Source organism: Dendrobates tinctorius, unplaced genomic scaffold (assembly GCF_039654945.1).
Source record: "Dendrobates tinctorius isolate UK_male_01 unplaced genomic scaffold, ASM3965494v1 ptg000143l, whole genome shotgun sequence".
Classification (NCBI taxonomy): domain Eukaryota; kingdom Metazoa; phylum Chordata; class Amphibia; order Anura; family Dendrobatidae; genus Dendrobates; species Dendrobates tinctorius.
This window is the reverse complement of record NW_027361810.1, coordinates 47194215-47311134: the sequence shown is the minus strand read 5'-3', so window position 1 is coordinate 47311134 and position 116920 is coordinate 47194215. Positions and strand designations below refer to the sequence as shown.

Below are 116920 nucleotides of genomic sequence, written 5' to 3'. Positions count from 1 at the left end.
TCGGTGAAAAGTTGGACACAATGATATCCAACGCCACTGGGGGTAAGAGTACCTCTCTCCCTCAACTAAAACCTAAACGCACGTTTAAACGGCATAACCAAACTCGATTCCGATCCTTCCGGAATTCTTCGGGCTGGTCCGTCTCGCGCCCAGCACAAAATCGTAACCGCTCTCCACACAGGGACAACCCACAGGCGGCACAGAGGCCGGACAGGACCTGGCAGTCGAAAACAGGCCAGGTGAAGCCCAAAGGAGGAAAACCTCAGAATTTCGCCTCATCATGACTCACGAACTCCAGAAGACACCCCACCAGTAGGCGGACGACTTCTACTCTTTCAGCAAGTCTGGCTGCCTATTACAGAAGACAGGTGAGTCAGGGAAATAGTGTCTTCCGGATACAAGATAGAGTTCACTTCCAGTCCACCGAACCTGTTCTTCCTCTCTGTTCCACCAAAACCGCCAGACAAGGCTCGTGTCTTCCACCAAGCGGTCTCCTCTCTCCTTCAAGCAGGAGTCGTAGTACCGGTTCCCGCAACCAAACGCTTCCGAGGGTTCTACTCCAATCTATTCGTAGTCCCCAAGAAAGGAGGCAGCGTCTGGCCCATACTAGACCTAAAACAACTCAACAAATATGTACGGGTTCGTCATTTTCGCACGGAGTCCCTTCGGTCCATCATTGCGTCCATGGAGCAGGGAGAATATCTCGCCTCCATAGACATACAAGACGCATACCTGCATATACTAATTGCTCCCGCCCATCAAAGATTTCTCAGGTTTGCGATCAACCAGGACCACTACCAGCTCGTGGCTCTCCCGTTGGGACTCGCCACGGCTCCCAGAACGTTTACCAAGATCATGGCAGCCACCATGGACGTTCTACACTCTAGAGGCATTGTAGTCGTTCCATACCTGGACGACCTCATCAAGGCTTCCACCTTCAAGGACTGTGAGGTCAGCGTCTCAATCACAATCGACACTCTGAGTCGCCTGGGCTGGTTAGTCAACTTGCAAAAGTCATCGACTACCCCAAGTCAGTCCCTGACCTTCCTGGGGATGCTATTCGACACCTCCAGGGGGCTGGTGCTCCTTCCCAGGGACAAGGCACTGGCTCTCCGTCTGGGAGTTCGCATACTCCTCCGCAATCTCCCCGATCTCTCCGGTTTGCCATGAGAGTCCTCGGCAGGATGGCAGCAGCAATGGAGGCGGTGCCATTTGCCCAGTTTCACCTCAGGCCTCTTCAACTAGCCATCCTCAAGTCCTGGGACACGAATCCTTTCTCCCTCGACAGGGAGATCCGGCTAACATCGTCAACCAGGAGGTCCCTACACTGGTGGCTCAAGCCAACTTCGCTTGCAAGGGGAAAATCCTCTCTCTCAGGTCAATGGAAGGTCCTGACCACCGATGCAAGCCTGACAGGTTGGGGTGTGGTGCACCTACATCACAGGGCACAGGCAAGTGGTCCCCAGTGGAAGCGACTTTGGCCATCAATATCCTGGAAATTCGGGCCATCCTCCTGGCATTGAGAGCCTTTCATCACTTGCTGGCAGCCTCTCATGTCAGGATACAGTCGGATAATGCCACGGCGGTGGCATATGTGAATCACCAAGGCGGGACCCGCAGTACCCAGGCGATGAGAGAAGTGGCACATATCCTCCACTTGGCAGAAGACACGAGGTCGGTACTCTCTGCGGTCCACATTCCGGGTGTGGACAACTGGGAAGCCGACTTCCTCAGCAGACAAGGAATGGACTCGGGGGAGTGGTCTCTCCATCCCAAAATTTTTCACCAGATCTGCCATCGCTGGGGGCCCCCGGACGTGGACCTAATGGCATCCCATCTCAATGCCAAGGTCTCCAATTTCATGGCCAGGACACGTGACCTGCGGTCGCTCGGAGCGGATGCCCTGGTTCAGGACTGGACCCAGTTCCAGCTTCTGTCCATTTTTCCACCCCTCCCCCTTATCTCCAGTCATGAGGAAGATCAAACAAGAGGGAGTTCCAACCATCCTGATCGCGCCGGACTGGCCCAGACGTACATGGTACGCCGACATCGTACAACTTACAGCAAACGCCCCCTGGTGTCTCCCCGACCGTCACGACCTTCTGTCACAAGGTCCGTTCTACCATCAGAACTCAGGGGCTCTTGACGGCGTGGCCCTTGACGGCGTGGCCCTTGAGACCTGGGTTCTAACCCAGGCAGGGCTCTCACCGCATGTCATTACGACCATGATCAGGGCAAGGAAGCCAGCCTCCGCCAAGATCTATTACCAGAGCTTTCTTTACCTGGTGCGAATCTCGCGGACAGGTCCCACTCCCTTATTCCCTCCCAAAGGTACTTGGTTTTCTTCAATCGGGCCTGGACGCCAGGCTATCCCTAGGCGCTCTTAAGAGCCAGGTGTCAGCGCTTTCAGTGCTTTTCCAAAGGCGTATTGCTAACAAGCCGCAAGTAAGGACTTTTCTCCAGGGAGTTTCCCGATTAGTTCCCCCCCTACAGACGTCCACTGGAAACTTGGGAGCTCAATCTGGTCCTGACAGCATTGCAGGCACCACTTTTTGAACCCCTTAAGGAAGTCCCACTCCGCATTCTGTCACAGAAGGTGGTTTTTCTGGTGGCAATCACCTCGCTACGCAGGGTGTCTGAATTGTCAGCACTCTCCTGCAGATGTCCCTTCCTAGCCTTTCACCAGGACAAGGTGGTTCTCCATACAGTACCATCCTTCCTTCCGAGGGTTGTGTCCAACTTCCACCTCAATGAGGAAATTATACTGCCATCCCTTTGCCCGGTGCCGGTTCATAGAGTGGAGAAGGCTCTGCATACGCTTGACCTCGTCAGGGCATTGCGTATATACGTGTCTAGGACTGCACCCTTCCCTTTTCCTTCTTCCGGAAGGCGTTCACAAGGGTCTGCCGGCTTCCAAAGCTACCTTTGCCAGGTGGATCAAGTCCACCATACAATAGGCTTACCGCCTTAACAATTCTCCTCTTCCGGCCGGTATCACGGCACACAGCTTCGGCACAACAAGTGTGTAAGGCGGCCACTTGGACTAGCCTACACACGTTTACGAAACACTACAGTGTTCATACCCAGTCCTCAGCGGATGCGAGCCTGGGTAGACGGGTTCTGCAGGCAGCAGTGCCCCAAGTTTAGGGACCTGCTAGCACAATATTCGTCCATTGCTTCCCACCCAGGGACTGCTTTGGGACGTCCCATGGTTCTGTGTCCCCCAATGAGGCGACAGCGTAAAGGAGATTTTTGTGTACTCACCGTAAAATCTCTCTTAGCCTCTAATTGGGGGACACAGCTCCCACCCTGTTGCCCTTAACGGGCCATTGTTACGGTTGAGTTCTCATATTGTTCTTTGAGCTTGTACATAGTGGCCTTCTTACAGACATGGTTATGTTGTTTCTGTTATGTTCCTCCTAATGCTTTTGCACAAAACTGGAGAAGGCTGACGCTGTCCAGGGGTGTATACTGCAGAGGAGGAGCCATAGTCTTTTTCAGATTATGCATAGTGTCGCCTCCTAGTGGACAGCAGCATAACACCCATGGTTCTGTGTCCCCCTATTAGAGGCTAAGAGAAAGAGATTTTATGGTGAGTACACAAAAATCTTTTTTCCGTGCAGATTTGCAGGTAAAGTGATCTGTAGATTTGCTTGCGGTTTGACACCTGGACAATAGAACAGGTGTGAAACCATTGCGGAATCCAAAGAAAGAATTGACATGCTGCGGATTTAAAACCGCAGCAAATCCGCACAGAAAAATCAGCAGCATGTGCACTGCGGTTTTTAAATCCAATTGATTTGCATTGTACTGTACAATGCCTGCAGATCTGCTGCAGATCCGCAGGGCCATATCCGCAACGTGTGCATATACCCTAACCGTTCACCTCTTCCAATGACTGATTGCCTAGCAAGGATGGTGTGGATCCTGTGTTCTCTACTGTGTATAGAGGTGTTGTCACAGTTCCACTACTCCTCCGGCTATAGAATGACTGATTTATTTCCATTTATTTACCAGCTTTCAGGTTGGTCTTGAGCCAGGACGACTTGATGGATGGATGAGGATATGTAGGAAGATCAATCTTGTGCAAACCTAGATAGGTCCACCAGGGTCTTCTCTGCCGTTATATTGATTTTATCAAGTCTTCGAGTGACATGTCAAAAATTGATTTGCTTGTTCTTCTATCCTTGATCACATCCTTTACCAGCACCACATTTTTAATATAACACCTCTACAGAGTGGGCCAGTTATATGGATACACCTAAATAAAATGGGAATGCTTGATGATATCAACTTCCTGCTTGTGGCACATTAGTATATGGGAGGGGGGAATCTTTTCAAGATGGGTGGTGACCATTTTGGATCCAACTTTATTTTTTTCAATGTGACTAGGGGTCATGTGACACATCAAACTTATTGAGAATTTTACAAGAAAAACAATGGTGTGTTTGGTTTTAACATAACTTTATTCTTTCATGAGTTATTTACAAGTTTATGACCACTAATAAAATGTTAAGTGCTTCCAATTGTGTTGGATTGTCAATGCAACCCTCTTCTCCCCCTCTTGACACACTGATAGCAACACCGCAGAAGAAATGCTAATATAGGCTTCCAGTATCCGTTGTTTCAGATGCTGCACATCTCGTACCTTCACAGTATAGACAATTGCCTTCAGATGACCCCAAAAATAAAAGTCTAAGGGGGTCAGATCGGGAGACCTTGGTGGCCATTCAACTGGCTCACGACAAACAATCCACTTTCCAGGAAACTGTTCATGTAGGAATGCTCGGCCCTGACACCCATAATTGATGGTATGGTGTGGTATATGGGGTACAAAGATAGTGGGGCCATTCTTCATCAATGAAAACCTCAACGCTACTGGAGATCTGAAATTGCTACATGACGATGTGTTGCCCTCTTTATGCACTGAAGATGGCACGTTACCTGAGTTTTTCCAGCAAGATCGTACACCACCACATTATGGGTGTCAGGTTCGAGCATTCCTATAAAGAATCTGACCCCCTTGGACTAGCATTTCTTCTGCGGTGATGCTATCAGTGTGCCAAGAGTGGGAGACTGGGTTGCATTGACAATCCAACACAATGGGCAGCACTTTGAACACATTTTATAAGTGGTCATAAACTTGTAAATAACGTATGAAAGAATAAAGTTATGTTAAAACCAAGCACACCATTGTTTTTCTTGTGAAATTCTTAATAAGATTGATGTGTCACATGACCCTCTTTCCATTGGAAAAAAATAGTTGGATCCAAAATGACTGACTTCAAAATGGCCACCATGGTCACGACCCGTCTTGAAAAGTTTCCCCCTCCCATATACTAATGTGCCACAAGCAGGAAGTTGATATCAACCATTCCCATTTTATTTAGGTGTATCCATATAAATAGCCCACCCTGTATATGTATTAGATGACACAGGATCCAATATTCACAATAGAGGATGTCATATAACACCTCTATTTACAGTAGCTGACACCGGGTCCACCATTTACAGTAGGTCATGTCCTGACTCACCAATTCCCCTCCTGTCAGAATCACATTTGCCCTAATTGAAGAATGCTCATTACCGAAGTAGAGGCGAGTCAGTCTTTAGTTGCTCAGTGTCCAGGAGGCTTTACTGAAAATGAAGGAAGAGTTAATATTAGGCCTAGTGGCGAGTGTGAAAATTGAAAGTTTTCTGAATTATTTTTCTACAGAAAATAAAGCCGCGACAAACAGCTGATTTATTCAGGTTACTTTCTGATGACACATTCCCTTTAAAGTCTAACAAAACCGGACAACGGTGATGTCTACAATGCAAGTCCCTTATCGAAACCTTATTCACCACAAGTAAAACTTGGACAGCGGCTGTTGGTTGGGGGGGGAGAAATGCCACAACACAGCATTAACATTTTATGCATAAAGGTTCATTTCCTCTTCAACACAACTGGCAAACAGTGTGGCGAGTCCCGCACGATCAGGGCCATTTTTTATAAGCTCTTCTACCCCCTCGAGTTTCTTTTTTTCCAAAAGTTTCATCTTCTTCAGCAACTCCTACAGTAAAAAAAAAAAAAAAAAAAAAAAAAATTTTTTTTTTTTTTTTTAAAAACATGACTTGTCATACCACCACTTCCCAAATACAAATTTCTACAGAAACCCCCAAAAACCTGTTTTTTTTACTCGCCTTCTACAAGTTTTTGCTGCTGTCTGTTTGCAGCGCTGATGCGACTCCGCTGCAGCCAATAACCGAGCTGAGGGGCTTCAGCAGAGCCTATAAGCTCAGTTCTTTGTTTTTGTGCCGTCTATGCAACATCAGTGCTGCAGACAAGACGCGAGGGACACTGGTTAACTCCCCCTCCCAGGTTCTTTTCTCCAAGAATCTCAACTTTCACTCCATAAATCTGAATGGGGTTATTCCTGCACATGCGCATGGATTTCTGCAAGCCCTTTTCAGATAAAGGGAAAGGAGCTACAGAAATGTTTTGCTACAAATCTGCAGTGTGTGAATTCGTGGCTACAAGACGTAAATCATCATATCGCCTTTAGACATTATGCTGTACCTGTGAAGTCTTCATGGACACGAGTGCATCTTTGTGTTTCTTGTACAGTTCGTGGCTCCTGTCCTGCTTCGTTTGGAATCTCGGCTTTTGTTTGACGGGATCATCGGCGCCAAATACGGGGGACTCTGTTCTTGCAAACGGAGCGATGTGAGGCACAAAGATGAACGGCTTGAAAACGGACCTAGAGAGGAATGATAATTTAGTTAGAAGAAAGTGTTCAGGCCCTGACACACTAAGCGATATCGCTAGCAATATCACTATAATGTCACTGGTTTTTGTGACATTATAGCAATATTGCTAGCGATATCGCTATGTCTGATACCTCCGACCGCTCCCCCGCTGGTTATTGCTGATCGCGCGAGAACATCCTGGACCGTTTCTAGTCATCAGCTTCCTGCTGGGCTTCCTGTGGCACCGACGAGCGACGCGTGGACGCGGGTGGGAGGACGTCAGGATCGCCTAGTCTGACAGGTAAGTAACGACCCCCGGCCACCGCTATGTCGCTGGTGAGATCTGCCTGTGTGGCAGCTCACTAGCGACCACTTCGCGTCATATCGCTGGTCGGGATCACTGGTGCATCGCTAAGTGGACCTACCTTTAGGCATCAGATTTCTGCGTTTACTCTGCAGGGATCTAGACCCTTACATTCTGCAGTCTCCTGCTGTTTATCTACTGCAGAGGAGATTGCAGAGGAGATTGCCTTGCAGCAAATCTCTCCTGAGGCTAAGTCCTTCTGCCCTCCTACTGAGCATGCTCATGGGACGATCTCCCATTGGAGATCGGGAGTCATGTGCTCAGGTCCTGCTCCAGATCTCATTGGTCCATCTCAGAGATCTGGAGGCTTGCAGAAGGTCCCTGCTGCTATAAAAGGCGTGCATGGCTGTTCCGCCATGCGCTAGTATAGACTTACTTGCTGCTGTGTGTATGAGGACGGATGTATGATTCTGGTGAATGACTCATTATAAAACCCCTTCGCTCTGATATTACGTATGTGGTCAGGGACTGAGTTTAGAATCAGCGCCAGCGCTCCTCTGCTGCAACATCCACAGCTGCTAGCGTCCGACACTGCCCTTGCGTCATAGCTTTGTTGTTTAGCGGCAGTGTCCACGCTGCGCTGCATTAGCTCTCCTTAGCGTCCGCAGCTGCGACGCCGCACACACGGTAGGACTAGACGGATGTACTGCCGCAGTCTTGGGCTACTCCTGTGACCAGATACCGTGTGTGTATTTATACTGAGTTCTGTGACCTCAACAGGCTCAGCCTTTGTATTTGTGTTTATTTGGCATCTCTGTGACTTAACAGAGATTTCTCTGCGCACCTGGGTGACGTTTAACCCTGTGCGCATTACCGCCATATTGCTCCTGCCACCACTTAGCAGCGGTTATATCATCTACTGCACGGTGGACCCCGAGCGGCGAACACACTTTATTATTATTATTTTTATTTAGTGCGTTCCGCCGTTCCTAACAGAAAGAGAACCAAATTTATGGTTCATAAAAGTAAAGGCATCCACTAAATCCAGAGAAGGGATGGGTCTAAGTGCAAAATGTCCAGCTTTGGGGGCGTGACTATGTAGCGGCGAGAGAGGACGCGTCTGAAGAGAGCTCCTGCCATCCTGATCATATCTGGCCAGCGGACCCTTACCTCGGCGGCGCGGTCGCTGCTTTTTTGGAGCCCCCTGGACTCTGTGGCGCTCCTGGCCCCCCGCGGTAGAGCGGGGCTGGAATCCGGATTGCGGTGAGGCTGTAGAGAGCGGGGCGGCCAGCGGGGCCTGTACGGGGCGGCAGCCATCTTGGAGGCGCGCGCTCTGCCTGCGAGAGCTGCGGCGCCGGGTTCTCATCCCTGTTGCGCTGGAGGACGGTGAGCAGACATCCTGAATATTTTGAGGGGCAAGCGGTGAGTGCCCTGAAAGATTGGGCCCCGCTACGTCAACTGGCCTGCCAGCGTCATTACTGTAGGGACTTGGATCCCTCCCTCTCAGACTGCTGTCTCTGTGGGGTGCTGGGGACTTCTCCCTGGGCTATAAGGGCCCTTGTCTGCCGCTTGCTGCTAGACATTGCCTCCCTGTGTGACATCGTGGGTCTGTGCTGCTCCTGAAACCCTGCAGCCACCATCTGATAATCTTTTTCCAGTTATAACCTCGACCCAGGGGACTCCGGAGTGTGCTGTCCCTGATATCTGGCTGTGCCCCATTGCTATTAAAAGGAGTCGTTCCAAAGGGTCTGGAACAGCGGCTGAAAGGCTGAAGGAATATGCCAGAGTGGACCATGCTGAAGGTTCAAAATCTCTTAAAAATAATCCTTCACAGTCTCAGCGTAAGAACTGCCCCTCTGAGGGTGGGGAGGACAGTGAGCAAGAAGAATTAACCTTTAAGCAGGCATCCGAACAACTCATGCAGGCCATCTCCTTAACCAGGACGTCTCTGTCTGGGAAGATAGAGGACGTACACACCGAGGTGGGACACCTCCGACAAGACATGCAAGCCATGAAGGGCCACATTACGGAGGTGGAAGCGTGGGTATCCCAAGTAGAAGACGCCATTACACCCATGGAAGCCAAACTAACGAAGGTGGCAGGCTCTATGAACGCATGGAGGCAAAAAGCAGATGACATGGAGAATAGGATGCGCCGGAATAACATTCGAATTGTTGGTCTACCGGAGCGCTCGGAAGGACAACATCCGGAGCAATTCCTAGAAGACTGGCTTAAAACCACTTTGGGATATGAATTCTCCCCAATCTTTGCAGTGGAAAGGGCTCACAGGGTCCCTACTAGGCCTCTACTTCCTGGAGCCCCACCTAGACCTTTTCTGGCGCATCTCCTCAACTGCAGGGATAGAGACGTGGCTCTGCGTCTGGCGAGACAAAAGAGTCCTATCAAGTTCAACAATGCCACGATCTCGATTTTCCCAGACTTCTCTATGGAATTCCAGAAACAACGGGCACAGTTTACGGAGGTCAAAAGACATCTACTGGAGAAGAATGTTATGTACTCGATTTACCCGGCCCGGCTCCGGGTGGTCCACGAGGCTTTTACTTTATTTTTTACAGATCCAGCGGAGGTGGCGGAGTGGCTGCGGTCTCACAAAGGGTCTGCTGCAAAGGAATCCTAACGTATCTATGGCCAGTTGGTATTTTTTCTATTAATCGGCTGATTGGAGCTCTATTCGAAAGCGTCTAAGATACCAACAATACCGGACACCGAATTCAGTGATGGTATCCCCTAGTTTGCTTTGTGATGGGAGTACAGGAATCTGCTCCCGCGTTGTTAGTTGTTTTTTTACTTAGTTTTTTTTCCGCTGTGGCTTTTTGTATTTTTTTTTTAGGTAGTCATCGCAGTCGACAACAATTTCAGTTTCTAGGTGATGTCTCTAAATTTTGCCCGGGTAATATTATGCATTATATTCAGCGGAGTAAAACATGGGGGTCGGAGTTGATATATGTGACATGGAATGTGAGGAGTATAAAAACCCCTGAAGAAAAAAAAAAAAAAAAAAGATCAAGGTTTTCTCACAGATCAGACATTATCGCCCTCACATTGTGGCCTTGGTGGAGACACACCTGACTAGGGATACAGCGCGGTGCATACAGAAGCCTTGGGTACAACGGTCTGTCCATACATTCCACACCAGCTACTCAAGAGGGGTCTCACTGTTGGTACATAAAGATGTTAGATAGCTAGGGAGACTCGGAAGGACCCTGAGGGTCGTTTTATTTTTGTCCATGCAATGATAAATACCAGGAAATATGTGGTCCTATGTATTTATAATCCTCCCCCAGCCCTCATATCCATTCTGCAGAAGGCAATGAGTTTTGCCCTTAATTACCCAGACGCTGATGTTATTTGTATGGGAGACTTTAACATGGTTATGAACAATTGTCTCGATAAATTAAGGTTGGATGATGAAGCGACTGAGGGGTCCTCTCCACCGACTACAACCCCTTTTGTCATTATTCATGGGGGGTGGCGAGTGGTTGGATTTGTGGAGGGTGCGTCATCCTGAGTTAAGGGAATATACCTGCGACGCATCCACTAAGCGCTCTCTATCACGAATAGACTACATATTTGGTTCTAGCGGTCTGGCAATGTGGGTGACTGATATAGAACATGGAAGCAGGGGGATCTCAGACCATAGTCCGGTTATCCTTAAACTCAAATATGGGCATGTAAACCAAGGGATAGCTTGGAAGTTGAATCCTTTCTGGTTAAAATTGATGGGACCCCCAGACAGAACGATTGGTCAGTTGCATTGTTTCATCGCGTCCCACCCGGAACCTCAAGATATTAATTTACTTTGGGATGCCCTTAAGGCATATCTGAGGGGCTGTTTGTCCTCCACGATCTCTTATATTAAGCGGGTAACTTCGGAGAGGGATGATGAGGTGGAGCAACGACTGAAAGATTCAGAGGCTACATATATACAGTGCCTTGCGAAAGTATTCGGCCCTCTGGAACTTTTCAACCTTTTCCCACATATCATGCTTCAAACATAAAGATACCAAATGTAAATTTTTGTTGAAGAATCAACAACAAGTGGGGCACAATTGTGAAATTGAACAAAATTTATTGGTTATTTTACATTTTTGAGAAAATTCAAAAACTGAAAAGTGGGGCGTGCAATATTATTCGGCCCCTTTAACTTAATACTTTGTTGCGCCACCTTTTGCAGTGATTACAGCTACTAGTCGCTTGGGGTATGCCTCTACCAGTTTTGTACATCAAGAGACTGAAATTCTTGCCCATTCTTCCTTGGCAAACAGCTCGAGCTCAGTGAGGTTTGATGGAGATCATTTGTGAACAGCAGTTTTCAGCTCTTTCCACAGATTCTCGATTGGAGTCAGGTCTGGACTTTGACTTGGCCATTCTAATACCTGGATATGTTTATTTGTGAACCATTCCATTGTAGATTTTGCTTTATGTTTGGGATCATTGTCATGTTGGAAGACAAATCTCCGTCCCAGTCTCAGTTCTTTTGCAGACTCCAACAGGTTTTCTTCAAGAATGGTCCTGTATTTGGCTCCATCCATCTTCCCATCAATTTTAACCATCTTCGCAGCCTCTGCTGAAGAAAAGCAGGCCCAACCCATGATGCTGCCACCACCATTTTTGACAGTGGGGATGGTGTGTTCAGGGTGATGATCTGTGTTGCCTTTATGCCAAACATACCGTTTGGCATTGTGGCCAAAAAGTTCGATTTTGGATTCATCTGACCAGAGCACCTTCTTCCACATGTTTGGTGTGTCTCCCAGGTGGATTGTTGCGAACATTAAATGACACTTTTTATGGATATTTTTGAGAAATGGCTTTCTTCTTGCCACTCTTCCATAAAGGCCAGATTTGTGCAGCGTACGACTAATTGTTGTCCTATGGACAGACTGTCCCACCTCAGCTGTAGATCTCTGCAGTTCATCCAGAGTGATCATGGGCCTCTTGGCTGCATCTCTGATCAGTCTTCTCCTTGTTTGAAATAAAAGTTTAGAGGGACGGCGGGTCTTGGTAGATTTGCAGTGGTATGATACTCCTTCCATTTCAATATGATCGCTTGCACAGTGCTCCTTGGGATGTTTAAAGTTTTGGAAATCATTTTGTATCCAAAGCCGGTTTTAAACTTCTCCACAACAGTATCATAGACTTGCCTGTTGTGTTCCTTGGTCTTCATGATGCTCTTTGTGCCTCAAACAGAACCCTGAGACTATCACAGAGCAGGTGCATTTATACGGAGACTTGATTACACACAGGTGAATTATATTTATCATCATTAGTCATTTAGGACAAAATTGGATCATTCAGAGATCCACAATGAAATTCTGGAGTGAGTTAGCTGCACTGAAAGTAAAGGAGCCGAATAACATTGCACACCCCACTTTTCAGTTTTTGAATTTCCACAAAAATTTAAAATAACCAATAAATTTCATTCAACTTCACAATTGTGTCCCACTTGTTGTTGATTCTTCACCAAAAATTTACATTTGGTATCTTTATGTTTGAAGCATGATATGTGGGAAAAGGTTGAAAAGTTCCAGAGGGCCGAATACTTTCGCAAGGCACTGTATCTAACTAAACTAGTGGGAACAGGAGTGAGTGGTTGGCTGCCCAGAGGTTATATACTCAGCATGTGGACACTAAATCTAAACGTAAACTATTCTTCACTCGTCAATCCTATTTCGAATTGGGGAACCAGACGGGTAAATTTTTGGCCTATCTGGTGCGCCAACATAACACTTCCAACACGACATTACAGATTCATAGGGCGGATGGTATATTGGTGTCTTCGACCGAGGAGATTCTTGGTTGTTTTCAGGACTACTACAGGTCATTATATGAAACGAAAAGTGACTGACACTTTGGGGTGCCTAGACTATTTATCAGATGTATCATTCCCCACATTAGATCCTAAGCAGCAGGCCCTTATGGACGCGGTGTTCACTGCAGAGGAGATAGAAAAGGCCATGACAGACATGGCTTCGGGGAAGGCCTGATGGGTTCCCAATTGAATTATATTGGAAGTACCGGGATATATTGATGCCACTTTTGGTGAAGGTATTTTGGGGAATTTGGGAAGGGAATTCTATGCCTGAGTCCTTTTACGAGGCTAACATCATAGTGCTGAGGAAGGAGGGGGAAGGACCCTTTGGAATGTGGATCCTATTGTCCCATTTCGCTAGCGAATGTGGACTATAACATTTTCACCAATATTCTAGCTACTAGACTGAATTCAATTATATTGAATCTTATACATCCTGATCAAACAGGCTTTATGCCTGGTAAGAGTACTTCCATTAACATCAGAAGAGTCCAGTCAATAGTCCAATATAGCTCCCTAATGCCAGACAACAAATGGGCATTGGCATCGTTGGATGCTGCCAAGGCTTTTGACCCTCTTGAATGGCCTTTCCTCTCCGCATGTTTGCAATGGTATGGCTTTGCCAATAAATTTATAACATGAATCAAAGTACTATATATGAAACCCAAGGCCCGTATTATAATAAATAATTCTATATCTGAGTCTTTCGCATTGCATAGGGGGACCCTTCAGGGTTGCCCTCTTCCCCCAGCCCTCTTCGCCCTTGCGATAGAGGCACTAGCAATACGTATAAGGTCCTCCCTTAACATCTGAGGTATAGCTATAGCAGGTCGGGTAGATACCATAGGCCTATATGCCGATGATATGGTGATATTCTTGAATGATGTGGAAGAAACTTTGCCACAGGTGATATCCCTTATAGATAGATTTAGTAAATATTCAGGTTTACATATAAATTGGGAGAAGTCTGCCCTGTTACCCCTTTCCCATGCCCCAGCTGGAGGCTCTCTCCTCGCTGCCTACTGTGTCTAGTTTTAAATATTTGGGCATCCATATATCTAACAATATAGACGCCCCTCTCACAGCCAAACCAGATCTCCCACTTTGCACTGATGAGGGGCAGCACCCCGAAACACAGTGTTTGCAAATGGAGATTCTGGCTTGGCTTTTATCCTAAGTCATGTAACTAGGCTCGATAAAGGGTCAACATTGACTTTTAGGATTGCTACCTCCAATAGGTGGCACTAGAGTTCTAGTCCTCTTCCTCTCTGAAGAGACTATTTGCATAATTAGCATATACTGTATCTAACAATAGTACGCTTGATCTACAACTTAATGTCCACCCATTGCTGGAACTAGTTAGAGTGAAACTTGCATCCTGGAGTAGGCTCCCATTTCTGTGGCCGGACGCATTAATCTGATTAAAATGATATTACTCCCTAAATTTAACTACTCGTTTCAACACAGCGCGGTAGCGGTGCCCAAGTCCTTTTTTGTTATCTCAATTCCCTGGTCACATCCTTTATATGGGGGAAAACTAGGCCCAAACATAAACTGTCCACTTTACAAAGACCAAAGAAGGGAGGTGGGGCGGCGTTACCAGATTTTTTCCTATACTACTTAGCTGGGCAGGCTAAAGCTTTAAGTAAATGGATGCCGGGTAATTGCCTCCCCAATTCTGAAAGTCACTAGCTCCACGCTGCACAAGCGGATTGCCCATTAGGTTTCCTGGTGTTGGAGAAAACTAATGTTCCACGTCTGTTACCCCTACTCTGGCTGGCACGATTAATATGGAGACAAATCAAGAACGTAATTGGGTTTAAAGATTTTATAGTTGAAATGCCCCTGTGGAATAATAATTATTTTCCGGGGGTTGTTGGATCATCCGTCCAACGCTTTTTGGATTCAGTGTGGCGTCTCTTCAATTGGAGACCTGTATGACCAGGGCATCTTAAAACCTTTTGAACAATTACAGGTCACACATGATATTCCGAGATCTCAATTTTTCCGTTATTTGCAGTTGAGATCGGCTCTTCAATCACATATGAGGGATAGGGGTGTGGACCGGAATATTTCATCTTTACCTCTGATAGGAATCCTTAATTCGCAGGGTCCCCATATCCTCTCTGTATACGTACATGCCATCAGTAGGGGCAGAATCGGCCATAGACTATTGAGCGGAAGTGGGAACGACTCATCCCTAATACGCAAAGAGAGGAGTGGGAGGAGATTCTAGAGTCTCCGACTGGAGTATCACCATCTATTAATAAATAATGATACAATTATATAAAATAAATCAATCATATTTGACTCTGTTGCAACTTTTTAGGATGGGTCGGCTTCAATCATCAGAATGTATGCGATGTCACCAGATGCTGATTTTATTCATATGGTGTGGCAATGTCCCATTATCCTACATTACTGGAAAGAGGTGACCACATTGACATCCCTGGTGCAGGCCCCTGTCCCTCTAGAGCCATTGGTCTGCTTTTTTTGGAGTATGGGAGGAGGAGACTTGGGATCGCTATACTGGGGTCTTCCTGCGCGAGACGCTGTTTATGGCACGGAAGGTGCTGGCATTGCGGTGGATGGGGGGTTCATGTCCTTCCCTTTGATTTTGGATCGAGTTGGTAAATTCAATTGTTCCATATGAGCGCATGTTATACCAAAACAGGGGATGCCCGGGTAAATTTGAAAAGATTTGGGAGAGGTGGAATTCCTCTCACCTCACTTTACAAGGCTGAGACATCACACGCGACATAATATGATATAGGAGACCAGGCTGCGGAAATAGTAGATACCAGTTGATGTAGTGGTAGTTGTAGTTTAGAAATTTTAGCTAGATTTTATTTCTGAGTGATATGACAAGGTTTGTGAAATCGGATTGATATACATGCTGGAAAATGTATAAGCAATTATCCTTCTTGTGTGCTTGGAAAGATATGTACATATCACCTTGTTTATAAGAGTGTGCAATTTCTCTGCATTGTATTTTACAATGGACGGGAACATGTGTGCTATGTATAATGCTTGTTATCATAAGCCATTGTGTATGTTGTACATTCTTTTTGTCCTGAGGTTCAATAATCGAATTAAAAAAAAAAAATAAAAATGTCCAGCTTTGTATAAATTGGGTATTGCACCTGAGTAAGCAGCACAGATCGATCTTGCATTTAAAGTGTCCCTCCAGTTTCACAAGTAAATAATTACAGTGCGGTAATATACTAGTAGCAATGATACCCTGCAGCACGGACCCCCACAAATCGTCTGCGGGGGTCCGTGCTGCAGTCCTGATTGCTGGAGTGAGCGTCCTATTATTTTACCGATATCCAAGAAGTATCGTTTCTCTTTGCGGAGAATGACATGCTAAGCATGCTGAGATGAGGAGACAAAGCCGCAATGCTCCTCTGGGAAATATGCAAATTGTCTCCAGAGTGGAAGAGGACTAGAACTCTAGCACGACCTATTGGAAGTAGCAATCCTAAAAGTCAATGTCGACCCTTTAACAAGCCTTGTTACATGACTTAGGATAAAAGCCAAAACCAGAATCTCAATTTGCAGACACTGTTTCTGGGTATTGCCCCTCGTGAGTGCAAAGTGTGATATCTGGTTTGGCTGTGTGAAAGGCGTCTGACCGATATCCAAGTAGTATTGTTTCTACTTGCAGAGAATGACATGCTAAGCATGCCGAGATGAGACTTAAAGCCGCAATGCTCCTCTGGGAAATATGCTAATTATTAAAATTATTATTTTACCGCACTCACTTTCACATCGAAAACAGTATCAAACAGGAGACATGGTGGTTCCAGATCTTCTCAGGTCCTCACTTTCTTTGTGTGCTTGTGGGTGTGAGTAATATTTATGCAACCCATGACCTCTAGCATTTTTTTTAGTTTTTTTTCCCCCCTAAGGGGGGGTGACCCTAGTGCCATTAACATTACGACCTGACATATTTGCCGAAATGCATGCAATAGGCCATCAATGGTAGAGTTTTGGACGACCCCTTTAATAGTGGGTTGAAATTTAGGGAAATAATGGAGCTCAGGTCTCTGGGACACTTTAATGCCCAAATATCTAAAATTTCCTCACCACCAATAAAGGGGTCCGAGAACCCACAGCATGAGCTGGGATTGAACTTGGATCTTGCAGTCCTCTAGCGAAGGCTCTCAGAAAATGACCAACACCCTCCCCCTCAATGTAATATCCGTTTTAAGAAAAACCGTGTACACTAGGCCAAAAGATGTTCATTAAGAGTTTTGTGCCCCCACCCATTTTTATTCTCTATCGATGGAGAGGAAATATACACTTTTGTAATTTTTAAAATGGAAAAAAATGACTATATTTTTTTGGCCTAAATAGGAAATAGGTCTCTTTAATGTTAGGCCTTACAGAGATCATTTAATTTTGCTTAACTGTTCACAATAACAGTAATTTTTACCAGGGGTGCCCAAACTTTTACACGCCACTATCTCTTCTCATTCTGGTTTTGGATTTAACCCTCAAAATTTCAATCATAAGTATTCCACTAAGAAAGTCTTTGGTACCATCCCATAAGGGGGAGGCTGAACAGACAGTGATATCAAAATATGATGTGCACGCACATTGGAGCACATATATCAATTCCGTCGTAATTTGTGAACCTAAAAACTTTCTTTTGTGATCTGTACTGAATTTATTACGTGTTTCAGGCACTTTATGATGTGTCAGAATGATGGACCGTTGACTCGAGGAATGGAGACGCGAGTTATCAGAAAGGGGTCATGGCTTAATGTCCAGTATAATGCGCCAAAATTCTGGTGCTCATTTCTGGTACTGTATAAAGTAAGCAAACTTATAGCTGGCATAAACAGTTTGGAAAGTCTTAAAGTTAAACAAGATTTATCAACCCCCCCCCCCCCCCCCAGATGACGTAGAGTTGAAACGCGTGTCAGGGTGTGAGGTGGAGGCTGATGTGGTGACACCCTGTCTTATTTGGGGTATGTCTGAAAATAATGTATCTTTGTTTTTGTGTATTACATTGCACCCAATTTCTATATATCTAATTTGCAGAATTGCATTGCAACTAAAGGGAACCTGTCACCTGAAAAAAAACAGGATTTTTTGGGTTGCTTACCGTAAAATCTGTTTCTCGGAGCCTTCATTGGGGGACACAGAGACCATGGGTGTATGCTGCTGCCACTAGGAGGCTGACACTATGCACAAAAAAGGTTAGCTCCTCCTCCGCCGTATACACCCCACCGACCGGCAGGAAATTCCTCAGTTAGTGAGAAAGCAGTAGGAGAAGTAACGGAATAGATTGAAAACAGAACGAACAACTCAACTGTAACCAATCGACAAACATAAGAACAGGAGTTGTAGAACATGGGAGGGTGCTGTGTCCCCCAATGAAGGCTCCGAGAAACAGATTTTACGGTAAGCAACCCAAAAAATCCTGTTTTCTCGTTCGCCTTATTGGGGGACACAGAGACCATGGGACGTCCCAAAGCAGTCCCTGGGGTGGGAAACAAACTTCCATCAGGCCAGTGGACTCACCACCGCGGCCTGCAGAATCCTTCTACCTAGGCTGGCGTCCGCCGAAGCGTAGGTGTGGACCCTGTAGAATTTCACAAAAGTGTGAACCGAAGACCACGTTGCAGCTTTGCAAAGCTGCAGCGCGGAAGCTCTGTGGCGCACCGCCCAGGAGGCACCCACCGCCCGGGTAGAGTGCGCTCTGATCCCTGAAGGAGCTGCACGATGCTTGACCCGGTATGCCTCCAAAATTGCCGATCTGATCCAGCGAGCAATAGTGGCCTTTGAGGCTGGGTGACCTTTCCTTGCACCGTCTGGAATGATAAACAGAGAGTCTGACTTCCGCAAGGAAGATGTCCTGGCTAGATAGACTCTCAATGCCCTGACCAGGTCCAGCTTGTTCAAGGATCGCTCCCGAGGATGAGCTGGGCTCGGGCAGAAGGATGACAGAACAATGTCCTCATTGAGGTGAAACGAAGATACCACCTTCGGAAGTAAAGAGGGCGGAGGCCGCAGAACTACCTTGTCCTGATGAAGTACCAAAAAGGGAGAGCGGCAAGAAAGGGCCGCTAATTCTGACACACGTCGGATGGAAGTAATGGCCACCAGAAAGGCCACCTTCCAAGAAAGGAGGGCAACGGAAACATCCCTGAGAGGTTCAAAAGGAGGACCTTGCAGAACCCCAAGAACGAAATTAAGATCCCAAGGATCCACGGGCGCTCGGTACGGAGGAACCGTGTGAGCCACACCCTGAAGAAAGGTTTTGACCTGGGGCCGGGAGGCCAGCGTCTTCTGAAATAAAATGGACAGTGCCGAATCTTGACCCTTCAAGGAACTGAGAAGAAACGCCAGAACAGAAGGAAGCGAAAAAACCATGGCCGCGATGTCATTGGCCTCACACCAGGAGAAATAGACTTTCCAAGTACGGTAATAGATCTTGGAAGAGGAAGGCTTTCTGGCGCGGATCATGGTATGAATCACTCGGTCAGAGAATCCTGCCCGTTTCAAAACCTCGGTCTCAACAGCCACGCCGTTAAATTGAGCGACCGAGAATTGGGGTGGCAAATCGGGCCTTGCGACAGCAGATCTGCCCTGTCGGGAAGCTTCCAGGGGGCGTCCGCGAGAAGGTTGACAATGTCCGCGAACCAAGACCTTCTGGGCCAATTCGGGGCGATGAGGACGACTGGAATCCCTTCTGCCTTGATTTTCTTCAACAGCTTGGGAAGAAGAGGCAGGGGAGGGAACAGGTAGGGGAGCTCGAACTGTGACCAAGGAACGGCCAGAGCGTCGGCGCCCACTGCCAGGGGGTCCCGAGACCTGGACACGAATTGTGGTACCTTCCTTTTGAGGCGAGACGCCATGAGGTCTACGTCCGGGGTTCCCCACCGACGGCAGAGCAGATGAAACACCTCCGGATGTAGGGACCAGGGACCATTCCCCTGCCGCGAGACCCTCGTGGCTTAGAAAATCGGCGGCCCAGTTGTCCACGCCGGGAATGTGAACCGCGGAAATTGTTGGAACAAAGGTCTCTGCCCATTGAAGAATTCTGGACACTTCCGCCAGGGCTGAGACACTCCGTGTCCCCCCTTGTCGGTTGATATACGCTACCGCTGTGGCATTGTCTGTTTGAATCCTGACAGGCAGGCCCTTGAGGCGCAGTTCCCAGTGGACGAGAGCCAGAAGGATCGCTCGTATCTCTAGGACATTGATCTGCAGAGCTGATTCCTGAGTCGACCATCGACCCTGAACAGTGTGATTGCGGAACACTGCACCCCAGCCGATGAGGCTGGCGTCCTTTGTGCCAATCTGGGAAGAAAGGACCGCCCCGAGAGAATGAGGGGAGACGTCAACCACCAGTTGAGAGACCGCTTGATCTGGCATGAAAGACGAACCGGACGATCCAGAGACAGAGCCGACCTGTTCCACCTGGACAAAATGGCCTGCTGGAGGGGCCTGGCGTGAAACTGGGCAAAGGGAACTGCCTCTATTGCTGCCACCATCTTCCCCAGAATCCTCATGGCTGTCCTGAGAGATGAAAACCGTGCGATCTGTAGTGATCGGACGCCGTGCTGCAGGGAAAGAATCTTGTCTTGTGGGAGAAATACCCTTGACCGACGAGTGTCGAAAAGAAGGCCCAGAAACACAAGGCGTTGAGTAGGGATCAGACAGGACTTTTTCCGGTTGACGATCCACCCAAAACTGGACAGGGTGTCTAGAACGATCGCCACACTAAGGCGGGCCTGATGAAAGGAGGGAGCCTTGATCAGAATATCGTCGAGATACGGAAAAAGAACAAGACCTCTGATCCTCAACAAGGCCATCAACGCCGCCATAATCTTCGTGAAGACTCTGGGAGCGGTGGCGAGCCCAAAAGGGAGCGTGACGAACTGATAATGTTCGTGGTGAATCGCAAACCACAGGAACTTTGGATGTCCGGGAAATATGGGCACTTGTAGATAGACATCCAAGATGCCTATGGAACACATGAATTCCTGCTCCTTCATGGAGGCAATCACCGAGCGAACCGACTCCATCCAGAAGTGGCGGAGGCGAACTCTCTTGTTGAGTAACTTGAGATCCAAGATGGGTCGAACCGCCCCGTCCTTTTTCGGCACCACAAACAGGTTTGAATAAAACCCTGTGAATCGTTCCGATTCGGGAACGAGCACAATCACCCAGGAGCTGAGGAGAGAGGCGATGGCCGAACCGAACCCCGGGATCAAGGCAGGATCCCGTGGCGGACGGGATGGAAGAAGCGATCCCGTGGAAGAGAAACAAACTCTATTTTGTATCCTGTCGATACAACCTCTCTGACCCAAGCGTCCTCTACTGAGGCGAACCAGACGTCGCTGAAGAAAAGAAGTCGACCTCCCAATTGGAAGGGACCCACGGAAGTCCGATGATAGTCATGCGGACGTAGACCGTCCAGATCTAGATCTGGGTGGTCTTCCCTGGGAAGAGTGGGACCGCCAGGACGGAGTGGGCCTGAAGGAGACCTTCTTTCTTTCCTGACGTGCTTGTGGCCTTTGCTGGTTGGAAGGGTTTTCCGCCGCATTGAAACGGCGGAAAGACCGAAAGGGACGGAACTGACGCCTTGGAGGAGGTCTGCGAGGCTTGGATTGGGGGAGAAGAGAACTCGTACCTCCGGTAGCGTCCTTAATAATCTGGTCCAATTGGGAACCAAAGAGACGCACTCCTTGAAAAGGCAGATTAGTCAGACTTTTTAGAGGACAAGTCCGCCTGCCAGGCCTTGAGCCAAATTGTACGTCGGATTGCCACGATGTTGCTTGACGCCTGAACCGCGCAAGATGCGGCATCCAAGGAAGCAGAAAGCAGATAATCCCCCGCATGGGAAATCTGATTGGCGAGATCGGCCAAATGCTCCGGTTGTGCCTTATCCAGAATGCCCTGCCGAAGGTCCTCTGCCCAAGCGGATATAGCCTTTGCTGCCCAAGATGAAGCAAAGACTGGACATACCGCCGCAGATGCCGCCTAGAAGGCAGACTTTGCTAGGGATTCTATGATTCTGTCATTAGAATCTTTTAGGGACGCTACACCCGACAGCGGAAGAACAGTATTATTAGAGAGTCTGGATACGGGAGGGTCCACTGAAGGAGAAGCGGCCCAGTTGTCCGTGAGCTCTTTAGCGAACGGATACAGCACGCCGAGACGCTTTCCTCTTTGAAAGCGTCTAGTCGGATCTTCACTTTCCTTGGTAAAAATCTTCCCAAACTCGGAATGAAAGGGAAACACCCTGGAAGGTGTTTCCGCCCGTCTGAACGAAACCTCCTGATCTGAGGATTTCGCAGGGGCGTCAGTGATGTCGAAGGTATGGTGAATCGCGGCAATGAGGTTCTGCACCGTAACCTTCATGTTCGCATCCTGATCCGAATCCAGCTCTAAGACCCCTTCAGATTCCGAAAGCGCTTCACCTGACTCGGGAGAGGAGGCCCGAGAGGGAGACTGCTGGGGAGTATGGGGTGAGGTAGGGCGAGGAGAGGACTCCGCCTGGAGATCCTGCCTGGGTCTCTTGCGACTGACACTGGCTGGCTCAGATGGGACGTCCTGGGACGTGCTAGGTCCCGCAGAAGCTCCCAAGGGCAACTTATCCAGAACGGCTACTAGGGACTGAGACACCTTGGTGAGGTCTGCCACCGACTGTGATAGGGAGGAGGCCCAACCCGGCAAGGGGGGCTCACTCACCCCTGGGGCTATGGATGGCTCCTGAGCGGCGTCGGGCTGGATTGGATTGCTACAGTCCAGGCAGAGGGGAGAGGACTGACCCCTGAGGTAGTGCCGGAAGGTTGGGGGACAGAGGGCGGAGAAGGGTCAGTCTGCCGTGCAGAGCTACTCACGGTCCGGTGTCCCCAAAAGCGAAGCTGCTCGACCTGTCCGGGGATGCAGATCAGGGAGAAGTCCGGCTGGCCGTCCCAAAGAGGCAAAAAGCTGCTTGCAGAAACTGCTCAGGGGCTGGGGAGCGTCTCCAGCTGCGTCCGGCTGGCAGGCTGTGAAGATGGCGCCTGCCTGTAGAAAAGCGCGGGTCCCGGGGAAGGGCGGAGCTCCTCGCAGGGTTAATAATTGCTGCCCTCTAGCCATAATATGCTGGGCAGGAGAGGGAAAGGCGGGGGGAGGGCCTGGGGAGAGCGGGAGAGAAGCCCGGTAAAGGAAAAAAAGGGGCGGGGGGCGTGGCCGCGACGCTGCGGTAGGCCCGAACACAAGCCGGGGCCTAAATTAGTTGCGGCGGCCGCCTGTCAGCAGGGGGTCGCGCGGAAGACGCGTCGCAACACCGGGCCGCGTCCCTGCCCAGAACTGCCCGACTCCAGTGCTACCCCTGCCGAGATGGAAAAAAGGGGGGAAGCGCAGAACGAGGTCCGTGAAGACCCGGGGCCTGCATGGATGCGGTGACTGTGGGGAGATGCGGGGCGTGCAGGGACCCTAACGTGGTCCCCCTGGCGACCGCTCCAAGAGAAAACGCCGGGGGAAGACTGACATACTCACCCAGGCAGGGGGCCTTACAATAAAGGTACCTGAAAATCCCACGCTGTCTGTCTCTATGAAATCCGCGCCTCATCCAACCTTCAGGCTCTGGTAGGCGAGAGGGTGGGAGGCGGGGGGCAAGGACCGTCCGTGCGGCTGGCACCTACTTGTGCGAGGCTCCTGGTCCTGCTGCGGAGACCTATGAGGATACGGGGTGGCAGTACACGCCGTACTCATAGTCTCTTTGTGGGAGTACGGATGTGACTGTTCACTCCGTATCCCTCCGGAACCTGCAAAGAAACGACGCACGACGAGGTAGATAGGGGTCTAATAAAAGACCCGTGTCCACCTCCTACTGACACTAAGCTAAACTGAGGAATTTCCTGCCAGTCGGTGGGGTGTATACGGCGGAGGAGGAGCTAACCTTTTTTGTGCATAGTGTCAGCCTCCTAGTGGCAGCAGCATACACCCATGGTCTCTGTGTCCCCCAATAAGGCGAACGAGAAAAACGCTATACACCTACAGATATGGGGCTAATCTGCAGGTTAAAAGCGTTGTGAGCCTGCCCGGCGCGGGCACATAATTTCCTCCCAGCAGCGTGGGTCTAACTCTAGTCCTCACAACAGCGTCCCGGTTTCAGTCACTGGGGCAGCACCAGTGTGAGTTCAGTTGTTGCTCTGTGTATATAGAGCGGCAGCTGTAACTGCACCCCTGCCACTGACTAACACTTGGCCCTTATGCTGAGCTGCTGTTAGTCAGTCCCGGGGGAGCGGCAACAACCACCGCACTCTTTACACAGAGTGGTGACTGAACCTGCGCAGGCACTGCCCTGGTGACCGAAACCAGGATGCTGCTGGGAGAAATAAAGTTCATTTCCTCCCGGCAGCGGCGGTCTAAGTGCCAGAGCTGGGCAGGTTCACAATGCTATTAACTTGAAGATTATTGCCAGATCTGCAGGCTAACGTTTTTTTTTTTTTTAGGTGACAGGTTCCCCTTAACTTTGTGGCCATTTGCCTTTACATACCTGTTATCATTACGACTTGGTAGTATTCTGCCATCTGGTGGCTACCTTTGGTATTGTAATCTTATTTTCATTATTTTGTGTTGCTCATCGGCCTCCCCTTGCTTTCATTGTTCCTTTTTTTTACGATCAAATTTTCAGTCAATGCTTAGGATATATTAATATTTAGCAAACACTATGATAAATGGTGCATTTTCAGACTGCCTCATCTAAAAATCAGACATTATTGATATATCTGTCCTACTATGGATGCAATTTTTCATTAAGAAAAGCAAAGAAAAGGAATTGCCGGGGCATATTGTGATGTAGGGAGAGAAATGATCTACTGATGACCTACCTGGCAGGGTCAGGGGTACCAGTGAAGAAGTGGCAGCATGGCTGGCTCGGATCCTGCGGCAGAATAGAGACCATACTTCCAGTTGTCATAAATCCGCCTTCCATGTTGATGCCACTTGGCTTGTCTGATAGGATTTCCATCATGGCTTCAGCTGTAAGGTTTCCTAGAAGATATATGATGGATTCCTATTAACCTCATGTACAGACTTGGGGATGTCCCATGTATCTCTCATATGATATCAGCCGTATTAATAGTACGAATGTGGACAAACCTGTACAATCCTCTTCACGATAAATAAAATGCAAACATCAAATTTGGGACCTCCCGGAAATGGCAGCAAAAGCAGCCTGGTTGGTAAAGGGATGCACTTATCATGTAACTTACCTTTATATTTCCTGAGCAGTTTGTAGCCTTCACAGAATCTGTCTCCAGAGGACAAAGATCTGGATGGGTTGAAATAGGAATACACGGCTGCAAAATTAAATTCCTTTCTTCCATCCCACCAGCCTTTCGTCTTTGCGTACTCCCTTATTGCAGGGTGCTCACGGTCAATTTTGGTGGTGATGGACAGGTTGTTGGATATATTCTTTATGCCTTCTGTTATATATAAAAAAAAAAACAAAAAAAAAAAAAAACGGTTAGATAACGTCATTCAATGAAAGGTTTTCATGAAAAGTTCATGTCATAAGGGTACATGCTAAACAGGAGCATCTACTTATAATTAAATGGGTGTCTGGGACTAGAAACGGGTTTGCCCCCTGCTGTCAGAAGCACCGCTGTGATGAGCGGAACGGTGGCAAAAACTACCGTTGGGCACTACGAAGCATATGGCAGTCTGAGGAGCTGGCACACGTCTTAAGGCACTGAACCAACGTCAGACGAACTCACGGATATTGACGGGTTTAGCTGACAGCCTTTATGGGCCCCCTGACCAATGAGGTCAGAGCAGAGACGGATCCAACATGTCCGATTTCAGACTGCTGATGGGAGATAAGCCGCCACAAGCGAGGTCTCTCCTAAAGAGCACTCAGCAGGGTGAGAGCTCCCACGTATGTAAGAATTGGGCACGACAGGGGCCGACTGAACAATCGGCTATCAGGGGTGTAAATTGTATGGGGGACTTTAGATAAAACAGGTGGCGGCAGCCAAAAAGGTTTTTTTTACTTACTATGGATTCTCCAACTATTAAAACATTTTATATATTACCATCTAATAATTCTCCTTTGTGCCGCACCTACTTACCGTTCACTTTCTCCGCGGCCCAGTACCGGCCGGCCGTTTCCAGGATCCACGCGTCCTTCCTGTCAGCTATGAGGAAGCTGTTGTGATAAGTAAAGGACATCGGACTCTCCATGCAGTTGCCGCCTTGACCGTATTTTTCTAACAAGCCGACGATCACATCCAGCGCTCCTTCAGCTGTGTCCGCCCTCTCCAGACCCAACCTGGAGAACACATATATGCATCACAAAAAACCCTCTCTCTGCTGCTCCCGACGGTAAAAGTAAACTATTCACTCCCTGACCTGACAAGGTCCATGCCCAGGAGAGCCTCGTCATCATCGATCTCCTCTTTACCCCATACGGCTTCATTTCCGATACACACGCCCCATTCGTTCGCTCCCATCTCCGCTCCCCACAGCCAGGATGGACGACTTAAAACCACCGCGTGGGTCTTCTCCGCTTGTTCGATTTCGATGTAAGTGCACTGGGAGCAAAATTAATGAAATAAATGTCAATAAAAGGAGAAATATGTCATATATAACCTATGTACAATCACATGGCATCAAAGCTCCACATGTGCAGTGACAAAGAGGGATTTTTGGTTCTTACCGTAAAATCACTTTCTTGGAGCTTTCATTGGGGGACACAGATAACCATGGGTGTATGCTGCTGCTGCCAGGAGGCTGACACTATGCAAAACAAGAAAATTAGCTCCTCCCCGGCAGTATACACCCACCGACAGGCACCAAGTACCTCAGTTGGTGAGAAAGCAGTAGGAGAAGCGACAAAACAAAACTCTGAACATATGTACCAACCCAACAAGGGACTCAAAGACCCAATACGGTACAACTTAAACAGGGAAGGTGCTGTGCCCCCCAATGAAGGCTCCAAGAAAGATTTTACGGTAAGAACCAAAAATCCCTCTTTCTTTATCGCTTCATTGGGGGACACAGATAACCATGGGACGTTCCAAAGCAGTCCCAAGGGTGGGAACAGCAATAAGGAACGAAAAGAAGTAAGGACTTAGGTCAGCCGGTGAGTTACTGCCGCCTTCAGAACCCTCCTACCAAAAGCTGCATCAGACGAGGCCTGGGTATGAACCCTGTAGAACCTTGCAAACGTGTGCAAAAACGACCAGGTCGCGGCCCTGCAAATTTGCAAAGCCAAAGCCTGGTGTCGAGCAGCCCACGAAGCTCCTACAGCCTGAATGGAGTGGGCTCTCACCCCAGGAGGGGGCCGTTTTTCCTGAAGTCGATACGCTTCTAGAATGGTAGAACGAATCCAGCGGGCGATTGTGGATTTGGATGCTGGAAGCCATTTCCGACGACCTTCAGAGATGACAAGCAGGGAATCGGATTGACAAAGTGAAGCGGTCCTGGCGAGATAGACACGCAAGGCTCTTACTACATCCAGTTTGTGGAGCAACTTCTCCAGATGGTGAGAAGGAGCAGGGCAAAAAGAGGGAAGGACGATATCCTCATTGATGTGGAAAGAAGATACCACCTTTGGAAGAAAAGAGGGAACGGGCCTGAGGACAACCTTATACTGATGGAGGATAAGGTACGGGGAACAGCAGGATAGGGCCGCCAGCTCAGAAACTCTCCTAATGGATGTAATGGCGATTAGGAAAGTTACCTTCCATGAGAGAAAGGAAAGAGGAATGTCCTGGACAGGCTCGAACGGCGCATTTTGGAGAACGCCAAGAACGAGATTGAGGTCCCACGGATCTATCGGTGAACGATGAGGAGGAGCAACATGGGCGACTCCTTGGAGGAAGGTCTTAACTTGCGGTAAAGGAGCGAGATCTCTTTGGAAAAGAATTGAGAGAGCCGAGACCTGGCCTTTGAGAGTACTGAGGGACAGGCCCGCATCTAAGCCGGACTGGAGAAAACCCAGTATGGATGGAATGGAAAAAGACAATAGAAAAACGCCTTCCAGTACCTATGATAGATGCGGTAAGAGGCTGGTTTTCTGACTCTAATCATGGTCTGAATAACCTGGTTGGAAAAACCTGATTCTTTCAGAATCGCGGCCTCAACGGCCATGCCATTAAATTCAGAGACTGAGAATTCTGGTGGTAAAGGGGGCCTTGAGAGAGAAGATCTGGACGGTCTGGAAGCCTCCAGGGAACGTCCGTGAGCATGTTCACCAGTTCCGCATACCAAGGGCGTCTTGGCCAGTCCGGAGCTACCAGAATTACAGGGATGCCCTCCGATTTTATTTTCTTGTCCACCCTTGGGATCAAGACAAGAGGTGGAAAAAGGTAAGGAAGATGGAACTGGGACCACGGAATTACTAGGGCGTCGCAACCGACGGCTAGTGAGTCCCTGGACCAGGCTACAAAGTGCGGAACCTTGTGGTTCATCCGAGATGCCATGAGATCGACGTCCGGGGTGCCCCAACGCTGGTATATGTGATTGAAGACTGCGGTGTTAAGGGCCCATTCACCTGAGGCTAGGCCTTGGCGACTCAGGAAGTCGGCCGCCCAATTTTCCACCCCTGGAATGTGAACGGCGGAAATCGCCGGAACGTGGTGCTCTGCCCAACGCAGTATCTTCGCCACTTCTGACATTACTTGCCTGCTGTGCGTGCCGCCCTGGTGGTTTATGTACGCCACGGCCGTGGCGTTGTCCGATTGAATGCGGACTGGCTTGCCTATAAGGAGAGGCTGCCAAAAGAGGAGGGCAAAGAAGGTTGATGGGAAAAAGAACCTCCCGGGAGTTCCAGCGCCCTTGGGCCGTTTTCCGATGGAAAACCACTCTGCCAACCCAGGAGACTGGCATCGGTGGTGATGACTTGCCACTGAAACGGGAGCAAGGACCTCCCTTGTAGAATTGACACCAGTAGTGTCCACCAAGTCAGAAATTGTCTTACTTTGATGAGAAGGAGTATGGGACGGTCCTGAGACAACGTGGATTTGTCCCAGGCTGAGAGGAGGGACAGCTGAAGGGGACAAAGGTAAAATTGTGTGAAAGGCACTGCTTCCATGGAAGCTACCATCTTCCCCAGGACCCTCATGCAGGACCGAAGGGGAATGGGCGTCGAGCATTTTAGGGACCGGATTCTCTTGCAAAGGGCAGAAAATTTGTCCCTTGGAAGAAACACTCGGGCTAGATTTGTGTTGAATTCCATGCCCAGAAAGGTCAAACGCTAAGTAGGGCGTAGGACGGACTTCTTGTTGAATATCCATCCGAGACGGGCGAGTGTATCCAGAGTTATCTGAAGACTCTGAAGACAGTCTTGGTGGGACGGACCCTTGATCAACAGATCGTCCAGATAAGGGATAATGAGAATCCCCCTGGAGCGGAGAATGGCCATGACTGTTGCCATCACCTTCGTGAAGACACGGGGAGCGGAGGCTAGGCCGAAGGGCAGAGCCGTGAGCCGATAGTGATGTTCCTGAATCGCAAAGCGAAGAAATCTCTGATGTTGTACACATACGGGGATTTGTAGGTATGCATCCCGTATGTCTACAGAGCAAAGAAACTCTCTGGGTTCCATCGAGGCTATCACCGATCGAAGGGACTCCATTTTGAAATGGAGAATCCTCACGTGGCGATTGAGCAATTTGAGGTCCAAGATAGGACGAAGGGAACCGTCTTTTTTCGGGACTACGAAAAGATTCGAGTAAAACCCTGAAAACCGTTTGTTTAAAAGGACGGGAACTATAACTCCGGCGGAAAGAAGGGAGGAAATGGCCTGAAGGAACCCTGGAATCTGGGACCACTGCTTTGGAGGTCGAGACGGGAAAAAGCGTCTGTTTGGGGGGGAAGCGAATTCGATTTTGTATCCGGATATGATGATTTCCCTGACCCATGCGTCGTCGACAACAGACAGCCAGGCGTCCATGAAAAAGCAAAGTCTGCCTCCCACTCTGGAAAAATTTCCAGGTGGGGGTGACCCGTCACTTGGAGGAAAACCTATCGGCACGGGAGCCTGAAGACCTGGAGGGCTGGCCCCTAGACCTCCAGCGGGGGGCGGGTTTGTACGATGATGGTTTTTTCCGCTCTCTGGAGGCGGAGGACAGGTCTCGCTGGGAAGATCCTTCTGTGGAAGAAAAGGGGCGAAAGGACCTAAACGGCCGAAAAGCTTTTCTGTTAAAAAAGCGTATCGGTCGAGACTGGGGCAGAGAGGTACTCTTACCACCAGTGGCATCGGAAATTATCTGATCCAGCTTGGCGCCAAAGAGCCTATAGCCATGGAACGCCAGGTTGGTGAGCGACTTCTTAGAGGTGGTATCCGCACTCCAAGACTTCAGCCAAAGGACACGGCGTATGGCCACTATGTTGCTGTTAGCCCTTGCTACACATCCGACCGCATCCAAGGAAGCGGCTAAAAGATATTTACCTGCATGGTTAATTAGGTCTGCTAGATCTGCCAGCTCGTCTTGGGGAGCTGCCGCCAAGACGCCCCTGCGGAGAAGTTTTGCCCAGGCTGAGACGACTTTCGCCACCCAGGCGGAGGCGAAAATAGGACAGAGGAAGGCACCGGACGCCTCAAAAATTGACAGCCAGCGATTCTATTTGCCTGTCTGTTGGATCCTTAAGCGATGCCCCGTCTGGAAGAGCTAGAACTGTCTTAGAGGCAATACGGGAAACTGGGGGATCCACTTCGGGAGCTTTAGTCCATTTTGTGAGCAGGTCCGCATCGAAGGGGTAGAGCACCTCTAAGTACCTGCGGCCTGAGAAACGTTGCTCAGGGTGTTCCCAGTGTTTGTATAGAGTAGTATCGAACTCTTTGTGATTGGGAAAGGTTCGAGAAGGAGGCATTGCTCGCTTAAAAGAAACCGAGGATTCTTGAGGGGGAGTCTTATCCTGCTTAATCTTGAGGGTTTGGAAAATAGCCGAAATGAGACTATCGACCATGTCCCGAGTTTTAGATATATTGTCTGCTTCTGAGTCAGATCCCGATTGGGAATCATCATCTGACCTAAGTTCGTCTTCTGAGGAAGGAGACAGAAAAGGCAACCTGGGTGAGACCGAAGGACCTTGCGAGCTGGAAGATGAGCCAGACAGAGCACGCTTTCTAGAACTCCTACCCAGTCTGTCCCTCTGAAGGTCGCGGTGAGGTGCTGGCGACTCACCGTGAGGGCGGTCGGCACACAGGTGGCTGAAGATAGCTGAGGTAAACGTTCTAAGACCTGGACCAGGGACAGATAGACGTTAGTCAAATCAGAGACTGACTGAGACATAGCAACGGCCCACTGTGGGGGAGTTGGAGTACTCTCATCTCGGGACTCTGTGTGCTCCTGAGGGGCAGACATGACGGAAGGGCTGCAGGACGGGCAGAAGGGAGATGACTGACCTGACGCCCACTTCTTTTTACAGCGTGCACAGGCATAATGGGTAGCGATGGGTCTAAAACAGACAGCCCTTGCAGGATTGGGCATAAGTAGGTTGCGCTGAATGTCGCAAGAATCAAAGAGAAAACTGCAGAGGGGAGCCAATTTTTGCCTCAGAATAGCAGAGCAGAGCCTACCGAGCTTCAGATGCGCAGCAGTATGCCGATGTGTCCCCCAAGCAGCCCAGGAAGGGATGAGATTCCAGCAGAAAATGCACTCCGAATGCGGGGGGAGCGGAGCATAGCGGCAGAGCCTTGATTGGATAGAGGCAGTGGAGGGGCGCGGCAAGGAAGGAGACTGACGACGCCAAAGAGAAAGGAGCCCTGTGATGGGCTAGGAAAAGCGCGAAAAAACAGCTCGCTCAGAGCGGGGAGGAGAGAGCTCTGAAAGCGAAAGTAACGCGGTACCCCCCCCCCCGCCTGAGTCTCTATACCGGCGAATGCTGAAAATACCCGCGACACCGACATAGCCAGGAGGTACAAGGTACCAACGGCCTGCGAACCCCACCGCTGTAAAGCCCGGGCTGCATGTGAGGAGAATGGCGCGCGCTGACAGGGGCGGGAATTTTAAAAAATGGTGACGCTGCACAACCAGTGTGAAAGCTGGGAAGGGATTTCAAACAGGGGACACTGTAGGCAAATAGAGATGCTTCATTGTGGAATAGCGGGGCTGGAGGGATCATTCAGACCGCTTACCTGACGTCCCTGAAGAGGATGACCACAGGGGCCCACAAATAGAAGGCAGGCCGCTGGGAGAGATCCTCTGTGCCCACATCATGTAGAAGACGGTGTTAACCTCTTGCTGGAAGAGAGGAATCACCACTGGTGATCGCCGTCTTCCTCTCAGCCCTGTCCCAGGAGAGGGGTGAGGAGGGTAATCGGCTAGGACCGGCCATCTGTCATCAGCCCATAGCACCTGAGGGTGATAGGGAAAAGGTCCTGCCTGCGGTACTGAGAGTTGCGATGTGGGAGATACCACACTGCTCGCTCAGCCGCCCGATATGGGAAAGCAGGATGAGATTTTCACCCTGTTTCCCGACGCTGAATCTGAAAAATAAATGAGAAAAAATTAATACATTCAACTAAACCTAAAAGGAAATGGGAAGATCCCGGTCCACCTCCTACAGACACTAATCACAAACTGAGGTACTTGGTGCCTGTCGGTGGGTGTATACTGCCGGGGAGGAGCTAATTTTCTTGTTTTGCATAGTGTCAGCCTCCTGGCAGCAGCAGCAAACACCCATGGTAATCTGTGTCCCCCAATGAAGCGATAAAGAAAAGTATTTGCCCCCCAAGTCACGATGCCGCCGTATGAAGAGGGTCTGCAGCGTCTCCAGACTTGGCCCCCATGGCGCACATTTGGGGGCGTCATTAGTCACCAATTGCCAAGGGTAGATGCAGGCCACAAGGACATGCATCAGAGCCCTATAGACACGTTTTGCGAGTACGTCGGCACCTCGCCTGCCATGTGCACTGATGTACACGAAGGACGCAATGCGAACGAGGCCTTGTAGTGTCAGTCGAACCCAACTTTTTATTATCTCCTATCTGCTATAAAGCTTCTATGACCTCGTGTTTACAGCTAATGTTGTAGCATTCTTTTTTTATTTATGTATTTTTTATTTGGTATTATTTCTAAATCCCATTTATATTTTATTAAAAAAAAAAAAAAAAAAAAAAGGTGAAGAATTTCCGTACCTCTAGTTTCTCTCCAGGGGCATAAGAATGTCCTGGGAAATACACGATCTCCTGGACTTCATCGCTCGGCCTGTCAGAGTTTTTTCCGAAAATAATTCTGTTGCCAACTGTTGCTGGTGGAAGAGCAACAAAGGTGTCACAGGAGCAGGGATCCATCTTGTCACTATGATCTGCAGGTGTAAAGAAAAAAAATAATGATGAGTTTTATATTACTCTCCCTGTCTGATCATAGCAGAGAATGATCAACCGTTCAACTTCCATTCTTAAAGGGGCGCATGAGGCTGGTTTCACATTTGCGTTTTTTAGCGCTGGAAAAAAACGCCTACGTGCGCATGCGATTTTTCCCCTATATTTAACATGGGTGCGCATACCTGCGCACTTGTAAGCGCATGTATGCGATTTTCATGCGCTGCGTTTTTTTGGGGTGTGCGTTGGTATTTTCCAGACGCTGCATGTTGCATTTTTTGGCCCTTGAAAAAAATCGCATGCGCACGTATGCGCACGTTTTGCGCTAAAAATGGCCATTATAGCCTATGGATGCGCATACGTGCGCACTGGCATGCGCAGGTATGCGCTTTTTTAGCGCAGCGTTTTTTGGGTGGTGTCCACTTTTTATCCTAGTTAGAATCTTCTAAAGTCCAAAAAAAAAAGTCTATATAAAGGAGGTGCCTGCCAAAACTCTGCCACTACTACACTAGACAGATTGAAGAGCAGACATTCAACCAAGAACCCATTATATCAGCGAAGAATGTGAGTATATTACATTATATGCCTGTCCTTTTAAATTATGTATGTACTAATGATTTTTATTATTTTTACATGCAGTATGTCTTCAGAATCGGAGTATTCCCCATCGCGGCAGGAATTGGCGCAAGCAGACCGTGAGGTGATTATTTTCGTGCATCTGGTAAGTATATCTGCTGCTTCTCCAAATCTCTTACGTTTTTTTCAACTTTCAGACATCGTCATCATCATCTGCGGACGGGAATAGTGAGGGCGAACAGCAGGAGCAGCGAAGCCAATTCCCGGTGGTTATACGTAATGTAAGTATCAAATGATTTGTAATGTTTTTTTTTTTTTTTTTATCTTCTATTTTTACTCTTTTTTTGTTTCTTTTTTTGTAACTTTTTAGTCAATTTAAATTTGATTATTCTAATGAATGTGTTTTGTCTAGGTTCCACAACGGGATGAAGACGTCTACCTGGATAATGAGCAGCTCATCAGCCTGGTCCAGGAGCGTTCGCCGTTGTGGGACAGCCGTGACCGGCTGTACAAGGACAATGTGGTGACACGGCGGCTATGGAATGAGGTGGCCGCAGCGTTGATGGATGGCTGGGACAGCGCCACAGCATCCGCCAAAAAGGCGTTTAGTGAGTATTTCCCTGCTCTGTATTGTGCCGCAGTGACTGTTGTCCTTGACGGCACTGTTGGGTTTCGTGCTAGGCGTATTCTAGCAGGAAACCCAACAGTGTCATCGTGGTCTACAGTGACTGCTTTGAGTATTGTATTGCTACATTGTGCCGCAGTGACTGTTGTCCTTGACGGCACTGTTGGGTTTCGTGCTAGGCGTATTCTAGCAGGAAACCCAACAGTGTCATCGTGGTCTACAGTGACTGCTTTGAGTATTGTATTGCTACATTGTGCCGCAGTGACTGTTGTCCTTGACGGCACTGTTGGGTTTCGTGCTAGGCGTATTCTAGCAGGAAACCCAACAGTGTCATCGTGGTCTACAGTGACTGCTTTGAGTATTGTATTGCTACATTGTGCTGCAGTGACTGTTGTCCTTGACGGCACTGTTGGGTTTCGTGCTAGGCGTATTCTAGCAGGAAACCCAACAGTGTCATCGTGGTCTACAGTGACTGCTTTGAGTATTGTATTGCTACATTGTGCCGCAGTGACTGTTGTCCTTGACGGCACTGTTGGGTTTCGTGCTAGGCGTATTCTAGCAGGAAACCCAACAGTGTCATCGTGGTCTACAGTGACTGCTTTGAGTATTGTATTGCTACATTGTGCCGCAGTGACTGTTGTCCTTGACGGCACTGTTGGGTTTCGTGCTAGGCGTATTCTAGCAGGAAACCCAACAGTGTCATCGGGGTGTACAGTGACTGCTTTGAGTATTGTATTGCTAAATTGTGAAGCAGTGACTGTTGTCCTTGACGGCACTGTTTTTTTTTATCAACAGTGGACAAAGTCCGAACACGTTGGCGTTCGATCAAGGACCGCTTCAACAGTGATGTTCGTGCTGAGGGCCAGGTTCGCAGTGGATCTGCGTCAAGGACCAGAACTAGATACCGTCACTATCACGCGTTGCAGTTCCTAAGACCGGTCCTTGCCACAAGATCGTAAGTATTATACATTTTGGGTTTTTATTTTTATTAATCTGTGTTTTTCTAATCCACAGCTGATGCTTCTTGTAAAGGCATGGTAGTAATGATTTTCCTTTCTTCCACAGCACCTGGAGCAGCACCCTGCAACCTGGCCCTGGAGCGGTCCTTCCTCGGACGTCCTCTGACCCGTCCCAGCCATCCGACAGCCAGGAAGCACCTTGCAGGTCCCACACACACACAGCTGGTGACCAGGAAGCTGGGCCATCAGGTGTTCCCCTGTCCCAGGTCTCTGCCACTGGTTATGCGGGCACTACCCGCCAGCGGCAGAGGGCCTTGGACAGGAATGTCTTGCCCGAGTTTATGCATTTGAGCGAGACATTTAATTCCAGCCTCAAGTCACTGTCCGACAGAGTTGAAAGCGGTTTTGCACTGATGGAACGTGGTTTTAACCACTTTGAACACCGCTTCAATTCTGTAGAACAGCGCCTTGACCGTCTGGAGGCCGACCTCAACAGACCAGCACACCATTTTTTTAGTAAGATTGAAAAGGGCATGGCGGAACACCTTAGTCCTGATCAACAGCTGAATGTGCTGCAGGCCTGCAACAATGCTTTCTTGCAGGCTATGCAGCATAATCGGTACGGTCAGCAGTCAGTGGTGTCCTTTCCACCTGTGCCACCATTGACTCGCTTCACCTCACTACCGACTTGTGCTGCATACCACTGCACGGACACCTCTCTTCAAAGGCTGGACACCCACCGTTACACCACCACAAGTCTGAGTGCAGCTGGTCACTTCACCGACACCACCATGGCAAGCGCTGCTCCTGTCTGGAGCACCACCGCCAATCCCATGCATGCGTGGAGCTCAGCCACCACTAGGCAAACATGGAACAGCCCTGCCGCTACAACAACATGTAGTAGCCCTGCCACCACCACTCTGCAAACCTGGGCCATCACTGCCGCCACCAGTCCTCCTGCAAGGACGAGCACTGACCAAGAAGAGCAGCATCAGCCACCTCAGCAGCAGCAGCCAACTCAGCAGCCGCCACCTCAGCAGCAGCAGCCACCTCAGCAGCAGCCGCCACCTCAGCAGCAGCAGCAACCACCTCAGCAGCAGCCGCCACCTCAGCAGCAGCAGCAACCACCTCAGCAGCAGCAGCAACCACCTCAGCAGCAGCAACCACCTCAGCAGCAGCTGCCACCTCAGCAGCAGCCGCCACCTCAGCAGCAGCCGCCACCTCAGCAGCAGCCGCCACCTCAGCAGCAGCCGCCACCTCTGCATCAGCAGCCGCCACCTCAGCAGCAGCAGCCATACCAGCAGACGGGGGACCTACATTCCATATTTGCCCCTACTTCAAGGCGAAATCAATCAAGGCGGGCATTGGGCCAAAGTCGGTCCAGGCACACAAGCCTACGGCGACATGCCATTACAACTAATGTAACTGAACAGATTTCCTCTCCTACAAGTGTTCCAAGTTTAATTCCCTTAACTGGACTACCTTCCCCCACAAGTTTTGTTGCCCCTTCCCCTCAAACACCGTCTTCAACTGCAAGTGTTGCATATTCCCTGCACACCCCCAAATTGAAACCATCTGCCCCCAAACGCCGTAAAAAATAATTTGTAATTTTTTTTTTGTGATAAAAAATAAATTTACATTTGTGGTTCACCATTAATAAGTTTCATTAATGTTGTTTGCGCCGCTCACACACACTGATGGGTAAATACATGTTAAAAACCAACCCAAGGGCTAGTATAGTCATATGTGAAATAACATGGACTAGTATAGTCATTCCAAGGCCTAGTGTAATAACTCTAGTTTTACCAAATAGAATCTGGTTTCATGAAAAACAAATTGTTGAAACTTGTCTAAAAAATAAAGTTTCTTTCTATTTTCACCACTTTGTTTTTGGTGAAACAAGATGCTAGTTGTTTAAAATGCTAGTTGTTAAAAATCGAGTTATTACAGTAGGCCTTGGTATGACTATACTAGGCCGTGGTATTTCACATATACTACTAGCCCCAAGGCCTAGTATACTCATATTTGAAATACCACGGCCTAGTATAGTCATTCCAAGGCCTAGTGTAATAACTCTAGTTTTACCAAATAGAATCTGGTTTCATGAAAAACAAACTGTTGAAACTTGTCTAAAAAATAAGTTTCTTTCTAGTTTCACCAGTTTGTTTTTGGTGAAACAAGATGCTAGTTGTTAAAAATCGAGTTATTACAGTAGGCCTTGGTATGACTATACTAGGCCGTGGTATTTCACATATACTACTAGCCCCAAGGCCTAGTATACTCATATTTGAAATACCACGGCCTAGTATAGTCATTCCAAGGCCTAGTGTAATAACTCTAGTTTTACCAAATAGAATCTGGTTTCATGAAAAACAAACTGTTGAAACTTGTCTAAAAAATAAGTTTCTTTCTAGTTTCACCAGTTTGTTTTTGGTGAAACAAGATGCTAGTTGTTAAAAATCGAGTTATTACAGTAGGCCTTGGTATGACTATACTAGGCCGTGGTATTTCACATATTACTATACTACTAGCCCTAAGGCCTAGTATACTCATATTTGAAATACCACGGCCTAGTATAGTCATTCAAAGGCCTAGTGTAATAACTTTTAATGGAGCAGATTACATTCATCCACTCAATGCTGACTTGTATTCCCCATGGACTTTCATTGGGGTTGGGTTTTGAGTGTTGTGTTTTGAGAAAATCACATACTTTGTTTTAAACTATTTGCACAATTTTATCTTGAAAAAAAATGGTTTCCTGATTCATGGCCTGCAGCTTTGCTCATTCCAATATATTTCACGCAGACTAGCAATGCTGCATTTTAACTCGTATGTGTATTTACCTGCCCAGGTGTGTGAACATAACAAAATTCAGTTATACATGGGAAGTTTTTTAATTAATCGGAATTTAAAAAATATAGTGCACTCAGTAATGGTATCAAATAAGGATTTTTATTACCATAAACAACAACATTACACCATTTCATCTTGCCAGTGCACCCGTCCTACATCAGAAATAAAGTAGGCCGCAAATTTGTCCCTCATTTGGCCAACTTCAACGGATGACCTGAGAGTGTGCTGAGTGAATTCAGGCAATGGGTTAGGAGCATCATCGTCCAGTTCAAAGGTCGGGTGCTCTTTAGCCATCACAAAGTTATGTAGAACCACACAGGCCTTCACCACCTCATCGACTGTTTCAAGTTTAAGATTAATGGCCGTGCCCAGAATTCGCCATCTGGAAACAAGAATCCCAAAAGCACACTCGACAGTTCTTCTGGCCCTGGTCAGCCTGTAATTAAAAATTTTTTTGGTGTGGTCCAAGTCCCGGCTGGAGTAGGGTTTCAGTAAGTTTCCGCACATTTGAAAAGCCTCATCGCCAACCATTACAAAGGGCAGTGGCGGAGCTTCGGTGTGAGGAAGAGGCCGTGGCATAGGGAAATTAAATTGGTTGCCATACAACCTCCGGCCCATGTCTGAGTTTTTAAAAGCCTGCGAGTCATTACCACGGCCAAATGCTCCAATGTCCACTGCTACAAACATACATCCGGCATCCGCAATTGCAATGAGTACTATTGAAAAGTACTTTTTGTAATTATAGTACTCAGATCCCGTTCTTTGGGGTTTGATGATCCGTATGTGTTTCCCATCAACAGCTCCCAAACAGTTGGGAAAATTGCATACTGTCCAGAATTTGTCAGCAATTTCCATCCACTTTTCAGCGGTGGGCAGGGGCATAAATTCTGGGCAAAGAACATTCCAGAGAGCCCGGCAGGTGTCAGCAACAATTCCAGACAAGGTAGAGATTCCAATACGGTACTGGAAGTGTAGTGAGGATAGGGTTTCTCCAGTCGCCAGGAATCTGTGAACAGACAAAGAAGTAAAATTAATATTTATGTATATTATTTTTAAAAACTATAAAAAAAATATTAGTACATTCACGAAAACTAATTACCCAAGGTTTTGAATACTAAATTTACAAAAAAAAACATCAGACCACACCCCTTTGTTTTTAAAACATACCGTAATGTCACCAGTAGCCGTTCCTCAGGAGGAATCGCACGACGGAGCTGTGTGTCCTGTCTCCGGATGGATTGTTGGACACGAGCAAGCAAATCCATGAAACTTTCGTGGGACATCCGGATATAATCAGTAAATTTCTCCGGGTTTGCACGTAGCTCGCTGTAGAGGGTGTGGTATGCCCCACGGCTCTCCCGGAGTTCAACAATCGGATGTATCCACATACGCCGCCGTCTTCGCTGCCTCTCTCTCTTCCTTTGTTCATGGCAAGCAACTGCATACGCCTGAGCCATCGCGATGTCCAAATCCAAGTTGAAGTGAAAACTCTTCCAGCGCAGATCCATGGTCACGAGAAGAATCAAGCAAATGTGAAGAATACTGTAGACAGGGTGTATATATATTAACATACCACACCCACAATGAAGTCCCATTGGTCTTGTGTGTTGTTGAATGGTTGTTTTTTCTTTTTTGTGGGGTTTTTCCAAAATCTGTAAAAAAACGCAAACGCACAAAAAACGCATACAAACGCGCAAAAACGCTGCGTTTTTTTCCTGCATGCGCATTAAAATGCTGGAAAAAAACGCAGCGTTTGTATGCATTTGTATGCGATTTTTTAATGCGTTTTTTTGCGGGAAAAACGCGCTGCAAAAAAAAGCAAGTGTGAAACTAGCCTAACTTTTACATTCCTCTATACATCGAATTTTGCTGATTGCACTGTTCTGCCACCTGCTGGCAAAGTAGTCTTTGTCCTATTTTACTCCATGCACTCCCTGATAAATGCAGACCAGCTCCTCCTGAGGGGAAGTACTGGGCTGACCACAGCTTATCCTGGCAATATTGTCTGATTGCCAAGCTGGACCTGCAGTGATGAATTGCGGCTTCTTAAAAAACAAAAAATCCCATTACTGACCACCTACATTAGTTGTTACTATGGGTGGTCAGAGGCTATTTTTTCTAGCTACCTCGAGAAAAAAAAAAAAAAAAAAATGTGGGCTCTGGTGACAAAGCAGTAGTTTTGTGCCACTTGGTCCATCGCTACATAAATCTCCAAAGTCCTTAACATATATGAAGACGGGTGCAGAGCTAAGCAGCGGAGTGGGCACTGGATCCCCCAGCAGAAAAGTGATAGAGATACGGCTGGAGAAAAAGGAATAAGAGTCTGTTTACATTGAGGTTTTTTACATTGATTTTGGAGCAGATTCTGCTGTAAAATCCACATCAAAAACCTTTTAAAAACTAACTAAACATTTATAAAACTTTTTTTGTTTTTGTTTCTTTAGATTTGAGTGACCTTTTCATTGCAAGGGAGGAGGGTTCAGATCCTGAGATTCAAAATCTCCCTAGAGAGGTGCACGGCCCCAAGAGCGCCGCCTCGGCCCCAGGGGGAGGGGGTTTCAAAGAAAGCATAGGCTACATAGCCTTTATAACCTATATATGAGCTTCATAGCATATGCTCCCCAATTGATCCATGCCCCGCTATGTGTATGCGCTTCTGAACAGTGCATCTTTTGGGGGAGATTTTGGGTGAATGATGGAGGGGGTCTCAGAACTCAGACACCACCAATCTGCTTACAAAAAAAAAAAAACCCTCTAAATCTAAAGAAAAAAAAAGTTATAAAAAGGTTAAGTTATGCTCTCAGCCTCTTACTGGACACAATTTGTTTTAGTGTAGAAAAAACACTGCAAATTAAGTTTCTGAATCAATAGAAGAAAAAAAAACAAATACCCTATGCGTAAAAAAAAAACAAATGCTCTAAAAATTAAAAAAAAAAAAATATATATATGATTTCTGGACAAGCATTCTTCAACCGGAAAAATCCATGTAACAAACAAAAGCTCAGTGTTAACAAACCCTTAACCCTAAAGGCCCCGTCACACTAGGAAATAAAACAGCTAGCAATGAAAGGGTTATGCTGATAACAGATATACACTGCCTAGGCATAGTATGCACCATACATGTCTGACAGGTAGCCCTCTCACCTGTAGAAGCCCATTGTTTTCATGGGGGCGCTTGGGCCCTGTGCATGCTGCTGCACTGTAGAAGCTGTGGCATACACAGTGTAAAGGGGTTCTCTGGTTATAGGATATTGATGACCAACCATTAGGTCAGGTCATCAGTATCAGATCACTGGGGGTCCGGCGCCCCCACTAATCAGCTGTCATTCACTTTGCTGATGGCCAAATCTATATATTCTATGCAGATGAACACTACAGCTCAGATCAATGTCGCTGCAGCATCTAGTCTCTAGACTAGACCCACAGCGGATTGGTGCGGGTGTCACTCCCAATATCACTGACCTGAGGACGGATAGAGAACCCCTTTAAATATATGGCACTGCCACATGCATGTACACGGCTCTTCTGTATGCACGGTGCAAACACAGCTCATATCGCAGCGGGGCGCTCTCCAGCTATTACTAAATTACAAGTGCCTCCATTATATTCAGCAGCTTATATTGCATGCTGGGACTAGTAGTTTCACAACAGCTGGAGGAGAGCCACAAACTGCAGACCACTGATCCCCAGCAAAGCCCCTCGTCCATCCCTGCAGGCAGCCACAAAGCATCCGTCTCCCTATACACAGCGACAACGTATAGACCTTTGTGCTGATGTTCTGGCACTACACAGGCTCGTACAGCCGGGGGTCTCCGCTCACACAGTCATCAGCAATTCAGCATTAGTCCTCCTGCTCTCTGGCATCCTCGTCCTCCTCCTCCCTCTGCAGCCGGTAATCTGGGCTAGAACAGAGGGGAGGGAATGGTGGCTTCTATCCCAAGTCATGTGGCAAGGCTGCGGGCTGGTATTTTTAGTCTGTGAAGAGCCCAATAACCATTGACCTTGCCAGGCTGATAATGTCAGCCCACAGATGTCTGCATTACCTTTGTTAAACAGGTCCATCAAGTTCAACCTTTCTCCACCAATTGTATATTTCGTCACTAATTTAACTATAACCTGCGATGTTACATGTATCAATGAAACCATCCAGCCCTTGTACAAAAAGCTGTTATAGTGTCTGCCATTACTACCTCCTGTGGTCAGACATTCCACATTCTGACTGCTCTAACTGTAGAGAACCCTTTCCCATTTAGCTGCCGGAATCGCCTTTCTTCCACTCGTAACAAGTGCCCCCCTGGTCCTTAGTAGGAATAAGTCATGCATCAGTTCGCTGTGCTGGCCATACATGTAAATGAGATTCCCCCCAAGACGTCTTTTATCTAAGCTAAACAAGCCCAACTTTTCCAAACTCTCCTCTTATTACAGGCCTTCCATCCCTTGTAAAAATCTACAGTAGTTGCCACCTTTGAACGGATTCTAACTTCTGAATATCCTTTTTAAAATGTGGAGCCCAAAACTGGATCCCATATTCTAGATGTGGCCTCACACGTGATTTATAAGGGGGTAATAATACGTTGAGATCGCAGGATTTTCTCTCTTTTATAAACCATAAAATCGTGTTTGCTTTTGCAGCTGCTGCCTGACATTGAATACTGCTGCTCAGCTTACTTGTAACGAGAATCCCCAAGTCCTTCTCCTGTTCTGTAGTCCCGAGTAGGGTCCCATTTAACGTATATGCAGCAATAGGGTTACTCCATCCCAGGTGCATTATTCTACATTAAATCTCATTTGTCAAGTGTTTGCCCATTCAGACACTTTATCCAGATCATTTTCCAATATTGTAATGTCAAGGTCAGGTTTTAGTATCCTGCATAGTTTGGTTTCATCAGTGAAGACTGACACTTTACTCTCAATCCCATCCACAAGGTCATTAATAAAGACGTTAAAAATAATCAGTGCTAGCACAGATCCCCGCGGTCCCCACCGCTCCCTGCACAGATCCCCGCGGTCCCCACCGCTCCCTGCACAGATCCCCGCGGTCCCCACCGCTCCCAGCACAGATCCCCGCGGTCCCCACCGCTCCCAGCACAGATCCCCGCGGTCCCCACCGCTCCCAGCACAGATCCCCGCGGTCCCCACCGCTCCCAGCACAGATCCCCGCGGTCCCCACCGCTCCCAGCACAGATCCCCGCGGTCCCCACAGCTCCCAGCACAGATCCCCGCGGTCCCCACCGCTCCCAGCACAGATCCCCGCGGTCCCCACAGCTCCCAGCACAGATCCCCGCGGTCTCCACAGCTCCCAGCAGAGATCCCCATGGTCCCACCGCTCCCAGCACAGATCCCCGTGGTCCCCACAGCTCCCAGCAGAGATCCCATGGTCCCACCGTCCTCACCGCTCCCAGCACAGATGCCCACGGTCCCCACCTCTCCCAGCACAGATCCCTGCGGTCCTCACTGCTGACCATATCTCATTTAGAGAACGTACCATTTATGATGACTTTGTTTCCTGTAATTTAGACGATTCCTTACCCATCTGCATATAGTTTCCCCCAGTCCTTGCCTCTGTAGCTTCAGTATAAGGCTGTTATGTTATAAAAAAAAAAAAAAAAAAAAAAAATGAATAAAAAGAAGGTCCTAAAAATCTGTGTCTATCCCTCTATCATGCCCTCCATCCATCTATCCCTCCACCCATATCTATTTAGAAGCTTTTCTTCCCAATAACTTTAATAAGCTACAAATAGAATTCATTGCTGTCCAAAAACACTAGAAAAACGCAGGTGAAAACCACGAGTATTTCTGCATCCAAATACTCAGCGCGTGCACATTCCCTAAGCGTATCTAATCACTGCATGTGACACCGTCCCCGTATCCAATCCCAGAGCGTGATACAGGTTGTGTATCTAACCCTAGCACGTGATACTTCAAGCAGCACCAACTAACAGAATAGGACGTTCATGGTGACATTGTCCACGTCGGTAACACTTTGCAGTCACCAGTAATGTCTCCGCACTGTGATCCTAAACGTCACCCTCCCATATTCTTTTGTAAACGCCCAGAAGGGGAGGAGAGTAGTGACATCACACACATAAGAAAATCCCGCCCACTTTTACTGCAGTCATAAAGAGAGCTAGCAGTACACTAGGTTTTCATGGCAAATTTCAGCAGCCGCTCCTCCTAGTGTTTAAAAGTCAAAAATATCAAACCTTTTTAATTTAATCTTTCATATTTTACGCCATTAAAAACAAATAAGATTTTTAAAAAATAATTAAACCATTATTACATATTTTCAATTGTTGATTTTTTTTTTTTAATGGCACCTTCCCTTTAAGGACTCCGGAATTTTTAAATTTTGCACTTTCATTATTTTTACACCCGTTCTTCCAGGAACGATAACTTTTTTTTTCCGTGCCCTTAGCTGCATGTTTTTTTGTGTGACACGAGCTGTAGTCTTGAATATATATTTCTGTTGCTATTTTCTGAAACCTGCAACTTTTTTTTTTTTTCCCTGATTGAGAGCTTGTTTTTTTGCACCCTGGCCTAAGGTTTTTATTTATACATTTTCGGGGTAAATATGACATTGTGACAGCTTTTTATTGTATTTATTTTTTGAGTGGGTGGGACGTGGGGGCGGAACAGCAACCAAAAAACGGCAATTCTAGTGTTCCCAATTTTTTTTCCCCACTTCAGAGTTTAACATGCTTTAATGATATTGTATTTTGATAGATTGCGCAACCATGGCCACAACAATATCAAATCTTAATTTATTTTTCCAACAACATTTTAATATCTTTATTTTTGAAGAGAGGAAAAAAAAGGAGTGATTTAAACACGTTGTAGAGACTGTGCAGGGCAAACACAGCTCAGCTGTGCACACGGTGTGCTCTCTGTGCAGGGTTATCACAGCTCAGCTCTGCACAGAATGTAGTGACTGTGCAGCGTTATCACAGCTCAGCTCCGCACACGGTGTGCTCTCTGTGCAGGGTTATCACAGCTCAGCTCTGCACAGGATGTAGTGACTATGCAGCGTTATCACAGCTCAGCTCTGCACACGGTGTGCTCTGTGCAGGGTTATCACAGCTCAGCTCTGCACAGGATGTAGTGACTGTGCAGCGTTATCACAGCTCAGCTCTGCACACGGTGTGCTCTCTGTGCAGGGTTATCACAGCTCAGCTCTGCACACGGTGTGCTCTCTGTGCACAGGATGTGGTGGCTGTGCAGAGTTATCACAGCTCTGCTCTCTACACGGTGTAGTGACTGTGCAGCATCATCATAGCTCTGCCCTCTACACGGTGCAGTGACTGTGCAGCATCATCACAGCTCAGCACACGGTGTGCTTTCTGTGCAGGGTTATCACAGCTCAGCTCTGCACACGGTGTGCTCTCTGTGCACAGCATGTAGTGGCTGTGCAGCATTATCACAGCTCCGCTCTCTACACGGTGTAGTGACTGTGCAGCATTATCACAGCTCTGCTCTGCACACGGTGTGCTCTCTGTGCAGGGTTATCACAGCTCAGGTCTGCACAGGATGTAGTGGCTGTGCAGAGTTATCACAGCTCTGCTCTCTACACAGTGTAGTGACTGTGTAGGGTGATCACAGCTTTATACACTGTGCACAATGAGAGTGGTTGGGGAGACGACAATGAAAATCATGGATCTGTGAATTAGATCTGTGAGGGTCAGAGAACGTCCTGTTCTGATCAGATTTTGAGGATCAGAATAGGACATGCTCAATGCATCTGTAAAAGCGGGCAGCATACCGACACTGCAGATACAGGGATGTAACCTTGTTATGTATAGCACAGTACCTTAGGATACAGGGTGGGTCATTTATATGGATACACCTGGGTGGGCCATTTATAAAGTTAGATCCAAAATGGCCGACTTCAAAATGGTCACCACCCATCTTGAAAAGTTTTCCCCCTCCCATATACTAATGTGCCACAAACAGGAAGTTGATATCACCAACCAGTCCCATTTTATTTAGGTGTATCCATATAAATGGCCCAGCCTGTATAGTGGGCTCACTTATTATTACACAAGGCGCCATCCTTAGTTAGGCTAGTTTCACACTAGCATTTATTTCCTGCAGCGCACGGCGCCGCTAAGCCCCGCCCCCTCCCAGCCCGCCCCATCCGGTCATCGGCGCCTACTTGCGCACATGGACGCTTGCGATCTGCGCACCCTATCTTTAGCATAGGGTGCGCAGATCATGCGCTGACCGTGCGCTAGTAGGATTTTAGTGTGCGCTGCGCACTTTTGAAGGTGCGCTGTGCGCGCCAAAATGCAACATGCTGCGTTCGGCGCACACCGGCACACCTTCAAAAGTGCGCAGCGCACGCTAAAATCGTACTAGCGCATGGCCAGCGCACGATCTGCGCACCCTATGCTAAAGATAGGGTGCGCAGATCGCAAGCATCCATGTGCGATAGTAGGCACCGATGACCGGATGGGGCGGGCAGGGAGCCGGGAGGGGGCGGGGCTTAGCGGCGCCGTAGGAAATAAACACTAGTGTGAAACTAGCCTTACATAGTTTCCTCTTTTATTATGTACATCCCTGTACCTTATTATGTAGTAGTACATGCCGTGGGCCCGTAATATATAGTTCCCTCTGCTGTTATACACAGCACTATCCCTTCCTTACATAGCATATGCTCGCTATTTCTGCTACTCACAGCGCCCGCTTTATTACATAGTCTGCTCTTGCTAGATATAAAATGACTGCTGATGGGGGGGGCATCTGACCAGAAGACCAGTCCATCAGCTCCTCCATCAACATTCATTGCATTATACATCTAACAAGAGAGGATGGCATGTAATAAAAAAAAAAAGAGGGCGCTATATAATCCGATATGCAAGGACGGCGCGCCTCATAACAAGACGGCACTGTGTAATAAGGGACAGTGCTGTATATGACAAGGGAGGGCACTGTGTAATAAGGGACAGTGCTGTATATAACAAGGGAGGGCACTGTGTAATAAGGGACAGTGCTGTATATAACAAGGGAGGGCGCTGTGTAATAAGGGACAGTGCTGTATATAACAAGGGAGGGCGCTGTGTAATAAGGGACAGTGCTGTATATAACAAGGGAGGGCGCTGTGTAATAAGGGACAGTGCTGTATATGACAAGGGAGGGCGCTGTGTAATAAGGGACAGTGCTGTATATGACAAGGGAGGGCGCTGTGTAATAAGGGACAGTGCTGTATATGACAAGGGAGGGCACTGTGTAATAAGGGACAGTGCTGTATATAACAAGGGAGGGCACTGTGTAATAAGGGACAGTGCTGTATATGACAAGGGAGGGCACTGTGTAATAAAGGATGGTAATATACGTAATAAAGAGGACCATGTAAGAGATTATATAATCTGTAGCTTTGTCACCATAAATGCAGGGGTCCCAGACACATGTCTTGCACAGGAGCCCCAAGCTGTCAGCGTCTGCCCCAGACCTGCAGAACACATGCTGGTCACGTGACAGCCCGCATGTTTATACATACTCACCCCCCCAAAGGATCACCCGTTGCACACACCAAGGTCCACCTGCTGCACCCGTCACACCCCCAGGACCACCCTTTAGCCTGCACACCGCTGCCCCACCACTTGACTCCCCTATGGCGCTTTCGCCGCACCCTCCCTCTCCTCCTCCCTCAGTCAGCACCACTCAGAACATTAGCGACACTCGCGATTATATAGGGTCACGTGATTTTCGCCGCCACGTGACCGCTGACGTAACACCTTCCAGCCTGTTAGGCGCTAGTAGCAACCACTAAAGTCGGCAGTCCTGAGCTTGACTCCTCCCACTGGGTGATTACATGGTCGCGACGTCATCAAAGGTCCTTCCGCAGTGAGTGTCCAGGATCTCACGCCTACTCTGAAGGAGGAGGGGTTTCCGAGTGGCCGCGGGACGTGGAGACGCCGTTGTCACCCCGTGTGTGCTGAGGACCGGGCCTCCGCCGGTGACGCTTAGTGACCATGGGGAAGTCGTTTGCTAACTTCATGTGTAAGAAGGATTTCCATCCTGCCTCCAAGTCCAACATAAAGAAGGTGAGCGGTGTCCGGGGCTCACAGTGAGGAGTCCGGGCCGGAGAGGCGGCGAATTGCTACGTTATTCATCATGGGAGGGACATATGGCGTCTCCTGGTGTGGTGGCATCACATGACCCCTTCTAACCAATCAGCAACTCAGAATTAATCATGTGACTTTACCTCCAGGTCTCCTATATGCAGTATCCTGACTGGCTGATGAGGGATCATGTGACGCAACAGGAGCGGGGCGTGCTGTGTTTGCAGCCCCCTTATTGGGTTTTTGGGTGGGGGGGACGTTGTGGATCCACGCGCTGGTATACCCCTAACTCCTACTATTGCCTTTCAGTCTCCGTTGTCATGGCAACAGACTCCCTTTAAATAGTCTGTCAAGACCCCAGACCTTGTTTACAATGATATAAAAATAACAAAAGTAGTCATTATTCTTCTGCCATTCTCTAGCTACGATGTGACCGCTGTGGCTGGTGATTCCTGCAGCGGTCACATAACGCCTGGTCCACCAGGAGAATGAAAGGTGAATATTACTGATTTGTAATTCCAATCCATGAGTGAGATCGCGGACTGTTTTCATCTACATTACTGCTGCATCTACCTTGGCGCCCTGATGACCCAAACCCCCCAGCTGGTCACTGATGTCTCAGGAGTCGGACCCCCGCAGTCATACACTTGGGGGGTTTCAATGCTCTGTTACATTTCTGGTGTGCAGAGACCATGCACACACTGTTCTAATTAAGCGCTGAGGATCTATCGTCTCTGTGGATTTTTGCTGGCTGCCAACTAACACATAACCGCTGCAGCCAGTCGCCTGAGCATACTACTGGCTGATTTTGTCCCTTTACAAGCACCAATCAGCGACATGCAAGTCCATCCTCCCCTGTTTACAGAGTGATGGGGCCGAGACCTTAATTTATACCCTCGTTCTGTCCCCATGCCAATTTCCCTGCAGCACTTTTGATGTTCGTTGTATATCCAGCGTGCTAACACTAGCCGACAACCGAGCGCTCGTAAGAATGGGTCTGCTCCGTTATTGGTTCGTCTGCGGAGCACTCCGCAGAGGGAAAGCTGATGTGTTATTGAATTGTGGGAATTTGGCCTTAAAAAAATAAAAATATTAAAAATAAAAAAAGCAAGTTTAGTATTGCCAGAATCCTGCTGACCTGACGAATCTTGTTGCCAGGTTATTTTTGCCAATGAACTTGGTAAAGACAAGTTTGCATTTAAAAAAAAAAAAAAAAAAAAAATGGATTTTTTTTTTCTCCTGTTTTTATGTAAATTGTATAATGAAATAAATGGCATCATTCAGATCTGACAACTCTTCGTGCAAAAAAAAAAAGTTCTTGAGGATAAATGGAAGAAAAATGCTGCAGATATGAAACGGCTTGAATCTGCGAGGAAGAAATAAGCAACGTGCATGAGACTTCAGGAATCTCACTCACTTTGCTGGGACGGTAAAATGCTGCGTTTTATTTTGCGCTGCAAAAATGCGACATGTGAACATGCCTTAATGTTTCCTGCATGTAACCTTTGCTCTATGGTGCACAGTATATGTCAGTGTGTCGCTGTCCGCATGACTCGGTGTTAGGTGCAGCACTGATACAGCTCTTCTGTAGTGGATGGATTTCTGTGTCTCTGACTTTGGCATTTAAATGAGAATGAAGAACACTTTTCTTTTTTTCTCTCCATCCTACTAATGTAACTTCTGTTGATGATTTATCTCCAGGTATGGATGGCCGAGCAGAAAATCTCATATGATAAGAAAAAGCAGGAAGATTTAATGCAACAATACGTAAAAGAACAAGAGTCTTACAACAACCGGTGAGATACAAAAAATCTCCCCTCCATCCAGCAGACAGATCTAAAAAAACTTTTTTTTTCTTTGCTTTTGTAAATGTGCGGAAATGATGATCTATGATAGTCCTGATGATTGTCTTGACCTTATTGTGGAAACATGAGAATGCAAATACGTCATCTTTAACATTTACAACCGTAAATGACTTGTATGTTAACCCCTTCACCCACAAGGGTGGTTTGCACGTTCATGACCGGGTCAATTTTTACAATTCTGACCACTGTCCCTTTATGAGGTCAAAACTCTGAAACACTTCCATGGATCCCGGTGATTCTGACATTGTTTTCTCGTGACATATTGTACTTCATGTTAGAGGTAAAATTTCATTCATATAACTTGCGTTTATTTGTGAAAAAAATCGAAATTTGGCAAAAATTTTGAAAATTTTGCAATTTTCCAAATTTGAATTTTTATGCCCTTAAATCACAGAGATATGGCACACAAAAAAACTTGATAAGTAACATTTCCCACATGTTTACTTTACATCAGCACAATTTTGGAGCCAAAATTTTTTTTTTGTTAGGAAGTTATAAGGGTTAAAAGTTGACCAACGATTTCTCATTTTTGCAACACCACTTTATTTTTACGGACCACATCACATTTGAAGCCACGTTGAGGGGTCTATATGATAGAAAATACCCAAAAGTGACACAAGGTGCTCAAAACCACATTCAAAAAGCTTATTAACCCTTCGGGAGCATCACAGGAATTTTTTGAATATTTAAAAAAAAATGAACATTTAACTTTTTTTCGCAAAAAAAAATAATTCAGGTTCAATTTTTTTTTTATTTTACCAAGGGTAACAGGAGAAATTGGACTGCAAAAGTTATTGTGCAATTTGTCCTGAGTATGCTGATACCTGATATGTGGGGGGGAACCACTGTTTCGGCGCATGGCAGAGCTCAGAAGGGAAGGAGCGCCGTTTGACTTTTTCAATGCAAAATTGGCTGGAATTCAGATCGGACGCCATGTCACGTTTGGAGAGCCCCTGATGTACCAAAACAGTGGAAACCCCCACAAATGACACCATTTTGGAAACTAGACCCCCCAAGGAACTTATCTAGATGTGTGGTGAACACTTTGAACCCCCAAGGGCTTCACAGACGTTTATAACGTACAGCCGTACAATTAAAAAATCATATTTTTTCCACAAAAATGATCTTTTTACCCTCAATTCTTATTTTTCCAAGGGTAACAGGACCCTAAAAGTTATTGTGCAATTTGTCCTGAGTACGCTGATACCTCACATGTTGGGGTAAACCACTATTTGGGCGCATGGCAGAGCTCGGAAGGGGAGCAGCGCCATTTGACGTTTTTGGCTGGAATTGAGATCGGACACCATGTAGCGTTTGGAAAGCCCTTGATGTACCAAAACAGTGAAACCCCCCCCCCCCCCCCACACACACACAAATGACACCATTTTGGAAACTAGACCCCCCCAAGGAACTTGTCTAGATGTGTGGTGAGCACTTTGAACCCCCCAGTGCTTCACAGAAGTTTATAACGACCGGGCGTGAAAATAAAAAAATCGTATTTTTTCAACAAACATGATCTTTTAGTCACCAATTTTTTTATTTTCCCAAGGATACCAGGAAAAATTGGACCCCAAAAGTTGTCGTCCAATTTGTCCTGAGTACGCTGATACACCATATGTGGGAGAAAACTTCTGTATGGGAACACGTCAGGGCTCGAAAGGGAAGGAGTAACGTTTTGGAATGCAGACTTTGATGGAATGGTCTGTGGGTGTCATGTTGCTTTTGGAGAGCCCCTGATGTACCTAAACAGTGGAAACCCCCCACAAGTGACCCCATTTTGGAAACTAGACCCCCTAAGGAACTTACCTAGATGTGTGGTGAGCACTTTGAACCCCCAAGGGCTTCACAGAAGTTTATAACGCCCGGGCGTGAAAATAAAAAAATCATTTTTTTTCACAAAAATGATATTTTTGCCCCCAATTTTTTATTTTCCTACGGGTAACAGGAGAAATTGGACCCCAAAAGTTGTTTTGCAATTTGTCCTGAGTAGGCTGATGCCCCATATGTGGGGGTAAAACACTGTTTGGGTGCATGGCAGAGCTTGGAAGGGAAGGAGCACCATTTGACTTTTTCAATGCAGAATTGGCTGGAATTGAGATCAGAGGCCATGTTGCATTTGGAGAGCCCCTGATGTGCCCAAACAGTGAAAACCCCCAATTCTAACTCCAACCCTAACCCCAACATACCCCTAACCCTAATCTCAGCCCTAACCCTAATGGGAAAATGGAAATAAATCCATCTTCTTTAATTTTATTATTTTTCCCTAACTAAGGGGGTGATAACGGGGGGTTTGATTTACTGTTTATGGCGGTTTTTATGTTTGGCGGCTGTCGCACGCTAAAAGACGCTTTTTATTGTAAAAATAGTTTTTGCATCACCACATATTGAGAGCTATAAATTTTTCCATATTTTGACCCACCGAGTCATGTGAGGTCTTATTTTTTGCGGGACGAGTTGACGTTTTTATTGGTATCATTTTCGGGGACGTGACCTCTTTTGATCGCTTTTTATTCCGATTTTTGGGACGCAGAATGAACAAAAACCAGCGTTTCATGAATTTCTTTTGGGGGGTGCGTTTACACCGCTCCGCGTGCGGTAAAATTGATAAAGCCCTTTTATTCTTCGGGTCAGTACGGTTATAACGATACCTCACTTAGGTCTTTTTTTTTAATGTTTTGGCGCTTTCATGCAATGAAAACAATTTTATATAAAAAATAATAATTTTTGCATCGCTTTATTCTGCGAGCTATAACTTTTTTTATTTTTTTTGCTGATGATGCTGTATGACAGCTCGTTTTTTGCGGGACGAGATGGTGTTTTCAGCGGTACCATGGATATTTATATGCGTCTTTTTGATCGCGCGTTATTGCACTTTTTGTTTGGCGGTTTGATAATAAATCATTATTTTTTGCTTCGTTTTTTATTTTTTAAGGTGTTCGCTAAAGGGGTTAACTAATGGGACAGTTTTATAGGGCGGGTCGTTACGGACACGGCGATGCCAAATATGTGTACTTTTATTGTTTTGGTTTTTTTTTCTTTTTATTTCCAAAAAATGAGTTTATTAGGGAATATATATTTTTTTTTTAATTTAACGATTTTATTCTAAAATTTATTTTTACACTTTTTTTTTTAACTTTATTACATTGTTCCAGGGGGGACATAACTGTCATGTGACAGATCGCTGATCTGTCACATCACAGATCACTGTGACAGATCAGCGATCTGTCACAGGCACTGCACTTAGCTTCCTCGTGCCTGCGCTTTGCAGGCACTGAGGGAGTCAGCTCCCTGCAGGCCCCCGTCATCATCTTGGATTCGGGGACCTGCAGGGAAGGAGCCCCCCGCAGCAGCGCTGCACATTGCGCTGCTGTGGGGGCCTCAGGGAAGCACGGAGGGAGCCCCCTCCCTGCCGATGCTTCCCTTTAACCCCCAGTACACCGCGATCGTGTTTGATCGCGGTGTGCAAGGGGTTAACGTGTCAGGGGCGGTCCGTTACCGCCCCTGACACATTGTGCCGGGTGTCAGCTGTGATAATCAGCTGACATCCGGCCGCGATCAGCAGCGCTCACCACGTGAGCGCCGCTGATCGCGCTAGACGTACTATCCCATCCATGGGCATAGGGGCCCGGGTACCATGGACGGGATAGTACATCTGATGTCAGAAAGGGGTTAAAGGAGTTTTCCACTATCAGGGGTCTGAGAGTCAGCGCTGCTACCGATCAGCTCCAGTGCTGGCTTGATGTAAACCGTGTACGGGTAGGTGCACACGATCAGTAAATGCTGCGGATCGGACGCTGGATACTTGTGCAGCATCGAACCCGCAGAGGCCAGATGTTACAGCACAGTGGATGGGATTTCAAGAAACCCATGGCCTCTATGCGTCCAGAGACACCCGCAGAGACGGACATGCGGCACATCTCTCCAGACTGCAGCATGTCTATTTATCTTGCGCAGACGCGAGCCTCAACAAGATAAATTTCACCCGTACTATGTGTTGGTTCATAGAAGATTCGCCTGCGTTCAATAGCTGGCAGCACTTTAGACACAGCGGACATACGCTGCTTCCAAAGCGCTGCCAATAGATGGTAGAACATTCAGGCCTGTGGCGACACCAAGGATGCCACTCATTTCCCGCATTTACATGTGGATTAAAAGCCAATTTCTCCACCATTAATACATACAATACAATATATACTGCAGGTATGGTTGTTATAGGGCGTAGGTTTCATATATAACTGTGTAAGTAGTGTATTTTTCATTGGACGCAACACCCATTCAGATGGCTGTTTGGACCGCAATGCTCAGCCTGGCAGGTGACCCCAGTATGATTGCTGTATATATTACTATGCAGCTCTGGTAGAGAGAGCCGCGGCCAGTCCGATCTCAGTCAGTGTTATATGACCGTCTGACCATGCCCTTACACCCCCTGTTAAGTTTATGTTGTGGGTTTTATTTGTTCTTTCTTCGTGGTGCTGCGGATGGGTCCCGATTCGGGGGGGGGGGGGGCGCTGCGGATGGGTCCCGATTCGGGGGGGGGGGGGCGTGCTGCGGATGGGTCCCGATTCGGGGGGGGCGCTGCAGATGGGTCCCGATTCGGGGGGGGGGGCGCTGCGGATGGGTCCCGATTCGGGTGAGCCATAAACAGGTTGTGTTTTACAAAACCCCGTAAGTGATGACTACCAGTGTGAGGCATCCTTTTAGCATGCATATCTTAATGTACAGTACTGTGCAAAAGTTTTAGGCAGGTGTTGGTAAAGATTCTGCACAGTAAAAATTCTTTCAAAACTGTGGAAATGTAAATAGATCATTTTTATCAAATAATAAAATACATAGGGATGACCTTTGTAGTTCTTCTGTCCAGCAATAATCCACATAGCAAGCAGAGATCTTATAAGGGAGCATTGTGCAGGTTTTAAACCTTTTTAGTCCCATCACAAAATGAAGTGACGGGATCTGGCCGTGATCAGTTGGCAGGAAGGACATTGATGAACTAAAACAGGTGCAGACAGACTGTATGTGAATGCATAGAATGACTCTCCTTCTGTTTCTTCATTGCATTAACAGATTACTGCTGGGAGATGAAAAGGTGAAAAATGGACTCAATTTTATGTATGAAGCCCCCCCAGGAGCTGAGAAAGGTGCGCTGCTTATCGTATTCCATATATCATATTCCAATACATTGGGACATTTTGCTTTTATAATTATTATATATTTGGAGAAATTCAATGAAAAGTGTATAAAGTTTGGGGAGTGTAAGGCTACCCGTATTACTTATTAGACCAGTTAGCACACAGGGATGGTAGGGTTGGGTGACTCTTTATATTAACACCACCTTGAACACCGCAAAATATGCTTGGATATTTCATCTGATTGCTGATTAACCCACCGCTAGGACCCCCCACCTTTCCACAGAACGGGGCTCTTGAGTTCCCTCTTTGCCTGAAGGTCAAGCACACAAGCCTTCGCTCCATTCATTACCTACGGGACATCTGTTTCTCACCTTCCTGTGCAGAGCATGACGGGACCATTTCACTGGAGAGGAGCACCATATAATATGGGAAACCTCAATCTAGAGGATTATACACAGACTTTTTGTATGTTTGAGCCTTTGGTGACATTCATCATTCGCCTGTAGCTCAGGGGCTGGTCCTGTTCTGTGCACCGATACACAGGCCGCCCCGGAGCACGAGCATATCATTAACGCAAAAGCAACAAAAGCCACAAGACGGATTTTATTAGCCCAGGTATCATTGTAATCAGTATAATGGGGCCGACCTGACACTGCCTGTAGGTTACTGAGCATAATCTTCCTGACAGGTTCCCTTTAAAGGGTATATATTTCATTTATAAAAAAAAAAAAATTATACATTTGCTTTGACCATAACCACACTGATGCATAGAGCAGATTTAAGCTAAGTTCCCATAATGAGCTTTTGGTGTGGTTTTTTTTTATCAATTTTTATTTTATTTTTTTGGTACGTCAAAAACGCAGTGTCTTAACAGTTCCAGCAAAGTGGATGGGATTTATAGAAATCTCATCCCCACTGTATTTTGGTTTTTTTTTTTTCTTTAACCCTTGTGGGTACCCTGAGTTTACTGTGCGGATTTTTCTACATTATTGCATTAGATGCAAAAAAAACCCAAAAACCTACACATGCGGTTTTTTTTAGTGCATTTCCGCTGCAGAAACACATGTGCTCTGCACCTAAGTGTAGCAATAAAGTTTTGTCAAAGCAAAAAACCGAGAAGTATCAAAAACAATGTCGCTTTATTTAAAGCATGACACAGCAAACAGCCAAAAACCACAGCGTCCAGAACCTGATAAAAGTGCGAGTGACCGAATTTAAATAATTGTCACAGAAATTCTGCAACATCTAAAACTCCTCAAAAGCTCCATTTGGGTACGTAGCCTTAACATCATGTTTTAGCAACAAGCGAAGTGCAGGAAATGAAAAATGTCCACTTCTCAAAGGGGTTAAAAACCTACAATTCTTTTTTTTTGTGGGGGGGGGGCTGTAGCTTCTAGTTTGCTAACTCTTGGTGTCTTAGGTTGTTTGTAATGAATGTAGCTGATGTCTGGCTGTAGTTTTAATTTATATTATGTTTTTTTTCCTTCTATGCATCATCATTCAAGAAACAAAAGAGGTAACTACTATAAAAATGAAATCCTGCTTTCTATGTGTTTTATTCCATGCACCACAGCACCTATACTGTTACAAATTTTTATTTTTTGCACTTAATGATGGATTTCAGGACACGGATACTGATGATTTATCACTAAGGGTACCGTTACACCTAGCGATGCACCAGCGATCTCGACCAGCGATATGACGTGGTCAGGATCGCTGGTGCATCGCTAGGTGGTCGCTAGTGAGCTGCCACACAGGCAGATCTCACCAGCGACATCGCTGGGGTCGGGGGTCGCTACTTACCTGTCAGACGCGGCGATCCTGACGTCCTCCCGCCCGGCTCCACACGTCGCTCGTCGGCGCCACGGGAAGCGCAGCAGGAAGTGGCCGACGAGAAATGATCCAGGAGCTTCTTGCGCGACCAGCGATTACCAGCGGAGGAGCCGGTCAGAGGTAAGTATCACATTCAGCGATATCGCTAGCTATATCGCTGCAACGTCACAAAAACCAGTGACTTTACAGCGATATTGCTAGTGATATCACCGTGTGTAACGGGGGCTTAAGATAGGTCATCAGTATTAGATTAGTGGGGCCTGACGCCTGCCCGTCAGCTGATGCCATGGCTGCTGGAAAGAAAAAAAAAAAGTGTTTGGAGTTGAAACATCACAGCGCTGTGCAGTGGCCGTTCTAGAGTACTGCAACTCAGCCCCCATTAATTTTTATGGTCTAGGCCAGGGTTTCTCAACTCCAGTCCTCAAGACCCACAACAGGTCGTGGTTTCAGGATTTCCTTAGAATTGCACGGGGGATGGAATTAATGCTTGAGCAGGTGATGATATTATCACCTGGGCCATACTAAGGAAATCCCGGAAACTCTCTCGAGGACTGGAGTTGGGGACACTGGTTTAGGCCATCCATATCAAAGCTCCGGACAACCCCTTTAAGTTGATGATTATGTGGCATGTGTGCTATGTCAGGTATATTGTGATTGCTGTATCTTGTAGTATACGTTTTATATTTTGTACCCTCTTTTACCTCTTGATGTCACTGTCTTACTGTCTGTGTAACGCTGTTTTAAGAATGTTTTTGCAAAGTGAAGAAAATTATTAAATATCTGCATTGTCACAGCCATAGATCCAATTTAAGGCTAGTTTCACATTTGCGCTTTTTTTGCGCAGCATTTCGTGCGCAATAGAAACGCATGCAAAAAATGCATCATGCGTTTTGCATGCGTTTGCTTTTTTAGGCGCATGCGTTTTAACCAGTTTCTAGCCATGTTGGCTCTTAAAACGCATGCGATTTTAAACGCAGGCGTACGCATGTCCATGCGCACGCCTGCGTTCCCATAGACTGTGTTGTTTTTTTTGACACAGGTTGGACGGACCAAAAATGCAGCAGGTGGCGTCCGGCACGCCTAGGCGAACACTACAAAAAACGCATGTGCACGAAAATGCCTAAAACGCTAGACCATGCGCCCGCCATGTTAAACATAGGGGCGCATGGACGCGCACAATGCGCTGTGCTAAAAAACGCTAATGTGAAACCAGCCTTATGCATACATTTCATTACATCCAGCGGGATCCTACACATGGTTGTATTGTCCATAAGGAGGATCTCGCAGCTTGTATCTACTTTTTGTGCTCCCCTACATGTGCCTATTAGTGATGAGCGAGTGTGCTGGGATAAAGTGTTATCTGAGCATGCTCGAGTGCTAAGTATCTTCTTTTTAAATCAGATAATTTTTATTAACAAGATTCAAAATGACATTGCACACAATTGTGCCCAAAAAAAGGAGCATAGACATATTTACAAACATTATAAAACCAATCCCCCATTTCCCTCCCTCCCTCCACCCCCCCTCCCTTAAATCCTCAATAGCCAATAATGAGACATTAGCATCCATTGCTTACCCATGTAAACAGCATCCCTCCGGAATCAGTTTCTCTCCACCCATGGTTTCCAAAGTGATTCAAAAGATTTCACACTTTTGAGTGCTAAGTATCTTCAGCGTGCTCGAATACTATGCACGAGTCCTCGCAGCTGTTTGTCTCGCGGCTGTTCGACAGCTGCAACACATGCAGGGATTGTCTGTTTGTTAGGAATTCCCTGCATGTGTTGTGGCTGTCAAACAGCCGGGAGACAAGAAGCTGCGAGGACTCGAACACAGAATTAGAGTTTTCTGAAGATGCTCTATTAGCACTCGAGCTTGCTCATCTAACACCCTCTTTATCCATAAGCACCACGCGAGAGTTTACTTTTCTTTTTTCCCACTTTCCTTTATTGTAAGGAATGATGATTAAAGTGTGTTGGATTGAGTTTTTTTTTTTTGTGTGACTTTATCAGCAAATAGTTTCTCCTATCACACTTTGGAGGCCAGAAAAAAAAGTTGTTTTTTTTTCCATCCCTTTTAGAATGAAGGGGAAACGGATTACAAATTCGAGTGGCAGAAGATGGCTCCTCGGGAAAAGTACGTAATATTATTTTAAGTGTGTGTGGGGTTTTTTTGTTTAACACAAGCCAAATACATTGTGAAAACCCTTTTACATCAAAACCCCCAAAGTGCTGAGCGATCGTGCTGGGATAAGGTATTATCTGAGCATGCTTGAGTGCTAGCCGAGTGTCTTCGGCGTGCTCGAATAATATGTTCAAGTCCCCGCGCCTGCACACCTTACCCGAGCATGTTCACTCATCACTAAACAGCAACAATGTCTATTGTGAAAAAGAAGATGGCAAATCTTACATCACAGGGAACTGAACCAGAAAGCTTCCACACACAATCTGGGGAAAAAAAACGCCAATATTTTAATATATTTGCAGGTACGCCAAAGATGATATGAATATCAGAGATCAACCTTTCGGCATTCAGGTATTTACTACTTTTATCCTCCCTTTTTTTTTTTTTTTTTTTTTTTTTTTTTAATGGTTTTACGCTCTTTGATTTGCAAGAATATGTGAATATGGCCTAAGGCATGTTGTCCTGAAAGATGACAACCCCTTTAATCAATTTTTTATAATTTGTTTATTTTTTTACACTATGTAAAAGAGAGATGAATAAGCAAAGTTTACATTATTGGTATCGACATATTCAGAGACCCCCAGCTATTAGGAAACCCATACGGGGAATATTGGAGAGGGGGGAAGACAATGCTAGAATTACCGTATATACTCGCATATAAGCCGAGATTTTCTGGGCTGAAAGTCCCTCTCGGCTTATATTCGAGTCATATACACCAGGGGGAAGGGGGGGCGGGGGTGTCAGGTCATACTTACCCGTCCTGGCACCGTCTCTGCAGCCCCAGCTTCTCCGCGAACTTCCTTCCTTCAGCGGTCACGTGGTATATGCGCATATTCATGAGTGTAATGAGCGGTACCATGTGACCGCTGAAGGAAGGAAGGGAGATCGTGGAGAAGCTGGGGGCTGCAGAGAACTTGCCAGGACCGGTAAGTATAGCAATATTCACCTGTCCAGGGTCCATCGCTGCTTGCTACTGTCTGGCACGTCATCTGTCAGTGACTTTCAGACAGCAGAGGGCACGGTGACGTGGTTAGTGTGTGCGGCGCCCCCTGCAGTCTGAACCTCACTGACAGATAACGTGCCAGACAGCAGCAAGCAGCGATGGACCGGGGGGACAGGTGAATATCTCAGGTGCCAGCAGTGACACCGGCACCTGGCCCCCAGCGATGGAGAGGTGAGTATGTCATTTTTTTTAATTTTTAAATGCAGCAGCAGCGGCTGCACATGGGGGGCATAATCTATGAAGCATTTTATGGGGGCAGCATATGGGGGCATAATCTATGGAGCATCTTAAGGGGGCAAAATCTATGGAGCATCTTAAGGGGGCATAATCTATTGAACATCTTATGGGGGCTCAATTAATTTTACTTTCTCGTTCGCCTTATTGGGGGACACAGAGACCATGGGTGTATGCTTTGCTGCCACTAGGAGGCTGACACTATGCACAAAAAAATGTTAGCTCCTCCTCCGCAGTGTACACCCCACCGACCGGCACCAATTTCCTCAGTTTAGCTTAGTGTCAGTAGGAGGTGGACACGGGTCTTTCATTAGACCCATATCTACCTCGTCGTGCGTCGTTCCTTTACAGGTTCTACGGAGGGATACAAAGTGAAAAGTCACATCTGTACTCCCACATGGAGTCTGCGAGTACGGCGTGTACTGCCACCCCGTATCCTTGCAGTTCTCCGCGGCAGGACCAGCCAGACGGACGCCGACACCAAGACGTACCAGCGACTCCAGGGGTCCTTGTCGCCAGTCTCCCTCCCACTCGCCTACCAGAGCCTGTCGGTTGGATGAGACGCAGGACTTCTTCAGACCCAGGTAACGGATCGGGGATGGGTGAGTATAGATTTTTATTACCTGGCTGCTCATTCCCGGCGGACAGGGGGCCTCTTCAATGGCACAGGGATGCGGGCGCTGCGGTCGCTCGCAGTCGCCCTACATCTATAGGTACACCATGCTCTTTTTTGCTGGCCCCGCATTCCCCCCCCCCCCTCCCCCTCCCCCTTTCTGGGGACAGGGAGCACAGGGCCTTTTTCCTTTCCTCCCCTTGAGAGCGGCTTGCGGCTGCAGCGTCCCCTTCTTCTGACCTCCGCGCCGACCCCCTGCTGACAGGCGGCCGCCGCAACTAATTTAGGCCCCGGCTTCACTTCGGGCCTACCGCTGCGTCGCGGCCACGCCCCCCGCCCCTTTCTTTCCCGCTCTTCCCAGGCCCTCCCACCGCCTGTCCTTCACCTGCCCAGCCTGCTATTGGCTAGAGGGCGGTGAATTTTAACCCTGCAATGTGCTCCGCCCTCCCTCCTCTCTTGGACGCGCGCTCTTTCTCAGGCAGGCGCCATTTTACCAACCTGTTAGCCGGACACCAGCTCGTCACCGGATCATCTTCTGCCAGCTGGTTTTTTTCGTTCAGGAGGTCTATCGGCCGGATTTCGCTCTGACCTGCATCCACTGACAGGTCGCAGAGCATCGCTTCTGGGGACACCGGACCGTGAGTAGCTCTGCACTGCAGACTGACCCTTCTCCGCCCTCTGTCCCCCAACCTTCCAGCATTACCTCAGCTTTTCACTATGTCTACCTCTAAGTCTGATCGTACCCGCTCTACTGCCCCCCCTGCACTTTAGTCAAGTTCTTTGCATGTTCTTCGTGCAATCGCAAACTTCCAACAGGCCAGTCCACTCCCCTCTGCCTGGATTGTAGCATCCCAATTCAGCCTGACGCCGTCCAGGAGCCATCTACGGCTCCAGGTGAGAGTGAACCCCCCATGCCTGGCTGGGCCTCCTCGCTATCTCAATCAGTGGCAGACCTCACCAAGGTGTCTCAGTCCCTGGTGGCCGTTCTTGATAAGTTGCCCCTGGACTCTTCAGCAGGGCCAAGCAGGTCCCAAATTGTTCCATCTGAGTCAGCCAGCGTTAGTCGCAAAAGACCCAGGCAAGATGCCCAGCCGGATTCCTCTCCTCGTCCCATCTCACCGCATAGCCCTTCTCAGCAGCCTCCCTCTCGGGCCTCCTCTCCCGAGTCAGGTGAAGCGCTTTCGGACAGGTCATCTGAGGGGATTTTAGAGCTGGATTCAGACCAGGATGCAAACATGAAGGTCACAGTGCAGAACCTCATTGCAGCGATCCATCATACTTTCGATATTGCTGACTCCCCTGCGAAATCCTCAGATCAGGAGGTTTCGTTCAGACGGGCAGAAACTCCCTCTAGGGTTTTTCCTTTCCATTCCAAGTTTGGGAAGATTTTTACCAAGGAAACAGAGGATCCGACCAGACGCTTTCCATTTGCTAAGGAGCTCACGGACAACTGGTCGGCCTCTCCCTCAGTGGATCCGCCTGTGTCCAGGCTTTCCAATAACACGGTTCTCCCGCTTTCAGGCGTGGCGTCCCTAAAGGATTCTAATGACAGGATTATAGAATCCCTGGCGAAGTTTGCCTTTGAAGCGGCTTCAGCGGCTGTGTGCCCAATCTTTGCTTCATCCTGGGCAGCAAAGGCCATAGCCACGTGGGCAGACTACCTTCGTCAAGGCGTCTTAGATAAGGCGTAACCGGAGCGTTTGACCGATCTCGCCAATCAGATCTCCCATGCTGGGGACTATCTTCTCTCCGCTTCCTTGGATGCCGCATCCTGTGCAGTTCAGGCGTCAAGCAACGTAGTTGCAATTCGACGTACAGTTTGGCTAAAGGCCTGGCAAGCGGACTTGTCTTCTAAAAAGTCCCTCACTAACCTGCCTTGTCAGGGGGTGCGCCTCTTTGGGTCCCAGTTGGACCAGATTATTAAGGACGCCACCGGAGGCACGAGTTCACTTCTCCCTCAGTCCAATCCTCGCAGACCTCCACTAAGGCGTCAGTTTCGACCCTTTCGGACTTTCCGCCGTTTCAATACGGCAGACAACTCCTCCAGCCAACAGAGACCGCAGGCTCGCCAGGAGAGAAAGAAAGTTTCCTTCAGACCCACTCCTTCCTGGCGATCCCACTCTTCCCAGGGCAGACCGTCCAGATCTGGATCTGGACGGTCTACTTCAGCATGACTATCGTCGGACACGCGAGGCGCCTTTCCAATTGGGAGGCCGACTTCCTTCCTTCAGGGACGTTTGGCTGGCCTCCGTAGAGGACGCTTGGGTCAGGGAGGTCGTATCCTCAGGATACAAGATACAGTTCGTCTCTCTCCCACGGGATCGTTTCTTCGAATCCCGGTCTCCAAAGGATCCAGCCTTGGTCCCGGGGTTCTCTACGACTATCGCCTCTCTCCTCAGACAGCACCACTACCAGCTCATCGCATGGCCCTTCGGTCTTGCCACCGCTCCCAGACTCTTCACGAGGATCGTGGCTGCGTTGATGGCTTTGTTGAGAGTCAGAGGTCTCGTTCTTTTCCCGTACCTAAACGATATTCTGATCAGGGCTCCCTCATTTCAACAGGCTCACCAAAGTTTGTCAATCGTCCTGGACACTCTTTCCGATTTCGGGTGGATCGTCAACAGGAAAAAGTCCTGTCTGGTTCCTACCCAACGCCTGGTCTTTCTAGGCCTTCTATTCGACACTCGTCGGTCAAGGGTCTTTCTCCCACAAGAGAAGATTCTCTCTCTGCAGCAGGAAGTACGATCACTGCAGATCTCACGATTCCCGTCCCTCCGTACAGCCAGGAGGGTCCTGGGAAAGATGGTGGCGGCGATAGAGGCAGTTCCCTTTGCCCAATTTCACGCCAGACCTCTCCAGCAGGCCATTCTGTCGAAGTGGAACAGGTCGCCTCGGTCCCTGGATCGCCCTGTTCCTCCTTCTTACCGGATCAAGCGGTCCCTCAACTGGTGGTTGTCGTCACCTCTCATTCTATCGGGTCGATTCTTCCTTCCCATTCGCTGGCAGATAGTAACCACAGATGCCAGTCTCCTCGGTTGGGGTGCAGTGTTCCGCAACCACACTGTTCAGGGTCGATGGTCGGATCGGGAATCAGTACCGATCAACATTCTGGAGATTCGAGCTATCCATCTTGCTCTCGTTCACTGGGAAAGGCTCCTCAAGGGACTGCCGGTACGGATTCAGACAGACATCGCCACAGCGGTGGCATATGTCTACCGCCAAGGGGGAACACTGAGTGTCTCAGCCCTGGCGGAGGGGTCCAAGATTCTTCGTTGGGCGGAGATTTCCGTTCCGACAATTTCCGCGGTGCACATTCCCGGCGTAGACAACTGGGCCGACGATTTTCTCAGCCGCAAGGGTCTCGTGGCGGGAGAGTGGTCCCTCCATCCGGAGGTGTTTCATCTGCTCTGCCTTCGGTGGGGAACCCCGGATGTAGACCTCATGGCGTCTTGCCTCAACAGGAAAGTCCCACAATTCGTGTCCAGGTCTCGGGACCCTCTGGCAGTGGGCGCCGACACCCTGGCCGTTCCTTGGTCCCAGTTCGACCTTCCCTACCTGTTCCCTCCTCTGCCTCTTCTTCCCAACCTGTTGAAAAAGATCAAGGCAGAAGGAATTCCAGTCATTCTCATCGCCCCGAATTGGCCCAGAAGGTCTTGGTTCGCGGGCATTGTCAACCTTCTCGCGGACGCCCCCTGGAAGCTTCCAGACAGAACAGATCTGCTGTCTCAGGGACCGATTTGCCACCCCAATTCTCGGCCGCTCAATTTAACGGCGTGGCTGTTGAGACCGAGGTTCTGAAACGGGCCGGATTTTCCGACCAGGTAGTTCAGACCATGATCCGAGCCAGAAAGCCATCATCTTCCAAGATCTACTACCGTACTTGGAAGGCCTATTTCACTTGGTGTGAGACCAATGCCATCGCGCCCATGTCCTTTTCGCTCCCTTCAGTCCTAGCGTTTCTTCAGGCAGGATTGGATGCGGGCCTTGCCCTCAGTTCCCTGAAGGGTCAAGTTTCGGCGCTGTCCATTCTATTTCAGAAAACATTGGCTTCCCGTCCTCAGGTTAAGACCTTTCTTCAGGGCGTGGCTCACACGGTTCCGCCGTACCGGGCGCCCGTGGATCCATGGGATCTTAATCTGGTTCTTGAGGTTCTGCAAGGTCCTCCCTTTGAACCCCTCAGGGATATTTCCCTTTCTCTCCTTTCTTGGAAGGTAGCCTTTCTGGTGGCCATCACCTCCGTCTGGCGCGTGTCGGAATTGGCAGCTCTTTCGTGCCGCTCCACTTTTCTGGCGCTCCACCAGGATAAGGTAGTTCTGCGGCCTCCGCCCTCTTTCCTGCCGAAGGTGGTGTCCTCGTTTCACCTCAACGAGGATATCGTGCTACCATCCTTTTGTCCGTATCCAACTCATCCCCGAGAGCGGTCCTTGAACAAGCTGGACCTGGTTAGGGCGATAAGAGTCTATCTGTCTAGGACGACTTCCTTGCGAAAGACAGTCTCTTTTCATTATCCCTGATGGGGCGCGGAAAGGTCACTCGGCGTCAAAGGCCACTATTGCTCGCTGGATCAGATCAGCAATTTTGGAAGCCTACCGAGTTAAGCGTCGCGGAGCCCCTCCGGGGATCAGGGCCCACTCTACTCGGGCAGTGGGTGCCTCCTGGGCGGTGCGCCACAGAGCTTCCGCGCTGCAGCTTTGCAAAGCTGCAACATGGTCATCGGTTCACACGTTTGTGAAATTCTACAGAGTCCACACCTACGCTTCGGCGGACGCCAGCCTAGGTAGACGGATTCTGCAGGCCGCGGTGGTGAGTCCGCTGGCCTGATGGAAGTTTGTTTCCCACCCCAGGGACTGCTTTGGGACGTCCCATGGTCTCTGTGTCCCCCAATAAGGCGAACGAGAAAACAGGAATTTTTGGGTTGCTTACCGTAAAATCTGTTTCTCGGAGCCTTCATTGGGGGACACAGCACCCTCCCATGTTTTACAACTCCTGTTCTTATGGTTGTCGGTTGGTTACGGTTGAGTTGTCTGTTCTGTTTTCATTCTGTTTTGTTACTTCTCCTACTGCTTTCTCACTAACTGAGGAAATTGTTGCCGGTCGGTGGGGTGTATACTGCGGAGGAGGAGCTAACATTTTTTTGTGCATAGTGTCAGCCTCCTAGTGGCAGCAAAGCATACACCCATGGTGTCTGTGTCCCCCAATGAAGGCTCCGAGAAACAGATTTTACGGTAAGCAACCCAAAAAATCCTGTTTTTATTGATATCTATTTTTATTTTTTAAATTCACCAATAGCTGCTGCATTTCCCACCTTAGGCTTATACTGGAGTCAATAAGTTTTCCCAGTTTTTTGTGGCAAAATTAGGGGGGTCGGCTTATACTCGGGTCGGCTTATACTCGCGTATATACGGTATCCTTCATGTATCAGCCTGGCAGAATACATTACATCTGTATGCACACGTCCACAGAAAAATAACAAAAATTTAGCTCTCAGGATAAAGCGCCGCACAACAAATGAACTTGATTTTTATTTTTATTTTTAAAAAAAAAAGTGCTTTATTCCACGAAATAATGAAAACCTTAAAAAAATTATCATTTTTTTTTCATTCCCTTATTAAAAAAAAAATGCAACTTAAGTTTTTTTTTTTTTTGTTTGTTTCCCCCCCCCCCCCCCCTGACCTTTTCTTGTATTCATTTGTAAAGGTTCGCAATGTGAGGTGCATTAAATGTCATAAGTGGGGTCATGTCAACACCGACAGAGAATGTCCATTATTTGGTCTATCGGGGATAAACGCAAGCTCAGTGACTGCAGACGGCTCAGGTAAATGGCAGAATGTTATGTCTATGTATAGATGTATTGTATCGTGGTTACAAATTGCACTTGTGAAGCTTGAGCTAATGTTTGAAAATTGGCTATTCCTGCCTATGTATAAGTAGCAAATGAAGTGTGGTTTAAAACTTAACCTTTACTGTTTAGTTCAATAAAAAGAGGCAATCGCCCCTCTAAAAACATGTGTGCATATAACAAAACACCATATAGAATAAAGCCAATGAAAAAAGCTCCCTGTTTGGGAAACCTAGCTTTTAAGCAGTTTCAAAAAACTCCCTATTTAGTCATTCCACAAATTTATACCGAACAGGATTTTAAGCCTTTTTTCAAGCAATCATTAGCTCAAAATCTACTGCTCATAAGGGATACTTTTTGTATAAAAAACAAGTAAACATAGTTATGGAGAAAAAGGAACAATCTCACCATTTGTTGATGTTCACTTTTTTAGGTTCTTTTTCTCCTATAACAGAAAGGGGAGTCTGGAGTCCAGTCTTATTCCCTGTCAGTCCCTGTTATAATGACTGACCCTGGTACCCCAAAGACTCCTGCCCTTACAAGGACAGTCCACAGCTAGCCCTATTGTCTAGCCAGCCCTGGACTGACCCTGGGTGCCCATTATATATAAATTTGTGGAATAACTTTCCTAAATAGGGACCGGGCGCCAACAGAAGGTAAGTATATCCCTATTTTTTTTTTTTTTTAACATCCTGTCTTATACTGTTGCTGCTGCATAGGCAGCATCAGTAGTAAAAGGTTGGTCACACTTGTCAAGCGCCATGCTTGACAAGTGTGACCAACCTGTCAATCACCTTTCCAAGCGATGCTACAAATCGTTTGGAAAGCACAGGCATTCCGCAAGCTAAAAACGCTTGCAAAGCGCAGCAGGGAATTGTGGAAATGCTGCGGACATTTCCGCAGCATTTCTGCAACGTGGGCACATAGCCTAAAGCCAAAGGTGCACAAGTGACTTTTTTTTTTTTAAGCTTGTGGCCCTTTGAAAAGCATCTTCTGGTACGAGTGACAATCACTGCATAAGATGCTACCAAATTATTATTGTTCACTGCTTATATAACGCCATTAATTCCGCAGCGCTTTACCGATATTGTCATCAATGTCCCCATTGGTGCTCACAATCTAATTTACTGATCAGTCTTTGGAGTGTGGGAGGAAACCGTAGAACCTGGAGGAAACTCACACAAACACTGGGTTGGATATTCATGTTGTTCTTGGTGGGATTTGAACCCAGGACCACAGCGCTGCAAAGCAACAGCGCTAACCACTGCACATTTTGGCGAAGATTACCTGTTGTGAGTTCATTTTTCCCTTCACCATTGAGGTCTGATGAACTCCCTCCTCTGGTGAAGGAAGGTAGTGAGACTGATTACCAAACATCTGGGCAGCTAGATGTTAACTGGGTGGCTGGAATTGAGGACTGGATATAAGGCTGCCGACGCCCTTCTTCCTGGCTGGTGATTTTCCTGCTGGATTCCTGGAGACCAGTCTGATTCCTGTGTCTCAAAGCTAAGTTTTTCTGCTCTGCTTTGTACTCTTCAGTTTTGTTTTTGTTTTGCCTTGTTTTTTGGGAGTTCTGCCATCCCCGGCCGGGGGTGAGCTGAATTCCATTTTTGTCTCTGATCTGTTGATCTTTTGCTCTGTCTTCAGAATATACCTGAGTGCTGATATAGTCTTTTGAAGCCTAGCGACTTCAGGGCCTGTTTTTGCTATCAGTCGGTTGGCTCATTTTGATAGGGTTTTTGCGGATGGCAGACAGCAGCTTTCCTATCCTGTCCTGTGTAGTTAGCTTGGGCCCCATCATTTGCTCAACCTATCTTTCTATCTGTGTTAGTGTTTTCATCTTGCTTCACCGTCATTCTATGTTGGGGGCTGCCTATTGCTTTGGGGTCTGCTCAGGGGCAGTTTAGTTTTTCCCCTTTCTGTCTTTCGCCTATGTAGCTCTCCGGCTGTGATCGAGGGGTCTAGGGCACCGTAGGAACCCCCCACGGCTACTGCTAGTTGTTGTGGATAGGTTCAGGGGTCTGCAATCCGATAGCTGCCAACCTCTCTGGTTTTTCTGGACTTAGCTGGCATTTTGTTTTATCCTCCTTCGGTGACTCATCATAACAGAATCAAAAACCAGAGAGGTTGGCAGCTATCGGATTGCAAACCCCTGAACCTATCCACAACAACTAGCAGTAGCCGTGGGGGGTTCCTACGGTGCCCTAGACCCCTCGATCACAGCCGGAGAGCTACATAGCCTAAAGACAGAAAGGGGAAAAACTAAACTGCCCCTGAGCAGACCCCAAAGCAATAGGCAGCCCCCAACATATAATGACGGTGAAGCAAGATGAAAACACTAACACAGATAGAAAGATAGGTTGAGCAAATGATGGGGCCCAAGCTAACTACACAGGACAGGATAGGAAAGCTGCTGTCTGCCATCCGCATAAACCCTATCAAAATGAGCCAACCGACTGATAGGAAAAACAGGCCCTGAAGTCGCTAGGCTTCAAAAGACTATATCAGCACTCAGGTATATTCTGAAGACAGAGCAAAAGATCAACAGATCAGAGACAAAAATGGAATTCAGCTCACCCCCGGCCGGGGATGGCAGAACTCCCAAAAAACAAGGCAAAACAAAAACAAAACTGAAGAGTACAAAGCAGAGCAGAAAAACTTAGCTTTGAGACGCAGGAATCAGACTGGTCTCCAGGAATCCAGCAGGAAAATCACCAGCCAGGAAGAAGGGCGTCGGCAGCCTTATATCCAGTCCTCAATTCCAGCCACCCAGTTAACATCTAGCTGCCCAGATGTTTGGTAATCAGTCTCACTACCTTCCTTCACCAGAGGAGGGAGTTCATCAGACCTCAATGGTGAAGGGAAAAATGAACTCACAACAATTACCTAACACTGGATGATTCATTGCAGAATATTAATTTGGGTCTCTGCATTGTGGAAGATTTGTTGTGGAGCGGTAGGTAAAATGGAATCTATGCAATCCGAGACACAGAAGTGCTGCTCATTCACAGCATCTCCTGTTCTTTATTGTTGGTGTACAAAATAAATGTAAAACTTTTACATCCAGGCAAAAAAAAACTCATCTCAGCTTTCCTGGCTATACAGGTGGCAAACTACCAACCTCCCCAAAAAAGAAACAAAAAAGACATGAGTTGCCTCTCACCAATAACACAAACTGGAGAGCAGCCGTCCTCAGTTTCTCTTGGGCAAACATTTTCTGTCTCTTGATACAATTCTTGTACACATGCTGCTGATTCTCCTTGACCTTGTAGTAATGGGCCTACCGCCTCAACACATTAACCTAATCTATCCCTGTGCGGCACAGCCAAAAGTTTTTACCATAACCAGGTTCCCCGCATCATGTTCCCACATGCTTTATGCATCCATTAGCCCTCTGTGTCTGTACTGATACACACTTAACATTATGGCTGGTCCATACAATCAGGGAAACTGTTACCACCCACCTTTCGTGTCTCCCTCTTTCCTCATAGACTGTAAGCTTGCGAGCAGGGCCCTCATTCCTCTTGGTATCTGTTATAATCTATGTGATTATTGTTATGCTGTAATGTCCATTGTCTGTACAAGTCCCTTCCGAAATGTAAAGTGCTGCGGAATATGTCTGCGCTATAGAAATAAAATGTATTATTATTAATGGGTCACTTAACGCCAAGACTGATTTTTGGGACCAGGAACAGAATGACAAACTTGGCTCCTAAACTGCTGACCGTTTCATGCAAATCCAGGTCCAAAACCGTAATCCCCAAAGCACTCAATTCTTTGCTAGTTATGTCCGGCTTTCCTTAGAGTTATGTCCTTCTGGCGCCTAGGACACACGAGCAATCTTGGGGAAATGTAGCAATTTCCGACCTCTTGTCACTATCGCACCACATGTGCTCACCAGCCTGCTCCGCCGCACTGTACCTTCTGCCCCTGTCCTCGGTGAGGCTCACGCTTGCATTTTGGATTCTTTTTTTTTATACTTGACACACGTTTAGTTATGTCCAAAAGTTAAGGTTTTGGAATAGATATGACATTTTACGAAACCCATATGACCGATTTCTAACAAAGACTGATCACAATGAGATTGGATCCCTTTGAGTAACATGGAAGCTCAATGAATTCCACTTTCACGCAGCCCCAAACTTGGGTTTAGTTAATTATTCAGTCTCCTGACCGAATCCTATGAAAGTCACTGTCCAGTCGGGCCTCTTGCAGACCTGATCAAAATGTGGTGGATGTTATTTTTGTTTTATTCCAGATGGAAGGGGTGGTCAGAAAGCCATGATCACTTTCATCGCCAAATCTACTGCTATGACATGGCTTTCTATTCATAGAATCATAGAATATTAGAGTTGGAAGGGACCTCCAGGGTCATCGTGTCCAACCCCCCCCCCTGCTCAATGCAGGATTCACTAAACCATCTCAGACAGATAGATGTCTGTCCAGCCTCTGTTTGAAGACTTCCATTGAAGGAGAACTCGCCACCACTCGTGGCAGCCTGTTCCACTCATTGATCTCATTAGCTGTCAAAGTTTTTTTTCTAATATCTAATCTGTATCTTCTCCCTTTCAGTTTCATTCCATTGCTTCTCGTGTTTCCATGTGTAAATGAGAATAAGGCTGGAGTCTCACTAACCTGCGCAAAATACGGTCCGTAGTTTACATGCGTAATACGGATGAATGACCCCTAAATTGCTCCGTAGGCAATCCGTAAGCAAGGTGTGGTCGCGTATTTTGCGCATGTCTGCATCCGTATGTAATCCGTGTGGCATCCGTATGCAATCCGTATGGCGAGATTTTCTCGCAGCCTTGCAAAATGGACATTTAATGGTTTTGAGGCCTGCAAACAATTTAAATCATTAGCCTGCACCCTATTTATACACTCAGAAACAGGTGGCTGCCTCCATTCTGTCCATTTGTGAGCTTGCTTTCACGAGGTGTGTTGGTGTTCTTTGTGCAGCATGGCAGAGGGTCTGCGATTCAATACAACTGAGCAGGTTCTCTTTACCTGGATTTTGTCACGGCGCTTTGGGCAACCATACCCAGTGATAGTGGATCCGTGGAGGAGGAGACGCATGTGGGTACATCCACTTTTGAGTCAACGACTCACAAGAGGTCATTTTCACCGCCTCTATTCTTCTCTGCGGGAGCATCCTGAGAAATGTTACCAGTACTGTCGCATGAGCATTTCCACATTTGATCGACTCTTGGAGACAGTGCGCCCTGGGATAACCTTTCAGGACACAAGGATGCGCAAAGCGATATCTGCAGAGGAGCGACTTCTACTCACAATATGGTATGTACTACACAACCACATTCTCTATGTTCATAATTTGCGTGCTAAATTATGTTTTTTGGCCTTCTTAGACAAAGTTTAATGCCCTCATCTTACTCAAAATATGTTTCACCTGACACACCAGAATGTTACATCTAATATGTCCTGCATATCACTTAGTCATTGTGCCACCAAATATGTGTGTGTTATTCTATCTCAATTCCTACCAAGTTTGGTCGGCATGTAAATGATTTTTTTTTACTTTACCCATTCTAAACTTAACTATTTCTGTTGTTCTACAGCTTCCTGTCCACTGGCCTGTCTTATGCCGCCCTCCACCATGAGTTTCTCATTGGAAAGTCCACCATTTCAGGCATAGTGAGGTCTACATGTACAGAAATCTGGACAAGACTCTATCAAGTGGTCATGCCCGAGCCCAGGATGGAAGACTGGTTGAGGATATCAAGGGACTTTGAGGAGGACTGCCAGTTTCCAAATTGTATTGGGGCCCTGGATGGCAAACATATCAGGGTGCGTAAGCCGCCGAACTCTGGCTCCCAATTCTTCAATTATAAACAATACTTTTCTGTTGTATTGTTGGCTCTGGTAGACCCTCAATACAAGTTTATAATTGTTGACATTGGGGCCTATGGAAGGACGGGAGACTCTAGAGTCTTCAATACTTCCATAATGGGTCGGCAGCTACGCACCAACCAGTTGGATCTACCACCACCACGCCAGCTACCAGGCTCCCCCGAACAATCAGTCCCTTATGTCCTTGTGGCAGATGAGGCCTTTCAGTTATCGCGCAATGTCATGAGGACATATAACCGGCGCAACCTTGACCACAGGCGCAGAATTTTTAACTTGCGCCTATCACGTGCTAGGCGACTGGTGGAGTGTTCCTTTGGGTTCTTTGTGCCAAATGGCGGGTACTCCAGTCTGCCATTCAGTTGAGTGAGCAAAATGTGAATGAAGTTGTGAAAGCCTGTGTTGTTCTGCCTAACTTCACCAGGATACATGATTGTTCCTCCTCTGATGGTGTTGTGCGTAGGCCGGACAATGTGCGCAGGGTGAGACCACCTATCATCCCTCAACGTAGACCGCTCTCTGGCCTCAAAGTGCGTGATATTTTCACTAATTACTTTATCTCACCTGAGGGGGCAACTTCTTGGCAAGAGCATGCTGTGTCTATGTTATAATTTGTTTCTTTAATTGTGTCTAAATATATGTTACTCAACCCCTTATGATTCTATGACTGTTTCATTGCATTGGTTGGTGTCTGTTAGTATGTTGTGGGGGATTGTGAAAAATCACACAGAGACGTTAACTAGAGTAGACAAATTTTTAGTTTTGCCCTTTTTTTTTTTTTTTTTTTTTTTTTTTTTGCTTAAAGGCAAACATAATATTGCCATAAGAAAATTTTGGCAATGGGCAAAATGACCCTTTGTGCCTTCTTTAACTTTTTGTCAAATTAACATAACAAAACACCAACAAAGATTAGGCAATATCAACATTGCTGCATGACTAGATTAGATTAAACTAGATTTGCCAACAAAAGGTGAGCTCCATCACCAAAATAAAGGCAACAAGATAACACTCACATTTCCTCATAATGTTTTCCAATCATAGAAAGATTCCACCATGACAGGCAAGGCTACCTCACAGCTTTCACACAGATATTACCTGTCTGTAGAACAGACAATATTTAAGCATGCTATACTGGAAAGGATCAAAATACAAAACTCACTTGTAAAGACATAGAGAGAGCGTGATATTCTGAATGCTGGTCGCCTTGAATTGTTTTACTAGAGATTGCTACCAAAAAAGGTGACTACTTCACTAAGGCCAGCACGCCTTTCCTAGGCGTTAGCAAGTGAGTAGTGTATTTTCATCCTTTCATTTTACATTATAGCGCGTTTAAATATTCTCTTTTGTACACACATGTAATATCTGTCTGAAAGGCGTGAGGTAGCGTTGCCTGTCATGATGGATTGTTTCATATGTTTGGAAAACATTGTTTAAAAATGTGAATGTTAAATTATGTTATAAATGTTGGTGATGGAGAACACCTGTTTTTTCCTTTCTATTAGGAGCACCAGTTAAAACTCACTGGACATCTCCACCCATCAGAATCATAAATCCTCATAGGTTGGGGAAGGGGAACGTGGAAGAACAGCCTGTGGGTGCTGCTGGACATTGTGGCCAACATCACCCTGTGTGGGGCCATACTGTTGCCCATGATGCTGGAATTGTCCTGCCTCCTGGGACTGTTGGGGATACTGGCCAGAGTAATGATGATGGTGAGGGGCTTCTTGTTGGCTCTGGTAGGAACGTGGCTCATACCCACCAAGATAGCCAGATCGTCCCCAACCAGGTTGGGACCAGCCTCCAACACTGGGTGGGTACAAGTGGCCATATTGGTGGGGTTGGCTTGAGGATGACATTTGGGGCTGCGGAATAGAAGGTTGGGTAGGGGGAGGAAGGGGTTGAGGTGTTGGCCCATGTATTAGGGGCTGTTCGGACCCTGCTTGAGCAAGCATCTGTGTGGATGGTCTCATGCGCATTAAATTTCGTGGTGAGAGCTGCCACCTCTCCAGAAATTCAAAAAACCTCATATGGGGTATTGGGGGGGGGGGTGTGCTTGCATCAAGCAGGATCTGAATACATCCCCTAATACGGAGCCGGACCTCACGGGTAAGGGCACAGAGATAAAGGGTGAGGCTACGTGCATAGGCCTCCTCCCCATCATCTGTAGATACTCTAGACAAATAATTGAGCACCCCTGTGTCCACATTGGTCCTGCTCTCTTGAATAGTGACCTGGCGCCTTCTTTTTGTTCGCCGTGATGTTAGAGCAGCCTGTGGGGAGGACCTGATCTGGGCAGTTGGGCTGCTGCTCAAGTTGCCCGACTCTTCCAGGATGGGTGATGTGGCAGCAGCAGACCGTCCTGGTGGTGTGGTGTGTAGGGCAGCCATTGTGTGGTCTTGTGATGCCTCCTCTTCAGCCATCCTTCTTGTAGGGGGAGAAGATGGGCCAGCCACCTCATCCCCTACAGGATCTATAATGGGCTCTGCCTCTGAGGCCGTTCATCGATCCGTAAGGTTGGATTGGGTTCTGTTATAAAATAGAACAGAGCCAAAAATACATCAATATTTTTGTCCCTGTAAAGTATTTGTGTAATGTATTTGTGTAATGTGGTGTGAGGTATGTACTTACGGTCTCAGATCCAGAATTGGGGCGAGGAAGTTCAGCCGGTCATAGTATATGTACTTTCTTTTGACATATCCAGCATCCCCACTCCTGGACCGCTGCTGCCGTTCCCGGCGGAACTGGTCCCGGATGCTTCGCTAGCGTTTCATCACATCTTCCACTGCAATGTGACAGGAAATATTGTCAAATTCACATATTTGAGAGGTCACATTTTCTACCAGTAGTCTAGGCATGGGGCCTTCTGGGGTGTGCGTTCTACCAATGGTGGCATATGTAATTGTGCCGATACACAGGGTCTCATTAGCTCCACTGAAACTAATTTGTTTGGCTAGGAGGATGAGGAGCTTGTGGCCTAACCCCAAATTATGGCGGTGTGAAGCCACGTGTCACATCCAAATGTAACGGCCTCATGAGGCTAATAAAAGTACATGCACAGGAAGGGGGGTGCTGATTCTAGATTCCTTTTTTTGCCCGCGCTAAGGTTAAGGATGTTTTTATGGTTGCACTTACGAATTTTATGCTGCTCATCACGTGGTCTGTCACCAAAGTCATGGTACATCTGGCGACAGATGCGCCTCCATGACGCCTCCTTTCTTGTCCGGTTAGCATAATTTGCATCGCGTGGGTCCCATATTTCGGGACACTCCTGCACCAGCACAATTAGCATCTCAACATTAATGTATGTGGACGCCTTGCTGCTGCTGTACTCTGTGGAGGCGTACTTCCTGGATGTCTGGAGCGCTTTTTGAGCTCATTTGCATGTCTAGGCTTCCTGATGATGGATTGGGCCATTTCCTGTCACCAGCCAAAAGACCTGCGTATTGCTCGCAGGTCACACGTGTAATCCGTATTTTTTGCGCACCCATAGACTTGCATTGGCGTACTACGGGCGTAGTACGCTGACAATCGCAGCATGCTGCGATTGGCACGGAGCGTAGGATACGGATGAGAAATATACGCCTGGTGCGAGTGACCCCATAGAGAATCATTTGTCCGTGTCTAATGCGTGCTTTTAGCGCCTCTCACTCGCCCGTATTCCTCGCCAGTGTGACTCTGGCCTAAGGATGATCCTTCTACAATGTGACAGGCCTTCAGATATTTGTAAACCTCTATTAAGTCTCTTCTTGGCCTTTTTTTTTTTTTTTTGCAAGCTAAACATTTTCAGATCCTTTAACAGTTCCTCAAAGGGCATACTTTGCAGTCCGCTCACCATCCTGGTAGCTCTTCTCTGAACTTGATCCAGTTTTTCAATGTCTTTTTTTTTTTTTTTTTTTTTTAAATGTGCCCAGAACTGGACACAGTATTCCAGATGAGTCCTGACCAAGGAGGAGTAGAGGGGGATAATTGCCTCACGTGATCTAGACTCTATGCTTCTCTTTATACATCCTAGAACTATGCCTTTTTTGCTGCTGCATCACACTTGACTTATGTGCAGTCTGTGATTTATTAGTATACCCAAGTCTTTTTCACTTTGTACTGTTGCTTAGTTCTATTACTCCATTCTATAGATGTAATTTCCGTTTTTCTTGCCCAGATGTAGAATCTTGCATTTCTCTGTTAATTACCATTCTATTAGTCACTGCCCATTGTTCCAGCTTCTTTAGATCCTTCTGAATCCTTTCTCTGTCTTTTCTAGTGTTAGCTATCCCTCATAGCTTTGCTCGGTCTGCAAATTTGATTCGTTTACCTTCAGTTCCCTTATCTAGAACATTTAAAAAAATGTTGAACAACACTGGGGCCAGGACAGAGCCTTGTGGTACCCCACTTGAAACACTTTTCCAGTTGGATGTGCAACCATTTATTACCACTCTTTGAGTACAATCACTGAGCCGGTTATGAATCCACCTAACCGTACCCTTGTCAATCCTACACTTGGTCATTTTTTTTCAATAAGGATAATATGAAATACCGTATATACTTGTGTATAAGTCGACCCCCCCCCCCCCCCCAATTTTGCCACAAAAAACTGGGAAAACGTATTGACTCGTGTATAAGCAGAGGGTGGAATCCATAGATTATGCCCCCATATGCTTCTCCATAGTTTAAGCCCCCCATATGCTACTCCATAGAATATGCCTCCGTATGCTGCCCCATAGACTATGCCCCCGTATACTGCTCCATAGACTATGCCCCCGTATACTGCTCCATAGACTATGCCCCCCGTATACTGCTCCATAGACTATGCCCCCCGTATACTGCTCCATAGAATATGCCCCCCCGTATACTGCTCCATAGAATATGCCCCCCCGTATACTGCTCCATAGAATATGCCCCCCCCGTATACTGCTCCATAGAATATGCCCCCCCGTATGCTGCTCCATAGAATATGCCCCCCATATGCTGCCCCATAGAATATGCCCCCCATATGCTGCCCCATAGAATATGCCCCTCCATAGACTATGCCTCCATATGCTGCTCCATAGACTGTGCCCCCATATGCTGCTCCATAGACTGTGCCCCCATATGCTGCTCCATAGACTATGCCCCCATATGCTGCTCCATAGTCTATGCCCCCATATGCTGCTCCATAGACTGTGCCCCCATATGCTGCTCCATAGACTATGCCCCCATATGCTGCTCCATAGTCTATGCCCCCATATGCTGCTCCATAGACTGTGCCCCCATATGCTGCAAAAAAAAAACAAAAAAAAACATACTCACCTCTCCTAGGTCCATCGCCGCTGTATGCCACTTCTTGTGTCAGTGACTGTTCAGCCAGCAGAGGGGCGGCGCGCACTAACCACGTCACTGCACCCCTGCTGCCTAAGCGTCACTGACCCAGGATGCAGCAGAGACAGCGGTGAGCAGCGATGGATCGGGGGACAGGTGAATATCGCTATACTCACCCATCCTGCTGCGGTCTCTGCAGCCTCGCTTCTCCACTGTCTCCCTTCCTGTCTTCAGCGTTCACGTGGCGCTGCTTATTACACTCATGAATATGAGCATATTCATGAGTAGTAATGAGCGGTACTACGTGACCGCTGAAGACAGGAAGGGAGACAGTGGAGAAGCGAGCGAGGCTGCAGAGACCGCGGCAGGACAGGCAAGTATGATCTCGGTGACACCCCTGCTCCCCCTCCCCCGCCGACCCCCAGGTATATGACCCGTGTATAAGCTGAGAGGAGGACTTTCAGCCCCAAAAAATGGGCTGAAAATCTCAGCTTATACACAAGTATATACGGTACTTTATCAAATGCTTTGCTGAAGTCAAGATATACTATCTCTACCGCATTTCCCTGATCCACCCAGTCAGTGAATCCATCATGGAAGGAAATTAGATTGGTCTGGCATGACTTATTTGCCACAAACCCATGCTAGCTGTAGTTAATTACTGTATTCTTATCCAAGTACTTGCTGTAAGATAGTTCTGCCATTCAAGTAGGGGATACTCGCTTAGCAGCCACAAAACCAGATCCGGCATGGGTTTTCCATAAAACAATCATAGTCCATGCGGTTTCTTAGGCATCATAAACCCACAGCAGTAACCTAAACTTCATAACATCAGCATAGCGTCCATGACACAGTTCAGCTCTGTAATCCCTGTGGTCACATCGGTCATGCACACACAGGCTCTTCAGCCTCAATTATCTCGCCCGTCAGGGTTCACTCATGGTTACTTCACCGCGCTGCAAACGTCCATTCCCTCCAGGGAATTACCAGACACGTGCAGCCATTACACACAGTGTTCACTTGCTGTCAGAAGGCAGCCCCATCTCTCTCAGACGGGACCTTCCAAAACGGACCAACCAGGTCCCTGCATTCACTTCATGTGACCTACCCTGGCCACCTTACATGATCCATAGCCACGCCCACCGGGTCACATGGCTATGAACTCATCACAGGTCCTTCAACCACTCATACACACTTTACAATAGCGCTCTTAAACATACCCCCTGGGTGGGTTTGTAGGTAACTGGGCTCGCCCAGCTACCTGGAGACTTCTCCCTGACGCATTGAAACAGCACCTCAGCAGTATCACTGCTGATCAACACACACATAAGTCTCCATCTCAAGGCCATCCACCTTGAGATACAGAACGGTCATTCAGGATTCTGCCATTCATCCTCTCTCCTAGGACATCCACACAGTGTCCCCTAGCGGACACAGTGGTCACTACACCACATTGCATACATGCTGTTTAATAATTTGTTCAAAGATTTTTCCTGATCTAGAAGTAAGACTCACTGGCCTGTAATTTCCTGGCTCCGTCTTCTTTCCTTTTTTTGGGACAACATTTACCCTTCTCCAATCTTCTGGGACTTCTGTTTTCCAGGATTTTTCAAAGATTCTGGCTAGCTGTTCTGCAATTTCCTCTAACTCTTTCAGTACCCTAGGATGTAATTCATCTTGACTAGGAGATTTAAATTAATTTAAATTAGCTAAGTGTTCCCTGACCATCTCTCTATTTATAGATGGTGTGGATTCTTTTATTACTTTTATTACTTCGATGGCACCATGAAGATCAGTTGATGTTGTGTTTGCTTTCTTAGAGAACACAGATGCAAAATAGGAATTTAAATGTTCGGCCTTCTCAACATAATTTTTTGACCACTTCACCCTTTTCATCCTGTAAAATTCCTATTGCATCTTTTGACTTTTCTTTTGTTTTTAACATATTCCCAAAATCCTTTTATGCTTCTTTTGGTCTCCCTTGCAAGCTTCACTTCATTACTGGCTTTAGCTCTTCTATGTCTTTCCCTGCATTCCCTGCATTCCCTGCAAACAGTATATTTTACTTTAGATATGCCCCCCTTTCCATTTGAAATACAATTCTTTTTTCCTTTTTAACAAGTGACTAAGTTCTTTGTTCATCCATTCTGGTCTCCTTAAATGCTTCCAATTCTTCCTTCTTTTCAGGATTGTTACAGATGGTGCAATGAGAATTTAATTTAGCAAAATCTCCCATCCTTCTTGGATATTTCTGTCCTTTAGAACATCCAGCCATTGGACCTTTCCTACACTTTCTGAGTCCATTAAAATCTGCGTTTCTGAAGTCCAACCTTAAAGTCTGAGTCCTCGCTGGTCTTCCTCCTCTTGTAATCAAAAATTTGAGGATAGCATGAATGCTGCCTTCAAAATTCCCAGCCTCCTTTACTTCCTCAACTATTTCCTCCCTGTTGGTAAAAATTAGGTCCAAGATTGCAGATCCTCTTGTTTTCTCTTCTACCTTTTGAAAGATATAGTTGTCAGCAAGAGAAGACCCAGTACTTTTGCCTGAGAGAGATTCCCAACAAATATCTGGATAGTTAAAATCTCCCATGATCACTGTCGTACTTTTTTGAGAACAGAGACATCTCATGTAAAAAGAGTTCATCCATATCTTCAGTTTGACCAGGTGGCCTATAGTAAACACCTACAATAATGTCCTTTCTGTTCTTCTGTCCATGAATTCTTACCCAGTTTCTCCAGGGCTACCAGTCTCTGAAGCTTGGATCTCTGGAGATATACGTTTTCCTAACATACAATGCCACACCTCATCCCTTCTTTTTAACCCTGTTTCTAATAAATAAGTTGTAGCCTTCAAGGTTTGTATTCACATCATGTGTACCGTCCCATCAATTTTCAGTGATGTCTATGACATCATATCTCTATTCCTGTGTTAGCAGCTCCAATTCTCCTTGCTTGTTTCCCCTGCTTTGTGCACTTGTACATTTTACACATTTTGGTTTGTTGTCGGATTATCTTGCTCCTCTATTTTCATTCAGAGGTTTTTTTTGTTCTTCCTTTCCACTTCTCTTACCAGGGTTCTCAAAATAATTCATTAGCTGCATATTTGTTCCTGGCCATATATTTCCTATCCCATATTGCTCTAGTTTAAAGCTCTCCTGATGAGTGTAGCAAGTCATCTACCAAATATGTGTTTTCCTGTTTTCGTAAGATGCAATCCATCTCTAGCAAGGAGTCCATCATACAGGTAATTCACTCCATGGTCGAGAAACCCAAAATGTTGCTCACGGCACCATCGACATAATCAGTTGTTCACCTGTAGAATCCTGTTCAATTTCCTTGGTCCATGTCCATCTACTGGGAGGATGGATGAGAAGACAACCTTTAATCCCAGTTCCTTCACTTTCCGGCCTAGGTCTTCAAAGTCTCTATATTTTCCAGGTCCTTTCTTGCTGTGTGACTTGTACATTCTACTGGGAATAGGAAAATTAAAGTCTCAACTTAATACAACTTTGTGCCCTGACAACATATGTAGGCTGTAAATGGTTTCCCTAAGCAGAAGAATATTAATCAAGGCTAAAATAGAAGGGCCAGACTTGTACTTGTTACCTTGTTTTGATCATCCAACCCGTTTATCGCTTATAGATATGATGGGGGGGGATTTCTGACCCCCTGGACCCACACCGATAAGCAGAATTAGGCATGTTTATCCCTGCTAGAATGGAGCGGCAGTGCACATTTTTGACTGCTGGTCCGTTACCTTCTGGGTTTTTCTGGCAGCCCTATGGAGAATGAATGGAGTGGTGGTTGGGCATCTAGTTCCAACTTCTGGCCCAGTCTTCTGTTACATTTCATCCTCGGACTGGCATCTCCTAGGCCCAATGTTAGTTTTTAGGCCTTGCGATGTCATGACGTTTGCTTGAGGTCTAGTCTCCTTACCTCCTGCAACGGCATGATGTGCGTCCCGACATGATGTCGCTAGGCCTAAGAGGCAACAGAGGCGCTCAGGAAATGCTGGCTGCAGAAGTGAAGTCTATCCTCAGCAGAGGCTCCGACCAGAGGTCATAACTTAAATGCTGTCCTCTTTTTGTCCAACTAATTTATATATTTTTGTAGCTTTGTCATTCTTTTATAGCTCAACAGAACGTATTTGACAAAAATAGTTAAAAAAAAAAAAATCAATTGCATTTTTTTTCCTATTGTTTTAATTGTGCACACATTATTACGTGTCCTATTGAGTCTGTGTTCATACTTGGATATTTGAACGGGATTTGTATTTCTTCCTGACTATTTCGCACCCCGCACCTCTTATGAACGTGTCTTTTTGATGACCCGCCACAGCACATAAAGCAAAGTTAAGAAAACACTAGGGTAGGTCTAAAAATATACATGGTTGTGGTGAAGGTCACAACCCAACAGCATGAGAAGACAGAGGAGAACCCCTCTTGATGAAACCCAATGTGATGTCTACAAGACTCAGAAATCAGAGCTTTCAGATGATGAAAAAGATGTGTGAGGTTTCGCCACATGGCGGCTTGGTCTTGCAAAAGTTCAAAAACATCAGAAGGGTCCGTCTTCCAATCTTCTTTAAAGGGCAGGATTATTTATTGGTCTTCTGTTCTCCTTCATGAAATATAGATGTCTGGTGATCCTATTGAGAAGGACACAACATGGTTATAAAGCGAGGGTAACATCTGGCGGCAATCCCCAGGCAACAGTTATAGGACAGATTCAAGGCATATGAAACGAACATTGGCCCTTCACCTGACTATCGCTCGTGTCTCATCGCTGACTCTCTAATGGGCAAAATTGTCTTCCTTCTATGGAAAAATTAGATTACCTTTTGTCTGACCTTTTTAGTAAGATGACAAAAACTTGCTTTTTATTTAATTGACGTGGCTCCCAGAAGCTCTCGTGTTACGTGTGGAAGTGAAAGGCAATTTTTTTATTTTTGCTTGTTTATGTAGTTTTTTTTTTTTTTTTTCCCCTTCGGTTACTTTTTTAACATTTTATTTTTTTTAAATTCACCCTGGCATTCACCTGAGCTCCACAGTTCTTGTTTTAGAAATCTCCAGCAATTGGCTGCTACTGCTGAAAGAACCCTGCTGCCAAAATACTGGAGGAGAAATTAATGGATGACTCTGTCGAATGTGAACAGGCTGGGTCTGCCAACATGAGAACTGCGAGCCTCTGTTTGGGATAATGTACAGAGAGGAGGTCATCAGCCCGGAGGTCATCAGCCCAAGGCATATGGGGGGAAACATGTAATTTTGGATATTTTAAGCATATAATTAAATTGATTTGTAACTACTCTTAAACATCCCCTCCTATTAGCTCCACATAGTCCTCTATACAGTATAATGGGCCCCACATAGTCCTCCATGTAGTATAAGGAGCCCCACATAGTCCTCCATATAGTATAATGGGCTCCACATAGTCCTTTATACAGTATAATGGGCCTCACATAGTCATCCATGTAGTATAAGGAGCTCCACATAGTCCTCTATACAGTATAATGGGCCCCACATAGTCCTCCATGTAGTATAAGGAGCCCCACATAGTCCTCCACAGGGCTGTGGAGTCGATAAGCCAAACTTCCAACTCCTCAGTTTCCATGACTTCGACTCCGACTCCACAGCCCTGGTCCTCCATACAGTATAATGGGCTCCACATAGTCCTCCGTACAGTATAATGGGCTCCACATAGTCCTCCATACAGTATAATGGGCTCCACATAATCCTCCTTGCAGTATAATGGCCCCACATACTCCTCCATATAGTGTAATGGGGCATGGTGCTGGCCAAATATAATCACCCCGCTGACCAAATTCGACCCACGGGCCAGAATTTTACATGTGCTCTAGAACATTTTGGCCACAGTCATTTTCATCCATTTTCTCTGTGTATGAGTGATGAAATCAATAAGCTAAAGCGGTTGCGATTAATCTTTGCAGCTTTACTTCCAAATGCTGGCACATAAATGACTAAAAACGCCAAGCGATCAGCGTAAGCGGTTGCCTATCCCCATTAACGTATCAATCTGAGGTCTATTTGTGCCTCCGTGTTTCGCTGTTCTTATTCTGCCTCACTATTTTACAACTCCTCCAGTCTGATACCGGAGCCATGCTGCCAGGGTCCGCGCCTTTTAAACCTATTGTAATTATTTCAATAAGCAGAAAATGTTTCCCGTCCGCTAATAATGGCTGTCTCCGCAGGAATAACAAGTATGAAATGAGCAGTTAAAAGGCCATTTTTATTTTTTTTTTGTGTGTGGCACAGATTTACATCTCTGCAAAAGTGAAGCGAGCTGTAGGTGCCAGCCTTAAGTGGAATAATGATCATTCGAATAAGCTGGATTTATAAGTACAAGCAATACTTCTCCTCTGTAGTGTGCTGTGAACATGAAAGTTTTTTTTTTTTTTATTTTTGTATTTTTATTTTTCATAGCCGGCAGGCAGTTTTCTCAAATTTTCTTGTATCGTGGCTCCGTACGGGGGGTGGTAGGCTGCAAGAGGTCCTCGGCTTAATCTAAGTATGCCGGGATACCTTCCAGCAGTCTCCTGTAATGAGAATCGCCCTAACTAACGATGCACTCGGCATGTTGTTCCCGAGTCTTAGGAAGTTACATAAGAGGAGAATCCGGCTCCTCGCTTAAACACAAACGCAATTATTTTGTATTCTGAATCCCCCTGGCCGCTGTATTTAGAAAATCATATCCGATGCTTTTCCCAGCGGAAGATTATTCAGTTGATTTAGCACCGATTTTACTTAACAAAGCTTCAAACGCGTTCCTACAGCGGAGTCAGAATAAAGGTAGGGAGATATCAATGATGCATTCAGACTCCAATTCCTCTTTTCAGGGCCATCAATGCACCCCTCGGAGTTAATGGCGGAGATGAGAAACAGTGGGTTTGCACTGAAACAAAATGTACTGGGAAGAAACCTGACCGTAAATGATCTATCACAGGTAATGATCCTTTTTTTTTTTATTATTATTATATCAGTAAGCTGAAAATATCTGTAAATTTTCATGTGATTTCCTAGAAATTACTACTTATTATTATTTGCCAATGTGCATAGTCATTGGGTAAGGGAGAATGACAATAGTAAAGTGGATCAACAGTTCCGGTGCAAGTAAAAAAAATATATATTTTTATTTCCTTTTTTTCTTTTTGTGCAATTTTTTTTTTTACATTTTTGTTTTTATTTTTTGCATATATCAAACAACTCCTCCTTTCCTCGGGAGCCAGAGTGTGAACTTTAGTAATAACCATCATCTCCTACCACATTGTTAGTTCAGTGCTACCTGCTGGCTGTTTCCCCAGGAGCTTTTGAAAATGAAGAATAGAAAGGAATTTGCTTCTAGATGGACACAATGGCGCATGGCGACGCTCCACATTGACTTGATAGCGCTGGGATAAAAACTGGGTGCATTAGATTGTATCATCCACCGGCACGCCAAGATTGCTGTAATTGAATATTCATAATAAAAGGCCGACTTTTCCGCAGCAACAACACACCTAAGTGTAATGCCGGCGCTGCCTGATGGCCGCTTCATAAAGCATTTTTTTTTTTTTTTTTCTTTCTCTGCCAGCAATCTGTGCGCAGGCACTTTTAGTGATGGATTTGTCAAGAGCCTTTGAATTCAGACAAAGCCGCGGATAGGTGCAAAACTGCAACACATCAGTCTGTAAAGGACATGGATATTACGCGTGGCACAGCGTTTTACTGTCTGCTAGTCGTGTTTTGTGTCTTGTCCCTTTTATTGTAGGTGCGCTTCCCTTTTATAGCCGTCGTAAGAAATACAGTTTATATGGATGGCTGAGTTGGAAATGGCCCATAAACAAAGCAATTTTTATTTTTTTTTGCATTTTTTTTTTACATGTCATAAAATAGAGCGCTAAATTGCTGTAAATGTATTCTGACAGCTACAGGGGTCTATAGAGCGGCAGTGGCCTCCTATCGAGGCTTATAGACCTGTAGGAGTCTTGCTGTAAACTTTTACTCAGCTACATTTTATATTCTCAGAATTGTAATGTTATATGAACATTACAAAAAAAAGTAAAAAAAAAAAAAATCATATATAAAAAATAATTAAAGAAAAAAATAAATACCGTACATTCATGTGCAGCACTGGCAGAAGCTAAAGATAAAAGCAAGGGCTAAACCCTCCGGGCAGAATCAACCCTCAACTTCTGTCCAAAAGGATGAAGGCAGCACTGCGGAGTCCAAACATGAGCGGTTTATTGACCCCACAGTGAAAAGGCGACGGTTTGTTCCAAGTGTGGAACTTTCTCAAGCCTTGGAACGAAACGTGACTGGCGTTTACGATCATCGCAGCTTCCATGATGTCACAAGCCCATGTAGGTGCCCAGGATGCCAGGCTGGAGACTGTTATGGGTCAGCTGCCATGGAGGACCACACTTAATGCCGGTCCACAGCAGCGCAAAGCTTTTTGCTCAACTCTACTGTTCACCCCAGGTCGCAGTTGATTTTCCAACGTTTGCAGTCATCCAGGCACTGCTCAGAAATGTAGTACTGGGGTTTGTGTACACAACTTTTTTTTTTTTTTTTTCTTTCCCAGGCAGTCAAAAGCTGCAAGTTTTTCAAGTGGAAACCACTTCAGGAAACACCAGCAGTTTTTTAAATTTTTTTTTTCTAAAATGTCTTTTTGCATGATTTTCAGGCATTTCAAGCTGCTTATAAGCATTTTTGTAAGGTTTTTTTCAGGTGTCTTATTCATATATATTTACTTTTTTTTGTACGGTCTTTTGAGGCAGTTTGCATATTTTTTTAGTTTTTTTATTTTAATTTTAAGTACATTAAGAAATGGTGTCTCTGGAAACCTAAAGTGCTCATAGAAGTTGTCCAGTACTTGGACAACTTATTGACATACCCAACGCTTGGGCCCCCCCCCCCCCCCATAAAATAATAGATTCTACTCGCTTCTCGGTCTGGCACCCTTCCCGCTGTGTAGGCACTCGCTCTCCTGTTGTGACAAGCGCTGGCGTCAGTATCCCTGCCACCTGTCGAATTGAACATGCCTCCTGCAGCCCGGACTTCCTCCTTCAAATTCGATTAGTCTGAAGGCGGGGACAGTTACGCTGATTAGGTACCAGGGTCGTGTGTTGCAACACTGCACGAGAGCCAGAGGGAGGAATGCCGATACAGATGGAACGGCAACAGCACAGGAGGGGAGATTTTGTTTTACCGGGGCCAAATATTTAAAGGATTGTTCCTAGTAGAGGACAACCCATTTAAAAGGTGCTCAAAAGCCTGAACATATGAGCAGCAAGTAATTTTACATGGAAATTCATATGGCTCACTCTCTTTTTAACTTTTTCTGAGCACTTTTTCAGAAGACTGAAAAGACAACGTGTGAACATCCCTTACATTTATGGCCATTAATGTGGACCTGGGCCCCTTGTACTGTATGGCTGTTTCTCTCTATGAATCAAAGGCAGAGATTTTGAGCTCTTTAATAAAAGAAAAAAAAATTGAACTCTGCTCCTTAAATACATAGATCATGAAGTAAACCTGCACAGAATTTTGGACCTTAAAAGATGGTAAACCTATTGTTTTCTTCAAGGGGTTGTCAAGGCATTGATGACCTATCCTAAGGACATCTGACACCATCTTCTTCCTTTTCGATCAGCTGCTAATAGCTCCAGAGGTGATTGGATGAAAACCCTGAACAGAACCGCGCAGCTCAGTTCGGTGTGTAGTGGCTGCTGCAGAGTCCTGCAGGAAAATGGGAGCTGATCTGCAGTACCCGGCAGCAGCAGCTACACAATGAATGGAGCCATGCCGTTCAGCTCTTATCAATATTTACATCACGGATGTGACGTTGATGCCCTAACTCATATGTCTGGAGAACCCTAATATTTTTTTTTTTCCCCCACTTTTTCTTTTCACTTTTTTTTTTTTTTTTTTTTTAAAGTGTCTAATTTGGTACATTGACATTTACATTTATTTCGTGCTCATAATTCACACTGTCTGTATTTTTTTTTCTCTTTTCCAGGGATATGTTGTAAGTGAAGCTGAGGAAGATGACCCAGAAGTGGAGTTTTTAAAATCCTTATCTACAAAACAAAAGCAGAAACTTTTGAGGTGATTTATGTGTTGCGCTTTTATGTCCTACACACACTATCGGGGGCTCAGTGCGGTTCGCCTTAGGCTATGTGCACACGTTGAAGATTCACCTGCGGGTTTTTCCACGCGGATCCACAGGTAAAACCTCAGGTAAAGTGACCTGCGGTTTTCCTGCGGATTAGCCTGCGGTTTTGCCCTGCGGTTTCACACCTCTACTATTTTAAAGGTGTGAAACCGCTGCGGAATCCGCACAAACAATTGACATGCTGCGGTTTGAAAACCGCGCGGAAAAAACGCAGCATGAGCACAGCGGATTTGAAATGCCATAGGCTAACATGGTACTGTACCATTTCTGCGGAACTGCTGCGTTTCCGCAGGGCCAAAAACGCTGCAGAAACGCAGCAGAATCCGCAACGTGTGCACATAGCCTAAGATGTGCTCACTGTGGGTAAAAGATTGTCAGTGTGATTCCGACCATCCATACCTTCTCTTAGTTAGTATACACTGTAGTTGTCATAGGGTTCAGTGGTCCCGATGACACCATAGTATAGCAGGTCACAGTAGACCGCCATTACCGTGCTGCCTACATTATACTCTCATAGCATCCAAGAGAGTCTCATTAAAATGTGTGACATTCCAGGCAACCGTTTCCTTTCTTTCTGCTTTCTTTTTTCTAACTATGGAAATCTTATGCCTAATTGGTTTGGATACACCTAGGACAAGAAAAGGTTATCCGGCGCTGCTTACTTCTGCAACAGAGGTGAGAGATTTTGTGACGCCGCATATCTGCCAAGAAGTTTGCATGATCATGCAGGTGTCTCATTCTAATGATTGCTCACGCGTTTCGGTAGATCTGGGCGGTTGTTGTCATCAGCACTGCTCACCTCCGATGCAGGAGTAAACTTAAGGCCGGGGTCACACTTGCAACTGCAACGCGAGAAACTCGTGCATCAATACCTGGCACTGCCGCCAGCACTCGGGACCGGAGTATGCGGCTGCATATCTTTCTATGCAGCTGAACGCTCCAGTCCGAACCGCCGGTGGCAGTGCTGGGTACTGATGCGAGTTTCTCGCATTGTAGTTGCAAGTGTGACCCCGGCCTAAAGGGGTTTTCCTACTAACAAAACTACCTACCCAAACCTACCTACCCGCACGCAACCTTCGATCGTCCCAAGATCTTCTCCTCTACTCCCCCCTTATCTCTTCTTCCCACAACCGCATACAAGACTTCTCCCGTGCTTCCCCCATACTCTGGAACTCCCTACCGCAACACATCAGACTCTCACCATCAACGGAAACCTTCAAGAAGAACCTGAAGACCCACCTGTTCCAACAAGCCTACAGCCTGCAATGATCCTCGGTCTACTGAACCACCGCACGACCTGCTCTATCCTCTCCTACTGTATCCTCACCCATCCCTGTAGACTGTGAGCCCTCGCGGGCAGGGTCCCCTCTCCTTATGTACTTGTGTGTACCATGTCCCTTGTCTTACACTTGCATATTACTCTTGTATATATTACACTTGTCTATATTTCCCCTTTTCACATGTAAAGCGCCATGGAATAAATGGCGCTATATAAATGCATAATAATAATAATTTTAATCAATAGTTCTTGGAATAATAATAATAACTTTCACAATTGGATGTGTTTTAAATGTTCCGGTGCTGAGATAACCTTATAAATGGGCCCCTGCTGTGTACTGTGTAATGGCCGTGTCTGACCGTACAAGGACCTGGTCTGATCATACCACAGCTCCTGGGCATGGGGGAAGCTAAAGATTATATAGACCTTACAGCAGGAGATCGTAACAGATTCTTTCTTTGAAGTAAAACCATTTTAGAAAAAAAAAAAAAAACAGGCAGGAAAATGTTTTGCCTCACCCAAAGAATCCTCTGTGATCCAGCGCTGTAATGTCTGTTTAATCTTTTCCTTCCTCCCCTGCCCAGGAGCTGTGGTATGATCAGACCAGGTCCCTGTACGGTCAGACACAGCCATTACACAGTACACAGCAGGGGCACATTTATAAGATTATCTCAACACAGGAACATTTTATTTCATCACATCCAATTGTGGAACTTATTATTTTTCCAAGATCTATTGATTAAAATTAGCTTTTGTTCTTGGGGGGGGGGGGGGGGGACCCTTTTAACAATTGGTAATTTATACTTGCCAATGATATTTCCAATACTAACGCCATTGTCCAAGGGGCACCATGCCAATCAGAGCGCCAACCTGTTCTATTCTAGCATCCACAAGGGTTTCCGCTCAGAAGCCTATCTCTGACACTTGTGTTGGCGATGTGTGATATGTGATACCTGTATGATAACGTCCTTGTGAGAAGCCTTGATCGGAGCCGGTGGGGGGGATATTTTCCGGTTTAATGTTGCTTTGTGACTATATAAACCAACAGCCTTTCATTCTTCTGTTGTCTAAAAACTATATCTGTACATTTTGATCAAACCTGACCCCGTTCTGCATGGGTGTCCCCATTAAGTCGTTTCATGTCCCTGTTCTTTTATTGTGCTAGACAAATACAAAGTCTGATTTAACAGCATGATCCATGCGTTTGTAAAGTGGCAACGTATACTGTAATTGGTGCGTCCATTGATAGAAAATATTCAAGCGTGCATACAGCAAGGCGAATTATAGGATTTAGAGCTGGAGTTATTGAATGGTCTGTCTATTGGTTAACATTGCTTTGACAGCGGGGATGCTTGGATTACACAAAACAATGGTGGGTGTTCCATAAATTACATATATGCACATTTAATAGAAAGTACAGCTATTGCCAACTGCACCACATTATATTCTTGGCACTGCTTTTTTTTTTTTCTTGATTAAAGTAAACCATTGAGTTTCTGCAGCAATGTGCTCCATAGAGCTGACATTTAGGAAGGCGGATCACACATTCCAGTCCATGAGAGCTGGAAGTCTGCTCACCATTGGGACATATGGTGACCACCCCCTGCATGAGAGAGGGGAGAGCCGAGACCTCATGCTGACGTCCTTTTATTCATGAACGTGTTCAATCCATGATTTTTTTTTTTTTTTTTTATAGGTGAAACGCATATCCATTATAGGCTATGGGGTTGTTCACATATAACCATGGCTCGCACACGGATGCAATACTCCATTTGCCGTCTGTTTTTAATATTGTATTAAGCAGGAGAAGCTTTGTGTGTATGTATGTGTGTGTGTGTGTGTGTGTGTGTGTGTGTGTGTGTGTGTGTGTGTGTATATATGTGTGTATATATATAAATCATGCTAAAAATGATCGATAAAAATCTGATGCGAATCAATGCCTTTTTTTGTAGTTTGTTTTCTTGCTATTATTATTATTATTATTATTTATTATTATTTATTATTATTAATAATGGCCTTCAGTTCGATCACAAACCATGGCGATTTGATGGATGAATGAGCTGTAGGTAGATTGATCTTGTTCAAGCCTAGATAGGTCCACCAGGGTGTTCTCTGCTGTTACCTCGATAGTATCAAGCCATAGAGTTCCTGGTCTTCCTCTTCGCCTTGTTCCTTCTATTCTTCCGACCATGATGTCCTTCTCCAGTGATTGCTCTCTTCATGGTGCATATATGCATTTCATGAACAGACTTGTCTGAATGGTTCGTATGTAATGGAGATTTGATGGTACCTTGCAGACACCGCTTTGTGGAGTAGAGAACTGAAGATCGGGGGTTACCCACTGCCGATCACTTCCGAATTGAAAGTGAGCAATGCTGATTATGATACAGTCCCTCATACCTGCCGAAATGAGTGCACTATCGCCAGGTATTGGGCACATGTCCTATTCTAATGAACTTGACATGTGCGTGATACTTGCAGATTCATGTTGTTCAGCAAATATGTAGGTTTGTAGTGTCATCTGCACTACTCACCTCTATTGTAGAGCTGAGCAGCGCCATATAAGTTGTGCCTTACCCCCTGCTCCATTTAAAGGGGTTATCCAGGACTGTATAATTTTTTTTTTTCTATGGGCCTAAGAACAAACAGGCAGGTTGTCGCTAACTACCCTCCTATTGTGCCCGGCACCAATCTCTGCTGGCACAGAGAGGTCACAGACCACTCCTGCTGGCGATTCAGCTGCTTCCGCTGATGTTACGTCGACAGAGTAGTGGCTTTTTATCTGCTCTGTTCTGTTGACTTGGCATGACTGCCGACGTCATGCTGATTGTCAGCTGGCTCCCTCCATTTAGCATGAGGTCTGCAGTCACAACCCATCAACAGAGCAGCCCAGAAGAAGAGCTGCTCTGACATTGAGCAGCTGAATTGCTGGCAGGAGTGGTCAGTCACCGCTTGTAGCAGAGACCAGGTAGAACAGGCAGGTAGTGGCCTCTATTAGCAACTACCTGACTGTTAGTTTTTAGGCCCATAGTAAAAAAAATATAATATAGCACACCTGGACAACCCCTTTTTAATGTTTTATCTGTTATATTATTGACACTATTTTACTCACTGGATAACATGCAGATTGGCTTTCTACATCTAGTTGTATTCCAATGATCTTCACTTTTTACATTGCAAAGGGTAGTATCCGAGGTGACATCCGCAACATAAAACGACTTGCTGGAGGTTGATTACTGAGATTATTAGCTGACATTCTGATCTTCCTCTGCCGCAGTTCTGGCTCTGGAAGTCCTTTCCACACAGCAATGTTTTTGCTTTTATTTATGATGGAACCCCTGTAAAGTTGCTTGAGTTAATATCCATCCCGCAGGTCAATTACTGCAATTTATTTGCATAGTTTCTGATCTAATTGTCTATTGTATCTTTTTAGAAAGCTAGATCGACTTGGAAAGAAAAAGAAGAAAAAGAAAGACAAGAAAAAGAAGGCACAGAAGAAAAAAAGCAAGCGGAAGCACAAAAAAAGCAAAAGCAGCAGTAGTAGCTCCTCCAGCGACTCTTCTTCTAGTAGTGAAAGTGAATCAAGCAGCGAGGAGGAGAAGAAACGTAGGAAAAAGTCCAAGAGTAAGAAGTCATCCAAAGACTCTGGAGATGGCAGTAGTGACAGTGAAGATAAACCTCAGTCGAGAAGAAGCAAAGTTTCAGAAGAGCCGTACCCTAGCTGCAGAAAAAGTGAGAGTGGACAGGAAGATTGTAGGAGCAGGAAAGGTTTCCAGAGGTCCCATGATCAGAAAGAAAAGCGGCAGCATCACAGAACACAGGAAGACCACCGAGGTCCTCAACGGGAGGAAAAGATAGAGACGGGCCATAGGCCTGAAAAATCCAGATCTGGCAGAAGCCCGAGCGATGAACGATCTGGAAGCCACCGTCATAGAAGCAGAAGTAACTGCAGGGATAAAAGAGAATACGAGGATAGAAAAGACAAGGAGAAGAGCAGAGATCAAAGAAGCCGAAGTAGAGACAGGGGAAGAAGTAGGAGCCGAGAGAGAGATCACAAAAGAAGATAGACTAGATGTACATAATTTCACTGCCGGCTTGCTCACATGTTTCCGATTATATTGAACTGTTTAGTGTTCCATGGAAGACTAGGGGTATTTCTTTAGATGTCGCTTAGCGTGTTGCCTTCTTCTGCTGACGTGATATTTATGTTGCAGTTTTTGAGCATTTCTTGTTTAGCCTCTTTTGTGGTACTACACCTTGTTACTATAAAGAATGATGTCCTGCCCCGGACTTGAAAGGAGCAATAAAATCAAATCTGACTCCAGTTATCTGACCTCGTCCATCGCATGCCTTCATCTACTAATTGGTTATTTTATTTAATGCCCATTGTCACATGAAACCATTTAAAAACCATATTAATGTGTCAAACTGTGAAAGAAAAGTGCTTGGAGGGGGGGAAGGAAGCATGCAAAATCCATGCAGGTGTTACACAGGACAGATCGGTACTAGTGATGAGCGGTACTAGTGATGAGCGGTACTAGTGATGAGCAATCGTGCTGGGATAAGGTGTTATCTGACCATACTCGTGTGCTAATAGTGTCTTCAGCATGCTCGAATAACATGTTCAAGTCACCGCACCTGTATGGCTCGCGGCTCTTAGACAGCAGCAACACATGCAGGGATTGCCTAACAGCCGCGGGGAATCGAACGTAATTTTCGAGCACGCCAAAGACACTGTTAGCGCCCGAGCATGCTAAGATAACACCTTATCCCATTTTTTAGGGATTCAGATGGAAGCCCTCAACCGAGTCCTGAACAGGGTGACCGACGTGATGTGAACCAAGAAGGATAGAATAGATAGATCTCGATCTCTCTCTATTACTATTTATTTTTTTGGCAGCTACTTGCTATGTAAGACAACTCCTGCCCTCCCCATGAATACACAGTTCTATTATACTGTCTTACAAATTCTCATTATTCTCTCACAATTCTACTTGCACTAATCCACGACTACAAATAACTTTGTAATTAAAAACCTCTTATTAGTGATTTTGAAAATAATTATTTTGCAGCAAACACTTGTGGTTACTTCATTTTCATAAGAGCTTAGTTGTTGAGATTTTTCTTTTATTTCTAAAGAAATTTGGACATATTATATTCAGATTTTTTTATATATACAATCTATGGTAAAAATGCACCTCAGGACAAGCTAAATATCGCCTTAAAGTTTTTTTTATTCGGTCGTCCATGACAGCACCACCTGAGAGAGGGGATCTGCCCTTCAGGAACAGGAAACCTACAGATACAAAAGGGCGGCACCTCTCCCACGCATCAGTTGGTTTCCTGTTCCTAGAGGACGGGACTTCCTTCAGATCGTCCGTCATGGAGTAGTCGAGGGATTCCCAGGCCGGCTGACCGACCCAGGTAGCGGAGGGATCTCCTACCTCGGTCAAGCTCGGGGTCCCTGGAAGCGCCACGGTGGGGCCGGGTAGGTCGCCACAGCAGTGGTTGGAGCAGAGGGTCCGGTGGACAGCCGCCTCCAGAGTGCCGGCACCAGGAGGTATGTAGGCCGGGCCCCTCCTGGTGCGCTCCCCGGGGTCCGGTCTCCATTTCCGTCCGGGCCGACGGTTGCGCCCGGTCGGCGGGTGCAGGGCGGCGGGCATGTCTGAGCCGTGGGCACCGTGCCAGCTCCTTTCTGCGCGCTCCCGCGGTCTCAGACGAGCGGCGGAAGGGGCTGGGCCGGGAACGCCGAAACCGGAAGTCGGGTGCTGGCCGACTTCCAGTGTGCGCAGCTGTCCGGGGTAACGCGCGGCGGCGTGGCCGGTGCATGCAGGGGGGAGGAGGTCGCGGGGGGGTCCTGGGTGGGAGGTGCCGCGCCAGAACCCTGCTGACCCGGACACTAGGAGGCCTTAAAAGGCAGGAGGTGACGCTGCTGGGGTGCTTCTGAAGGCCCAGCAATGGATATGACAGAAGCCCCCATAGAGCAGCAGGACGAGGTGCAGGAGCGCCCACAGAAACAGGCCACGGTAAAGCCTCATGCGAGTGGCCAGCAGAAGAAATAGAAACGAACGAGCGAACAGAGCCACAGAAGTTCCAGACTAAAAGGACCCTCCTGCCTCCCTCCGTGATCCAGTACCTGCCTCATCTGCATGGGTAAGAGATCTCCGTGAATGTACCCTGATGCAGTGTTCCCTTATGTTTTTTTCGCAGGGGAAGAAAGCTACGGGAAAACAGAAGCACAGGGAATGTGCCCTCTGTAGTTGCCCCTTGCCAGGCGGCCACCCTAAAAAGTTGTGTCAGCCATGCGTGCGACAAACGGTAGGGGTTGGAAGGGGACGGTGGCCCAGGGGTAGATTGACAGGCCCTTACACTCTCCCCCGTCCATACAGGTAGCGGAAGAAACGCCGGACTTCACCACAAGCCTGAGGGAGATAATCAGGACAGAGATGAAGGCCCTATCTAAAAGGGATTCTTCTAGGGGAAGAGAATTTAGTATCTCAGGTTCGGAATCCTCGGCCGCCCCTAGGAACTTTGACTCCTCAGATTCCCCGGCCTCCACTTTGTCTTCTTTGGAGGAAGACTCGAGCCGATTCTGCTTCCCCTTAGACCAAATGGATCAGCTAGTTAAAGCAATAAGGTCCACCATGAGGGTAGCAGACGCAAAGCCAGAACTTTCGGCACGGGACGTGATGTTCGGGGGTCTAGATCCCAGAAAGTGCAGGGCCTTTCCATTAAATGATAAGGTCCAGAGCCTGATAAGGAATGGAAGAGACCTGAAAAAAGGGGCTCCTTACCACCTGCCTTCAAGCAGAGGTACCCGTTTGATGACCCAGTGGTAAACAGATGGGATAAGGCCCCTAAGCTGGACGCGGCAGTAGCCAAAGCCTCCAAAAAATCCTCCATACCGTTCGATGACATGGCCTCCTTAAAAGACCCGCTGGATAAAAAAGCGGATTCTTTCCTAAAGGGAACATGAGAGATGTCAGCAGGCGCTCTAAGACCAGCAATAGCTGCCACATGTACGGCCAGATCCATGATGGTCTGGCTCGATCAACTGGATTCCCAACTGAAGGACGGAGCCTCAAGAGCATCCATTCGAAAAACTCTACCAATCATCCAAAGTGCTGCTGCTTTTTTGGCTGATGCTTCAGCAGACTCTGCGAGGATGACGGCTAGGACCGCGGGTTTATCTAACGCAGCACGAAGGGCTCTCTGGTTAAAATGTTGGCCAGGAGATATCCAGGCCAGGTCACGACTCTGCTCCATTCCATGTGAGGGGGAATATCTGTTTGGCCCCGTCTTGGATGAACTTTTAGAGAAAGCCGGGGATGATAAAAAGAAGCTCCCCAGTCTGCCGAATCCTTCTTATAGACGTCCCTTTACCAGGAAAGGATATTTCCGTAGAAGGCCGTCCAGGGATCAGGGCAGATGGGATGACAAAAGAAGGAGAGGTACAGGATTCATGTTCGGAGGAGGGGGGCGGCAGGAAGGTTCAGAACGTGACACTAAAAAGCCGCCCCAATGACTAGTTGCTCCGGTAGGGGGGAGACTAGCTGCCTTCTACCCAGCCTGGTCTATGATTTCTAGTACTAACTGGATACTGGGGTGATAGCTGCGGGTCTATGACTAGAATTCACCTGGGTTCCCCAAGATCGATTTAAGGTCACCACACTCAGGACTTCCACGTCAGAACAAGCTGCCCTGGAGGCCGAGGTTCATGATCTTTTCCGCAAGAAGGTCCTAACTATGGTTGCAGAGGGAGAAAAGGGGAAAGGTTTCTACTCCCCTCTGTTCCTGGTCTGCAAGCCACACAGCTCCTTTAGGACTACAATAAATCTTAAGTCCCTCAACGAATTCCTGGTCATACGCCCGTTCAAAATGGAGACAATTCAACAATAAAATTGCTGTTTCAAAATTGCTTTATGGTAGTGTTAGATTTAAAAGATGCCTACTACCATATACCCATTAATACAGCTCATCAGCGATTCCTCAGAGTGGCGGTTCAGTTAGATGGGTCAGTTCAACATTTCCAATATGCGGCGCTCCCCGAGTGTTTACTAAAGTGGTAGCGTAAGTTATGGGCCATCTACGTGAATCAGACAGACATTCTATTAGTCCCCTACTTAGATGACTTCCTGATTGTAGGGAAAACGGCAAAACATTGTGTGGAACAGCTACAAAAGGCAATGTCTGCCCTAGAGCGGTTAGGATGGCTGCTTAACATTAAAAAATCTCGGTTACAGCCGGTGAGAGTCCAACAATTCTTGGGCCTAATCCTAGATTCTGAGAAACAGGAATGCCGTCTGCCTCCGGAGAAGCTTGTTCGCCTACACTATCAGGTCCTGAACGCTTCCAATAACCCTACCATGTCCCTCAGGAAAGCCATGTCCCTTCTGGGTTCTATTTCGTCCTGTATCCCGGCGGTCCAGTGGGCCCAGTTTCTTTCAAGAACACTACAGGGCGAAGTCTTAGTGCATCAAAGAATCCTTGGGGGTTACTTAGAGGGCCAGCTAACCTTGTCCCGAAACACAAGGGAGTCCCTAGAGTGGTCGCTAGACAAGGATAATTTATCCAGAGGGGTTCCCTGGGAGTATGACATATCCCGCATAATCACCACGGATGCTAGCCCTTCCGGTTAGGGGGCTACTATGGGTGAGATTCTGGTCCAGGGCCTATGGGAGCATCATGAGATAGAAATGTCATCTAACCTGAAAGAATTGACAGCAGTAGAACAGGCAGCTAAGAGGCTACTTGTGTATCTACAGGGCCATCATGTGCGAGTGTTCTCCGACAATCAGGTCACCGTGGCTTATATCAACCACCAAGGCGGGGCTCGTTCCAAACCCCTGATGAATGTGGCAGAACGGTTGTTCTGGCTAGCAGAGCAGCATTTTCTATCTTTAACAGCTCTACACATAAAAGGGAAAGAAAATATCACAGCAGATTTCTTAAGCCGCAATCTGCTAAAACAAGGAGACTGGTCCCTAAAAACCTCCATCTTCGACCTGATTGTACAAAAGTGGGGACAACCAGAGGTAGATCTCTTCACCACCATGGAAAACAGAAAATTAAGACAATTCTGCTCCCTAAATCCCAGAGAGAACCCCCTGGCGGTAGATGCCTTTCTGATAAAGTGGGACTTCAGGCTAGCATACGCCTTCCCTCCCCTATCGCTACTACCCCTAGTGATGAGGAAAATCAGGAGAGACAGAGCAAGGGTTATACTTATCTCTCCATTTTGGCCCAGGAGGGCATGGTTCTCATGCCTCAGGACCATGTCGGTGTCCGATCCTTGGGTCCTTCCGGACATCCCGGATCTCCTATCCCAGGGCCCAGTCTTGCATCCTCAGGTGGCTGGCCTACATCTGACGGCGTGGAGTTTGAACGGACACTGCTAAAAGAGAAGGGCTTCTCCCCAGACCTGATTAACACCCTACTTAAAAGTAGAAAAATCGTTACTACCAAAATCTATGTCAGAATTTGGAAGAAATTCCTTCAGAACTCTGGAATAGTCGCTGGGGGTTCAGCACCTATAAATCAAATTTTAGAGTTTCTTCAGAAAGGTCTGGATATGGGGCTTTCCACTAGTACCCTTAAAGTACAGGTATCAGCCTTGGGGGCCCTCTTTAGCTGCAACATCGCGGGTAATTACTGGATCAGTAGATTCATTAAGGCAGCAGGTAGATCCAGGCCAATAGTGAAAAATAGGTTCATGCCGTGGGACTTGAACCTAGTCCTCACGGCTATGACAGAGGCTCCATTCGAACCTATTTCATCAGCTTCCATAAAAAACCTGTCCCTTAAAGTAGCCTTCCTGATAGCTCTAACCTCAGCTCATAGAGTAAAGGGCCTTTTACACTAAGCAACGCACCAGCGATAACGATAGCGATCCGACCAGGCATAGATCGCTGGTGTGTCGTTACGTGATCGCTAGATAGCTTTCAAACAGTCCAATCTCGTCAACGACTCTAGAGAGATCAGCGATCTGCATAGCGACCTCGTTGCTCGTTGAGTACCTTTCACATTACTAAACAAAAACCGATTCAGACCTCGGTGGGCGTGCTTCAGCGTTTAATTTACAACGCCCCCCAAAGCGCCGATTGGTGGTCACCGCTGCGCTGTCATTGGCCGGCGGCGTCATTAAAGAGGACGTAGTAGCGTTTCAGTTTAAATCTCTGGAGCGCTGTGGTTAGCTTCTAAACCAGCATTTTTCTCCCTAGAGACAAAAGTGCATTTTTGGTTTGATTTTGCTATTCGTCCTTCAGCAACCCTCTTGAAGACTCATCAGCGTTGGTTATTTTCCAATACCTCCATTTTTGAGACCATCTGAAGAATCAACAGTGCAATTTTTTTTTTTATTTTTTTTCTCCATAACTTTCGGATTTTTCACACCGTCAAAGGTAGGTTTATTTTGGTTCAAAAGTTATAATTTTTGTGTATGCAATTTTTTTTGTTTTATTTTATCGTTTTATTTTAGTTTAGTTTAGAAACCGCGCCCGCCCCCATTTTTGTAATTGTTGAACGTGATACTTTTCTAGGACAGCGACCAAGCTTATGCGATTCAAACTCTTTTTTTATCTTGTGTATGTCCATTTTGTCCATATGCACATGTCTGTGCAGCCATTTTAGTTTTGAAACCGCGCCCGCCCCCATTTTTGTAATTGTTGAACGTGATACTTTTCTAGGACAGCGACCAAGCTTATGCGATTCAAACTCTTTTTCATCTTGTGTATGTCCATCCAGGCGACATCCAGGCATTATCTAGGCATCCTCCTTATATACAGTTTAAGGACGATAGGGTAATACTCAGACCTGATCCAGCGTACTTACCTAAGGTAGTTTCTAGCTTTCACAGGACACAGGAAATAGTCCTTTCATCCTTCCTCCCTAATCCAGCTAACGAGAAGGAGGAGAAACTACATACCCTAGATGTTAGGGAATGCCTCCTAGACTATCTGGCAGTTACCGAACCCTGGAGAAAAGATAATGCCCTGTTTGTCTCCCATCAAGGCCCTAGGAAAGGTTGTAGAGTGTCAAAAAACACACTAGCTAGGTGGATTAGAGAGGCGGGAAGCTGAGGGCGCATTCCACCAGAGCCATGGCGACCTCGTGGGCCGAGAGATCAGAAGTCTCCATCTACCAGATATGTAAGGCGGCTACTTGGTCCTCTCCGAGCACCTTTTATAGTCATTATAGGCTAGACTTGGGTGCTTCCACAGACCTCTCTTTTGGTATAAGGGTGCTGCAGGCTGTAGTCCCTCCCTAAATAGTTATTACTCGCTGTAATTCTCTCAGGTGGTGCTGTCATGGACGACCAAATAAAGTCTTAGTTACTCACCGGTTAACGGTATTTTTCGGAGTCCATGACAGCTCCCGTATATTCCCTCCCTTTAGTTTAAAATTGGGGTTTGCACTTCTTCCTGCTTCAGAAAAACACTGCCGATAAAAGAAGTAGCAAAAGTCTGAACGTGTGCACAGCAATGTCTCTTTTACATTCATATGTACTGTTTTTTGTTTTTTTTTTGCAGAATCCTCCTGGGGAAAAAAAGACATTTGGCGAACTTACCCTCAGGATAGTTTCACACAGCATTTTTGTGGCAGCTTCTTTTTTTGCAATCAGTGGTCAGTATGACACACTCTACGAAAAGTTCAGCTTCTTTTGTGACTTTTCCATACGTTTTGGGGTCTTGATTCAAAAATTTTTTTATTTTATTTTTTTTTATCTAAGTTTTGTTGTCTTGTTTTTTATTGTTGTTTTTGTCCCCCCCCCCCCACTCTATTTCCAAAATTGTGTATGCAAGTTGGGCAAAATTCAACAAATCATAAATTATCTTAATTTTTGCCTTTTTAACCTTTTTTGGGGGGGACTTTTTACTTGGTTATTTTGACACAATTTTTGCAAAACATGCAATTTTCTATCTTGCCTAAAATATTACCGAGGGGACTGAAGTACATGTGCAGTAAATATTGCGGCTTTTTCAAAAAGGTGAATAGTGATGAATTGGCTGAAAACATTTGGAAAAACCTAAGCTTTGTACCCAATGACGGGCACATGCAAAAGAAAAGGCGCAAAACGCCAACATCTTGACAAAAAAAAAGGCCCAAATGCAATAATGAATCTGGTCTTTTTTGAAGCTTCCTGCATGGATAAAAATAAATTCCTTGCAAAAAAAAAAACATGAAAATCTGTGTTTCAACAATGCTGGGAAAAAATACTTGGCAGAAATCTCTGGGGAAAGTCTTAAAGGCTATGGCCACCTTTTGACTTGAAAAACATGGAAAAAGTATCTTACTAGTTAGTGGTTACATTTTAGTTAATGCAATTTTGTTAAGTTTCGATATGCAATCTTCACTTTTTAATTAATTTTCAGAACCCCTTGATATGTAGTATGCAATCTGATCCACGGATTGGATTTTTTTGTTGGGAGTGTCTCTTCCAGTAATATAGGCTGGATTTCAGATCTTCGTATATTCACAATGCTCTTGTCTTCATTAGCTTTTGTATATTTGCACAGATTCAGTATCCTGCAATTATGTCCCCTTCCTATGCTTTCCTCATTATCTATAGCCTGATTTAGTTGCCATTTTACTTGGGTCCGCTGCACCCTGTTAGTGCAGTTGTATTGAGGCCTGTTTAGACAGGTAAGCATCTCTGCCTGTTTCTATTTTTTCTTGAATATTGGAGGATTTTTTTCCTCTTTTTGTGGTTTTTATGTTAAGAGTAGGACTGGCAAGTGTAAGGAACTTTGACGCTGTTTGCCAGCTTACGTATTATGGCCAGAATGCTTTCTCCCCTGTCCACTCCTGAGAATCTGTGTACAACCCTCCAGCCTGCCACTATTTTTGCAGCCTCATTCGGGCAACCATCATATCCGTATTGTAACCCATTTGCATGATGGAGGTTTCTCTAGCTTCTCCTATAAAATAGTCTGTAAAAAAAACAAAAAATAAACAACACTGATTGTATCCGAGTTCTTTTTTTTTTTTTTTTTTCACAGATCCATACACCTAAATAGGAGAGAGTGATCTGTGACTTGGGGGAAAATTGGACAAGCCTCTGATTTTGTGCGGACCACTCTGTCAGCAATAATACACGAACGTGTGAAAAGCACTATAGGCAACATGAGGTACAAGTTCTATTCTTGAAAAACAGGGATGGAACTCGTATGTGAAAAACTGACATCTGAATGAGGCCTTACAAGGCAAGAAAGGATGGAAGAGCAGCGATCCGTCAGAACTAGAGATGAGTGAACCTGAACTTAAAAGTTTGGAGTTCAAGCCGGAGACTTGGCATTCAGTTGGTAAACGCGAACATGAACTTCTCCCGGAACTCCGAGCGTTGCAACAAACTTCCCCTTTTACCTCATTAATTTTTTTTTTTAATTCTTTTATTTTTAATCAAGAAAATACATCCACGCCCAAATTACATTTTTTTTTTGGCCACCTCAAAGTGCAATAAGAGGAGAGCAAAACATCGTATCTGCCCCCCAAAATGGTATCAATAAAAACATCAGCTCAGGCACAAAAAACAAGTTCCATATCCCGGAAAGAAAAAAAAAAAAGTTTTCAGTACACTAAGTCGTAGAATGAACGGTGTTGTTCATAAGTAACTCATCCCGCAAAAACAAAAAAGCCCTCGTATGGCCATATTGATGGAACTGTAAAAAAAAAAAAAAAAAAATGATGGCTCTTGGAAGAAGGGAAGGAAGATAAAAATAAAGAACAATCGCCTGGGTTTGAAGAGGTTAAAGTCAATGGCATTCATCAAGTAGCGGACCCTGGCGCTACTTTTATTTTAGTTTTTTTCTTCCTATAACTAACTGAACAGAGGATTGAAAGAACGGCGCTGCTGCACAGTGACAGCGAATATAAACCTTCATACATTAACATTCTATAAATACCTACGTTAAATCCCAGTCGCCTTTTTTTTTTTTTTTTTGTCCACTCGATACCATACTTTCTCATAAACGAATTTTCTTTTTTTTTTTTTTCATACATTACTGTAGATTTTTATGCCTTGTTGATTTTCTTTTTTTTTTTCCGGCTTAGCATTGACATCTAGCAGTGAAATATCTGGACCTCGCAGAAGAACTTCACATCATAATCCGCGCTGCTAAAATCCACATTCTTCTAATATTTCCCCAGCGGCTTTAGTGATCGGAGGAAAGCTGCGAAACCTGTTCATTATGCTGTCATAGAGCCAATTAACACCAAGCAGAAATAGCAACATGTTATAAAGCCTCAACCTTCTTTTTCTCAGTCTGGGAAACATATATAATTTTACAAATTGCCTTTTACTTTTTATCCTGATCACAAGCTTTGTTCAAAGCTCCTGGTTGTCACTTCTGTTCTGCAGCAAAAAAAAAAAGTGATATAAAATATTTTCAGGACTCATTAACAATGTAACTATTTGGTTTCCAACATCTACACAAAGGAGGGGGGTATTAAGTGCGAAGCGTCGGGATCTTTTCATTAAAACCCGCAGCGATATACCATTAACAATTGTTAACAATGCAGTCATAATTTGCTCTGGTCTGAATAAACCACCTAATGTGCTGATTTTAATGTCAGTTTCCTTAGTTTTAATGCACGCGGCGGCCGGCGTAGTCTCGCGTAATTTTTTTTTTGGTTGTACGTATTGAGTCTTGCATTATAATTACAGACCGTACCCAAACCATTTTATAATGCGCAGCCATTCTGGAAAAATATGGGGGTAACTGCATTTATCCTACGGGCGCCATTGAAATAATGTGAAATAAGCACAGCCCTGTTATTTTATATAGATTTATAAATGAGGCTTTGTCCTCAGCATTCTCAAGATTACGCTACTGGTGTAAGTATGGGGACAGGTTCGCTTGCCGGTGACCCAAAATGGCAGATAAAATAAATATTCCTTTACATCTTTGCGTATACCAGATGTCTTAGGCCAGGATCATACATGCGAGAAACTCGGCCGAGTCTCGCACGTTAATACCCGGCGGCTGGAGTGGAGCGTGCAGCTGCATGTATTGCTATGCAACCGCATGCTCCGATCCGAGTGCCGGGTATTAACATGCGAGACTCATCCAAGTTTCTCGCATGTGTGATCCCGGCCTTAGATTCATGAAATGTGACTTTTAGCACATTTTTTTTTTTTTTTACATGTTTCACTCCAGTCTCCTTCCCCCTCTGGAATAAGGTTACTGGCAGATTTTTTTTTTTTTATTATTATTATTATTTTGACTAAGGATCATGAAATTTTTTGCACCAAAAAAGTGACAAAAACAGTTAAAAACAAAAATAAAGAGCATTGATTGATTGCTTTTTGGGTCATATTTTCCTAAACCTTTTGCATTCTATGTAGAAAGTGGTAAAATCCGCAGAAGAAATCGACGTGTTTGCACATTTAATAATCTGCACAGTTGGTCAGTTTCTAGGTAGGAAATTGAATCTCCAAAATTGAAAATCCATCCCCGCTGAAAGCTTTTTTTTTTTTTCTTTTTTGCATGTCTCAAGGTCAGTAATAATAAAAAGTGAAGACCTTAAGAAATAATTCCTTATCAAATAAAAAAACATTTTAAAAATAATATTTTTTCCAATATTCCAGTAGGGGGTGCTGTTGCGTCACCAATGCCCATGTATGATGCGACATCTCGCCATAAGTGACACATAATCAATAGTTGGGTGAAATCCTTTAACGGCATAACAAATTCAATAAATCTCTTATGAAGGAATTCCTCCAGAAACGACATTATCGGGGCTGCGTAACATCATATTGGAGCCTATAACGTATAGTTTATGATTCCAGCAGGTAACATGAAATAATAAGCCTCTTTTCTTAATATCTATTGTTTTAACGCTGGTGTATTTGGGATTTGCATTGTTCTGTATAGAATAAGTCCCTATAAGCTAATGTTATTCTGCGGAGTCATTTACACACCTTGATTTCTATAAAGTCATGATTCTGGCTGCATTACATATTTTCCAATATGTCGCCTGTTCCATCAGATTCTGAAAGATGGATGTGTTTCTTCTAGAAGTCGCCAGATCTGCGCTTACGTGTTTTTTTTTCTATACAGTATTTCTGCATAGCACTTTCAATTTTCACATTTTCACTATAGAAGTTGACATGTGAATTTATGACATGATGTAGGGGCAGAGACCCTGATTCCAGTGATGTGTCGCTTACTGGGATGCTTGGTGCGGTTTGGTTAAAATCCCTGTTTTTCCTGCTGCAGATCTAGCAGTTCTCTGAATGCTGAGACCTCTATAACCCCACCCTAGTCTCCTAGTTATAATCTCCTGCTGATAATAATCTTTATTTTTATATAGCGCTAACATATTCCGCAGCACTTTACAATTTGCACATATTATCATCACTGTCCCTGATGGGGCTCACAATCTAAATTCCCTATCAGTATGTCTTTAGAATGTAGGAGGAAACCGGAGGAAACCCACGCAAACACGGGGAGAACATACAAACTCCTTGCAGATGTCCTTGGTGGGATTCGAACCCAGGACCCCAGCACTGCAAAGCTGCAGCGCTAACCACTGAGCCACCGTGTAATTTTATAAAAAATATAGCAAGCAGCCCAGTAAGTGACACATTGCTGGAATCAGGGTCTCTGGCCAGTAACTCAGCCAGCTTCAGAGCAGCGCTTGCAAATTCTATAGCAAAGAGCTTGCAAGCACTGCGCTCCTTTCTTAGGAAATCGGCCACCTGTGATTCATTGTGGTCGGTAACCGAGGTACTGAGCGGAATTAAAGAAAAAAGAGAGGATTTTAATTTTAAAGAGTTGCTAATTTTTACCCATTTATGATGATGATAAACCTAAACCCTTTTATGTCCCACCCAACAGGGAAACCTCCTCCGTCCTCCCTTCTTCATGGAGCCCCTTTGCAGCTTTGTACCAGATTGCAAAGCAATAAAAATGAAATTTTGTGTTTATACCTTTTGCCATGAATTTAACATTTCTTCATAGAAACAAATCTCATCCGCCATAGTTGTGTTAGGCTAAGGACGTCCACCTGATCACAAGCAAATGGATGCAGGATTGAGGTCTTGATGACTTCTTAAATCTGATGATACATCTGCTTGGGATTGCAGCAGACACATTTTCCAGGCGAGTGCAGCAGTAATTTAGGAATCAGCAATCTCATTATTTCTCCAGCTTGTAAGAACCAGACCTGAATACAACAACATGACCCGCGCCTGCCGGTGAGATCCTGGTGTGTGATGTGCATCTGTAGCCAGGGAACTGGAATCCAAAATGACTGCGGGCACTGCGCCAAGGGCGTCACAGCAGGAGATGCAATGGGCAATTCTGGGGCACGGGGTGTCCTGCAGCTGAAACTATTATTAAAGGGGTCTTTTTTTTACCATGGGCCTAAAATCTAAAAGACAGGAAGATGGAAACAGAGGCAACTACCTGCCTGTTCTATCCGGCGCCGGCTAAGAGTGGTCACCGGCGGCTCCTGTCGGCGATTCTGCTGCTCCACGTCAGCAGAGCAGCTCTTCTTCTTCTGGGCCGCTCTGTCGACGGGACAAGACTGCCGATATCATGCTGATTGACTGCTGGCTCCCTGTTGCCTAACTGCAGGAAGCCGGCTGTCAATCAGCATGACGTCGGCAGTGATGCCCTGTCAACAAAGCATCGCGGAAGAAGATCTGCTCTGCTGATGTGGAGCAGCAGAATCGCCGACAGGAGCCATCAGTAACTGCTCTGTGCCGACAGATCAGCGCCAGGCACAACATGCTGGTAGGTAGCAACTAGTTAGTTCTTAGGCCCGTAGTAAAAAAAAAAAAAAAATGATATAGTCCTGGATAACCCCTTTAACATTTATAAACATGGACGTGGTAATAAATAAGAAGTTACATTCTGCCGTTCGTAGAGCCTGCCCCTATTCTGCAATATACTGTCCTCTGGAAGCCATCGTTTTAGTTTTTGTAGGGGAAAGTACCAATGTCCCTCCTTCTGTAATTTTATATAAAATCAGTGAGATGCACAAAAATTATGCAAACCGGACTAAAGTGATTCTACACTCGAGAGATTTTTTGGTTTTTGCTCTTGTTTTTTTTTTTTCTTAAATATCTCTGTAGTTTTTGATGCAGTTTTTCAAACTAAATTCAACAATGAATTCATCAGGGAGGAGAATTACAAGCGCTTCCATCAGATTTCTCATTCCTATTCAGTTCACCTCTGATTTTGTCTCCAAAAATTGCATTAAAGCGCCACTCCGGCATTTTTTTTTCTAATTCCACCACTGGAGTGATGCTTTAAATGTAAGTCCCCTGTCCGATTCTCACCTTCTGGCGTTTTCATCCGTTTTCACCGCCGCACCCTTCGGTCTCTGTCGACAAGTCACCTGCCGGCAGCTCCAGTCTTTAATGGAGGGGCGCAGAGGTCATTTTACAATACAAGTCTATGAGATCCTCGCTCTGGCTCTCATACACTTCCATTGCACTTTTGTGATGTAGCTTCTGACTTCTGGCACGTCAGATGCTGCACTAACAAGATGGCGCAGGTGGACCGGAGCTGCACCAAAAAAAAAAATGTGGAGACCCCACAGGGTGCGTATATGACCGTGGACAGGTTGCTTAGATTTAAAGCGCCACTTCAGCACTGAAAAAGAAAAAAGTATTTGCACGCAATGGACAGTGATATTAAATGTCTCTTCTTTGTTTATTCAGATAACTTAATACACACGTTCAGGACATTTTGCAGCCCATCTACAAATGACAAAGATTTGGGAACTAGTTCTGCTGTGCCCGAGGACAAGGGGGTCAATAATCCTCAAAAATCCTCATCTGTTTATGGGGAGACATACAGTAACTATTGGGGCCAGCAGGTGGCAGCATCAGAATCTGTATCAGGCTCATAGTAGGTTCCAATGGCTGCCAGTCAGTGGAGGAGGAGGAGGTGTTGCAGGTTTTGGATTTCCTCCCTATCAGGAGAAGCTGCTGCTGCGCTCGGTGACTCCTCCGCGGTGCGATGGCTGCTGATTCATCTATTCCGAAGGCTCCTGTGTCTATAGGTTGGCTATAAGTCGCTGCAGTATAATCCTCTTTTGGTAATTTTAGGCTCTGTAGGTTGAGAGGTATCCACATAGGCTTAAAGGGGTATTCCCATCTCCAAGATCCTATCCAAATATATAGCAAATATAATAATAATATGTGCAGACATTGCAGGACCTTGGGTAGCCATGGTTACGACCACTAGCAACTAGCTCACTGTCATTTCATCAGTGGACGTAACCATGGATACCTAAGGTCCTTCATCGTTTTTTTTCACGGATGCCACACATACCCATTGTAACCTATACTGTTAGGCACGTGTCCGTTTATTACCAGCAGCGCGGATAGCAAGGGCCAGTACAAGTCTGTGGGTCCGTGTAAAATACATGCAAAACACGGATATCTTAGCAAATTATGGGAGAAGCTTTAGAATTAATTTTACAGATGATACCTGAACCGGTTTTTCCGCCAGTACTGGTATTAAATGGAAGTGTGAAGGAGGCCTTAGTACGACAGAGTATGAGAGATAGGCCGCGTTCACACCATCAGTATTCGGTCAGTATTTTACCTCAGTATTTATAAGCCAAAGCCAGGAGTGGGTGATAAATCCAGAAGCGGTGACGGGTTTCTATTATACTTTCCCCTGATTGTTCCTCTCCTGTTGTTGGCTTACAAACACTGATGTAAAATACTGAACGTGTGAACGTGACCTAAATAAGCATCTAACACCACTTATTTCTAAAAAAGAAAAAAAAAATTGAACAGGAAAAAACCACAGTCTGTCTGTTTTTTTTATTAACTAAAGGAAGTGAACTGTCTGAACTTTATTTTTTCCCACTTTTTTAAAAACAGATCTAAAAGTGATGTCTTTCGGTTTTCATCAATTTTTTAATGTATGCTGGCAGACTTGACTGCCTGAGTCCGATCCACTAGAGCGGGTGAAGATGGGACATACACTGGCTACACACACAAATGCAGACCTAAAAAATGCACGTGTGAATGGTCCCATTAAATGGGTTGTCCAGACGTGGGGATAATGTCTGCAGTCTCTCTATGTGACGAGAGTAGATGAGCCTGTGACGTGACCGCAGGCAGGTACGGACTGGGGATGAAATTCAGCCCTGGCATTAGAAACCACACAGGCCCATGCTGTCCCCGTCCACAAGCACCAGAGGGGATATATTACTAATAATACCCTGGATGGAGGAAAGGAAGATTTACTACAACACCAATATTTCTGCTGGGGTAAGTGACGGAGTCAGCGACTTTGTGCTCTGTCACAACTCTTAACAGTATGGATGTCTTGAGAACACTAATTCTGCTAATAACATAGCAGACAACGCGGCCTAAAACCAGACAGGCCCTTCTGGCATTTGCCAGATAGCCCGTCCGGCCCTGACCAAGTATGTGATTTGCATACATGCGGTTACATGCCTACTAGATATACACAGCTTTGTTCAATACCAATAAAATAAGGGAGGCTGGACATAGTTTAGTCGGAATGTGTCCGGAAGTATGCAAATCGCATACCCGACATCGGTGGATCCTGACAGCACACACTGTGCGCCCGGTGAAGATTCACGACTCACGAGTCTGTCACTGCAGTCTTGAGCCCCAAACCTAGACAATCCCTTTAGGCTCCATTGGAGAATGTGCTGTTAGTTTTCATACAGATGTGTGAATGTGCCCTAAGTGGAGCGATTTACACACAGCTATAATTACACAATTTTAGAAGAGTAATTTACACATTTTTTTCTCTGTTGGGTCAATTATTTGTAGAGAATCTGACAGTAAAAAAAAATCTCTGAACAATACTGAAGCATCACGGGTACGGTATTATGACTCTGCCCACCTCGTACTGCACATAGTACGGCGCCGTCATGCAGTCCTGTGTGTGGTGCTGTCTGTCTAAGACCTCGGTCTGTGATTTTCAAACATAGAACACGTACCCGCAATAATCTGCTCACATGACCGTGACTTTTTTTTTTTATTTTTAAACACTGTGACCTCTCCAAAACATGGAGACACGTCTGTTTTCAATCAGTCACAGATCAAAATTTCCTATACATGTCTAGGGGTCCATGAAAATCATGTGGGTCGCCCTCGCACACCCAGGGCAGCGGGGTACTCGGTACCGGGCCGGTGTCAAGGCGGGAATGTGTCACAGCATCGGTGACCCGGTCCGTGGTCCTGGGCGCCCAATATCAATGGCGGTGATGTTAATGGTGTTAAAGTTTATTAGAATAGTTTGTGACGCCACCCGTGGTGTTTGGCAAGTAAGATGGTAAGCCAACGCTGCATGCAGATCCGCTGGGACTGATGGTGTGGTGCAGCAGAGATGGTATAGCTCCCCACAGGTGGAGCTGTAGTCCCAGGGCAGTGTAGGTGCAATGGATGATGAGAGGCGCAGAATGGTATGGAGGCTGGTACCCAGGTGTAGTGGTGCAAGAATAACTGGAGGACACCCGAGTATACGGTTCCAAAGCTTTACTCACTGTTTGCAGTTCACTCAACTGCCTGCCTGCCTACGTACTGTGTTCTCCAGGTCAGGGCTCCAGCCAACCTCCAGGCAGGATAGGATTCTCCCTTCCACACTCCGCCAACATGTACCTTACTGAATGACTCCTCCAATGCGCCTTTAGTTACCCTGGAATGCCTCTCTCTAGGTGTTCCTAGTCTTTACTTGTATGACAGACAGCTGTAGCCTGCTTCGGGGACTCCTCACTGCGTCCCGGCTCTCTATTCAGTTGCTGTTGTGTCCCAAGTCTATCATGGGAGCAAGGCGTTAGCGGCTCTCTACTCCTCCGGTGTCTGTTGCCGGACATAAAGATCCAATCAACCTCGGGGACCGGGCCCCGGCCTTTGCGCTCTCTGGACTGGAAGGGTTCTCTATCTTTCCTCAACCAGCTTCCCACCATCCTTCTATTCTACTTCGTTCCGATCTGTTCTATCGCTCTTATGGAATCTGTAGTCTCCAGTCTACGTCTCTTTCTCCTTGTCTTCCTTCCCTAGGGAGCTCGTTCCACTAAGACCAGTCCTCAGCCTCTCCTGACTGACTGCCTTCCTCCGCCTTGAGCTCCTCTCAGGTTGACCTGCTGTCAGCCTGCTCTCTCTCTCAGACCGTCATCTGACTGACCTCCTTCTCTGGGACTCACCCCAGACTGACCTGAAATCCTACACCTTCCCTCTCTTTTATATCTAACTCCGCCCGCCTCCCCAGCACCTCTCGTGTTACGAAGCCAGGGACCACAAAAGGCACCCTATGACCTTTCCAGCATAAAGCATGGATGGGTCCCTGCTGAACTATCCTGTGTGTGGGGTGCAGGTGTTGGAATGCGGAAAGGAGTTCCCAGCCTTCCTGGATGGTGGGGCACTACACCTTAGGAGAAGGTGCAGTACCTCTGTGGCGACTGAAGCCTCAGGGGCGCCACACATGGACAGCACAAGCATGTCATAAGTGTGCAATCGAATACTGCCTGTGATTAACTCCTTAAAAAATTGCACCATATGTCACTGATGTACTTTCCACCCGGAGTAATTTGTTGTATATTAGATATTTTGTGACTTTTGCGCAAAACCATCTATGCACCTCATATTACTTTGAGGCAAATTTTTTGTGCAAATTTTAATGCACACAGGGCCCTTTTTATTATTTCATTTGCGTGTTTTTTTCTGTCTAGTTTTTCCTGTTTTAAGGCTGTTTTTAGTTTTGCGCTAAATTCTTCCTTTCAGACACACGTATTTTGAAGCATTTTTTCTCTGTTCGCCATTGTGGACGTGGCTTTTGTTATACATATTTTCAGACTATTAAATAACTCATAGAATTGCCCCCATAATCAAGAAATAAATACCATAACTATTGATATAAATCACAATGTCCCACTGAAAAATTGAATCAGAATGAAGGACCAATTGGTATAAAAAGCTATATTTTTATTCACAAAGAATTAAAAAAAGTACAAATAGAGAGATGCACATATCAATGAAGGGACATTGTAAGCCCATTTTTTTCATATATCAAACACCAAATAAATACACCATTATAAAAATAGTAATAGGTGATAAGTAAACAATAGCTGCAAAATCCCTTATTCTATAAAAACATCCACAAAAATGTGAAAACTGTGCAATTTGTTATAATAAATATCTATAAATTAGTACAATAAGGATTCTCATCAATGTGGGAGCTCTCAGGTCTATATTACCCCTATAAATTGCCAAAAACCGCAAGGAATCTGAACTGTGGCGATGCCCATGGATGAATATGAAACTGGGCCACCGTACTAAACATCCCTATGGCAATATCAATCTTTGTTAGCGGCATTCGAGTCCGCTCTCACAATATGAATCCATGCAACTGCATAACTGCATTAATCACATAACAATGAAACAAATAATATCATAGAGCAAAGCAGCTCTATGAATCACATTCTTATGTAAAAGTTGTTCTCTGGGGACACATTTTGCCCTCATATATCCTCTCTGAATGGACTTCCGATTATATCCTCTATTTTGAAATCGTTTCCTAAGAATAGAGGACTGTTCTTCAAAAAGACCTTCATCCGAACAAATTCTCTTAATGCGCAAAAATTGTCCAATGGGTATCCCATCTATGGTGGATTTTAGATGTGCCGATGAAGCATGGAGCAAGGAATTTGTTGCCGTGGGTTTACGATATACTGTGGTTGATAGCCGACCATCAGATAGAACTGTAATGGACAAATCCAAAAATTCAATTTTTCGTCCATAATGATACGTCAACCTAATATTTTGGTTATTGTTGTTAAGTGTATTCATTAAACACCTCAATTCCTCACCTGATCCTTCATAGATAAACAGGATATCATCTATGTAACGGATCCAGTTATGGATCCGTTCCATACCCACTACTTCACTGTCCTGAAAGATATATCTTTCCCAGGCTCCCATAAACAGGTTCGCATATGAGGGGGCGCAAGCCGCCCCCATAGCTGTACCTTGCTTTTGAAGAAAAATTTTTCCATTGAAGGAAAATGCGTTATGAGTTAATACATATTTCAGTAAAGCAAGAACAAAGTTGGCCATATCATGATCTACATTACTGTTTAAGAGGAATTTACCAACGGCATTAAGTCCATCTTGATGACGGATCGATGTATATAAAGCTTCAACGTCTGCTGTAACGAGGATCATGTTTTCAGTTAGTTGAATATTTTCTAAATGTCCAAGTGCAGCTGTAGTATCCTTAATATATGAGGGCAGCTGAGTCACCAAAGGTTTTAAAAAGTGATCTATCACATTACATATGATCTCACAGAGACCCTCGTTAGCTGCCACTATAGGTCTTCCCGGTGGATCCTGGGAATTTTTATGGACCTTTGGTATCAGGTAGAACGTTGCTAACCTAGGACTAAGTTTTTGATGGATTTCCAATAATTTCTTAGGGACAATGTGGTTTTCAACTGCGGCCTCCAAAATATCAATCAATTCCAATTTAAATTGTCCCATAGGATTATAAGTAAGTAACTTATACTCCTGGGTGTTGTTTAACAATTTATTGGCTTGGGCCTCATACATGGAGTTCGGCCATATTACTATATTACCTCCTTTGTCGGCCACCTTGAAAACCACATCGTCCCATTCCTTAAGTTCTCTCAAAGCATTCCTCTCCTGCATTGACAAATTATAATGGCCAAAATGACTAGTTTTCTTTAATTTATCAATTTCAGATGACACAATCTTTGTGAACGTATCAACTGCCGGTACTAATGTTAAAGGGGGAAATTTTGTGGATTTATTAATTAATTTCACAGGGAAATTACTTACATTTGATGTATTCTCATCAATCAGAGACTCAAGAATCTCAAGAGCTTCATTTTCCTCCCTACTAGAGAAGTCACCACCACTTTCTTTTTTATGATGTAACCTCTTCAAAATCAGTTTTCTGGAGAAGAGATGCAAGTCCTTTATTGCCGTGAACGTGTCTAAATCAGATGAAGGGGAAAACGTTAGCCCTCTCTGTAGCACCCTTGTTTGTGCATCTGTTAACATATGGCTAGACAAATTAATGACCTCGACGGTATCACTCACTTGGTTTTTGGGGGCAGCACTTTTTTTATAATGCTGTCGAGTTCTTGGTTTATAGCTGGCTTCAAAAGTACTGCTTCCCACATCACTAATGGAGGAATTAGATGTAGATAAGTCCCTGAACAGATTCCTTGGGATGGGGTCTTTTTTCTTTGGCATTTGCCATTTGAAAATTCTCTTGGACTCAAAATAAGCCCAATCCCTTTCATACTTCTTCTGTTTATTTAGACTAATGTGATTCTCCCATTTTTCAATATCTTTATCAAGTTTTGTAACAAATTCCTGAAATTCCTCTTTTCTCATGTCATGTAATAAGATTTTTTGGAGATCCTCAATTTCAGTCTCTATATTCTTAAGAATAATGGAATTCTTTTCAATGATTATTTTAATAAATTCCAAAGAACAGGTGTTAGCAGCCGCAATCCACCTATTAATTAGAGTTTCTTCTCCCAAATCAAAAGTAGGATATATGTTGATCCTTAAGCCTCTTGGAACGATATTCTGTGCCACATAATTTTCTAAGGTAATTAGCGCTATAATATGTTGATATACTAGTGATCTATATATTAAGATTATCTACTCTTATAAACATCATTTTTGTAGCGCTTAGTTTTTAGGAAATTCAATATTGTTTTCTAAGATTTGGCGATCCCCCTCAAGTGATATTATGATTCACCTCTTATGGTTTGAGTACTTATTTCTGGGCATGCGCCATTGACATTCTAGTAATGGGCATGCGCCTTGGTCATTCTAGTAAGGTAATTGATTGCAGCTGGGCAGAGGATTATATAAACGGGGATTTCCCCTCCTAAGTCATGCCTCCCGTTGAAGCAAAAGCGAAACGCGCGTCGGGGCAGAGGGACGCCCGAGGAGACTCCTTATCAATCATCGGTAATAGCTGCTTTGCTCTATGATATTATTTGTTTCATTGTTATGTGATTAATGCAGTTATGCAGTTGCATGGATTCATATTGTGAGAGCGGACTCGAATGCCGCTAACAAAGATTGATATTGCCATAGGGATGTTTAGTACGGTGGCCCAGTTTCATATTCATCCATGGGCATCGCCACAGTTCAGATTCCTTGCGGTTTTTGGCAATTTATAGGGGTAATATAGACCTGAGAGCTCCCACATTGATGAGAATCCTTATTGTACTAATTTATAGATATTTATTATAACAAATTGCACAGTTTTCACATTTTTGTGGATGTTTTTATAGAATAAGGGATTTTGCAGCTATTGTTTACTTATCACCTATTACTATTTTTATAATGGTGTATTTATTTGGTGTTTGATATATGAAAAAAATGGGCTTACAATGTCCCTTCATTGATATGTGCATCTCTCTATTTGTACTTTTTTTAATTCTTTGTGAATAAAAATATAGCTTTTTATACCAATTGGTCCTTCATTCTGATTCAATTTTTCAGTGGGACATTGTGATTTATATTTTCAGACTATACATTATTTTTGAAAAAAAAAAAAGTTGCAATATTTTTGTACAAATGTGCTGCAGTCTCCCTTGGAGTGATTTTTATTTTTTTTTGTACGCAATAAATTTTTGAGCAAATGTTAGAGATGCTTACCACATTTCAAAAGATGTCACGACATGATGTAAAAATCAGCAAAAAGGGTAAAAGATAACAATAAAAAAGCATTTTTGATTTTGTGCAAAATTCATAAAATGCGTTAGCTATTTTGAAGAATTTTCAGAGCTTCACTTACGGCTCTTAACCTGTTAAATGCCGCAGTCAAACTGTGACAGCGGCATGGCCCGAAGGGGTGGGCCCATTTGCACCTCCTGCGATGCCATTGTCAGTTGCTGATGGGCTGTCATGACAGCCGTGGGTCTGCTGAAGACCCCCCCCCGTACTTGTCATTATGGTACTCCTGTAATTTTTGCTATGCACTGCAGTATTTTTTTTTCATTTCTATATATAGCACAATCAACCAGACAATTATCACAGGTTCGATTCTCCTAAGGGGACCACAAAATACAGTAAAAATAAAAAAAATTTTTTGAAAAAATCTGAAAAAAATATATAAATGTTTGAATCACACCGTTTTTACCCCATTAAAAAAAAGTGTGGTATTGCTACGTCTGTAAAAACAGATCTATCAAAATATAAAATTAACTAACCTGATCAGTAAATGGCGTAATGAGGAAAAAAAATCAAAATGCCGAAATTGCAGTTTTTTGACTACAGCAAAACCTGCAGAAAAATATATATAAGGCAATCAAAATATCGTATCTAACCCAAAATAGTATCAATAAAAACATCACCTCATGGTGCAAAAAAAAGCTCTCATACAGCCCCATGAATCAGAAATA

General features: G+C 45.9%; 2 protein-coding genes and 1 long non-coding RNA gene across 4 annotated transcripts; 2 read left to right on the top strand and 1 right to left on the bottom strand.

Moving 5' to 3' along the window:
• Nucleotides 1-5720: 5720 nt before the first annotated feature.
• On the bottom strand, nt 5721-47822 carry SCRN3 (secernin 3). Of its 2 annotated transcripts, none has more exons than XM_073545921.1 (8): nt 47661-47822; nt 32965-33134; nt 26229-26410; nt 25949-26148; nt 25091-25303; nt 24707-24869; nt 6560-6740; nt 5721-6053 (listed from the first exon to the last, which is right to left on the bottom strand). In XM_073545921.1, exons 2-8 carry the CDS (start codon nt 33118-33120, stop codon nt 5913-5915), a joined length of 1236 nt encoding a protein of 411 aa, XP_073402022.1. In that variant the 5' UTR covers nt 33121-33134; nt 47661-47822; the 3' UTR covers nt 5721-5912. The 2 variants fall into 2 exon arrangements, with proteins under 2 accessions (XP_073402022.1, XP_073402023.1); XM_073545922.1 differs by lacking the exon at nt 47661-47822 and adding an exon at nt 41927-42077.
• A 145-nt stretch (nt 47823-47967) lies between these two features.
• Nucleotides 47968-93851, top strand: CIRSR (corepressor of RBPJ and splicing regulator). The gene is made up of 10 exons (XM_073545923.1): nt 47968-48203; nt 49923-50017; nt 55151-55224; nt 56721-56731; nt 59126-59181; nt 59532-59580; nt 66777-66894; nt 84932-85038; nt 88093-88181; nt 92961-93851. The coding sequence occupies exons 1-10, from the start codon at nt 48132-48134 to the stop codon at nt 93592-93594; spliced, it is 1305 nt and encodes a 434-aa protein (XP_073402024.1). The 5' UTR covers nt 47968-48131; the 3' UTR covers nt 93595-93851.
• On the top strand, nt 69758-76677 carry LOC141049440 (uncharacterized). Its single transcript, XR_012220349.1, has 2 exons — nt 69758-72213; nt 72495-76677. It is a non-coding gene; the product is annotated as an uncharacterized lncRNA (long non-coding RNA).
• Nucleotides 93852-116920: the final 23069 nt, after the last annotated feature.

Coding starts and splice junctions, on each gene's coding strand:
- SCRN3 (XM_073545921.1), bottom strand. CDS start 33,120: ATGGATCCCTGCTCCTGTGACACCTTTGTTGCTCTTCCACCAGCAACA. Junction 26,411..32,964: donor CCCCTGGAGAGAAACTAGAG/GTACGGAAATTC, acceptor TTTTGCTCCCAG/TGCACTTACATCGAAATCGA. Junction 6,054..6,559: donor TGTCCATGAAGACTTCACAG/GTACAGCATAAT, acceptor TTTTTACTGTAG/GAGTTGCTGAAGAAGATGAA.
- CIRSR (XM_073545923.1), top strand. CDS start 48,132: ATGGGGAAGTCGTTTGCTAACTTCATGTGTAAGAAGGATTTCCATCCT. Junction 48,204..49,922: donor CCAAGTCCAACATAAAGAAG/GTGAGCGGTGTC, acceptor ATTTATCTCCAG/GTATGGATGGCCGAGCAGAA. Junction 66,895..84,931: donor AGTGACTGCAGACGGCTCAG/GTAAATGGCAGA, acceptor TCCTCTTTTCAG/GGCCATCAATGCACCCCTCG.